This window comes from Salvelinus alpinus, chromosome 2 (genome assembly GCF_045679555.1).
Source record: "Salvelinus alpinus chromosome 2, SLU_Salpinus.1, whole genome shotgun sequence".
Classification (NCBI taxonomy): domain Eukaryota; kingdom Metazoa; phylum Chordata; class Actinopteri; order Salmoniformes; family Salmonidae; genus Salvelinus; species Salvelinus alpinus.
This window is the reverse complement of record NC_092087.1, coordinates 93,562,291-93,706,469: the sequence shown is the minus strand read 5'-3', so window position 1 is coordinate 93,706,469 and position 144,179 is coordinate 93,562,291. Positions and strand designations below refer to the sequence as shown.

General features: G+C 41.9%; 4 protein-coding genes and 2 pseudogenes across 7 annotated transcripts; all 6 read left to right on the top strand.

The window, feature by feature from the left end:
• The first annotated feature begins 4,182 nt into the window (after positions 1-4,182).
• Positions 4,183-7,382, top strand: LOC139568295 (GTPase IMAP family member 7-like). 2 transcript variants are annotated; one of them, XM_071390042.1, is made up of 4 exons: positions 4,183-4,783; positions 5,752-5,787; positions 6,034-6,120; positions 6,264-7,382. In XM_071390042.1, exons 1-4 carry the CDS (start codon positions 4,768-4,770, stop codon positions 7,199-7,201), a joined length of 1,077 nt encoding a protein of 358 aa, XP_071246143.1. In that variant the 5' UTR covers positions 4,183-4,767; the 3' UTR covers positions 7,202-7,382. The 2 variants fall into 2 exon arrangements, with proteins under 2 accessions (XP_071246143.1, XP_071246144.1); XM_071390043.1 differs by having other exon boundaries at positions 4,186-4,783; positions 6,279-7,382.
• Positions 7,383-24,613: 17,231 nt separating this feature from the next.
• On the top strand, positions 24,614-26,477 carry LOC139568294 (GTPase IMAP family member 7-like). Its single transcript, XM_071390040.1, has one exon. It carries the CDS (start codon positions 24,727-24,729, stop codon positions 25,537-25,539), a length of 813 nt encoding a protein of 270 aa, XP_071246141.1. The 5' UTR covers positions 24,614-24,726; the 3' UTR covers positions 25,540-26,477.
• Positions 26,478-39,429: 12,952 nt separating this feature from the next.
• On the top strand, positions 39,430-46,883 carry LOC139541756 (GTPase IMAP family member 4-like; annotated as a pseudogene).
• A 24,599-nt stretch (positions 46,884-71,482) lies between these two features.
• On the top strand, positions 71,483-79,613 carry LOC139568290 (GTPase IMAP family member 7-like). 3 transcript variants are annotated; one of them, XM_071390037.1, is made up of 4 exons: positions 71,483-71,775; positions 73,540-73,626; positions 77,549-78,309; positions 78,343-79,613. In XM_071390037.1, exons 2-4 carry the CDS (start codon positions 73,545-73,547, stop codon positions 78,529-78,531), a joined length of 1,032 nt encoding a protein of 343 aa, XP_071246138.1. In that variant the 5' UTR covers positions 71,483-71,775; positions 73,540-73,544; the 3' UTR covers positions 78,532-79,613. The 3 variants fall into 3 exon arrangements, with proteins under 3 accessions (XP_071246138.1, XP_071246137.1, XP_071246136.1); XM_071390036.1 differs by having other exon boundaries at positions 71,488-71,775; positions 73,543-73,626; positions 77,549-79,613; XM_071390035.1 differs by having other exon boundaries at positions 71,488-71,775; positions 77,549-79,613.
• Positions 79,614-87,405: 7,792 nt separating this feature from the next.
• Positions 87,406-90,381, top strand: LOC139568291 (GTPase IMAP family member 7-like; annotated as a pseudogene).
• Positions 90,382-99,296: 8,915 nt separating this feature from the next.
• LOC139541745 (GTPase IMAP family member 8-like) lies at positions 99,297-138,742 on the top strand. The gene is made up of 5 exons (XM_071346714.1): positions 99,297-99,382; positions 102,240-102,329; positions 102,413-103,189; positions 120,010-120,641; positions 137,638-138,742. The coding sequence occupies exons 1-5, from the start codon at positions 99,298-99,300 to the stop codon at positions 138,505-138,507; spliced, it is 2,454 nt and encodes an 817-aa protein (XP_071202815.1). The 5' UTR covers position 99,297; the 3' UTR covers positions 138,508-138,742.
• Positions 138,743-144,179: the final 5,437 nt, after the last annotated feature.

Below are 144,179 nucleotides of genomic sequence, written 5' to 3'. Positions count from 1 at the left end.
TGCCAACACATTTTCAATAGGATTGAGGTCAGGGCTTTGTGATGGCCTCTCCAATACCTTGACTTTGTTGTCCTTAAGCCATTTTGCCACAACTTTGGAAGTATGCTTGGGGTCATTGTCCATTTGGAAGACCCATTTGCGACCATGCTTTAACTTTCTGACTGATGTCTTGAGATGTTGCTTCAATATATCCATATATATCCATTCCTACCTCATGATGCCATCTATTTTGTGAAGGGCACCAGTCCCTCCTGCAGCAAAGCACCCCCACAACATGATGCTGCCACCCCCGTGCTTCACGGTTGGGATGGTGTTCTTCGGCTTGCAAGCCTCCCCCTTTTTCCTCCAAACATAACGAAGGTCATTATGGCCAAACAGTTCTATTCTTGTTTCATCAGACCAGAAGACAGAAAGTAAGATATTTATCCCCATGTGCAGTTGCAAACCGTAGTCTGACTTTTCTATGGCGGTTTTGGAGCAGTGGCTTCTTCCTTGCTGAGCGGCCTTTCAGGTTATGTCGATATAGGACTCGTTTTATTGTGGATATAGATAATTTTGTACCTGTTTCCTCCAGCATCTTCACAAGGTCCTTTGCTGTTGTTCTGGGATTGATTTGCACTTTTCGCACCAAAGTAAGTTCATGTCTAGGAGACAGAATGCGTCTCCTTCCTGAGTGGAATGACGATGTTTATACTTGTGTACTATTGTTTGTACAGATGAACATGGTACCTACAGGTGTTTGGAAATTGCTCTCAAGGATGATCCAGAGGTCTACAAAAAAAAATTCTGAGGTTTTGGCTGATTTCTTTTGATTTCCCCATGATGTCAAGCAAAGAGGCACTGAGTTTGAAGGTAGGCCTTGAAATACATCCACAGGTACACCTCCAATTGACTCAAATGATGTCAATTAGCCTATCAGAAGCTTCTAAAGCCATGACATCTTTTTCTGGAATATTTCAATCTGTTTAAAGGCACAGTCAACTTAGTGTATGTAAACTTCTGGCCCACTGGAATTGTGATACAGTGAATTATAAGTGAAATAATCTGTCTGTAAACAATTGTTGGAAAAATGACTTGTGTCATGCACAAAGTAGATGTCCAAACCGACTTTCCAAAACTATAGTTTGTAAACAAGAAATTTGTGTATGTAAAGTGTATGTAAACTTCCGACTTCAACTGTATGTACAGTATATACTGTATTTCATACCATCTATTGCATCTTGCCTATGCCGCACGGCCATTGCTCATCCATATATTTATATGTACATATTCTTGTTCAATCACTTTATATTTGTGTGTATAAGGTAGTTGTTGTGAAATTGTTAGATTAGTTGTTGGATATTACTGCTCTGTCGGAACTAGAAGCACAAGCATTTCGCTACACTCACATTAACATCTGCTCACCATGTGTATGTGACAAATACAATTTGATTTGACACATTGTAGAGCATCTCACTAGACAGCTGACAATGCATCTTTTAAAGGTAATTTATGCTTGAGCCGATCTATGCATTCATCATTAATGCGATCTTTCGTGAACGGGGAAATTTCTTCACAGACCCATTATCTTCTGTCTAGTGCACTGCTCCTTAACACACATTGGATTGAATCCTGGCCGTAGTTATGTACTGCTACCTGAGGTCAGAGCTTTGGTACAGTAACCGATAGGTTGCTGGATCGAATCCCGGAGCTGACAAGGTGAAGCATCTTTCATTGTGCTTGTGAGCAAGGCTTTGACCCCAGTCTCCGCAGACTTCTCAGGGGAGTTGGGATATGCAACAAGCACATTTCCAATTCCCACAAGTACACACAACAATCTTTTGTTCTTTTGGATCCCTGCTTTTTAAATCTGCCAGCTGATTTCATAGCTGAACCACTTACATATCTGTTCAATCTAACCCTGAAATGTAATGAAATTCCAAAGATCTGGAAATCAGCATTTGTCCTACCACTTTTAAAAGGGGGAGATCCAACTATTTTAAATAACAATCTCAAAGCTGTCACCCCTGGTGAAAATACTTGAAACCCTTGTGAGTGAACAGCTAAAATAGTTTTTATTTACTAACTCTATTTTATCAATGTACCAATCGGGCTTCAGGAAGAAGCATAGCACAATTACAGCAGCCATGAAGGTTTTAAATTATATCACTGAAGCCCTTGACAAAAAACAGCACTGTGTCTCACTTTTTATTGATCTCTCTAAGGCTTTTGATACAGTTGATCATGCTACACTAAGGCAGAGATTGTCGAGTGTAGGTGTTTCGGAGCATGCAGTTGCATGGTTTGCTAACTATCTGTCTGATAGAACTCAATTTGATGGGCTTATGTCTGTGAAATTGTCTATCTTTAATGGTGTGCCCCAAGGCTCTGTACTTGGTCCTCTCTTATTCACTATTTATATAAATGATTTAGACAAAAATGTCCAAAATGCACAACTTCATTTTTATGCTGATGATACTGTTATTTACTGTTGAGCCTCATCTCTTACAAAAGCTTTCTCCTCAATACTGACAAAACTAAACGAATGGTGTTTTCTAAAGCAAGAAATAGACCTCTGAACCTTTCACCTATTACTACCTGTCAGGGCAAGGAGATTGAGTTTGTAACCTCATATAAATATCTTGGAATTTTAATTGATTGATTAATTGATTTTAAATTGCATATTCAACAACTTACAAAAAAATTGAAGCTGAAATTGGGATTTTATTTTAGGAATAAGGCCTGTTTTTCTTTTGAAGCCAGAAGGAGGCTAGTATCAGCTACATTTATGCCTTTACTAGACTATGGGGATATTTTATATATGAATGCTTCCGCTCAGTGTTTGAGATCAATTGACACCCTTTACCATGGCACTTTGAGATTTATTTTAAACTGCAAAACCCTTACGCACCACTGCACTTTGTATACCAGGGTTGGCTGGCCTTCTCTAGTCACTCATAGGCTCAGTCACTGGTATACTTTTATTTACAAAGCCATTTTGGGTTTTCTACCTTTTTATTTGGGAATTTTTATTGTTCAGAAATGTGGTGGGTACTCTCTTCATTCGCTGGACTTTATCCTGCTAACTGTTCCAAATGTCTGAACTGAATTTGGTAAAAGGGCTTTTATGTACTCTGCGCCATCGTCTTGGAACGCCTTACAAAATACTTTTAAACTGGAAGAACTTGTCCCGATTGGTATTTTTAAATCACTGATGAATGATCTTGAGACTGATTCCCTGACCTGTCAACGTTTTTATTTTGCTGTTTTTGATTTTGTTATACTCTTGTAAATTCTATGGTTTTTACTAGATTACGTGTAGTTTTTCATGTTGTTTGTCTGTAATTTTTGTAATGACTTGGTGCTGCCTATCTTGGCCAGGACGTTCTTGAAAAAGAGATTTTAAATCTCAATGAGCCCTTCCTGGTTAATTAAAGGTTAAATAAAAATAAATAAAATAACGAGTTAAATTGGACAAATATGCAGTGCATTCGGAAAGTATTCTAAAATGGATAAAATTGTTTTATTCCCCTTCATCAATATACACAGTATAACCCATAATGATAAAGCAAAAACAAGATTTTAGAATTTTTGGGGGGCCACTGTGTTCTTTGGGACAGTCAATGCTGCACACATTTTTTTGTACCCTCCCCCAGATCTGTGCCTCGACACAATCCTGTCTCGAAGATCTACGGACACTTCCTTTGACCTCATGGTGTAATGGGTGCGTGTCGGTGGCAGGGAAGTCAGGCGCAGGAAAACAAACTTGGTATAAACGGAGTCGTTTAATAAGTGCTCATAAAACTCCAAAAGCCAAAATATACAAAAAATAACATAAGTGGGTACAAAACCCGTCGCACACCGACACATGACTTGCACATAACATACAATAAAACAATCTCCGACAAAACATGAGGGGAAACAGAGGGTTAAATACACAACGTGTAATTGATGGGATTGGAACCAGGTGTGAAGGAAGACAAGACAAAAACAATCGAAAAGGAAAAATGGATCAATGATGGCTAGAAGGTCGGTGATGTCAACCGCCGAACACCGCTCGAACAAGGAGAGAGACCGACTTCGGCAGAAGTTGTGACACATGGCTTGGTTTTTGCTCTGACATGCACTGTCGACGCTTATATAGACAGGTGTGTGCCTATCCAAATCATGTCCAATCAATTGAATTTACCAACTTGACTACCATCAAGTTGTAGAAACATCTCAAGGCCGCTCTACCATAAAGGTCTGATTGTTAGAGTGCTGTAAGGCTGTAACGTAACAAAATGTGGAAAAAGTCAAGGGGTCTGAATACTTTACGAATGCACTGTAATACTATAGTCACCATACTAGTGAGTCTGACCTGAATAATCTCATGTTGTTTTAATCTTATCATCATGTCAGGTATCTACAGGTTCTCTTTCCCTGTTAGTAAACATGCTTAGACAGGTTGTCTTCAAAACAACAGCAAAATACATTCCATACAGCTGTGGTAAAAGACCAGATAGGTATCTAAAGAGATAGAAGGAAAGACATCGACTCATGTGGGATGTGTCACAAATGGCATCATATTCCCTTTATTGTGCACTACTTTGACCAGGGCCCTATAAAGTAAACAGGGTGCCATTTGGGATGAAACCCACATGTACCTCCCACAACACAAACATCCTTCTTAAAGGCAAGAGAGAGAAGCACTCAACTTCACCTGGACTTCTGTGAGGCGGAGAAGAGAGCTGAAGGACCTTTCCTGGGATCAACTTCAGTCCTCAAACGTGAGATAGATAAACCAGCATGGCAGATGAACGTGGTGAGTACTTATTAACAGGTTCATAAGGTTATATAGTACTTAATACGAGGTTCATATGGTTATTTAGTACTTAATAACAGGTTCATATAGTTATATAGTACTTAATAACAGGTTCATAATGTTATATAGTACTTAATAAGAGGTTCATATGGTTATATAGTACTTAATAACAGCTTCATATGGTTATATAGTACTTAATAACAGGTTAATATGGTTATATAGTACTTAATAACAGGTTCATATGGTTATATAGTACTTAATAACAGGTTAATATGGTTATATAGTACTTAATAACAGGTTCATATGGTTATATAGTCCTTAATAACAGGTTCATATAGTTATATAGTACTTAATAACAGGTTCATAAGGTTATATAGTACTTAATAACAGGTTCATAAGGTTATATAGTACTTAATAACAGGTTCATAAGGTTATATAGTACTTAATAAGATGTCCATAAGGTTATATAGTATTTAATAAGATGTCCATAAGGTTATATAGTACGTAATAACAGGTTCATAAGGTTATATAGTACTTAATAACAGGTTCATATAGTTATATAGTACTTAATAACAGCTTCATAAGGTTATATAGTACTTAATAAGATGTCCATAAGGTTATATAGTACTTAATAAGATGTCCATAAGGTTATATAGTACTTAATAACAGGTTAATATGGTTATATAGTACTTAATAAGATGTCCATAAGGTTATATAGTACTTAATAACAGGTTAATATGGTTATATAGTACTTAATAAGATGTCCATAAGGTTATATAGTACTTAATAACAGGTTCATATGGTTATATAGTACTTAATAACAGGTTAATATGGTTATATAGTACTTAATAACAGCTTTACAACATAGGTATTATATGAAGTGATTTGCGAAAACTTTTTGAAAAGTTACAATAAATAAGAAAAACCTGTTATACAATTAGACATGTATTGTTTTATGTCATCTACAGTTCCTTTACTAAAGGAGGCAGAGACATCAGACTTCGGTGAGTATGGCTCTATTCCTTCATGGTCAGAGAATTAATAAACCCCAATTCCCTCTGTTGTCAAACAGTGAATGGTTAACCTTTTTTAAACTAGAGAATACAGTATGTGTACAGCATCACCAAGCCAACCTATGTACAGAAATCCAGATCACATTATTCTCTCATGAATAATACATATTTCAGAGTGTATTATTTAATACTTGAATCAATGTTGCAAAGCTATTAGGACAAAACATTTCATTTCAGGTTCTGTAGATGGATTCTACCTACGTGAAAGATCCAGACCCATAGGTGTTGCATCACCCTATCCCGAGGAGAATGACAGCCATGCAGGTAAGATAACAGTATTGGACAAATACAACTAGTGATGCAATAGCTAGTCTTCACTGTTGCTGTTAGCTGAATATGGTTCCTGTGATTCCTGTGAATCTAATTTAATTAATTTAGTAACTAACAATGATGAAACTGAGTTACAGGTTGTATTTCTACAGATTCAGGACAGCCAGCTGATCTGAGGATAGTTCTGGTGGGGAAAACTGGAGCAGGGAAGAGTGCAACAGGAAATACCATACTGGGGACAGAGGTGTTTAAAGCGGAGGATTCTCCAGTGTCTGTAACTGCACAGTGTGAGAAACAGAGAGGAGTGGTGGGTGGGAAGAAGATTGATGTCATCGACACCCCGGGACTATTTGACACAACAATGTCTCAAGAAGAGATGAAAAGTGAAATAGTCAGGTGTATAGAACGGTCAGTTCCAGGACCCCACGCCTTCCTGCTGGTGATCAGACTGGGGGTGAGGTTCACAGAGGAGGAGAGGAACACTGTGAAGTGGATCCAGGAGAACTTTGGAAAAGAAGCCTCAAATTACACCATCATTCTGTTCACTGGTAAAGATCAGTTGAAGGGGAAAACAGTTGAGGAGTTTCTGAATCCTTGTGTTGCACTTCAGGAACTGATCAAAAGTTGTTTGGAAAGGTACCATTGTCTCAATAATGATCAGAGGGATGACCGTCTTCAGGTCAAAGAGCTGCTGAAGAAGATAGAAGAGATGGTGGAGATGAATGGAGGAGAGCACTACACCAATGAGATGTACCAGGAGGTTCAGAAGAAGTTGAGAGAGGAGGAGGAGAGAAAGAAACAGGAGATGGAGGAGGAGAGGAGGAGAAGGGAGGAGGAGATACAGGAGCAAGAAAGGAGGAGACAGGAGGAAGAAAAGAGGAGACGGGACAGAGAAAATATGAAGAAAGGTTTCATTTCAGCAGCAGTTGTTGGGGCAATAGTAGTTGGGACGACAGTACTTGTTGCTGCTGAAGTAGCAGTTGCCGTGGTAGCAGGACCAATTCTGTTGGTTGGGGGAGTTATAGGTGGTATAGTATCTTTAGGATTTTGGATGATAAATTCAACTGATGAATAATGTAAACTGTTGTTGATTAAAAAAAATCTGATCAAACTTTTTGGGGGTCATTTAGTTCATATATTTGTGATTCAAAAGGGTTAAAGAGGTCAACTTCTAATGTACATGGAAATATGATAACATGTCAGTAGACAATTGTGTTTATATCCTCTAGGATTCTATATGTATGTATTGTACTCGGCAACTTAATATGTATTTTACATTTGTCAAATAAAATCAATTAATTCAATCAATCTGCATGACTTGATACTGTAACTGTGTAGTTCTACCAATTTGATGCCTTTTGAGAAGTGTAACTTGGTAAAAAAAAACGACTTTAGATTTCACCTAATTTTAACATTCAAAGTGCCTATTAATTGCCCGTAACCAGGTTGACCGTAACAGGTTGACCATAACAGGGCTGACCATGCAGGGTTGACAATATCATCTTAAATCAGCCATAAATCCTTTTGAGACAGGGGGAATGGATGCATAGTGTGTGCAATTGAATTAAAGCTTCACACATTTATTTTGTATGATCTAATTAGAATGAGAATACAAAACCTGTTTAAGCTATAGATATCTGTTTCTCAACACACGTCATCCACAGAGGAAGATGGCAGAGCTACAGCATCAAGCTACCGACTCTGGTCATTTGAGTTCCAGAGGTATGTTAGTGATCATAGCATAGGTGGTTTATAAGATTTTTCACATTTTTCATGAGTTTGTCAATCAACTTGTTCTTATCAAATCTAAATCATTGTTTAGTGATTCTGTATCAATATGAACTTAACAAAATGAATCCCAAAACACCTAATTCTGCCCATAGTATAATGGTAAATAGGACTTTTATTTCTATCTAGGTTTCTCTGGAGACATAATGACAAGTGATCCACCAGAGGGTGGAGGGGGACCTGTATCAGTGATTTAGACAGATCATCTGCAGAGATATACTTCCCCATGTACTCACCTCAGATTGTACTTTTCTATACCATGTATCATATGACTGTGTACAAAACAACTCTAAGAAGTATTTAGTACCTGAACTCTAAGAAGTATTTAGTGAATCCAGGTTTCTTGGTTATAACTAGGGATGACCATGTATAACATCTAAAGGACCTTATATATATGCTTAGTTGCAGTCAAAACAGCTCATAACAGTCTGTTAGTGGTATGAATACTTGGTAGAACTGTAGTACAGAGACCAGCTACCCACTGAATGTACACATAGTGCGGTATTAGGGTGTATTCTCCCCCCAAAAATGTATTCTTTGGGAAATGTTATATAAATACCAGAATTCCGATAATATCCTCTCCCTCTATCCTCCCTCCCTGGTCTGTGTTCTGGTCTTTATTTGATTTATTTCACATTTGAGAGAGAAAGAGAGCGAGCAAGAGAAATTTGCTTTGTCATCGTGCCGACATCAAAATAACCTTTCAAGTCTGAAGTCAGGAGAACGTTGAGTTAGTATCAGCCAGACTTGTTGCTGGGTTACAGGGTAAAATAGTCATTCAACCAGTTTAGATAAGAGAAAGCAGAATGTTCTGCTTCATTGTTTTCTACAGTTTCTCTTTCCCTGTTTGGAAACATGTAGAACTAGTTCATCATCGTTCCATTGGATAATAATGGTCATGTGGTAAAAGATCAGATATGTATCTAAAGAGACATCGGCACATGTAGGATGAGTCACAAATGGAAACCTATTCCCTTTATAGTGCACTACTTTCTACCAGGACCCTACTGCACTATAAAGGGAATAGGGTGCTATTTGGGAAGAAACCCACATGTACCTCCACAACACAAACAATCCTTCTTAAAGGCAAGAGAGTAAAGCATTTAGCATACAGTGCCTTGCAAAGTATTCACCCTGTCACGCCCTGGCCTTAGTTATCTTTGTTTTCTTCTTTATTATTTTGGTTAGGTCAGGGTGTGACATGGGGGATGTATGTGTTTTGTATTGTCTAGGCGTTTTGTATGTTTATGGGGCAGTCCCTAGTCTAGGTGTATGTATGTCTATGGTTGCCTAGATTGGTTCTCAATTAGAGACAGGTGTCTATCGTTGTCTCTGATTGGGGACCATATTTAGGCAGCCATATTCATTAGGTAGTTTGTGGGTGATTGTCTATATGTAAGTTGCCTGTGTCTGCACTTATTGTAATTATAGCTTCACGTTCGTTTGTTGTTTTTGTATAGTTTGTTTAAGTGTTCTTCATCTTCGTTATAATAAATAGAAGATGTATTGTTATCACGCTGCGCCTTGGTCCTCTCTTCATCCAACATAACACGATCGTGACAGAATCACCCACCAAACAAGGACCAAGCACCGCAAAAGGGAGGAACGGAGACGATATAAAGGTAATGGGCAGCAGCGGCAGCAGCAGGAGCAGCAAAGTCAGGATTTATGGACATGGGAACAGAATCTGGACTACACTACTTGGGAGGAGATAGACAGGTGGGCGATCGACCCAGGGAGAGTGCCGGAGCCCGCCTGGGATTCTCTGGAGCAGTGTGAGGAGGGATACCGGTGTATGGAGGCAGCACGGCGGCGCGGTAGGAAGCCCGAGAGGCAGCCCCAAAAATCTATTGGGGGGGGGCTCTCGGGGAGTGTGGTGAAGTCAGGTAGGAGACCTGCGCCAACTCCCCGTGCTTACCGTGGAGAGCGAGAGTACGGGCAGACACCGCGTTATGCGGAAGAGCGCACGGTGTCTCCAGTACGTGTGCATAGCCCGGTGCGGTACATCCCAGCTACTCGTATCGGCCGGGCTAGAGTGGGCATCGAGCCAGGTGTCATGAAGCCGGCTCAACGCAGCTGGTCTCCAGTGCGTCTCCTCGGGCCGGTGTACATGGCACCAGCCTGACGCATGGTGTTCCCAGTTCGCCAGCACAGCCCAGTGCGGGCTATTCCACCTCGCCGCACTTGCCTGGCTACGGGGAGCATTCAGCCAGGTAAGGTTGGCAGACTCGGTGCTCAAGAGCTCCAGTACGCCTTCACGGTCCGGTCTATCCGGTGCCACCTCCTCGCCCCAGCCCAGTACCTCCAGTGCCAACACCACGCACCAGGCTTCCTGTGCATCTCCAGAGCTCTGTTCCTCCTCCACGCACTAGCCTTGAAGTGCGTGTCTCCAGGCCGGTAACACCAGTTCCGGCTACACGCACCAGGCCCACTGTGCGCCTCCAGGGTCCAGTATACCCTGTTCCTGCTCCCCGCACTATCCTTGAGGTGCGTGTCCTTAGCCCGGTACCACCAGTTCCGGCACCACGCACCAGGCCTACTGTGCGCCTCAATAGCCAAGAGCTGCCAGAGCCGCCCGCCAGTCAGGAGCTGCCAAAGCCGCCCGCCAGTCAGGAGCCGCCCGCCAGTCAGGAGCTGCCAGAGCCACCCACCAGTCAGGAGCTGCCAGAGCCGCCCGCCAGTCAGGAGCTGCCAGAGCCGCCCGCCAGTCAGGAGCTGCCAGAGCCGCCCGCCAGTCAGGAGCTGCCAGAGTCGCCCCTCAGTCCGGAGTCGCCCCTCAGTCCGGAGTCGCCCCTCAGTCCGGAGTCGCCCCTCCGTCCGGAGCCGCCCCTCAGTCCGGAGCCGCCCCTCAGTCCGGAGCCGCCCCTCAGTCCGGAGCCGCCCCTTAGTGCTGCGCCTTGGTCCTCTCTTCATCCAACATACAACGATCGTGACAGAATCACCCTCTTGGCATGTTTCCTATTTTGTTGCATTACAACCTTTAATTTAAATAGATTTTTATTTGATTTCATGTAATGGACATACACAAAAAAGTCCAAATTGGTGAAGTGAAATGAAAAAAATTACTTGTTTCAAAAAATTAAAAAAATTAAAATTGGTGTGTGCATATGTATTCACCCCCTTTGCTATGAAGCCCCTAAATAAGATCTGGTGCAACTAATTACCTTCAGAAGTCACAGAATTAGTTAAATAAAGTCTACTTGTGTGCAATCTAAGTGTCACATGATCTGTCACATGATTTCAGTATATATACACCTGTTCTGAAAGGCATTAGATTCTGCAACACCACCAAGCAAGCGGCACCATGAAGACCAAAGAGCTCTCCAAACAGGTCAAGGCCAAAGTTGTGGAGAGGTACAGATGAGGGTTGGGTTATAAAAAAATATCTGAAACTTTAAACATCCCACGGAGCACCATTAAATCCATTATTAAAAAATAGTACGAATATGGCACCACAAAAAACCTGCCAAGAGAGGGCCGCCCACCAAAACTCATGGACCAGGCAAGGAGGGTATTAATCAGAGAGACAACAAAGAGACCAAAGATAATCCTGAAAGAGCTGCAAAGGTCCACAGCGAAGATTGGAGTATCTGTCCTTAGGACCACTTTAAGCTGTACACTCCACAGCGCTGGGCTTTACGGAAGAGTGGCCAGAAAAAAGCCATTGCTTAAAACCTGTTGAGCCTATGGGGGCACCATTTCGACTTTGTAAAAATGAGTTCCCAAATTAAACTGCCTCGTACTCAATTCTTGCTCGTACAATATGCATATTATTATTACTATTGGATAGAAAACACTCTCTAGTTTCTAAAACCGTTTGAATTATTTCTCTGAGTGAAACAGAACTCATTCTGCAGCACATTTCCTATCAGGGAGTGAGATTTCAGAAATCGAGGTCCCTGTTCTAAGGTCAGTTTATAAGTCCCCATGTAAGCTATGGGGCTACATGCACTGCATACGCCTTCCTCTAGATGTCAGAAAGCGGTGAGAATTTGTATGGAGTCGATTGCGCAATCTGGGGCCTTATATAAGACCGTGGAACGGAAGTACCGTCCTTTTCAACGGTGCGCCTGGCGCAAGAAGACATCACAATGGCGTCCTGCAAAGGCTTTCGTTTTAGTAGTTCTATATCTCCGGTCATGTTTTTATTCGTTATAGGTGTTAAAGACATCATAAGGTAGCTAATTTAAACCGACTTATAGAAGTTTATAGCAGTTTATTGCGATTTTCCTGGATTTCTTTGTGACGCGCTTTCACTAGTTGGGCACCTCTCCAGTGGGTGGCTAACGTTAGCAGCTAATTCGACAGGACAAGAGGACAACTTTCAGCCAAAAGACAATTGTTCTGAAGAAAGGACACCTTGCCCAAGATTCTGATGGAAGCTCAGCTAATAGTAAGCAGTTTTTATGCTGATAATTAATTGTTCTGTTGAAAAAAGTCAAATGCATAAGACGCCATTACTTGCAGTGTAGCCTTGCTTTATCGCACGCATTTATTGCGCAATAATGTTAATTTAAAAAATTTAACCCAGCGATTGCATTAAGAACTAATTTGTCTTTCAATTGCTGTCCAACCTGTATTTTTTTAGTCAAGTTTATGAATAGTTTTCGATAAGAATAGGTGCCTTTCCAAGATGGCGCCACACAGATTGCTTGACGTTATGGACACTATTCTCATTGTATAAGCACGATTTGTGCCGCTAAATATGCACATTTTCGAACAAATTCTATATGCATTGTGTAATATGATGTTATAGGACTGTCATCTGAAGAATTCTGAGAAGGTTAGTGAAAAAATGTATATATTTTGGTGGTTTATACGTTATTGCTATGTTTGGCTTGAATCAATGCTGTTGTGATGTTTGCTATTGTGCTAAGCTAATATAACGCTATATTGTGTTTTCACTGTAAAACACTTAGGAAATCTGAAATATTGTCTGGATTCACAAGATCTGTGTATTTCATTTGCTGTACGCTGTGTATTTTTCAGAAATGTTTTATGATGAGTATTTAGTTATTCCACATTGGTCTCTATATTTGCTCTGGCTGCTTCGGTGCTATTTTTGACGGTAGCTGTGATGGTAGCTGCAATGTAAAACTGATTTATACCTCAAATATGCAAATTTTTCGAACAAAACATAGATTTATTTTGTAACATGTTATAAGACTGTCATCTGATGAAGTTGTTTGTTGGTTAGTTTGGTTGGTTCTTGCTTAGTTAGGTTGGCTTTGTGCATGCTACCTGTGCTGTGAAACACTGTAAAACATTTTAAAAATCGGACATGTTGACTGGATTCACAAGATGTGTATCTTTCATTTGCTGTATTGGACTTGTTAATGTGTGAAAGTTAAATATTTCAAAAAAATATTTTTTGAATTTCGCTCTCTGCCTTTTCAGTGGAATGTGGGAGGAGTTCCGCTAGCGGAACGCCTGGGCTAGACAGGTTAAAGAAATAAGTATAACAAGTTTGGTGTAAGAAAGAAAACAAGTTTGGTGTTCGCCAAAAGGCGAACACCAAACCACCATTTTGGGCATCAAGGAAAATGCTATGTCTGGCGCAAATCTAACACCTCTCATCACCCCAAGAATACCATCCCCACAGTGAAACATGGTGGTGGCAGCATCATGCTGTCAAAATTAGGATGCCATTAAGCAGCATAAAAAAATATATTTTTTAAATTATTTGTAAAAAAATATTGAATTTTGCCTTTACTACTAAAGCCAATAGAAACGCATTGAAAAACACATTTATACATGGCCAAAAATACAGTCCAAAAACAAAATAATAAGAAACAAGGTTTTGAAGTGTCTAAATCAGTATCAGTATATACAGTATATTAAAGCCCAGGAAATATATAGATAGATATGGATATTTTGTACACATATTTATCCCCATCTTTTTGGGTCCAAACCACTTGTATTATTATTTTTTTTTAAATTTGTCATTGTGCCCTCGAGCAAGGCCTCAATTGCTCCAGGGATGCCGTTAATAATGTCTGACCCTGTCTAAAGACCCCAGCTCTCTACAAGTGTTGGGATATGCAAGAAACACATGTCCAACTCACACATGTACAAGTGGGAAATAGGACGAATAAAACAGCTACTGTAGTCACCATGCTAGTGAGCCTGAGCTGAAATAACCCCGGCACATCTCATGACTGTTTTTAATCATGGCAGTTATCTACGGTTTCTCTTTCCCTATTTGGAAACATGCAGAACTAGTTCATCATCGTTCCATTGGATAATAATGGACATGTGGTAAAAGATAAGACAGGTATCTAAAGAGACATTGGCACATGTAGGATGAGTCACAAATGGCACCCTATTCCCTTAATAGTGCACTACTTTCTACCAGAAGCCTAGTGCACTATAAAGGGAATAGGGTGCTATTTGGGAAGAAGAAGAAACCCACATGTACCCCCTACAACACAAACATCCTTCTGGAAGTCAAGAGAGTGAAGCCTTTAGCACAAGTCAACTTCACCTGGGTATCTGTGAGGCAGACGAGAGAGCTGAAGGAGGCCGGCTTATAATCCGTGTCATTGCCAAACATACTGACCTTTCATTAACCTTCACATATGAACATTCTATCATTAATGAGCTGGAAGAGATCAGAGGATTTGATTCTGATTCAATAACCCTCATCGTGTCAAGATCGTCTTTCGGTGAAAGAGTGGACCAAGGCGCAGCGTGATACGAATACATCTTCTTTTATTTTAACGAAGACGAAACGAAGAACACTGACAAACTATACAAAACAACAAACGACCGTGAAGCTACACAACGAAAGTGCAGACACAAGCTACTAACATTTAGACATAGACAATTACCCACGAAATACCCAATGAATATGGCTGCCTCAATATAGCTCTCAATCAGAGACAAATGAACAACAGCTGCCTCTAATTGAGAACCAATATAGGCAGCCATAGACATACAAACACCTATACAAGACACTGCCCCATTAAACATACAAAACCCCTAGACAATCCAAAAACACATACATTCCCCATGTCACACCCTGACCTAACTAAAATAAGAAAGAAAACAAAGATAACTAAGGCCAGGGCGTGACACATCGATACCTTTTAAATCACAAGGGTTATGCAAATATTACAACTATCACATTTATTAGTTCAACAGATCACGTTGGTGTCCGGTTGCTAAGTAAATGTTTTGTAAGCTAAACTGACTGGTACACAGATAAATAGAATCCAGGTACACAGCCTAAATTCACCCACTCTACTGGAAATGCATCTCCTGAGGAGAAGGACTGTGAGTCTAGAGGAAGTCATTACATCATAACCAGCTACAGCATTTAGTCTACTCCAGGTCACATCTGTAGTCAAATCCGGGAAGAGGCAATGCTGTGTCTCTACCCTGTTCAACTTGTATATGGTCTAGTTGTTATCTACAATGCTGTGTCTCTGCTCTGTTCAACTTTACATGGTCTAGATGTTATCTACAATGCTGTGTCTCTGCTCTGTTCAAGTTTACATGGTCTAGATGTTATCTACAATGCTGTGTCTCTACCCTGTTCAACTTGTATATGGTCTAGATGTTATCTACAATGCTGTGTCTCTGCTCTGTTCAACTTTACATGGTCTAGATGTTATCTACAATGCTGTGTCTCTACCCTGTTCAACTTTACATGGTCTAGATGTTATCTACAATGCTGTGTCTCTGCTCTGTTCAACTTTACATGGTCTAGTTGTTATCTACAATGCTGTGTCTCTGCCCTGTTCAACTTGTATATGGTCTAGTTGTTATCTACAATGCTGTGTCTCTACCCTGTTCAACTTTACATGGTCTAGTTGTTATCTACAATGCTGTGTCTCTACCCTGTTCAACTTTACATGGTCTAGATGTTATCTACAAAGCCGTGTCTCTACCCTGTTCAACTTGTATATGGTCTAGTTGTTAAACTTCTTCAGGCTGCAAGCCCGACATCGGGATCAATATGACAACAGCCACTGCAAGTGCAGGGCGCGAAATTCAAAATCTATTTTTGTAAAATATTTAACTTTCACACATTAACAAGTCCAATACAGCATTTGAAAGATAAACATCTTGTCAATCCAGCCAACATGTCCGATTTTTTAAATGTTTTACAGAGAAAACACCACATATATTTATGTTAGCTCACCACCAAATAAAAAAGAGGACAGACATTTTTCACAGCACAAGTAGGATGAAGTAGCATGCACAAGCCAACCTAACTAACCTAAAACCAACCTAAATAACCTAGAAAAAACTACCTCAGATGACAGTCCTATAACATGTTACACAATAAATCTATGTTTTGTTCAAAAAAAATGCATATTTTAGCTATAAATCAGTTTTACATTACTGCTACCATCATAGCTACAGTAAGAAATCGCACGGGAGTAGCCAGAGAAAATACAGACACCAACTTCAACTACCTTATTACACATCAGAAAACATTTCAGAGAAATATATGGTGGATAGCTAATGAAAGACAAAGATCTTGTGAATACAGACAATATTTCAGATTCTTTAAATGTTTTACAGCGAAAACACCACATATATTCATGTTAGCTCACCACCAAATACAAAAAGAGAGACAGATATTTTTCACAGCACCGGTAGCATGCAGCTAGCATGCAGCTAGCATGCAAAGCCAACCTAACTAACCTAGAACTAACCTAAATAACCTAGAAAAAACTCCCTCAGATGACAGTCCTATAACATGTTACACAATAAATCTATGTTTTGTTCGAAAAAGTTGAATATTTTAGCTATAAATCAGTTTTACATTACTGCTAGCATCTTAGCCACCATCATAGCTACAGTCAGATATCGCACGGCAGTAGCCAGAGAAAACAGACACCAACGTCAACTTCTAATTTCACATCAGAAAAGATTTCAGAAAAATATATGGTGGATAGCTAATGAAAGAGAAAGATCTTGTGAATACAGACAATATTTCCGATTTCTGAAGTGTTTTACAGCGAAAACACAATATATCGTTATATTAGCTTACTACAATAGCTAACACACAGCAGTATTGATTCTAGTCAAACGCTAGCGATAGCACAGTTCGACAGATATATGAAAAAGCATCCCAAATTGGGTCCTTATCTTTGTTGATTTTCCATCAGAATGTTCTCCAAAGGGTCCTTTGTTCAGAACCGTGTTCATTTGGACCTAGAACGAACGATGTCCCTGTTGAATTAGCATGACACACTGGCCATGCCGTGCTAACCTCTCCGTCTTGACAAAATTCTTGCGTCGCATCACGTCTAAAGTCCAGAATAAATTTCAATAATATAATTAAAGTATATTGAAAAAACATACTTTAGGATGATTTTGTGACATGTATCAAAGAAAATCGAAGCTGGAGGTCATATTCACCTATAACGAGTGTTTTCCAGGAGCGCGGTCCAGTTCCTACTTCGCGCCCAGAAAAAAAAATTAAGTGCGCACTTATCACTCAAAGAGGTTCCTTTCAGTCCCTGACAGAGATAATCAAGTCCTTTTTTCTCTCACTTCCGCATGACAACCAGGGGAAGATGTGTGACGTGTTTGTACAGTCCCAAGTGCCAAGGCCTTTTATAGAGAGTATCTTGAAGAGAGACATAGCTTCTTGGAAAAGTCACTTTTTCCAGAAAATGGGCTGTAAAAAGAGTTATGTTTCACTTAGAGAAATAATTAAACCTGTTTTAGAAACTAGAAGGTGTTTTATATCCAAAGGTAATAAATAATATGCATATTGTACGAGCAAGAATTGAGTACGAGGCCGTTTGAAATGGGCACCTTTTTTCTGGCTACTCAATAATTTCCCTTGCAGCCATAACAGGTTATCTACAATGCTGTGTCTCTGCTCTGTTCAACTTTACATGGTCTAGATGTTATCTACAAAGCCGTGTCTCTACCCTGTTCAACTTGTATATGGTCTAGTTGTTATCTACAATGCTGTGCCTTATCAGTTGGTTGATCAAATTAAACCTTTCTGCTAGTTTCTTCTTATCTCTACTTTCATGGTCTCTCTAAGCTGACATATGGAATTGTTTTAAGACGTCATACTATGGATCAATAAGCTATTTGATTTAGAATTTTAGGATGCCTTTATGTCACCTAAAAACATATAAAACAATTTATTTGAGAAAATATTGAATTTGGTCTCTACTACTAAAGCCTAAAGAAAAGCATTGAATAACACATTCATAAATGGCCCAAAATACAGTCCAAAAATGTATCATAAGAAACATTGTTTTGAAGTGTCTGTACTATATCTTACAGTAGGATATACAGTATAATAAAGCTCAGGAAAAATATAAATAGATATTTTGTACACATATTTATCCCCTTCTTTTTGGGTCGGCACCAAACTACCTTCATACTTGCATTCATTTATTTTTTATTTTTTTTTATTTTTTTTTACATGTGTTTACATTTCATTGAAATTATATTCGAAACATTGATTAAACCAGTGTGTGCCCAGGGTGATGTTTGGATTAAGTCTTGTGTCAGGTGAACTGTTGAGTCTTCACCTTAAGTCTAATATTTTTTTCAGAATCTCAAAACTCTTCCCTTTTATTGCTACCATGGTTATGCTTCCCATATTTATTCTGTAAGAAACATTTCAATGCATCCCTATCCATAAAAGCCAATTCCCACAAGTGTAAAGGGTTAAGAAACACTTTCAAACGAAAGGAAACTTCTTGGCAGGGTCATAACCAGTCATTAAATAACGCAATATACGTCACAAGAGGTGTAAATATATGGGTCATAACAGTGTTAAGACCATATTACGACAGGTTATGACAATTTATGTCAGCTGTTATGACATATTATGACATGGTTATATGCATGTTTTTTCATCATAATCTTATGTAGGTGTCATAACCAGCCATAAAATAACTACAGTGGTAGGTTCCGTGGGTTTTGATTCTTATGTAGGTGTCATAACCAGCCATAAAATAACTACAGTGGTAGGTTCTGTGGGTTTTGTCTCTTATGTAGGTGTCATAACCAGCCATAAAATAACTACAGTGGTAGGTTCTGTGGGTTTTGACTCTTATGTAGGTGTCATAACCAGCCATAAAATAACTATAGTGGTGGGTTCTGTGGGGTTTGACTCTTATGTAGGTGTCATAACCAACCATAAAATAATGTAAGATATGTCACAACAGGTCTACATATATGTATCATGACAGTGTTGTGACCATATTATGACACGTTATGTCAGCTGTTATGACATATGATATAGTTATGACTGTGCATAACATGTTATGATGCTGGGTGTCAAGTAAAGTGTAACCATTTCATCTAACCCAAAGATGTGGCCTATCTTGTGATTCTGGCAACTAGCCAAGGTTAAAGTTAAAAAGCAACTTCCAATCAGAATTCAGACCCTACCTGTCCTGAGTAGAATAATATTTGCCTCGCAGCATTCTCTCATTGGCTAGAAGTGATTTGTTGCTGGGAAAATGAAACTTAACAGAATGTAAGGTGCAGCACATTGGGCGCTTTAGTTTTGCATGAGTTTTAGACCATTCCATTGGTCGAGGTAAATATTCACCCACCTGGGGCACCTGGCTATGCAAAACCAGCAGGCCCACTGCTGCAGGTCTCTCAGTGACAACAGGAGACAACAATATACAGATCCGTGCAACCACAGTAAAAGTGAGTATTCAACTTAACTACCTTACTAATTAAATGCTGTACAACAATCTACTTTAAGTATTTGAATAACTGTTGCACATTATTAGGTAGACATTTTATTGATACCAGGTCTGTTAATATTTCTGTGTAAATAATCATGTGATTACAGTATGTTTGTATTTATACACGTTTTAATATTGTAGAACAGTAAAAGGGTAAACATGGTTAGACCTTTACCTGAAACATTTACCTTGTTTAGTACAGAGATAGTGCAGTATACTGTATCTTGTTCAGTGCAGAGATAGTGCAGTATACTGTACCTTGTTTAGTGCAGAGATAGTGCAGTATACTGTACCTTGTTTAGTGCAGAGATAGTGCAGTATACTGTACCTTGTTTAGTGCAGAGATAGTGCAGTATACTGTACCTTGTTTAGTGCAGAGATAGTGCAGTATACTGTATCTTGTTTAGTGCAGAGATAGTGCAGTATACTGTACCTTGTTTAGTGCAGAGATAGTGCAGTATACCGTACCTTGTTTAGTGCAGAGATAGTGCAGTATACTGTATCTTGTTTAGTGCAGAGATAGTGCAGTATACTGTATCTTGTTTCGAGCAGAGATAGTGCAGTATACTGTACCTTGTTTAGTGCAGAGATAGTGCAGTATACTGTATCTTGTTTAGTGCAGAGATAGTGCAGTATACTGTATCTTGTTTAGTGCAGAGATAGTGCAGTATACTGTATCTTGTTTAGTGCAGAGATAGTGCAGTATACTGTACCTTGTTTAGTGCAGAGATAGTGCAGTATACTGTATCTTGTTTAGTGCAGAGATAGTGCAGTATACTGTATCTTGTTTCGTGCAGAGATAGTGCAGTAAACTGTACCTTGTTTAGTGCAGAGATAGTGCAGTATACTGTACCTTGTTTAGTGCTATTTTGTAAATGACATTGCCGATGTCGAGGATCAGTAGGATAGTCAGGTGTACGAGGGAATGTTTGGCAGCGTGAGTGAAGGAGGCTTTGTTGCGAAATAGGAAGCCGATTCTAGATTTAATTTTTGATTTGGAGATGTTTAATATGAGTCTGGAAAGAGAGTTTACAGTCTAGCCAGACACCCAGGCATGTCTAGTGATGTCATCGTTTGATTATGTCTGTTTTAATGTCAACAGATGGCAACAGGTGAAAAATGTGTCAATGTGCCCTTGAGCAAGGCACTAAACCCTAATCGTTCCTGTAAGTCACTCTGGATCAGACCGTCTGCTAAATGACATAAAATGTAAAAACATTTAAAACATATTTGAGGTTCTAGACAGCACTTTGTTTCTCTATAAACTGAGCAGGACAGTTATGACTAAAACAATTACAATAGAAGACCTAGGCAACTATGAGCCTTAGTGCCAGTCTGTTTGTGGTATCATTAAATCTCCTTGTTACTCATTGTCATGGCTTGATAGTGATCAATGGAGTTGGAAAGAGAACAAACTGATCTGGGACCAGGCTAGACAAATACATAGTTACATTTGAAAATGTTTTATTTGCTATTTTAATTGTAACCTTTTTCCCAGAAGAAGACGTCTGTGTCCAACACATTTCATTTTACCCAGAGTTGTGGCTAATCCAAGGTTGAGTTGTCAGAGTAGGTTGATACTAGTTGTGGCGAAATCCTGCACTTAAGTGCACTGCCACTTTAAGAGCGCATGAGCAGTAGGAAGGAGGAGATAAAAGAGCTCGTTAAGCTCTATTGGAGGAGCTATTGATTGGCGCGACAGTTTTTGTTGTGTGCTATGCTGCAGAGGTTTTTTGTTTGTCTTCAGCGTATGTGGTTGTACAGTGTTTGGATCAATCCTCGGTGTGATCGCTCGACGACGTGGTTGTTCTCATTTGGGACCACGATGGTTATGGATCAAATGGATAAGTAGCAACATTTGTTGTGAAGCGTTCAACTACAACCCAACATACCATCGGACAGTCAGACCGGATACCTGCAACCTCAAGACCACAGCTAAGCCCTCTCTTGTTCCCTTTCTCTCTTTCTCTTCACGCTATGTTCCAATGCTTTACACTGCAACCGACTCTATTTCCTAAGTACATTGACGTTTCATTGGAGCTGGACTAGTGTGTATATGAACACCACACATTCATACCCTCTGCACTCCTTCCCAGGAAGAAAATACAAACTATTGCAAATCCTCTGTGTGATGACTGGGTTAATTTGTTATTGTATGAAGTTGCTGTTTATTTGCTCTGCCATTATTGTTATATGAGGTATGTTTGGTGGGGTTACCAAGAATTGTGGAAGGACTGTGATGTGATGTGTGATCTATAGGGTGTGTATTCTTTTTCTCTCCGCTGGCTATCTGGTCAACAGGCTACACTCTAGGCAGTCTCTTCTGTTGATGTGTGTGGGTCTGGTAGTGGTACTCTCGCTGTTCTACTATTCTTTTCTTTCGGCAGGGTTAATACCTGCCTGGCGCCCGAACAAAATCTTCTATACCTTTCTCTAATACCGCTACATAGTGACACCCAATCAGAATTCAGCCTCTGCCTGTCCTGAGGTGAATTCTTTCTCTCATTGGCTAGAAATGACTAGTTACAGGTGAAACGAAACTTAACTCGGACTATAAGGTGCAGTACATAGCTTCAGATCTCACTGTCACAACGGGGGACAACAAATAACAGATACGCGCAACTACACTAAAAGTGAGTATTCAACTACCTTACTAATTAAATGTACAACAATGTATTGGAATAACTGTAGCACAATATTGAGTAAACATTTTATTTATACCAGGTTTATTGACATTGATGCATACATAATCAAACGATGACATCACTAGACATGTCAAGACAATTTAATCACATGAACAAGGTTCTTGGAAAGTCAACAATCACATTCTTCTGTTTGTATTTATACATGTGGTTTAATATTGTAAAACAATGAAAGGAGAAGGATGTTTTTCACTTTTATCTGAAACATTTATCTTGTTTCATTAAATAGAAACCAGAGAGTCTAGGACAAGGTAGTGTAGCACAGGTCAAAGTATATGATATTTACCCTAAAGAGTTCAAGGGCTGATTTCCTCGTGTTGTTACAGTCTTAATGTTTTGCTCAGAAAAATTGGTGGGACAAATTAAACCACCTGCGGGCCAAATTCAGCAAGTGGGCCGCGAGTTGGATAACCCTGCTATATATCTTATTGAAGTGGGCAAACCTTGAGTCAACACACCTTATAGCAGGTTGTTGTTGTGAGGGACTGACCTGCAGGTTTCTTGATATTGAGGGACAGGTCATTATGCCACAGTGTACAGCAGGGATGGGCATCTCCATTCATCTGGGGTCTGTTTGGAGACTTTGAGTGCATTCCTGACTGACTACATTGATGATGTATGACAGATATTACAACGCCTGGATAGGTATTTTACATACCAGCCAGAGGAGGCTGGTGGGAGGAGCCATAGGAGGGATGGCTTATTGTAATGGCTGGAATGGAATACATTTAATGGTACCTACACATCAAACACATGGAAACAACGTGTTTGACACCGTTCCAGCCATTACAATGAGACCCTCCTACTATATATTCTCCCACCAGCCTCCACTGATATCAGATATCCACATCATATGCTATAGCAATCTGGTGCCCGACAGCACAGTTGATGATGTGGCATGCAACCATTGGTTGATGCAATGACACTCCTGTGCAGGGAACCACGATCATACTTTAGCCCCAGCTAACACACCTGGCTCCAGTAATCAACTAATGATGGTCTTCAGGTTAGAATGTAATTAGTTGAATCAGGTGTTTTAGCTGTAGGGCTGGGGGTACCGTGCGACACCAATCAGGCCCCAGAGAATTGGAGTTGCCTTCCCTGGTGTACAGGAACTGGTTTATCTGGTCCCAACACACTGCAGAATGTCAACTGTAGAATGATAAGCATGTTTAGAATGTCATTTGACACCCCCTATATGAGTACATTATGTTCACCTGATGCTGGTTACGTTGTTAGGGGATGTACTTTGTTTTACAACAGTTACACCACATAGCATCACTCTTCTTATAGTTCACATTGTTTTAAAGTGAAATAGCTGAGAAGAAATTCCAATAAATTTTATGTGGACTTAGTTTTTCTAATGAGGTCATTGTCTGTTTCTGATTGTTTTCGATTGGCCGACTGTAGAAGCGATGGAACGAGGAAGAGGAGGGACTCTGAAGATTCTGTTCCTGTTGACACTCTGTCTGCTAACCTTCACTTGTCACTGTGAAGGTACAGAACACACACCCACGTACACATGTGCATGCACGTACACACACCAGGGCCATGCACAGACCTTTCAGGGGCAGGTGCTCAAAATAAAAAATAAAACCAAATGCCTCTGTAGTGTACATTTTAATCATAGGCCTATTTATTTCTGCAACAACACACTCAGTTCAGTGCCTCCTAAAGACATGATTGACACAGGGAAAAGAGGGTGGGCTATCAGCTGATCATTGATGTTGATGATTGATGTTCATCTGCTGGTTAGCTTTATTTATTTTACTGATTGTAATTTACCTCTGTCTTTTCTTCCTCTCTCTCTCTGCTCCTATCAGCCAATCAGACTGAATAAGGATGATGATGTAGGCTAAATCAAGTGTTAAATATATGTTATGCTGCTGTAGCAGTACTGTTGATATTTAAACTAGGTAGCTAGCTACACACACTCCATCGGTGACTGCATCTCTCAAGCCATTCATGTTTGGATACTGGCCGTGTGCTAACTCCTTACAGGGCAGACTGGGAAACAAGCGTAACCAACGAACTTGGTGGGGAGTGGTGAACTTGACGACAACTTGCGAGCAGTGGGTTCTGAACAAGTACAAAAATATATATTTTTGGGTAAATTATACCACCACCCAAAAGGGTGATTTAGAGACTGGAAGGACAAAGGGGCATGTGCTCTGCACGGTTAGAATCTGACACACACACACATTTCATTAGGTTTTCATCAAGACAATCACTATCAACTCAAGCACTTCTTGTCTGTTTTCACAGATGCAGGCCATCCCTCTGATCTGAGGATAGTTTTAGTAGGGAAGACTGGAGCAGGGAAGAGTGCAACAGGAAACACCATCCTGGGGAAAAAGTCGTTTAGAGATGCCTTATCCCCTGAGTCTGTCACTGATCGCTGTGAGAAACAGAGTGGGGAGATGGATGGGAGGAAGATTGATGTCATCGACACCCCGGGGCTCTATGACACAACAACGTCTGAAGAAGAGATGAAAAGTAAGATAGAAAAGGCCATCTACATGTCAGTCCCAGGACCCCATGCCTTCCTGCTGGTGATCAGACTGGGGAGGTTCACAGAGGAGGAGAGGAACACTGTGAAGTGGATCAAGGAGAACTTTGGAGAAGAAGCATCAAAGTACATCATCATTCTGTTCACCGGTGGAGACCAGCTGGAGGACATATCATTGGTGGACTTTCTAAGTGAGAGTGAGGAGCTTATGAAACTCGTCAAGGTCTTTAAGGGAAGAAATCATGTCTTCAATAATAAAAAGAAGAATGACAACAATCAGGTCACAGAGCTGCTGAAGAAGATAGATGAGATGGTGATGAAGAATGGAGGAAAACACTACACCAATGAGATGTACCAGGAGGTTCAGAGGAAGATCAAAGAGGAGGAGGAGAGGAAGAAACAGGAAGAGAAGGAGAGAGAGGAGGAGAGGAAGAAACAGGAGAAGGAGAAGAGAGGACAGGGGGATAGGGAGAAACAGGAGAAGAAGGAGAGAGAACAGGAGGAGAGGGAGAAACAGGAAGAGAAGGGGAGAGAGGAGGAGAGGAAGAAACGGGAGGAGATGAGGAAGAATAAATCAAAGGACCTACCGGGAAAAGTTGTGGGATTGGTAGCAACTGTTGTCACAGCGATGGTAGCAGGACCAGCAGCAATTCCAGTCGGAATTGCTGTACTTGCAAAAGAGGTGGTTGAAGATGTAGTTGAACATTATCAAGATTCTCAGTAAGTAAAGATGAGGAAGAGGAGGCAGTGTGAAGTACCACTCTCTTCCTCATCTTAATGTCAAGTAGTAACAGTTGATTAATACTGTACAATGACAACCATCAGGGATTGTTCATCACTTTCTAATATGATCAGTTATATAACATGTTTATCATTCAGAGGCTCAGGGATAATATGTGTACTCCCTCTCTCCTCCCTCCCTGGTCTGTGTTCTCCCTCACTGGTCTGTGTTCTCCCTCCCTGGTCTGTGTACTCCCTCCCTGGTCTGTGTACTCCCTCCCTGGTCTGTGTTCTCCCTCCCTGGTCTGTGTTCTCCCTCCCTGGTCTGTGTACTCCCTCCCTGGTCTGTGTTCTCCCTCCCTGGTCTGTGTTCTCCCTCCCTGGTCTGTGTTCTCCCTCCCTGGTCTGTGTTCTCCCTCCCTGGTCTGTGTTCTCCCTCCCTGGTCTGTGTTCTCCCTCCCTGGTCTGTGTTCTCCCTCCCTGGTCTGTGTTCTCCCTCCCTGGTCTGTGTGCTCCCTCCCTGGTCTGTGTGCTCCCTCCCTGGTCTGTGTTCTCCCTCCCTGGTCTGTGTTCTCCCTCCCTGGTCTGTGTGCTCCCTCCCTGGTCTGTGTTCTCCCTCCCTGCATTTATTAAAATGCATTTTTTGGCCGAAATGCCTTCTGGAACATGTGAACTTTCATGTGCCTTAATAACAAACTTGTATGCCATCTGTAAATACGAATACAATTGTTAAATTACGAGCCTAGTGGGTTTAGCCAAAGAAAAAGTTGGCAACCTTCCCGCTAGCCATGATTGGCTGAGATAATGAGTGGGCTGGACATACCGAGAGATAAGTTTGGATTGGTCTGCCATTTAGCATGCTTCTGTCTATTTGAGCTGGTCAGTATGTGTCACGTTCTGACCTTAGTTCCTTTTTTATGTCTTTATTTTAGTTTGGTCAGGGCGTGAGTTGGGGTGGGCATTCTATGTTGTTTTTCTATGTTTTGTTCTGTATGTTATATTTCTATGTGTTTGGCCTAGTATGGTTCTCAATCAGAGGCAGGTGTCAGTCGTTGTCTCTGATTGGAAGCCATATTTAGGTAGCCTGTTTTCTATTGTGTTTTGTGGGTGAATGTTTCCTGTTTTTCGTTTCAGTGTTTTCACCATTCAGGACTGTTTCGGTTTTCATTTTGATTCTCTTATTCTTTTGTATTTTGTATTCATTCTTTTAAAAATATATTATGGATACGTACCACGCTGAATTTTGGTCCTCCTCTCCTTCCACCAAAGAAAGCCAACGTTAGACAGGTAATCCTGTCTAACGTGTTTAAAAAACAAATGTATTGTGTATTAAAACTTCTTGACGCACGGATCCCTTTAGAGGGATCATTTTCGTAAACAACCACTGAATTGCAGAGCTCCATATTTCAAAAAAATTGCTACAAATATTTATATTCATGAAATCACAAGTGCAATATAGCAAAACACAGCTTAGCTTGTTGTTAATCCACCTGTCGTGTCAGATTTTGAAAATAAGCGTTTACAGTGAAAGCAATCCAAGCGTTTGTGTGAGTTTATCAATCACTAGACAAAACATTAAGAACACCTAGCAGCAATGTCAATAATCGGTAATATTTCAACCGGACTGTAAACTATTCAATACTGGAGAGAAAGAAAATGTCGAGCAACCAGTGTCGAGAACATGAACTAATGTAAGGACATCCATCTATCCACTGACGCGTTTTGATAAATCTCGCAAATTTTTCAGAATAAAAGCTTGAAACTATGTCTAAAGACTGTTCACACCCATTGGAAAAGGAATCTGGTTGATATCCCTTTAAGTGGACGAAAGGCAGGCAATGGAACAGTGATTTTTCAAAATAAAAGTCACTTCCGGGTTGGACTGCCTCAGGTTTTCGCCTGCAAAATCAGTTCTGTTATACTCACAGACAATATTTTGACAGTTTTGGAAACTTTAGAGTTTTCTATCCTACTCTGTCAATTATATGCATATTCTAGTATCTGGACCTGAGAAATAGGCAGCTTACATTGGGAACGTTATTTTTCCAAACATAAAAATTCTGCACCCTAGCTTCAAGAGGTTTTAAAACTGCATTAGTGTTGCTCTCCACTTTCTGGAGGACTTAGTTTTGAAATCAGTGGAATTAAAGTATGATAGCTAAGGAGATGGGGAAAACACCTGTCACCGGATTAAATTTTCAAACTAAGGGCAACCATGGCATCCGACAGGAGACGCGTCCAACCATGAATGATGTATACTTGTAAAATTGTCTAGCTAGCTACATTTTCAGATAATACACATTTCTAATTTTGACAGAAAGAGCCATTTACTTGGCTAGCTATAGCCTAATGTTAGCTAGCTAACATTGAACCTGGTTGGTTAGCTACCTGCAGATTCATGCAGGGTAGTAACGTCATGATTTGCGATTATGGTTCATTGTTTACCTATCTACATGTCTTAACAAAAGACTCCACTATGGAAGTAAACATTTCGGGTGCATTCGTAAATTCAGTCTGGCAATCTACTCCGATTTCAGAGCACTCTAGTCTCAGTGTGCCAGAGAGAGCAAAATAACTTATGCATTTACGAACGCTCAACACCCATTGAATATGGCCGTTGTCGGCAAATATGCGAAATTAAATTGTTGCCAGCAGCACAGTTACAGTCACCAACGCTCTCGATAATATAAAAAACAGCCTAACCAGCTCTGCTGGGGTGGGTAAAATGGTCAGAGTGGGGTGTTCTCTCATTATGTGTCTGGAAGTAGCTAGCCAATGTTAGCCAGTTAGCTTGGGTGCTTGACTGCAGTTGTGAGGTCAGAATGTTCGGATCAACCCTACTCATCGCCTAGATCGTCCAGTGTGCACTCTGAACTAGAAATGCTCTGATTTTATGAATGTACAGTCTAACAGCTCAGTTGCAGTCACCACAGCTCAGAGATTTAACAATGCTCCTGTGAAAGGTTCTAACAATGAACATAGCTTTTTAGGAAACCGGGCCCTGGTCTCTTTGACACAAGGCAATGAAGAGTGAGATGGATGTATAGACAAGCCAGGACACGTTGCTGCTGGTGATCAGACTGACAAAGTTCACAGACGAAGAGAGGAACACTGTGAAGTGGATCCAGGAGAACTTTGGAGAAGAAGCCTCAAAATATACTATTCTAGAATTTCTCTTAATTTTAAAACCAATGGCTTGCATTGTAATTTTTACTTTTCATGTTTGGTTTACAGATTCAGGGCAGCCTTCAAAATATACTATTCTATTATTCACTGGTGAAGATCAGTTAAATGGTAATCAGTCAAAGATTGTGGGAGAAAATTATGAGCTTCAGGATCTTATAAACATCTGTGGCTTTAGAAATCACTCTCTCAACAACCACACAAAATATCGCTCTCAGGACACAGAGCTGCTGAGATGATAGAGGAGATGGTGGAGGGGAATGGAGGACAGTATTACACCAGTGAGATAATAGAGGAGATGGTGGAGGGGAATGGAGGACAGTACTACACCAGTGAGATGATAGAGGAGATGGTGGAGGAGAATGGAGGACAGTACTACACCAGTGAGATGATAGAGGACATGGTGGAGGGGAATGGAGGACAGTACTACACCAGTGATATGATAGAGGAGATGGTGGAGGAGAATGGAGGACAGTACTACACCAGCGAGATGATAGAGGAGATGGTGGAGGAGAATGGAGGACAGTACTACACCAATAAGATGATAGAGGAGATGGTGGAGGGGAATGGAGGACAGTACTACACCAGTGAGATGATAGAGGATATGGTGGAGGAGAATGGAGGACAGTACTACACCAGTGATATGATAGAGGAGATGGTGGAGGGGAATGGAGGACAGTACTACACCATTGGGATGATAGAGGTGATGGTGGAGGGGAATGGAGGACAGTACTACACCAGTGAGATGATAGAGGAGATGGTGGAGGGGAAGTTAGGACAGTACTACACCAGTGAGATGATAGAGGAGATGGTGGAGGGGAATGGAGGACAGTACTACACCAGTGAGATGATAGAGGAGATGGTGGAGGGGAATGGAGGACAGTACTACACCAGTGAGATGATAGAGGAGATGGTGGAGGGGAATGGAGGACAGTACTACACCAGTGAGATGATAGAGGAGATGGTGGAGGGGAAGTTAGGACAGTACTACACCAGTGGGATGATAGAGGAGATGGTGGAGGGGAATGGAGGACAGTACTACACCAGTGAGATGATAGAGGAGATGGTGGAGGAGAATGGAGGACAGTACTACACCAGTGATATGACAGAGGTGATGGTGGAGGGGAATGGAGGACAGTACTACACCAGTGGGATGTATCAGGAAGCTCTGAGAGCCCAAGAACAGACAGACAGTTTGAGAAAGATTGAAACGTTAGGGAAAGCCGTAGCAAAGGCAGGAACTTGTTTTTTAATCGCTGGAACAGCAGAGCTTGTGTCACCAATTGAGTTGCTGACAACATCAGTAGCGATTATAATTAGGTTTGGCAGCAGGATGCATTTCACTGATTGTAACCACAGCCAATGACTTGTTATAGGGAGGGGAAAGCAACTAAAGATTCATATTCGGATGAAGAATCTATTTTTTCTGAAAATATCTACAAACAAACAGTAGTATAAACTTCTCTGTCACTTGTTTAGGTCAGACTGTCTTTTGTTTTTACACAAAATGATTTCTGAAGGAAAAACATTTTTGAAAATATAGGCAAGCTATTGTGAGGAGTTTATAATAAATAATATATAACAACTGAACTCATCATTGTTCTTTGGCTCTTTTTCCGATTTGGTCTGATGGGTCCCTCTAGTGGTGACCTTGAACACAACACTCTCTGGTCTGATGGGTCCCTCTAGTGGTGACCTTGAACACAACACTCTCTGGTCTGATGGGTCCCTCTAGTGGTGACCTTGAACACAACACTCTGGTCTGATGGGTCCCTCTAGTGGTGACCTTGAACACAACACACTCTGGTCTGATGTGTCCCTCTAGTGGTGACCTTGAACACAACACTCTCTGGTCTGATGGGTCCCTCTAGTGGTGACCTTGAACACAACACTCTGGTCTGATGGTCCCTCTAGTGGTGACCTTGAACACAACACTCTGGTCTGATGGGTCCCTCTAGTGGTGACCTTGAACACAACACTCTGGTCTGATGGGTCCCTCTAGTGGTGACCTTGAACACAACACTCTCTGGTCTGATGGGTCCCTCTAGTGGAGACCTTGAACACAACACTCTGGTCTGATGGTCCCTCTAGTGGTGACCTTGAACACAACACTCTCTGGTCTGATGGGTCCCTCTAGTGGAAACCTTGAACACAACACTCTCTGGTCTGATGGGTCCCTCTAGTGGAAACCTTGAACACAACACTCTCTGGTCTGATGGGTCCCTCTAGTGGAGACCTTGAACACAACACTCTGGTCTGATGGTCCCTCTAGTGGTGACCTTGAACACAACACTCTGGTCTGATGGTCCCTCTAGTGGTGACCTTGAACACAACACTCTGGTCTGATGGTCCCTCTAGTGGAGACCTTGAACACAACACTCTGGTCTGATGTGTCCCTCGAGTGGTGACCTTGAACACAACACTCTCTGGTCTGATGGGTCCCTCTAGTGGTGACCTTGAACACAACACTCTGGTCTGATGTGTCCCTCTAGTGGTGACCTTGAACACAACACTCTGGTCTGATGTGTCCCTCTCGTGGTGACCTTGAACACAACACTCTCTGGTCTGATGGGTCCCTTTAGTGGTGACCTTGAACACAACACTCTCTGGTCTGATGGGTCCCTCTAGTGGAAACCTTGAACACAACACTCTCTGGTCTGATGGTTCCCTCTAGTGGTGACCTTGAACACAACACTCTCTGGTCTGATGGGTCCCTCTAGTGGTGACCTTGAACACAACACACTCTGGTCTGATGGGTCCCTCTAGTGGTGACCTTGAACACAACACTCTGGTCTGATGTGTCCCTCTAGTGGTGACTTTAAACACAACACTCTGGTCTGATGGGTCCCTCTAGTGGTGACTTTAAACACAACACTCTGGTCTGATGGGTCCCTCTAGTGGTGACCTTGAACACAACACTCTCTGGTCTGATGGGTCCCTTTAGTGGTGACCTTGAACACAACACTCTCTGGTCTGATGGGTCCCTCTAGTGGAAACCTTGAACACAACACTCTCTGGTCTGATGGTTCCCTCTAGTGGTGACCTTGAACACAACACTCTCTGGTCTGATGGGTCCCTCTAGTGGTGACCTTGAACACAACACTCTCTGGTCTGATGGGTCCCTCTAGTGGTGACCTTAAACACAACACTCTGGTCTGATGGGTCCCTCTAGTGGTGACCTTGAACACAACACTCTGGTCTGATGGTCCCTCTAGTGGTGACCTTGAACACAACACTCTGGTCTGATGTGTCCCTCTAGTGGTGACCTTGAACACAACACTCTCTGGTCTGATGGGTCCCTCTAGTGGTGACCTTGAACACAACACTCTCTGGTCTGATGTGTCCCTCTAGTGGTGACTTTGAACACAACACTCTGGTCTGATGGGTCCCTCTAGTGGTGACCTTGAACACAACACTCTGGTCTGATAAGTCCCTCTAGTGGTGACCTTGAACACAACACTCTGGTCTGATGGGTCCCTCTAGTGGTGACCTTGAACACAACACTCTCTGGTCTGATGGGTCCCTCTAGTGGTGACCTTGAACACAACACTAAATAAGAAAGCCAGTGTTTCTCAACCTTTGTCGGTTACTGTACCACCAAGTACATGTTGGTCTGCCCGGGTTAATGCTGAAGAACCCGGTCATGTGATTTTACCAGTAAGCCTCATGAGTCTTCTCAAGTACTCTCTTTGGAAAGGCCAAGTACCCCCAGGGGTCCTACCAGCCCCGGTTGATATCTACTGGTGGAGGTCTACTGTAGAGACAGAGTCCTGGTTGATATCCACTGGTGGAGGTCTACTGTAGGGACAGAGGTAGAGCCTCAGGTAGAGACTGAGTTAACCTAACACAGCTGGAGTAAAATGGATGCCCGAGGTGCATCCCAAAAAGTTTATTTCAGACACTGCTGAGGGTGCCACTGAGCAGTAGTTGGAAAAGAGTACAAACAGATCTTTGACCAGGCTAGGCAACTTTATACTTACATTTCCTAAAGCATTTTTATTTCATTCAACCTTTCCCCCTGAAGATGTTGTCTGTGTGTGACACATGTCATTTTACTCAGAGCTGTGGGCTCTGAGTTTCTGGGCAGACAGCCAATGTTGAGTTGTCAGGAGGAGCTTGATAATAGCAACACCCAATCAGATTTCAGACTCTGCCTGTCCTGATTTGAATTATTTTTGCCTAGCAACACTCATTGGCTTTAAATGACTAGTTACAAGGGGAAATGAAACTTAACTCGGAATGTTCAGGTATCTACCAAAATAAAGGAAACACGTGTGTAAATGAGGGATCTGGCAGCTCTGTTATGGTGTGGGGTGCTTTTCCCTGGTATCGTTTATGTCCACTCAACCACTTAGAGACCAAGGTAAACACCAGTAAATACACAGCCATTCTGAGTGATCACCTTCAACCTGTGGTGAATAATGTCTATCCTGACGGGAGTGGTCTCTTCCAGGATGATAATGCCCCCATCCACAGGGCATGAGTGGTCTCTTCCAGGATGATAATGCCCCCATCCACAGGGCATGAGTGGTCTCTTCCAGGATGATAATGCCCCCATCCACAGGGCATGAGAGGTCTCTTCCAGGATGATAATGCCCCCATCCACAGGGCATGAGAGGTCTCTTCCAGGATGATAATGCCCCCATCCACAGGGCATGAGTGGTCTCTTCCAGGATGATAATGCCCCCATCCACAGGGCATGAGTGGTTACTGAATGACTTGATGAGCATTAAACTATGTAAACCATATGCCATGGCCGTCCCGCGATCTAAACCCAATTGAACACTAGTGGGAGATTCTGGAGCGTCGCCTGAGACGGCGCTTTCCATCACCTTCAACAAAACACCAACATGATAAGAGGGATGTGACAGTTGTCAAATCTATGCCAAGGAGCATTGAAGCAGTTCTGGAGTCTCGTGGTGCCCAACGCCCTATTAAGACTCATTATGTTGGTGTTGTAAGGTCCAGATAATAGCTTCACCTCTCAGCTGGCGACAACAATTAACATATTTGTGCAACTCCACTAACAGTGACTATTCAACTTAACTACCTTACTAACTAAATGATGTACAACAATTACATTAGAGGACCTAGGCAACTAATACCCTGAGTACCAGTCTGTGTGTGCCATCATTACAACTCATTGTCATGGCTTGATAGTGAACAATGGATTTGGAAAGACCACAACCAGATCTGGAACCAGGCTAGACAACTACATAGTTACATTTTAAAATGCTGTAAAAAAACAAAACATTCATATACCTTTTCCCCTAAAGGTGTCTGGCACATTTCATTTTATTCAGAGATGTGGGCTACCTTCTGATTCTGGGCAGACAGACAGGGTTAAGTTGACAGGAAGAGGTTGGTTACAGCGACACCCAATCAGAATTAATTTCATCAGAGATGTGGGCTACCTTCTGATTCTGGGCAGACAGACAGGGTTAAGTTGACAGGAAGAGGTTGGTTACAGCGACACCCAATCAGAATTCATTTCATCAGAGATGTGGTTTACCTTCTGATTCTGGGCAGACAGACAGGGTTAAGTTGTCAGGAGGAGGTTGATTACAGCGACACCCAATCATATTTCAGCCTCTGCGTGCCCTGCGAGCCCAAATTGCTGAGTAGAAAATTCTAATTAAGTGACAAACAAGTGTTATTGGCACGGGTGTTAAGTGTTGGGGGTGATAGGTGTTAGGGGTGATAGGTGTTAGGGGTGATAGGTGTTAGGGGTGTTAGGTGTTAGGGGTGATAGGTGTTAGGGGTGTTAGGTGTTAGGGGTGATAGGTGTTGCAAACGGTGCCACTGGTGTTGCAAACCGTGCCTATATATCCAAGCACCGGCTTCGAGGGAATTATCACTTTTATAAAACGTCTTACCAACATGTTCAAATAATGATTGACATATTTTCATTAAATTAGTTATTTTGATAAATGTATTCATACTTTTTCATCCTTTCACAAGATATACAGTAAGTAAGGTTAAGGACAGGCCCATTTACAGCAGACTGCATCATAAAACTGTTGCAACTGATCAAGCCCCATTACTACTTATAACAAGCTCTGTTTAGTTTAATTCTAAATCTACAGCTTGGTCTATACATATACAGTGTGAGTATTTTTACATTATGTCAATATATACATTTAGGATACAATATTAATAATATCAACATTTACAGATAGACTTTCAGTGTTTCAGAAAATACCAAAACCTTGTTACAGAGAATGTATAAACATTATATAGTAGATTTCTAAATAAAGTCCACATTTTATTGTCAATTACTGGAAGGATGGATACTTTGCAGTGGAATCTGAAAAGTTTACTTTAGCAATTCCCCCTGTCTAACGCCAACTTCACGTCATGTTGGGAACTCAGACATTTCCCACTTGCTAACCTAGGTGGAAGAGTTGGAGTTTCCCACTTGCTAACCTAGGTGGAAGAGTTGGAGTTTCCCACTTGCTAACCTAGGTGGAAGAGTTGGAGTTTCCCACTTGCTAACCTAGGTGGAAGAGTTGGAGTTTCCCACTTGCTAACCTAGGTGGAAGAGTTGGAGTTTCCCACTTGCTAACCTAGGTGGAAGAGTTGGAGTTTCCCACTTGCTAACCTAGGTGGAAGAGTTGGAGTTTCCCACTTGCTAACCTAGGTGGAAGAGTTGGAGTTTCCCACTTGCTAACCTAGGTGGATGAGTTGGAGTTTCCCACTTGCTAACCTAGGTGGAAGAGTTGGAGTTTCCCACTTGCTAACCTAGGTGGATGAGTTGGAGTTTCCCACTTGCTAACCTAGGTGGATGAGTTGGAGTTTCCCACTTGCTAACCTAGGTGGAAGAGTTGGAGTTTCCCACTTGCTAACCTAGGTGGATGAGTTGGAGTTTCCCACTTGCTAACCTAGGTGGATGAGTTGGAGTTTCCCACTTGCTAACTTAGGTGGAAGAGTTGGAGTTTCCCACTTGCTAACCTAGGTGGAAGAGTTGGAGTTTCCCACTTGCTAACCTAGGTGGAAGAGTTGGAGTTTCCCACTTGCTAACCAAGGTGGAAGAGTTGGAGTTTCCCACTTGCTGACCTAGGTGGAAGAGTTGGAGTTTCCCACTTGGGAGGTATCAGAATCAACCAATACAAAGCTCTATTCAAATAACTTAATTTTAAGGTTCATTTTATAAGGTTCATTTTAACTCAGCGGTCCCGAACCTCCAACATGATGAGAATACATCATGAGGTCATGTGTTTTGGTTGATTATGTCACATGACCTGGATATTAACCTTTACTTAAATATTTTTCATCAAACTGTCCGCTTTTTCTTTTATGTCAGATGGTCCAGCACCACCTTCAGACAATTCCTTACATTTTGGGTCTAATTCTTATTTCCGGAAAAGGCTTTAAATAAAAGTTCAAATCTAGGTCATGTGACATGATCAACCAAAACACAGGGCCCTACCATGTCACCAGAGGGCAGTGTTGTAGTCGAGACAGTCGGGCGTATCCTTCCACAGGAATATAACAGACACTCTGATGAGCAAATTACATTTTAGGCAGGATTTCCCAGCATCCTATGGCGATAGATATGTAACCGGACACAGTAACGTGAGACGTACCCAGCTAATCTCATGCTATTTTCAACATTTTGATATGAAGCTGATATACAGTACCAGTCAAAAGTTTGGACACACCTACTCATTCAAGGGTTTTTCTGTAGTTTTACTATTTTTTAAATATTTTTTAAATATTTTTTTTTGCCTACTTCTCTCTATAGCGTCCTAACAGTTTGGCCTGCACAAAAAAATATATATCTGAAAAGCCTTAATGCTTTCTGCAAGAATCTGATCTGTCTCTATGTGATAGTGAACAGATTAAGCTGGAACAAGGGAGTGATGATGTTAAACTCACTTTTACTTCCCGGTTTAGAGGAATGTCAATCTGGATAAGGGAAAGGTGTCCCATTTCAATTGAACAGTGTTGTAAGGAGTTTTCTCTTCTGTCTTTCTTGTTGGACTACATTCATTCCAGTGTTGGTTCGCTGGAGAAGTTAAAGTATTTCTTCCTGTCTGACTATAGTATGAATCTATTCAGTGCCAAGAGATGTACTGTCTTTTACGGGCCCCACCCATGTAACTAGTACATTATGGGCCCCACCTATGTAACTAGTACATTATGGGCCCCACCTATGTAACTAGTGCATTATGGGCCCCACCTATGTAACTAGTACATTATGGGCCCCACCTATGTAACTAGTACATTATGGGCCCCACCTATGTAACTAGTACATTATGGGCCCCACCTATGTAACTAGTGCATTATGGGCCCCACCTATATAACTAGGTCATTATGGGCCCACCTATGTAACTAGGTCATTATGGGCCCACCTATGTAACTAGTACATTACGGGCGCCAGAATGCAGAATGCAATTATGTCATACAGAAAACATCCCTGGTGGACGGAGCCGACATGACGGCTGGTAACACAAAGGAAAGGGGGTTGGTCCAATGGTCCACAACCAGGACAACCCACGGTCATTTTTATGTTGGTTTGCAACTTGCAGGTTAATCGCAAGATTGAACCCAACATGAGGGGACTCTCATGACGTTACCCACAGGCTAAGGTTTATGACCCCTCCATAAATACCTTTCTCCCTTTCCTCTCTTGACTCTACTGAAGGACTCTTGAAAAGCCTTTGTTAAACATAGAGAGTCGGGGAACATCAAAAGGTGGGGGGGAAAGGAACCATATTTCGGTAATCCAACCAGTTGAAAATATACGTTGGTACTTAATGAATATGATGTCAGTTTGGTTGTCATTTGAGACATTCTTATTAATGATAGGATGACAAACTGTATCGTGGAAAGTCTACACATTATAGTTATCAAATTCACATGGAATTGTTGTGCAATTTAAATGTTTAAATATGAAACTATTTGTGAAAAGATGAATTGTAATTTTAGCTTCCAAATTATAGAATTGGGTTTTCATAAGGTTAGAGCTCTTCTCAATCAGTGGTCCGCCCCTCTGAAGAGACATTGGTTATAAACTATGAAACACACCCTTTTCTCGCTTCACTATATTTAAGTCATTTAGCAGACGCTCTTATCCAGAGCGACTTACAAATTGGAAAGTTCATACATATTCATCCTGGTCCCCCCGTGGGGAATGAACCCACAACCCTGGCGTTGCAAGCGCCATGCTCTACCAACTGAGCCACACGGGACCGAAAAGCCCTTGACGAAAATGTAACCTCCTGTTCCGAGAACGCGAGTCCTGCAGCCTCTGCGTTAAAAGGGCGAATAACTTGCTGTTCCGGGTACATTAAGGCGATGGTCCGATGTCAGAAGGATTCAGATAATAAGCTGTTCCAAGTACGCGAGGCCTTCAGCCTTTCCGAGGACGTGAGGACGACGGTTCCACGTTAACCTGTCTGGGAACCCCTCGCCAACAGTCAGTGAAATTGCAGGGCACGAAATTCAGAACAACAGAAATCTCATAATTCAAATTTCTCAAACATACACGTATTATTATTCATCAGATGACACTCCCGGGACAACATGTTACACAATACATGTATGTTTTGTTCGATCAAGTTCATATTTATATCCAAAAACCTTAGTTTACATTTGGCGCGTTATGTTCAGTAAGGCTTTGCCTCCAAAACATCCGGTTCATTTGCACAGAGCCACATCAATTTACAGAAATACTCATCATATACTTTGATGAAAGATACAATTGTTTTACATGGAATTAAAGATACACTTCTTTCTAATGCAAACGCTTTGTCAGATTTCAAAAAAGCTTTCCGGCGAAAGCACATTATTCAATATTCTGAGTACAGCGATCAGCCATCAAAGCAAGCTATACAGTTACCAGCCAAGTTGTGGAGTCAACAAAAGTCATAAATTGCATTATAAATCTTCTCTTACCTTTGCTGATCTTCGTCGGAATTCACTCGCAAGACTCCCAGTTCCACAAGAAATGTTTGTTTTGTTTGATAATGTCCATCGATAAAGTCCAAATAACTCTGTTTTGTTCGCGCGTTTAGTACACAAATCCAAAAGCACAAAGCGCGTTACCATTATCTAGACGAAAAGTCAAAAAGCTCCATTACAGTTAGTAAAAACATGTCAAAAGATGTTTTCAATCAATCCTTAGGGTCTTTTTATCATAAATATGTAATAATATTTCAACCGGACAATAGCGTTTCCATTACAGAGGAAAAGGAATGACCGGCGCGCCCACTTGCCCGAGAGGTAAACATCCCATTGTCCTCAGGCGAACCACCTAATGAAACTGGTCTTATTCGACTCCCTTTCTCAATAGAAGTCTGGAAACAACTTCTAAAGACTGTTGACATCTGCTGGAAGCCTTGGGAAGTGCAATTTGACCCCACAGACACTGGATATTCGATAGAGGTTGAAATGAAAACTACAAAACTACAATTTCCCCACTTCCTGGTTGGATTTTTCTCAGGTTTTCGCCTGCTATATGAGTTCTGTTATACTCACAGACATTATTCTAACAGTTTTGGAAACTTTGGAGTGTTTTCTATCCAAATCTACACATTATATGCATATCATAGCTTCTGGGCCTGAGTAACAGGCAGTTTACTATGGGCACGCTTTTCATCCAAACTTCCCAATGCTGCCCCCTATCCCAAAGAAGTTAACTTTGTTGTCGTAGCTCTGCAGGTATATCCCTCTCAACTGAACACAACCAAGGAAGACAAAGCCGAAAATGACAGTCAACGGCAAGCAAGGTAAAAGCCAGAACTAAAATACTTGTTTTATAATGCTGTTTATTCTGTAATATGACATGTGATAGGAGAACGAAATATAAAATGTGTTATTCTATTTTGGACAGTATTTCAACACCAATCAATTGAATTTGATCAAATTTAAATAACTTTTGAGTTGTCATTATGCATCACCCCAAAGAACGATTATAGCCAACATCTTTTGAATTTATTTAATCTTGGTAATTGTGAATTATCTGGTCCTCAAATGCATTGAAACTTAAGATTTTTTGTCATGGCAAATAATTAAGTTTTGTCATTGCAATATAATGACCCTGATTTGTAATTTTGTTTAAGTCTGATTGTACAGCAAATGAAAAAATAGCCCAAGGTGTCACGTTCGTCATTGGAATGAGACCAAAGCGCAGCGTGGAAAGTGTTCATGATTTAATTCTCTTTAAAACACTCAAACAAAATGACAAAAAGAGAAAACGAAAACGCACAGTTCCGTCAGGGAAACAACCTAAACAGAAAACAACACCCCACAAAACCCAAACGTAAAATGACAACTTATATATGATCCCCAATCAGAGACAACGATAGACAGCTGCCTCTGATTGGGAACCACACTCGGCAAAACAACAAAGAAATAGAAACATAGATTTTCCCACCCGAGTCACACCCTGACCTAACCAAACATAGAGAATAAATAAGGATCTCTAAGGTCAGGGCGTGACACAAGTAAATATTTTAAATCCTTTGTTAACTTACCAAAGACAAAAAACAATGAGAGAGGTATATCTGGTTTGTGCAGGCATAACCACAGTCACAAGGCTTCGGAACATTACCAGTTAGCATAGACCATAGTCACAAGGTTTTGGAGCATTACCAGTAAGCATACATCACAGTCACAAGGCTTTGGGGCATTACTAGTTAGCATAGATCACAGTCACAAGGCTTTGGAGCATTACCAGTTAGCATAAATCACAGTCACAAGGCTTTGGAGCATTACCAGTTAGCATACATCACATTCACAAGGCTTTGGAGCATTACCAGTTAGCATAAATCACAGTCACAAGGCTTTGGAGCATTACCAGTCAGCATACATCACAGTCACAAGGCTTTGGAGCATTACCAGTTAGCATAGATCACAGACATTTACACTGTTGTTGGCTATTGTCCCATCAGTGATTCAGCTGTAATATGCATCAGGGAAAACAGCGCCACTGTTCGGCCCAGGACATTTGGTATTGTTTTTGTTGTTGTTGATGTAACGTGTCGTGGAAATACTAATCAATAATAAGGAGATAAGGTCAATCACCAATCAGGATATTACTTCATTCAAAACGTATTAATAACATCGATTAATTATTGCAATAATGAAGCTGGTCGATGAACCACCCCTAGATGATTCGTTGAGAGATTTGAGCCACAGGATTTTACATCAAATTACATCCTCCTGAATGTTCACGACTAACAACAGATGTATGTAATGTGTCACAAGGTTAGGATTTGTATGAAAGATACTAATAATTCACAGCAGACAGTATCTGCTGTAAAGACTGTTCTCATCGTGTAGAAACCAGGGTCTGGCCCCCAAAACAAGCTTCTCCTCATCATTATCCATACCGGAGCCATCTCCACCCTGGTACCTCCCGGCAAACAAACATCAACTCATGCCATGGAATGCGGTCTTTATGTTTTTATCACCAAAGGCATCGTAAATCCACTGTCAGCATTACGCCCCAGAGGCCCAATTCAGAAGACCACACACAGATGAGTGTTCTAAGAACCCTGTTCTACTCCATAAAACAACCATTTGATGCATTAACTGTATTATAAAGGCAACCAGAATAAAGGAGCATCCAGCATCGTGTAACTAAAACATTGCAGTACACACTCTGCTGTTCTATAATGGGGAATTCTTTGGGTCCGTGGTTTGAAGTAACTTCTTTGTTTTTGTAATAGCGCAAACGGACGTGGCAGTATTACCATTACGGATTCCAGCATTATAGCGAAAGACAATAGATCAATCATATGACTTTGGTGATAATGGGTTGAATCCTAATTTCCACTTGGATCAAATTTTCTCATCGTGTTGTATTGATGTCGAATGGACACTTTAATTTACTTAGAAGTGGAAGTTAAGATTCACTCCTCAAATGTGACGATATCTGTGGAATTATCTGTCCAAACTAAATGCACTAATATCATTCATGTAATAATGTCTTTAAAATTTCTAGTTGACTAATTTGTCTTCATAACAACGCTACGTCTGATAGCAGTATGGTTATTATTATCATGATTTAACACATCATTCTTTTTATGTGTAATTGCTCTGTTCCTAATGTACATACTGTATGTAGATGTAAAGGTGTAAATGATTTTGTCTATATAACCCCAGCAGAAATCAGCTCTTTATTTAATAACTGACTTTCATTTATCTGCATGTATTAAAAGAAGAAGAAGGCGTATTAATCAATAGGGGGGCGCTATTTTCACTTTGGGAAAAATCGTGCCCAATTTAAACGGCCTCGTACTCTATTCTAGATCATACAATATGCATATTATTATTCCTATTGGATAGAAAACACTCTCAAGTTTCTAAAACTGTTTGAATTATATCTGTGAGTAAAACAGAACTCATTTGGCAGCAAACTTCCAGACAGGAAGTGAAAATTCTGAGAATGGGGCTCTGTTTCAGGGCCTGCCTATTCAACTGGCTTATATTTATCGATATACATGCACTTCATACGCCTTCCACTAGATGTCAACAGGCAGTGGAAGGTGGAATGGGGTGTCTAGCTTGATCTGAGGTCGAACAAGAGCTTTTGGAGTGGCAGGTCAGGAATTTCCTTTCTCTACCAAGACGCGCGAAGCACCTCCATATTGTCTTCTGATAAGCGTTCGGTATACACGGCTAATATCTCCGGCTCTGATTTTATTTGATACATGTGATAATAACATCGTAAAGTATGTTTTTTCAACCGAGTTTTATCAGATTATTCAACGTTTATTGGGACTTTTGGAGTTTTCCGTTCTTTGCGTCGAGAGAAAATGGGAACGTCATCAACATTGGCTAGCATTGTGGCGCGAATTCGACAGGAGAAAAGGACATTCTAAAACCAAACAACGATTTATTCTGGACCAAGGACTCCTTGTACAAGATTCTGATGGAAGCTCCGCAAAAGTAAGAACAATTTATGATGTTATTTCGTATTTCTGTGGAAAATGCTATTTCTATTCTCCGCCGTTTTGGCGGGCGCTGTCTCGCAATAACGCAAGCTGTTTGTTATGGTAAAGTTATTTTAAAAAATCTAACACGGCGGTTGCATTAAGAACCAGTTTATCTTTCATTTGCTGTACAACATGTATTTTTTAGTAAAGTTTATGATGAGTTCTTTGGTCAGATTAGGTGAGTGTCCAAAATAGCTCCTGACATTCTGGGGAAATGTTGCTACATTTTCACAATGTATAACTACGGTTTGCAGCTCTAAATATGCACATTTTCGAACAAAACATAAGTGTTTTGTATAACCTGATGTTATAAGACTGTCATCTGATGAAGTTGTTCAAGGTTAGTGATTAATTTGATATCTTTTGCTGGTTTTTGCGAATGCTATCTATGCGGTGAATAAATGTGTTTGTGTGGTTGGCTATTGTGGTAAGCTAATATAATGCTATATTGTGTTTTCGCTGTAAAACACTTAAAAAATCTGAAATATTGGCTGGATTCACAAGATGTTTATCTTTCATTTGCTGTACACCATGTATTTTTCATGAATGTTTTATGATGAGTATTTATGTATTTCACGTTGCTCTCTGTAATTATTCTGGCTGGTTTGGTGCTATTTGTGATGGTGGCTGCAATGTAAAACCAGGATTTGTAGCTATAAATATGCACATTTTCGAACAAAACATAAATGTATTGTATAACATGATGTTATAAGACTATCATCTGATGAAGTTGTTCAAGGTTAGTGATTAATTGTATCTCTATTTGTGGGTTTTGTGAAAGCTACCTATGCGGTGGAAACATGGTGAAAACATGCCGTTGTGTGTTTGGCTATTGTGGTTAGCTAATATAAATACATATTGTGTTTTCGCTGTAAAACATTTTAAAAATCGGAAATGATGGCTGGATTCACAAGATGTTTATCTTTCATTTGCTGTATTGGACTTGTGATTTCATGAAATTATATTATATGATATCCCTGTCCCGTTTGGCAAGGCTATGCTTGTCAGCTTTTTTGATGAGGATGCTCCCGGATCCGGGATGGGTATCACTGAAAGGTTAAGATTTGTATGAAAGACACCTATAATTCATAGCAGTCAGTATCTGCTGTGTCAACAGTTTTCATTGTGTAAAGACCAGTATCTGGCACCCCAACTCCATACTGGAGCCATGTCTCCCTGGTACGGTATAGAACAGAAACATTAACTCATGTTCTCTGGAATGCTCTTTAGGTTTCATCACCCAAAAGACATCGTAAATCTCCTCTGTCAGTGTGATCTCCCAGAGGCCATCCTCAGTAGAACACACAATAGCTATAAGAATCTTCTTTTCTGTTGCATAAAACAACCATTTGATGCAATAAAAGTATTATAACATAATCTTGCAATTTTTCACCATATTCGTCAGCAACGTCTGAGCAGAGGAACACACCCTTTGTGTTCCGACACCTCCCGATTTACACGTTGTTTAAGTGTTCACCTCTAACTGGTTTATCTCGTCTTAACAGTAGCAGCCAGGCAACGGTAGAATAGTAGCCATGTTTAGAATGTCATTTGATACGCCCTATGTGAGTACGTTATGTTGATCTGATGTTGGCTATGTTGTTAGGAAATGTACTTTGTTTATCCACAGTTATACCACATATCATTACTCTTTTATAGTTTATAGTTTAATAGTTTTTATTGTTTGAAAGTCAAGTAGCTGAGAAAAACGTAGGAACTTTGCCGAACACTCTGCATAAGTCAAGAAATGTGGACTTTGTATTTTGTAATGAGGTCATCGTCTGTTTCCATGTTTTTGATTGGCTGCAGTTGTAGTAATGGCACGAGGAAGAGGAAGGACTCTGAGGACTCTGTTCCTGTTGACACAGTCTGCAAGACTTCACTGGTCAATGCCAAGGTACACACACACACACACACACACACAAACAATACACACATACACACTTGTTTGTTTATTTGGATCCCATTGTCTTTTCCAGAGGCAGCACATAATTCTTCCTGGGGTCCACAAAAAAATACAAAACATGACAAGTAACAAAACACTGATAGACAAGGACAGTCACACAAATAAATAAATACATATATATTATTATAATAATTATAATATTATTATAACATTTTTATAAAAAAAGTTTGTTTGTGTGTGCGTCCCTTCACATGTCCTGCCATTCCATGAGAAGTTGATTCATCTTATTTATTTGTTTAATGTTGAACGACTATTTGACTAGAAGAGAAGCAGTTAATGTCTCGTCAACCCTTAACCAGGAAAGACAAAGACACACACACACACACACACACACACACACACACACACACACACACACACACACACACACACACACACACACACACACACACACACACACACACACACACACACACACACACACACACACACACACACACACACACACACACACACACACACACACACACAAACATATATATTTATATGCATGGACTTACACAGGGTTTTAGCCTTTTATCAAGACACCCACTATCAGTGTTAGCAGTTGATGTTACTCTTCAATAACACAGACCCCAAAGCAAATCAGCGGGAGAAAAATAGGTTTAGACAAGGAGGACAAATCATAGATGTTATGCTGAGAGGTAGATGTTCATTCTCCCCTGTCCTCAGTTATTCTCTCCTTTCAGTGATTCTCTCCGCAGAACAAAGGAACGGGATGTAGTTTTGTAACCCAACCCTAGCCTGTGGTTGACCAATTATAATTCCTTGCAATAAATCTGGGCCAATGGCCTATTTCAGTCTCAATGTCAAGACAAATTCCTCCCATGTCTCTGACCCATTGATCAATTATTCGCTATTACAGAAAAAACACTATTTCCATTGATCGTTAGTTCTCTATCGACTTTTAGTCCTCTTGACTTTCAGTCCTCTTGGCCTTTAGTCCTCTTGACCTTTAGTCCTCTTGACCTTTAGTCCTCTGCGTTGTACATTTATCTTAAAATATTATTACAAAATCAATAATTTCTTGTCTGTTTCCACAGTTTCAGGGCAGCCCTCTAACCTGAGGATAGTTCTGCTGGGGAAGACTGGAGCAGGGAAGAGTGCAACAGGAAACACCATCCTGGGGAGAGGTGCCTTTGAAGAAGAAGCCTCCTTTGTGTCTGTAACTGAAAAATGTGAGAAACAGAGTGGAGTGGTGGATGGGAGGATGATTGATGTCATCGACACCCCGGGGCTCTATGACACAACAATGTCTGAAGAAGAGATGAAAAGTGAGATAGAATAGGCCATCTACATGTCAGTCCCAGGAACCCACACCTTCCAGCTGGTGATCAGACTGGGGAGGTTCACAGAGGAGAGGAACACTGTGAAGTGGATCCAGGAGAACTTTGGAGAAGAAGCCTCAAAGTACACTATGGTGCTGTTCACTGGTAAAGATCAGTTGAAGGGGAGAACAGTTGAAGAGTGTCTGAATCCTTGTGTTGCACTTCAGGAACTGATCAAAAGTTGTTTGGGAAGGTACTATTGTCTCAATAATGATCAGAGGGATGACCGTCTTCAGGTCAAAGAGCTGCTGAAGAAGATAGACGAGATGGTGAAGAAGAATGGAGGAAAGTACTACACCAACAAGATGTACCAGGAGGTTCAGAGGAAATTGAGAGAGGAGGAGAAGAGGAGGAGAGAGGAGATGGAGGAAGAGAGTAGGAGAAAGAAGGAGGAGAAATTGGAAGAAGAAAGGAAGAGACAGAAGGAAGAAAGGTGGAGACGGACTGAAGAAACGATAAGGAAAATATTAGTTGCATCTTCAGTAACAGGGTAGCTGGGACTGCAGCACTTATTGCTGCTGAAGCAGCAGTGGTTGTGGTAGCAGGACACATTATGTTGGCTGGGGCAGCTGTATATAGTATAGTATCCTTGGTAACGAAGAAAAAACAGTAAAAAACAGAAGTATGTTTTCTGCCCAGTGACCACAGATGGAAATTAGCTACTGTATACAGAAGCTGGTACAATACTTAAAACTTCTACTGCCTCAGAAACCCGGATCCGGGAGCACCCCCCCCCCCACTGACTAGCATAGCTAGCATAGCGTCACAAGTAAATTGTAGCATCTAAATATCATTAAATCACAAGTCCAAGACACCAGATGAAAGATACACTTCTTGTGAATCTAGCCACCATTTCTGATTTTTAAAATGTTTTACAGGGAAGACACAATATGTAAATCTATTAGCTAACCACGTTAGCAAAAGACACAATTTTTTTAAATCCACTATTTTTCCACTCCATCACTAGCTTTTCTCAACACCACTAGCTATCACCAATTCGACCAAATAAAGAAATAAATAGCCACTAACCAAGAAAAAACCTCATCAGATGACAGTCTGATAACATATTTATTGTATAGCATAGGTTTTGTTAGAAAAATGTGCATATTTCAGGTATAAATCATAGTTTGCCATTGCATTCACCATCACAAATCTCCCCAAAGCGACTAGAATTACTACAGAGAGCAACGTGTATTACCAATTTACTCATCATAAAACATTTCATAAAAATAGACAAAGCATAGCAATGGAAAGACACAGATCTTGTGAATTCAGACAATATTTCAGATTTTCTAAGCGTTTTACAGCGAAAACACAATAAATCGTTATATTAGCATACCACATGTGCAAAAGTTACCCCAGCATGAATTCAAGGCAAAGGGAGCGATCTCGTTATCATCACCAAAATATATTAATTTTTTCACTAACCTTCTCAGAATTCTTCCGATGACACTCCTGTAACATCATATTACAACATACATATAGAGTTTGTTCGAAAATGTGCATATTTAGCCACAAAAAAACGTGGTTATACAATGAGAATAGTAGCAAAACTGGCCTGAAAATGTCGGGCGCCATCTTTGAGAGTGATCTAGTCTAATCGATAACTAATCATAAACTTGACAAAAAAATACAGGGTTGACAGGAATCGAAAGACAAATTAGTTCTTAATGCAATCGCTGAATTACATTTCTAAAATTATCCTTACTGTGCAATACCGGGTCCGCCAAAGCGAAGCTACACAAAACAAAATGGCGATATATGCGTTTAACAATTTTCAACAGAACAGCGATTTATCATCATAAATAGTGCTTACTTTGAGCTGTTCTTCCATCAGAATCTTGGGCAATGTATCCTTTCTCCGGTCTAATCGTCTTTTGGTCGAAAGATGTCCTCTTGTCCCGTCGAACTGGCCACTAACGTTTGGTATGTACAGGAAATGTCCCCAGCTCATGGAAGGACGTCACAAATAAATGCCTCAAAATCGCACTAAACGGATATAAATTGCTATAAAACGGTTTAAATTAACTACCTTATGATGTTTTTAACACCTTTAACGAGTAAAAACATGACCAGCGATATATTACTGGCTAAACCAAGGCTTGAAAAGAGGCCAGTCCCGATGTCCATTGTGCGTCGAGCGCAGGGTCCGAAAGAAAGCTCCTTCCGGTCTTTGGTGTTTTATACAGGCCCTGATTGCGCAATCGACTCCATTAGAATTGTCACCACTTACTGACATCTAGAGGAAGGCGTAGGCAGTGTTTGTATCCTCATAGCATTCACAGGGACATTAAAACTGACCTGGGACCAGAGGCCAAGATTTCTGAAATCTCACTCCCTGTCAGGAAAAGTGCTGTAGAATGAGTTCTGTTCCACTCAGAGACATAATTCCAACACTTATAGAAACTAGAGAGTGTTTTCTATCCAATAATAACAATAATATGCATATTGTACGAGCAAGAATTGAGTACTAGGCAGTTTAATTTGGCAATGTCAAAAAAAAAAAAAGTGCTAACAGCTCCCCCTATTGACAAAAGGTTTTAAGCTATTAACGTTAAGCATGGTCCTTGATGAATTAATAAACAAATTAAGTTATAAATAATTACATGTATACTGTAGGTGATTAAAAATAATACAATCAGATTAAACTTTTTGGGGTAATTTAATGAATCTATTTGTGATTCAAAAAGGGTTAAAGAGGTGAACTTCTAAAGTAAAATGATATATGATTCTATTTCAGTAGACTGTTGTGGTTTAAAACCTCTATAATGTTATATACTATATGTATGTATTGTACTCAGCTAAGACAACTTTAAATGTATTTAAAAAAAACTAAAAATGTCACCTAATTTTAACATTCAAAGTGCCTATTAAGTGCCAAATAAAGTAACAGGTTTGACTAAAACAGGGTGGACGATTTCATCTTAATTCAGCCATAAATCCCTTCGTGACAGGGGGAATGGATGCATAGTATGTGCAATTGAATTCAAGCTTCACACATTTATTTTGTATTATCTCATTTGTATATGAATACAACATCCCCCATACAAATCTGTCTGTTTCTCATCATTCGTCATCCACAGAGAAAGGTGGCAGAGCTATCGACTGGGGTCATTTTAATTCCAGGGGTATATTAGTGATCATAGCCCAAAGGTGCTTTATTCAATTTTTGACATTTTTCATGAGTTTGGCAATCAACTTGTTCTTAACAAATCTAAATAATTGTTTAGTGATTCTGTAACAATATGGACCTAACAAAATTCAGCCGAAAACACCTAATTCTTCTCATAGTAATTTGATAAATAGGACATTTATTTGAATCTAGGTTTCTCTGGAGACATAATGACAAGTGATCCTTACCACCAGAGATAGACATATCACCTGCAGAGATGAAGCACCGTATGTACTCACCTATGGTTATAAGTGGTTATAACTAAGGATGACCATGTATAATATCTAAATGACCTTATATATATGCTTAGTTGCAGTCAAAACAGCTTATAACAGTCTTTCAGTGGTATGAATACTTGGTATAACTGTAATACAGAGACCACCTATCCTCTGAATGTACACATAGAGCAGTATTGGGGTGTATTCTCCCCCCAAAAATGTATTCTCTGGGAAATGTTATATAAATACCAGAATTCCTATAATATCCTCTCCCTCTACCCTCCCCCCCTGGTCTGTGTTCTCCCACTAGCCTCCCTCCCTCGTCTGTGTTCTCCCACTAGCCTCCCTCCCTCGTCTGTGTTCTCCCACTAGCCTCCCTCCCTCGTCTGTGTTCTCCCTCTAGCCTCCCTCTCTGGTCTGTGTTCTCCCTCTATCCTCCCTCCCTGGTCTGTGTTCTCCCTCTACTCTCCCTCCATGGTCTGTGTTCTCCCTCCGTCTACCCTCCCTCCCTGGTCTGTGTTCTCCCTCTACCCTCCCTCTACCCTTCCTCCCTGGTCTGTGTTCTCCCTCTATCCTCCCTCTACTCTCCCTCCATGGTCTGTGTTCTCCCTCTAGTCTCCCTATACCCTCCCTTCCCAGACTTGTTGCTGGGTTACAGGGTAAAAATAGCCATTCAACCAGTTTGGAAAAGAGAGAACAGAATGTTCTGCTCCATTGTTTTCTACAGTTTCTCTTTCCCTGTTTGGAAACATGCAGAACTAGTTCATCATCGTTCCATTGGATAATAATTGTCATGTGGTGAAAGATATGACAGGTATCTAAAGAGACATCGGTACATGTAGGATGAGTCACAAATGGAAACCTATTCCCTTTATAGTGCACTACTTTCTACCAGGACCCTAGTGCACTTTAAAGGGAATAGGGTGCTATTTGGGAAGAAACCCACATGTACCTCCCACAACACAAACATCCTTCTTAAAGGCAAGAGAGTGAAGCATTTAGCATACAGTGCCTTGCAAAGTAATTACCCCCTTGGCGTGTTTCCTATTTTGTTGCATTACAACCTGTAATTTAAATAGATTTGTATTTGGATTTCATGTAATGGACATACAGAAAGTAGTCCAAATTGGTGAAGTAAAATGAAAAAAATGAAAAAAATTGCATATGTATTCACCCACTTTGCTATGAAGCCCTTAAATAAGATCTGGTGCAACCAATTACCTTCAGAAGTCACAGAATTAGTTAAATAAAGTCTACTTGTGTGCAATCTAAGTGTCACATGATCTGTCACATGATTTCAGTATATATACACCTGTTCTGAAAGGCCCTAGATTTTGCAACACCACTAAGCGAGGGGCACCACCAAGCAAGCGGCACCATGAAGACCAAAGAGCTCTCCAAACAGGTCAGGGACAAAGTTGTGGAGAGGTACAGATGAGGGTTGGGTTATAAAAAAATATCCGAAACTTTGAACATCCCACGGAGCACCATTACATCCATTATTAAAAAATGGTAAGAATATGGCACCACAACAAACCTGCCAAGAGAGGGCCGCCCACCAAAACTCATGGACCAGGCAAGGAGGGCATTAATCAGAGAGACAACAAAGAGACCAAAGATAACCCTGAAAGAGCTGCAAAGGTCCACAGCGAAGATTGGAGTATCTGTCCTTAGGACCTTTTTAAACTGTACACTCCACAGAGCTGGGCTTTACAGAAGAGTGGCCAGAAAAGAGCCATTGCTTAAAGAAAAAAATAAGAAAACAAGTTTGGTGTTCGCCAAAAGGCATGTGGGAGACTCCCCAAACATATGGAAGAAGGTACCCTGGTCAGATGAGACAAAATTTTAGCTTTTTGGCCATCAAGGAAAACACTATGTCTGGCGCAAACCCATCACCTCTCATCACCCCGAGAACACCATCCCCACAGTGAAACATGGTGGTGGCAGCATCATGCTGTGAATTATAGGATGCCATTAAGTAGAATAAAAAAATAGTTTTTGAAATTATTTGTAAATTGAATAACACATTCATAAATGGCCAAAAATACAGTCCAAAAATACAATATAAGAAACAAGGATTTGAAGTGTCCTAAATCTTACAGTAGAATATACAGTATATTACAGCCCAGGAAATATATAGATACATATAGATATTTTGTACACATATTTAACCCCATCTTTTTCGGTAGGCTCCAAACCACCTTCATACTTGTATTTTAAAAATTAAAAAAAACATTTGTCATTGAGCCCTCGAGCAAGGCAATTCACCTCAATTGCTCCAGGGATGCCATTAATAATGTCTGACCCTGTCTAAAGACCTCAGCTCTCTGTGGGTGTTGGGATATGCAAGAAACACATGTCCAACTCACACATGTACAAGTGTGAAATAGGACATATAAAATAAGCTACTATAGTCACCATGCTAGTGAGCCTGAGCTGAAATAACCCCTGCACATCTCATGACTGTTTTTAATCATTGCAGTTATCTACGGTTTCTCTTTCCCTGTTTGAAAACATGCAAAACGAGTGCTTCATCATTCCATTGGATAATAATGGACATGTGGCAACATGCATGTAACGTCCTGACCAGAGTTCTTATGTGTTTTGCTTGTTTAGTGTTGGTCAGGACGTGAGCTGGGTGGGAATTCTATGTTGTGTGTCTAGTTCGTCTGTTTCTGTGTCCAGCCTAATATGGTTCTCAATCAGAGGCAGCTGTCAATCGTTGTCCCTGATTGAGAATCATATATAGGTGGCTTGTTTTGTGTTGGGGATTGTGGGTGGTTGTTTCCTGTCTTTGTGTTTTGTCTGCACCAGCTAGGACTGTGACGGTTAGTTTGTTTTGTCATTTTGTATAGTGTCTTGTTTTGTGTTAATTAAATCATGGAAAATTACCACGCTGCACATTGGTCCTCAGATCCTTCTCACCTCTCCTCGTCTGAGGAGGAGGACGACTTAGACTGCCGTTACAATGCAGAACTAGTTCATCATCATTCCATTGGATAATAATGGACATGTGGCAACATGCAGAACTAGTTCATCATCGTTACATTGGATAATAATGGACATGTGGTAACATGCAGAACTAGTTCATCATCGTTCCATTGGATAATAATGGACATGTGGCAACATGTAGAACTAGTTCATCATCGTTCCATTGGATAATAATGGACATGTGGAAACATGCAGAACTAGTTCATCATCGTTCCATTGGATAATAATGGTCATGTGGTAACATACAGAACTAGTTCCTCATTGTTCCATTGGATAATAATGGACATGTGGCAACATGTAGAACTAGTTCATCATCGTTCCATTGGATAATAATGGACATGTGGAAACATGCAGAACTAGTTCATCATCGTTCCATTGGATAATAATGGACATGTGGTAACATGCAGAACTAGTTCATCATCGTTCCATTGGATAATAATGGACATGTGGAAACATGCAGAACTAGTTCATCATCGTTCCATTGGATAATAATGGACATGTGGAAACATGCAGAACTAGTTCATCATCGTTCCATTGGATAATAATGGACATGTGGTAACATGCAGAACTAGTTCATCATCGTTCCATTGGATAATAATGGTCATGTGGTAACATGCAGAACTAGGTCATCATCGTTCCATTGGATAATAATGGTCATGTGGTAACATACAGAACTAGTTCCTCATTGTTCCATTGGATAATAATGGATATGTGGTAACATGCAGAACTAGTTCATTATCGTTCCATTGGATAATAATGGTAATGTGGTAACATGCAGAACTAGGTCATCATCGTTCCATTGGATAATAATGGTCATGTGGTAACATACAGAACTAGTTCCTCATTGTTCCATTGGATAATAATGGACATGTGGTAACATACAGAACTAGGTCATCATCGTTCCATTGGATAATAATGGACATGTGGTAACATGCAGAACTAGTTCCTCATCGTTCCATTGGATGATAATGGTCATGTGGTAACATACAGAACTAGTTCATCATTGTTCCATTGGATAATAATGGTCATGTGGTAACATGCAGAACTAGTTCATCATCGTTCCATTGGATAATAATGGACATGTGGTAACATACAGAACTAGTTCATCATCGTTCCATTGGATAATAATGGACATGTGGTAACATGCAGAACTAGTTCATCATCGTTCCATTGGATAATAATGGACATGTGGTAACATGCAGAACTAGTTCATCATCGTTCCATTGGATAATAATGGACATGTGGTAACATGCAGAACTAGTTCATTATCGTTCCATTGGATAATAATGGACATGTGGTAACATGCAGAACTAGTTCATCATCGTTCCATTGGATAATAATGGTCATGTGGTAACATGCAGAACTAGTTCATCATCGTTCCATTGGATAATAATGGACATGTGGTAACATGCAGAACTAGTTCATCATCGTTCCATTGGATAATAATGGACATGTGGTAACATGCAGAACTAGTTCATCATCGTTCCATTGGATAATAATGGACATGTGGTAACATGCAGAACTAGTTCATCATCGTTCCATTGGATAATAATGGACATGTGGTAACATGCAGAACTAGTTCATCATTGTTCCATTGGATAATAATGGACATGTGGTAACATGCAGAACTAGTTCATCATCGTTCCATTGGATAATAATGGACATGTGGTAACATGCAGAACTAGTTCATCATCGTTCCATTGGATAATAATGGACATGTGGTAACATGCAGAACTAGTTCATCATCGTTCCATTGGATAATAATGGACATGTGGTAACATGCAGAACTAGTTCATCATCGTTCCATTGGATAATAATGGTCATGTGGTAACATGCAGAACTAGTTCATCATCGTTCCATTGGATAATAATGGACATGTGGTAACATGCAGAACTAGTTCATTATCGTTCCATTGGATAATAATGGACATGTGGTAACATGCAGAACTAGTTCATCATCGTTCCATTGGATAATAATGGTCATGTGGTAACATGCAGAACTAGTTCATCATCGTTCCATTGGATAATAATGGACATGTGGTAACATGCAGAACTAGTTCATCATCGTTCCATTGGATAATAATGGACATGTGGTAACATGCAGAACTAGTTCATCATCGTTCCATTGGATAATAATGGACATGTGGTAACATGCAGAACTAGTTCATCATCGTTCCATTGGATAATAATGGACATGTGGTAACATGCAGAACTAGTTCATCATCGTTCCATTGGATAATAATGGACATGTGGTAACATGCAGAACTAGTTCATCATCGTTCCATTGGATAATAATGGACATGTGGTAACATGCAGAACTAGTTCATCATCGTTCCATTGGATAATAATGGACATGTGGTAACATGCAGAACTAGTTCATCATCGTTCCATTGGATAATAATGGACATGTGGTAACATGCAGAACTAGTTCATCATCGTTCCATTGGATAATAATGGTCATGTGGTAACATGCAGAACTAGTTCATCATCGTTCCATTGGATAATAATGGTCATGTGGTAACATACAGAACTAGTTCATCATCGTTCCATTGGATAATAATGGTCATGTGGTAACATACAGAACTAGTTCATCATCGTTCCATTGGATAATAATGGTCATGTGGTAACATGCAGAACTAGTTCATCATCGTTCCATTGGATAATAATGGTCATGTGGTAACATGCAGAACTAGTTCATCATCGTTCCATTGGATAATAATGGTCATGTGGTAACATGCAGAACTAGTTCATCATCGTTCCATTGGATAATAATGGTCATGTGGTAACATGCAGAACTAGTTCATCATCGTTCCATTGGATAATAATGGTCATGTGGTAACATGCAGAACTAGTTCATCATCGTTACATTGGATAATAATGGTCATGTGGTAACATACAGAACTAGTTCATCATCGTTCCATTGGATAATAATGGTCATGTGGTAACATGCAGAACTAGTTCATCATCGTTCCATTGGATAATAATGGTCATGTGGTAACATGCAGAACTAGTTCATCATCGTTCCATTGGATAATAATGGTCATGTGGTAACATGCAGAACTAGTTCATCATCGTTCCATTGGATAATAATGGTCATGTGGTAACATGCAGAACTAGTTCCTCATCGTTCCATTGGATAATAATGGACATGTGGTAACATGCAGAACTAGTTCCTCATCGTTCCATTGGATAATAATGGTCATGTGGTAAAAGATCAGATAAGTATCTAAAGAGACATCGGCATGTAGGAGGCGTCACAAATGGCACCATGTTCCCTTAATAGTGCACTACTTTAACCAGGACCCTAGTACACTACTTTAACCAGGACCATAGTGCACTACTTTGACCAGGACCCTAGTACACTATTTTAACCAGGACCCTAGTGCACTACTTTGACCAGGACCCTAGTGCACTGCTTTGACCAGGACCCTAGTGCACTACTTTAACCAGGACCCTAGTGCACTACTTTAACCAGGACCCTAGTGCACTACTTTAACCAGGACCCTAGTGCACTACCATTTAGAGTTTCTGTAATACACATGATATACAGTGTGCTATATATGACACTCAAGGTGCAGGTTTATAGTCACCAGACTTGTTCTGGTTTGTTGTCATATCTGTTGACATAGTGAATGACCATGACATCCAAGACTATACAAAAATGAATTGTTCCTGTTCTACACTTCCTGTATATACTCGTTGTTTGTTGGTAAAGTCTGTTTGTTCAGGGAAGTGGAAAGAACAGGAGGCAGAATGAGTGGAAATATAAAGTGAAGAAGGAGATTTAAGATGGCTTGTTGACAGCAACAGCAGTTGTTCTGTAGGACGTAGCAGCACCAGTAGTAGTTCAGAAGGTGGTACTGTAGCAGCACCAGTAGTAGTTCAGAAGGTGGTACTGTAGCAGCACCAGTAGTAGATCAGACGGTGGTACTGTAGCAGCACCAGTAGTTGTTCAGACGGTGGTACTGTAGCAGCACCAGTAGTAGTTCAGAAGGTGGTACTGTAGCAGCACCAGTAGTAGATCAGAAGGTGGTACTGTAGCAGCACCAGTAGTAGTTCAGAAGGTGGTACTGTAGCAGCACCAGTAGTAGATCAGAAGGTGGTACTGTAGCAGCACCAGTAGTAGATCAGAAGGTGGTACTGTAGCAGCACCAGTATTAGTTCAGACGGTGGTACTGTAGCAGCACCAGTAGTAGATCAGAAGGTGGTACTGTAGCAGCACCAGTAGTAGTTCAGAAGGTGTTACTGTAGCAGCACCAGTAGAAGTTCAGACGGTGGTACTGTAGCAGCACCAGTAGTAGTTCAGACGGTGGTACTGTAGCAGCACCAGTAGCAGTTCAGAAGGTGGTACTGTAGCAGCACCAGTAGTAGTTCAGACGGTGGTACTGTAGCAGCACCAGTAGTAGTTCAGACGGTGGTACTGTAGCAGCACCAGTAGTAGTTCAGACGGTGGTACTGTAGCAGCACCAGTAGTAGTTCAGAAGGTGGTACTGTAGCAGCACCAGTAGTAGTTCAGAAGGTGGTACTGTAGCAGCACCAGTAGTAGATCAGAAGGTGGTACTGTAACAGCACCAGTAGTAGTTCAGAAGGCGGTACTGTAGCAGCACCAGTAGTAGTTCAGAAGGCGGTACTGTAGCAGCACCAGTAGTAGTTCAGAAGGGGGTACTGTAGCAGCACCAGTAGTAGTTCAGAAGGTGCTTCTGTAGCAGCACCAGTAGTAGTTCAGATGGTGGTACTGTAGCAGCACCAGTAGTAGTTCAGAAGGGGGTACTGTAGCAGCACCAGTAGTAGTTCAGAAGGTGGTACTGTAGCAGCACCAGTAGTAGTTCAGAAGGTGGTACTGTAGCAGCACCAGTAGTAGATCAGAAGGTGGTACTGTAGCAGCACCAGTAGTAGATCAGAAGGTGGTACTGTAGCAGCACCAGTAGTAGATCAGAAGGTGGTACTGTAGCAGCACCAGTAGTAGTTCAGACTGTGGTACTGTAGCAGCACCAGTAGTAGTTAGGAAGGTGGTACTGTAGCAGCACCAGTAGTAGTTCAGACTGTGGTACTGTAGCAGCACCAGTAGTAGTTCAGAAGGTGGTACTGTAGCAGCACCAGTAGTAGTTCAGACTGTGGTACTGTAGCAGCACCAGTAGTAGTTCAGAAGGTGGTACTGTAGCAGCACCAGTAGTAGCTCAGAAGGTGGTACTGTAGTAGCACCAGTAGTAGTTCAGAAGGTGGTACTGTAGCAGCACCAGTAGTAGTTCAGAAGGTGGTACTGTAGCAGCACCAGTAGTAGTTCAGAAGGTGGTACTGTAGCAGCACTAGTAGTAGATCAGAAGGTGGTACTGTAGCAGCACCAGTAGTAGCTCAGAAGGTGGTACTGTAGCAGCACCAGTAGTAGTTCAGACGATGGTACTGTAGCAGCACCAGTAGTAGTTCAGACGGTGGTACTGCAGCAGCACCAGTAGTAGTTCTGACGGTGGTACTGTAGCAGCACCAGTAGTAGTTCAGACGGTGGTACTGTAGCAGCACCAGTAGTAGTTCAGACGGTGGCACTGTAGCAGCACCAGTAGTAGTTCAGAAGGTGGTACTGTAGCAGCACCAGTAGTAGTTCTGACGGTGGTACTGTAGCAGCACCAGTAGTAGTTCAGAAGGTGGTACTGCAGCAGCACCAGTAGTAGATCAGAAGGTGGTACTGTAGCAGCACCAGTAGTAGTTCAGACGGTGGTACTGCAGCAGCACCAGTAGTAGTTCTGACGGTGGTACTGTAGCAGCACCAGTAGTAGTTCAGACGGTGGTACTGTAGCAGCACCAGTAGTAGTTCAGACGGTGGTACTGTAGCAGCACCAGTAGTAGTTCAGACGGTGGCACTGTAGCAGCACCAGTAGTAGTTCAGAAGGTGTTACTGTAGCAGCACCAGTAGTAGTTCAGAAGGTGGTACTGTAGCAGCACCAGTAGTAGATCAGAAGGTGGTACTGTAGCAGCACCAGTAGTAGTTCAGACGGTGGCACTGTAGCAGCACCAGTAGTAGTTCAGAAGGTGGTACTGTAGCAGCACCAGTAGTAGATCAGAAGGTGGTACTGTAGCAGCACCAGTAGTAGTTCAGATGGTGGTACTGTAGCAGCACCAGTAGTAGTTCTGACGGTTGTACTGCAGCAGCACCAGTAGTAGTTCAGAAGGTGGTACTGCAGCAGCACCAGTAGTAGTTCAGAAGGTGGTACTGTAGCAGCACCAGTAGTAGTTCAGAAGGTGGTACTGTAGCAGCACCAGTAGTAGTTCAGAAGGTGGTACTGTAGCAGCACTAGTAGTAGATCAGAAGGTGGTACTGTAGCAGCACCAGTAGTAGCTCAGAAGGTGGTACTGTAGCAGCACCAGTAGTAGTTCAGACGATGGTACTGTAGCAGCACCAGTAGTAGTTCAGACGGTGGTACTGCAGCAGCACCAGTAGTAGTTCTGACGGTGGTACTGTAGCAGCACCAGTAGTAGTTCAGACGGTGGTACTGTAGCAGCACCAGTAGTAGTTCAGACGGTGGCACTGTAGCAGCACCAGTAGTAGTTCAGAAGGTGGTACTGTAGCAGCACCAGTAGTAGTTCTGACGGTGGTACTGTAGCAGCACCAGTAGTAGTTCAGAAGGTGGTACTGCAGCAGCACCAGTAGTAGATCAGAAGGTGGTACTGTAGCAGCACCAGTAGTAGTTCAGACGGTGGTACTGCAGCAGCACCAGTAGTAGTTCTGACGGTGGTACTGTAGCAGCACCAGTAGTAGTTCAGACGGTGGTACTGTAGCAGCACCAGTAGTAGTTCAGACGGTGGTACTGTAGCAGCACCAGTAGTAGTTCAGACGGTGGCACTGTAGCAGCACCAGTAGTAGTTCAGAAGGTGGTACTGTAGCAGCACCAGTAGTAGTTCAGAAGGTGTTACTGTAGCAGCACCAGTAGTAGTTCAGAAGGTGGTACTGTAGCAGCACCAGTAGTAGATCAGAAGGTGGTACTGTAGCAGCACCAGTAGTAGTTCAGACGGTGGCACTGTAGCAGCACCAGTAGTAGTTCAGAAGGTGGTACTGTAGCAGCACCAGTAGTAGATCAGAAGGTGGTACTGTAGCAGCACCAGTAGTAGTTCAGATGGTGGTACTGTAGTAGCACCAGTAGTAGTTCAGACGGTGGCACTGTAGCAGCACCAGTAGTAGTTCTGACGGTGGTACTGTAGCAGCACCAGTAGTAGTTCAGAAGGTGGTACTGCAGCAGCACCAGTAGTAGTTCAGAAGGTGGTACTGTAGCAGCACCAGTAGTAGATCAGAAGGTGGTACTGTAGCAGCACCAGTAGTAGTTCTGACGGTTGTACTGCAGCAGCACCAGTAGTAGTTCAGAAGGTGGTACTGCAGCAGCACCAGTAGTAGTTCAGAAGGTGGTACTGTAGCAGCACCAGTAGTAGTTCAGAAGGTGGTACTGTAGCAGCACCAGTAGTAGTTCAGAAGGTGGTACTGTAGCAGCACTAGTAGTAGATCAGAAGGTGGTACTGTAGCAGCACCAGTAGTAGTTCAGAAGGTGGTACTGTAGCAGCACCAGTAGTAGTTCAGAAGGTGGTACTGTAGCAGCACCAGTAGTAGTTCAGAAGGTGGTACTGTAGCAGCACTAGTAGTAGATCAGAAGGTGGTACTGTAGCAGCACCAGTAGTAGTTCAGAAGGTGGTACTGTAGCAGCACCAGTAGTAGTTCAGAAGGTGGTACTGTTGCAGCACCAGTAGTAGTTCAGACGGTGGTACTGTAGCAGCACCAGTAGTAGATCAGAAGGTGGTACTGTAGCAGCACCAGTAGTAGTTCAGAAGGTGGTACTGTAGCAGCACTAGTAGTAGTTCAGACGGTGGTACTGTAGCAGCACCAGTAGTAGTTCAGAACGTGGTACTGTAGCAGCACCAGTAGTAGATCAGAAGGTGGTACTGTAGCAGCACCAGTAGTAGTTCAGAAGGTGGTACTGTAGCAGCACCAGTAGTAGTTCAGAAGGTGGTACTGTAGCAGTACCAGTAGTAGTTCAGAAGGTGGTACTGTAGCAGCACCAGTAGTAGTTCAGAAGGTGGTAGCAGCACCAGTAGTAGTTCAGAAGGTGGTACTGTAGCAGCACCAGTAGTATTTCAGACGGTGGTACTGTAGTAGCACCAGTAGTAGTTCAGAAGGTGGTACTGTAGCAGCACCAGTAGTAGTTCAGAAGGTGGTACTGTAGCAGCACCAGTAGTAGTTCAGAAGGTGGTACTGTAGCAGCACTAGTAGTAGATCAGAAGGTGGTACTGTAGCAGCACCAGTAGTAGTTCAGAAGGTGGTACTGTAGCAGCACCAGTAGTAGTTCAGAAGGTGGTACTGTAGCAGCACCAGTAGTAGTTCAGACGGTCGTACTGTAGCAGCACCAGTAGTAGTTCAGAAGGTGGTACTGTAGCAGCACCAGTAGTAGTTCAGACGGTGGTACTGTAGCAGCACCAGTAGTAGTTCAGAAGGTGGTACTGTAGCAGCACCAGTAGTAGTTCAGACGGTGGTACTGTAGCAGCACCAGTAGTAGTTCAGAAGGTGGTACTGTAGCAGCACCAGTAGTAGATCAGAAGGTGGTACTGTAGCAGCACCAGTAGTAGTTCTGACGGTTGTACTGCAGCAGCACCAGTAGTAGTTCAGAAGGTGGTACTGCAGCAGCACCAGTAGTAGTTCAGAAGGTGGTACTGTAGCAGCACCAGTAGTAGTTCAGAAGGTGGTACTGTAGCAGCACCAGTAGTATTTCAGACGGTGGTACTGTAGCAGCACCAGTAGTAGATCAGAAGGTGGTACTGTAGCAGTACCAGTAGTAGTTCAGAAGGTGGTAGCAGCACCAGTAGTAGTTCAGAAGGTGGTACTGTAGCAGCACCAGTAGTAGTTCAGAAGGTGGTACTGTAGCAGCACCAGTAGTAGTTCAGAAGGTGGTACTGTAGCAGCACCAGTAGTAGTTCAGACGGTGGTACTGTAGCAGCACCAGTAGTAGTTCAGACGGTGGCACTGTAGCAGCACCAGTAGTAGTTCAGAAGGTGGTACTGTAGCAGCACCAGTAGTAGTTCTGACGGTGGTACTGTAGCAGCACCAGTAGTAGTTCAGAAGGTGGTACTGCAGCAGCACCAGTAGTAGATCAGAAGGTGGTACTGTAGCAGCACCAGTAGTAGTTCAGACGGTGGTACTGCAGCAGCACCAGTAGTAGTTCTGACGGTGGTACTGTAGCAGCACCAGTAGTAGTTCAGACGGTGGTACTGTAGCAGCACCAGTAGTAGTTCAGACGGTGGTACTGTAGCAGCACCAGTAGTAGTTCAGACGGTGGCACTGTAGCAGCACCAGTAGTAGTTCAGAAGGTGGTACTGTAGCAGCACCAGTAGTAGTTCAGAAGGTGTTACTGTAGCAGCACCAGTAGTAGTTCAGAAGGTGGTACTGTAGCAGCACCAGTAGTAGATCAGAAGGTGGTACTGTAGCAGCACCAGTAGTAGTTCAGACGGTGGCACTGTAGCAGCACCAGTAGTAGTTCAGAAGGTGGTACTGTAGCAGCACCAGTAGTAGATCAGAAGGTGGTACTGTAGCAGCACCAGTAGTAGTTCAGATGGTGGTACTGTAGTAGCACCAGTAGTAGTTCAGACGGTGGCACTGTAGCAGCACCAGTAGTAGTTCTGACGGTGGTACTGTAGCAGCACCAGTAGTAGTTCAGACGGTGGTACTGTAGCAGCACCAGTAGTAGTTCAGACGGTGGTACTGTAGCAGCACCAGTAGTAGTTCAGACGGTGGCACTGTAGCAGCACCAGTAGTAGTTCAGAAGGTGGTACTGTAGCAGCACCAGTAGTAGTTCAGAAGGTGTTACTGTAGCAGCACCAGTAGTAGTTCAGAAGGTGGTACTGTAGCAGCACCAGTAGTAGATCAGAAGGTGGTACTGTAGCAGCACCAGTAGTAGTTCAGACGGTGGCACTGTAGCAGCACCAGTAGTAGTTCAGAAGGTGGTACTGTAGCAGCACCAGTAGTAGATCAGAAGGTGGTACTGTAGCAGCACCAGTAGTAGTTCAGATGGTGGTACTGTAGTAGCACCAGTAGTAGTTCAGACGGTGGCACTGTAGCAGCACCAGTAGTAGTTCTGACGGTGGTACTGTAGCAGCACCAGTAGTAGTTCAGAAGGTGGTACTGCAGCAGCACCAGTAGTAGTTCAGAAGGTGGTACTGTAGCAGCACCAGTAGTAGATCAGAAGGTGGTACTGTAGCAGCACCAGTAGTAGTTCTGACGGTTGTACTGCAGCAGCACCAGTAGTAGTTCAGAAGGTGGTACTGCAGCAGCACCAGTAGTAGTTCAGAAGGTGGTACTGTAGCAGCACCAGTAGTAGTTCAGAAGGTGGTACTGTAGCAGCACCAGTAGTATTTCAGACGGTGGTACTGTAGCAGCACCAGTAGTAGATCAGAAGGTGGTACTGTAGCAGTACCAGTAGTAGTTCAGAAGGTGGTAGCAGCACCAGTAGTAGTTCAGAAGGTGGTACTGTAGCAGCACCAGTAGTAGTTCAGAAGGTGGTACTGTAGCAGCACCAGTAGTAGTTCAGAAGGTGGTACTGTAGCAGCACCAGTAGTAGTTCAGAAGGTGGTACTGTAGCAGCACTAGTAGTAGATCAGAAGGTGGTACTGTAGCAGCACCAGTAGTAGTTCAGAAGGTGGTACTGTAGCAGCACCAGTAGTAGTTCAGAAGGTGGTACTGTAGCAGCACCAGTAGTAGTTCAGAAGGTGGTACTGTAGCAGCACTAGTAGTAGATCAGAAGGTGGTACTGTAGCAGCACCAGTAGTAGTTCAGAAGGTGGTACTGTAGCAGCACCAGTAGTAGTTCAGAAGGTGGTACTGTTGCAGCACCAGTAGTAGTTCAGACGGTGGTACTGTAGCAGCACCAGTAGTAGATCAGAAGGTGGTACTGTAGCAGCACCAGTAGTAGTTCAGAAGGTGGTACTGTAGCAGCACTAGTAGTAGTTCAGACGGTGGTACTGTAGCAGCACCAGTAGTAGTTCAGAACGTGGTACTGTAGCAGCACCAGTAGTAGATCAGAAGGTGGTACTGTAGCAGCACCAGTAGTAGTTCAGAAGGTGGTACTGTAGCAGCACCAGTAGTAGTTCAGAAGGTGGTACTGTAGCAGTACCAGTAGTAGTTCAGAAGGTGGTACTGTAGCAGCACCAGTAGTAGTTCAGAAGGTGGTAGCAGCACCAGTAGTAGTTCAGAAGGTGGTACTGTAGCAGCACCAGTAGTATTTCAGACGGTGGTACTGTAGTAGCACCAGTAGTAGTTCAGAAGGTGGTACTGTAGCAGCACCAGTAGTAGTTCAGAAGGTGGTACTGTAGCAGCACCAGTAGTAGTTCAGAAGGTGGTACTGTAGCAGCACTAGTAGTAGATCAGAAGGTGGTACTGTAGCAGCACCAGTAGTAGTTCAGAAGGTGGTACTGTAGCAGCACCAGTAGTAGTTCAGAAGGTGGTACTGTAGCAGCACCAGTAGTAGTTCAGACGGTCGTACTGTAGCAGCACCAGTAGTAGTTCAGAAGGTGGTACTGTAGCAGCACCAGTAGTAGTTCAGACGGTGGTACTGTAGCAGCACCAGTAGTAGTTCAGAAGGTGGTACTGTAGCAGCACCAGTAGTAGTTCAGACGGTGGTACTGTAGCAGCACCAGTAGTAGTTCAGAAGGTGGTACTGTAGCAGCACCAGTAGTAGTTCAGAAGGTGGTACTGTAGCAGCACCAGTAGTAGTTCAGAAGGTGGTACTGTAGCAGCACCAGTAGTAGTTCAGAAGGTGGTACTGTAGCAGCACCAGTAGAAGTTCAGACGGTGGTACTGTAGCAGCACCAGTAGTAGTTCAGAAGGTGGTACTGTAGCAGCACCAGTAGTAGTTCAGAAGGTGGTACTGTAGCAGCACCAGTAGTAGATCAGAAGGTGGTACTGTAGCAGCACCAGTAGTAGTTCAGAAGGTGGTACTGTAGCAGCACCAGTAGTAGTTCAGACGGTGGTACTGTAGCAGCACCAGTAGTAGTTCAGAAGGTGGTACTGTAGCAGCACCAGTAGTAGTTCAGAAGGTGGTACTGTAGCAGCACCAGTAGTAGTTCAGAAGGTGGTACTGTAGCAGCACCAGTAGTAGTTCAGAAGGTGGTACTGTAGCAGCACCAGTAGTAGTTCAGAAGGTGGTACTGTAGCAGCACCAGTAGAAGTTCAGACGGTGGTACTGTAGCAGCACCAATAGTAGTTCAGAAGGTGGTACTGTAGCAGCACCAGTAGTAGATCAGAAGGTGGTACTGTAGCAGCACCAGTAGTAGTTCAGAAGGTGGTACTGTAGCAGCACCAGTAGTAGTTCAGAAGGTGGTACTGTAGCAGCACCAGTAGTAGTTCAGAAGGTGGTACTGTAGCAGCACCAGTAGTAGATCAGAAGGTGGTACTGTAGCAGCAACAGTAGTAGATCAGAAGGTGGTACTGTAGCAGCACCAGTAGTAGATCAGACGGTGGTACTGTAGCAGCACCAGTAGTAGATCAGACGGTGGTACTGTAGCAGCACCAATAGTAGTTCAGAAGGTGGTACTGTAGCAGCACCAGTAGTAGATCAGAAGGTGGTACTGTAGCAGCACCAGTAGTAGCTCAGAAGGTGGTACTGTAGCAGCACCAGTAGTAGTTCAGAAGGTGGTACTGTAGCAGCACCAGTAGTAGTTCAGAAGGTGGTACTGTAGCAGCACCAGTAGTAGTTCAGAAGGTGGTACTGTAGCAGCACCAGTAGTAGATCAGAAGGTGGTACTGTAGCAGTACCAGTAGTAGATCAGAAGGTGGTACTGTAGCAGCACCAGTAGTAGTTCAGAAGGTGGTACTGTAGCAGCACCAGTAGTAGATCAGAAGGTGGTACTGTAGCAGCACCAGTAGTAGTTCAGAAGGTGGTACTGTAGCAGCACCAGTAGTAGTTCAGACGGTGGTACTGTAGCAGCACCAGTAGTAGTTCAGAAGGTGGTACTGTAGCAGCAACAGCAGTAGTTCAGAAGGTGGTACTGTAACAGCACCAGTAGTAGATCAGAAGGTGGTACTGTAGCAGCACCAGTAGTAGATCAGAAGGTGGTACTGTAGCAGCACCAGTAGTAGTTCAGAAGGTGGTACTGTAGCAGCACCAGTAGTAGATCAGAAGGTGGTACTGTAGCAGCACCAGTAGTAGTTCAGAAGGTGGTACTGTAGCAGCACCAGTAGTAGTTCAGACGGTGGTACTGTAGCAGCACCAGTAGTAGTTCAGAAGGCGGTACTGTAGCAGCACCAGTAGTAGTTCAGAAGGTGCTACTGTAGCAGCACCAGTAGTAGTTCAGAAGGTGGTACTGTAGCAGCACCAGTAGTAGTTCAGAAGGTGCTACTGTAGCAGCACCAGTAGTAGTTCAGAAGGTGGTACTGTAGCAGCACCAGTAGTAGTTCAGAAGGTGCTACTGTAGCAGCACCAGTAGTAGTTCAGACGGTGGTACTGTAGCAGCACCAGTAGTAGTTCAGAAGGTGGTACTGTAGCAGCACCAGTAGTAGTTCAGAAGGTGCTACTGTAGCAGCACCAGTAGTAGTTCAGACGGTGGTACTGTAGCAGCACCAGTAGTAGTTCAGAAGGTGCTACTGTAGCAGCACCAGTAGTAGTTCAGAAGGTGGTACTGTAGCAGCACCAGTAGTAGTTCAGACGGTGGTACTGTAGCAGCACCAGTAGTAGTTCAGACGGTGGTACTGTAGCAGCACCAGTAGTAGTTCAGAAGGTGGTACTGTAGCAGCACCAGTAGTAGTTCAGACGGTGGTACTGTAGCAGCACCAGTAGTAGTTCAGAAGGCGGTACTGTAGCAGCACCAGTAGTAGTTCAGAAGGTGCTACTGTAGCAGCACCAGTAGTAGTTCAGAAGGTGGTACTGTAGCAGCACCAGTAGTAGTTCAGAAGGTGCTACTGTAGCAGCACCAGTAGTAGTTCAGAAGGTGGTACTGTAGCAGCACCAGTAGTAGTTCAGAAGGTGCTACTGTAGCAGCACCAGTAGTAGTTCAGACGGTGGTACTGTAGCAGCACCAGTAGTAGTTCAGAAGGTGGTACTGTAGCAGCACCAGTAGTAGTTCAGAAGGTGCTACTGTAGCAGCACCAGTAGTAGTTCAGACGGTGGTACTGTAGCAGCACCAGTAGTAGTTCAGAAGGTGCTACTGTAGCAGCACCAGTAGTAGTTCAGAAGGTGGTACTGTAGCAGCACCAGTAGTAGTTCAGAAGGTGCTACTGTAGCAGCACCAGTAGTAGTTCAGACGGTGGTACTGTAGCAGCACCAGTAGTAGTTCAGAAGGTGCTACTGTAGCAGCACCAGTAGTAGTTCAGAAGGTGGTACTGTAGCAGCACCAGTAGTAGATCAGAAGGTGGTACTGTAGCAGCACCAGTAGTAGATCAGAAGGTGGTACTGTAGCAGCACCAGTAGTAGATCAGAAGGTGGTACTGTAGCAGCACCAGTAGTAGTTCAGAAGGTGGTACTGTAGCAGCACCAGTAGTAGATCAGAAGGTGGTACTGTAGCAGCACCAGTAGTAGATCAGAAGGTGGTACTGTAGCAGCACCAGTAGTAGATCAGAAGGTGGTACTGTAACAGCACCAGTAGTAGATCAGAAGGTGGTACTGTAGCAGCACCAGTAGTAGTTCAGACTGTGGTACTGTAGCAGCACCAGTAGTAGTTCAGACGGTGGTACTGTAGCAGCACCAGTAGTAGTTCAGATGGTGGTACTGTAGCAGCACCAGTAGTAGATCAGAAGGTGGTACTGTAGCAGCACCAGTAGTAGATCAGAAGGTGGTACTGTAGCAGCACCAGTAGTAGATCAGAAGGTGGTACTGTAGCAGCACCAGTAGTAGTTCAGACGGTGGTACTGTAGCAGCACCAGTAGTAGTTCAGAAGGTGGTACTGTAGCAGCACCAGTAGTAGATCAGAAGGTGGTACTGTAGCAGCACCAGTAGTAGATCAGAAGGTGGTACTGTAGCAGCACCAGTAGTAGATCAGAAGGTGGTACTGTAGCAGCACCAGTAGTAGATCAGAAGGTGGTACTGTAGCAGCACCAGTAGTAGATCAGAAGGTGGTACTGTAGCAGCACCAGTAGTAGATCAGAAGGTGGTACTGTAGCAGCACCAGTAGTAGTTCAGACTGTGGTACTGTAGCAGCACCAGTAGTAGTTCAGACGGTGGTACTGTAGCAGCACCAGTAGTAGATCAGACGGTGGTACTGTAGCAGCACCAGTAGTAGTTCAGAAGGTGGTACTGTAGCAGCACCAGTAGTAGATCAGAAGGTGGTACTGTAGCAGCACCAGTAGTAGATCAGAAGGTGGTACTGTAGCAGCACCAGTAGTAGATCAGAAGGTGGTACTGTAGCAGCACCAGTAGTAGATCAGAAGGTGGTACTGTAGCAGCACCAGTAGTAGATCAGAAGGTGGTACTGTAGCAGCACCAGTAGTAGATCAGAAGGTGGTACTGTAGCAGCACCAGTAGTAGTTCAGACGGTGGTACTGTAGCAGCACCAGTAGTAGTTCAGAAGGTGGTACTGTAGCAGCACCAGTAGTAGATCAGAAGGTGGTACTGTAGCAGCACCAGTAGTAGATCAGAAGGTGGTACTGTAACAGCACCAGTAGTAGATCAGAAGGTGGTACTGTAGCAGCACCAGTAGTAGTTCAGAAGGTGGTACTGTAACAGCACCAGTAGTAGATCAGAAGGTGGTACTGTAGCAGCACCAGTAGTAGTTCAGAAGGTGGTACTGTAGCAGCACCAGTAGTAGATCAGAAGGTGGTACTTTAGCAGCACCAGTAGTAGATCAGAAGGTGGTACTTCAGGAACAGGACAAGACTGATGACTGATGACTGCATTACTGTAAGGGTATGATAGGCCTATCTGGCATAAATGACCATAATGCCTTATCACAGTGACATAATGCCTTATCACAGTGACATAATGCCTTATCACAGTGACATAATGCCTTATCACAGTGACATAATGCCTTATCACAGTGACATAATGACTTATCGCAGTGACATAATGCCTTATCACAGTGACATAATGCTTTATCACAGTGACATAATGCCTTATCACAGTGACATAATGCCTTATCACAGTGACGTAATGCTTTATCATAGTGACATAATGCCTTATCACAGTGACATAATGCCTTATCACAGTGACATAATGCCTTATCACAGTGACATAATGCTTTATCACAGTGACATAATGCTTCATCACAGTGACATAATGCTTTATCACAGTGACATAATGCCTTATCACAGTGACATAATGCCTTATCACAGTGACATAATGCCTTATCACAGTGACATAAAGTGTATTTTCTTAGTCCAAGTAAAGGGACACAGGAGCGACATAATGCTTTATCACAGTGTCATAAAGTTTATTTTGAGTCACTGTTTAATTTAGCGGGCCGTGTCGGTGTCACTGCATTGTCCTCAAAGCGAGCAAAAAGTTGTTTAGTTTGTCTGGGAGCAAGACATCAGTGTCCGCGACGGGGCTGGTTTTCTTTTTGTAGTCCGTGATTGACTGTAGACCCTGCCACATACTTCTCGTGTCTGAGCCGTTGAATTGCGACTCTACTTGCAGATATTGTAATACTATTTTAAACATTTTGTCATGAGGCTGAGAGAAAATCGTCATGTTTTTTCATCATACTCTTATGTAGGTGTCATAACCAACCATAAAATAACTACAGTGGTAGGTTCTGTGGGTTTTGAATCTTATGTAGGTGTCATAACCAGCCATAAAATAACTACAGTGGTAGGTTCTGTGGGTTTTGACTCTTATGTAGGTGTCATAACCAACCATAAAATAACTACAGTGGTAGGTTCTGTGGGGTTTGTCTCTTATGTAGGTGTCATAACCAACCATAAAATAATGTAAGATATGTCACAACAGGTCTACATATATGTATCATGACAGTGTTGTGACCATATTATGACACGTTATGTCAGCTGTTATGACATATGATATAGTTATGACTGTGTCATAACATGTTATGATGCTGGGTGTCAAGTAAAGTGTAACCATTTTAAGTGTTTCTAAAATCTATGGGACAAATGAATGGTGGAAAAACGATTGGAACCATTTCCCTGTTTGACAGCTAGGCTTTATGGGTAATATGACTCATGTTGTGGTACTCTATGGAGTTTGAAAGACGAACAAACAGATCTGGGACCGGGCTAGGCAAGTATAACGTTACATTTGAAAATGCAGTTTTATGTTTTATTACATTTTTAACCTTTTTTTGTGTCCAATTGTTCAACACATTTCGTCTTACCCAAAGATGTGGCCTATCTTCTGATTCTGGCAACTAGCCAAGGTTATAATGAATAAGTACTTGTCCTGAGTAGAATAATATTTGCCTCGCAGCATTCTCTCATTGGCTAGAAATGATTAGTTGCTGGGAAAATGAAACTTAACAGAATGTAAGGTGCAGCACATTGGGCGCTTTAGTTTTGCATGAGTTTTAGACCATTCCATTGGTCGAGGTAAATATTCACCCACCTGGGGCACCTGGCTATGCAAAACCAGCAGGCCCACTGCTGCAGGTCTCTCAGTGACAACAGGAGACAACAATATACAGATCCGTGCAACCACAGTAAAAGTGAGTATTCAAATTAACTACCTTACTAATTAAATGTTGTACAACAATCTACTCTACAGTATTTGAATAACTGTTGCACAATATTAGGTAGACATTTTATTGATACCAGGTCTGTTAATATTTCTGTGTAAATAATCATGTGATTACAGTATGTTTGTATTTATACACGTTTTAATATTGTAGAACAGTAAAAGGGTAAACATGGTTAGACTTTTACCTGAAACATTTACCTTGTTTAGTGCAGAGATAGTGCAGTATACTGTATATTGTTTGGTGCAGAGATAGTGCAGTATACTGTACCTTGTTTGGTGCAGAGATAGTGCAGTATACTGTACCTTGTTTAGTGCAGAGATAGTGCAGTATACAGTACCTTGTTTAGTGCAGAGATAGTGCAGTATACTGTATCTTGTTTAGTGCAGAGATAGTGCAGTATACTGTATCTTGTTTAGTGCAGAGATAGTGCAGTATACTGTATCTTGTTTAGTGCAGAAATAGTGCAGTATACTGTACCTTGTTTAGTGCAGAGATAGTGCAGTATACTGTATCTTGTTTAGTGCAGAGATAGTGCAGTATACTGTATCTTGTTTCGAGCAGAGATAGTGCAGTATACTGTACCTTGTTTCGAGCAGAGATAGTGCAGTATACTGTACCTTGTTTAGTGCAGAGATAGTGCAGTATACTGTACCTTGTTTAGTGCAGAGATAGTGCAGTATACTGTACCTTGTTTAGTGCAGAGATAGTGCAGTATACTGTACCTTGTTTAGTGCAGAGATAGTGCAGTATACTGTACCTTGTTTAGTGCAGAGATAGTGCAGTATACTGTACCTTGTTTAGTGCTATTTTGTAAATGACATCGCCGAAGTCGAGGATCGGTAGGATAGTCAGGTGTACGAGGGAATGTTTGGCAGCGTGAGTGAAGGAGGCTTTGTTGCGAAATAGGAAGCCGATTCTAGATTTAATTTTTAATTTGGAGATGTTTAATATGAGTCTGGAAAGAGAGTTTACAGTCTAGCCAGACACCCAGGCATGTCTAGTGATGTCATCATTTGATTATGTCTGTATAAATGTCAACAGATGGCAACAGGTTAAAAATGTGTCAATGTGCCCTTGAGCAAGGCACTAAACCCTAATTGTTCCTGTAAGTCACTCTGGATCAGACCGTCTGCTAAATGACATAAAATGTAAAAACATTTTTTAAATATTTGAGGTTCTAGACGGCACTTTGTTTCTCTATAAACTGAGCAGGACAGTTATGACTAAAACATTTACATTAGAAGACCTAGGCAACTATGAGCCTTAGTGCCAGTCTGTTTGTGGTATTTACATTTTACATTTAAGTCATTTAGCAGACGCTCTTATCCAGAGCGACTTACAAATTGGTGCATTCACCTTATGACATCCAGTGGTATCATTAAATCTCCTTGTCACTCATTGTCATGGCTTGATAGTGATCGATGGAGTTGGAAAGAGAACAAACTGATCTGGGACCAGGCTAGACAAATACATAGTTACATTTGAAAATGTATTTTTTGCTATTTTAATTGTAACCTTTTTCCCAGAAGAAGACGTCTGTGTCCAACACATTTCATTTTACCCAGAGTTGTGGCTAATCCAAGGTTGAGTTGTCAGAGTAGGTTGATAATAGTGACACCCAATCAGAATTCAGCCTCTGCCTGTCCTGAGGTGAATTCTTTCTCTCATTGGCTAGAAATGACTAGTTACAGGTGAAACGAAACTTAACTCGGACTATAAGGTGCAGCACATAGCTTCAGCTCTCACAGTCACAACAGGGGACAACAAATAACAGATACGTGCAACTACACTAAAAGTGAGTATTCAACTACCTTACTAATGAAATGTACAACAATGTATTGTAATCACTGTAGCACAATATTGAGTAAACATTTTATTTATCCCAGGTTTGTTGACATTGATGCATACATAATCAAACGATGACATCACTAGACATGTCAAGACAATTCAATCAAAATAAACAAGTTTCTTGGAAAGTCAACAATCACATTCTTCTGTTTGTATTTATACATGTGGTTTAATATTGTTTAACAATGAAAGGAGAATTATGTTTTTCACTTTTACCTGAAACATTTATCTTGTTTTATTGAATAGAAACCAGAGGGTCTAGGACAAGGTAGTGCAGCACAGGTCCAGGTCGTTGATATTTACGTAAGAGAGTTCAAGGGTTAAGTAGCCTGCAGGGATCATCAGCTAGATTCAGCCACGGTCCGATAGTTTTTTTCTGGAGGGGACGGTCGGGGGGCCGGAACATAATTACAAATCATTTGTAGACTGCAAATTGACCGCAAGAAGCCCAAACAGATATGTTGACTAAAACTTAATAATTTCATAACTTGTTTACATTTGTGTACGATCACGTCTCTCTATTATGCGTGGGAATATTTAGGGACAGATTTCTTAAATAAAAATGTATTGGAGCCGATTTCCTCGTGTTGTTTCAGTCTTAATGTTTTGCTCATAAAAATTGATGGTACAAATTAAACCACCTGCGGGCCAAATTCAGCCTGTGGGCCGCGAGTTGGGTAACCCTGCTATATATCTTATTGAAGTGGGCAAACTTTGAGTCAACACACCTTATAGCAGGTTGTTGCTGTGAGGGACTGACCTGCAGGTTTCTTGGTACTGAGGGACTGACCTGCAGGTTTCTTGATATTGAGTGACAGGTCATTATGCCACAGTGTACAGCAGGGATGGGCATCTCCATTCATTTGGGGCCTGTTTGGTGACTTTGAGTGCATTCCTGACTGACTACATTGATGATGCATGACAGATATTACAACGCCTGGATAGGTATTTTACATACCAGCCAGAGGAGGCTGGTGGGAGGAGCCATAGGAGGGATGGCTTATTGTAATGGCTGGAATGGAATACATTTAATGGTACCGACACATCAAACACATGGAAACAACGTGTTTGACACCGTTACAGCCATTACAATGAGACCCTCCTCTTAAATATTCTCCCACCAGCCTCCACTGATATCAGATATCCACATCATATGCTATGGCAATCTGGTGCCCGACAGCACAGTTGATGATGTGGCATGCAACCATTGGTTGATGCAATGAAACTCCTGTGCAGGGAACCACGATCATACTTTAGCCCCAGCTAACACACCTGGCTCCAGTAATCAACTAATGATGGTCTTCAGGTTAGAATGTAATTAGTTGAATCAGGTGTTTTAGCTGTAGGGCTGGGGGAAAAGTGTGACACCAATCAGTCCCCAGAAAACTGGAGTTGCCCATCCCTGGTGTACAGGAACTGGTCCATCTGGTCCCAACACACTGCAGAATGTCAACTGTAGAATGATACGCATGTTTAGAATGTCATTTGACACCCCCTATATGAGTACATTATGTTCACCTGATGCTGGTTACGTTGTTAGGGAATGTACTTTGTTTTACAACAGTTACACCACATAGCATCAATCTTCTTATAGTTCACATTGTTTTAAAGCGAAATAGCTGAGAAGAAATCCCAATTTAGTTTATGTGGACTTAGTTTTTGTCATGAGGTTATCGTCTGTTTCTGATTGTTTTTGATTGGCCGACTGTAGCAGCGATGGAACGAGGAAGAGGAGGGACTCTGAAGATTCTGTTCCTGTTGACACTCTGTCTTCAAGCCTTCACTGGTCAATGCCAAGGTACAGGACACAAACCCGCGTACACACACACATGCGTGCACGTACACACACCCACATACACACATGCGTGCACGTACACACACCAGGGCCATGCACAGACCTTTCAGGGGAAAGGTGCTCAAAATTAAAAATAAAATAAAAATTGCCTCTGTAGTGTACATTTTAAAGGTTATTTATTTCTGCAACAACACACTCAGTTCAGTGCCTCCTAAAGACATGATTGACACGGGGAAAAGAGGACGGGCTATCAGCTGATCATTGATGTTGATGATTGATGTTAATCTGCTGGTTAGCTTTATTTATTTTACTGATTGTAATTTACCTTTGTTTTTTCTTACCCTCTCTGCTGCTCATATTAGCCAATCAGACTGAATACAGATGATGATGTAGGCTAAATCAAGTGTTAAACAAATGTTAAGGTCTCTCAAGCTGGGCGTCTCCTTCCAGGGCAGACTGGGAAACAAGCACAACCAGTAGACGGGGTGGGGGGCATTGAACTTGACAACTTGCGAGCGGTGGGTTCTGAACAACAATGGCAGACACATTTGTAAAATGGCACCGGAAGGAATGGCAGCAGTTTTACGGGCGCCCAACCAATTGTGTTATTATGTGTTTTTTCCCGCAATATTCGTAAATTATTTTGTACATAATGTTTCTGCAACCATATCTTATGGCAGAAAAGAGCTTCTGGATATCAGGACAGCGATCACTCACCTCGGATTAGACAAAGATTTTTTCAACAACAAGCAGGACTCACACGATATTCTCCAAACACCCGGCAGGTCCGACATCCCATTTATTCGCAAGAGGAAGCGACGCAGGTACAGAGGACGAAGAGCCGGATGCCTCTTCCGGACCCGCAGAAGGCAACTAGGAAAGCTGCCGTTACCGTCAATATTACTCGCCAACTTGCAATCATTGGACAATAAATTAGACGAGGTACGATCGCGAATATCCTACCAACGGGTCATCAAAAACTGTAATATCCTATGTTTCACGGAATCGTTGCTGAATGACGACATGGATATTCAGCTAGCGGGATACACGCTGCACCGGCAGGATAGAACAGCACACAGTAAGCACACAGTAAGATGGGGGGGGGGGGGGAGGTCTGTGCATATATGTAAAAAACAGCTGGTGCACGAAATCTAAGGAAGTCTCTAGATTTTGCTCGCCTGAAGTAGAGTATATTGTGATAAATTGCAGGCCACACTTCTTGCCTAGAAAGTTCTCAGCTATACTTTTCGCGGCTGTTTATTTACCACCACAAACAGATGCTGGCACTAAGACCGCACTCAGTCAGCTGTATAAGGAAATAAGCAAACAAGACACCACTCACCCAGAGGTGGCGCTCCTTGTGGCCGGAGACTTTAATGCAGGGAAACTTAAATCAGTTCTACCAAATCTCTATCAACATGTTAAATGTGCAACCAGAGGGAAAAAATTCTAGATCACCTGTACTCCACACATTGTACAAAGCTTTCACTCGCCCTCCATTTGGTAAATCCGACCACAACTCTATCCTCCTGATTCCTGCTTACGAGCAAAAATTAAAGCAGGAAGCACCAGTGACTCGGTCTAAAAACGTGGTCAGATGAAGCAGATGCTAAACTACAGGACTGTTTTGCTATCATAGACTGGAAAATGTTCCGGGATCCTTCCGATGACATTGAGGAATACACCACATCAGTCACTGGCTTTATCAATAAGTGTATTGAGGACGTCGTCCCCACAGTGACTGTACGTACATACCCCAACCAGAAGCCATGGATTACAGGCAACATTCGCACTGAGCTAAAGGGTAGAGCTCCCGCTTTCAAGGTGCAGGACTCTAACCCGGAAGCTTACAAGATATCCCGCTATGCCCTGCGACGAACCATCAAACAGGCAAAGCGCCAATACAGGGCTAAGATTGAATCATAATCCACCGGCTCCGACGCTCGTCGGATGTGGCAGGGCTTGCAAACTATTACAGACTACAAAGGGAAGCACAGCCGCGACCTGCCCAGTGACACGAACCTACCAGATGAGCTAAATCACTTCTATGCTCACTTCGAGGCAAGCAACACTGAGGCATGCATGAGAGCATCAGCTGTTCCGGACAACTGTGTGATCACGCTCTCCATAGCCGACGTGAGTAAGACCTTTAAACAGGTCAACATACACAAGGCTGCGGGGCCAGACGGAATCCTAGGACGTGTGCTCCGGGCAGGTGTCTTCACTGACATTTTCAACATGTCCCTGATTGAGTCTGTAATACCAACATGTTTCAAGCAGACCACCATAGTTCCTGTGCCCAAGAACACAAAGGCAACCTGCCTAAATGACTACAGACCCGTAGCACTCACGTCCGTAGCCATGAAGTGCTTTGAAAGATTGGTAATGGCTCACATCAACACCATTATCCCAGAGACCCTAGACCCACTCCAATTTGCATACCGCCCAAACAGATCCACAGATGACACAATCTCTATTGCACTCCACACTGCCCTTTCCCACCTGGACAAATGGAACACCTATGTGAGAATGCTATTCATTGACTACAGCTCAGCGTTCAACACCATTGTACCCTCAAAGCTCATCACTAAGCTAAGGAACCTGGGACTAAACACCTCCCTCTGCAACTGGATCCTGGACTTCCTGACGGGCCGCCCCCAGGTGGTGAGGGTGGGTAGCAACACATCTGGCTGATCCTCAACACTGGAGCTCCCCAGGGGTGCATACTCAGTCCCCTCCTGTACTCCCTGTTCACCCACGACTTCATGGCCAGGGACGACTCATACACCATCATTAAGTTTGCAGACGACACAACAGTGGTAGGCCTGATCACCGACAACAACGAGACAGCCTATAGGGAGGAAGTCAGAGACCTGGCCGGGTGGTGCCAGAATAAAAACCTATCCCTCAACGTAACCAAGACTAAGGAGATGATTGTGGACTACAGGAAAAGGAGCACCGAGCACGCCCCCTTCTCATCGACAGGGCTGTAGTGGAGCAGTTTGAGAGCTTCAAGTTCCTTGGTGTCCACATATCACCAACAAACTAGAATGGTCCAAACACACCGAGACAGATGTGAAGATCCTCAAAAGGTTCTACAGCTGCAACATCGAGAGCATCCTGACCGGTTGCATCACTGCCTGGTACGGCAATTGCTCGGCCTCCGACCGCAAGGCAATTCAGAGGGTAGTGCGTACGGCCCAGTACATCACTGGGGCAAAGCTGCCTGCCATCCAAGACCTCTACACCAGGCAGTGTCAGAGGAAGGCCCTAAAAATTGTCAAAGACTCCAGCCACCCCATTCATAGACTGTTCCCTCTACTACTGCATGGCAAGCGGTACCGGAGTGCCAAGTCTAGGACAAAAAGGCTTCTCAACAGTTTTTACCCCCAAGCCATAAGTCTCCTGAACAGGTAACCAAATGGTTACCCGGACTATTTGCATTGTGTGCCCCCTCCCAACCCCTCTTTTACACTGCTGCTACTCTCTGTTTATCTTATATGCATAGTCACTTTAACTATACATTCATGTACATACTACCTCAATTGGCCCGACCAACCAGTGCTCGGACTATTTGCTTGGCTATCTGCATTGTGTCCCACCACCCGCCAACCAACTCTTTTTACGCTACTGCTACTCTCTGTTCATCATATATGCATAGTCACTTTAACCATACCTACATGTACATACTACCTCAATAAGCCTGACTAACCAGTGTCTGTATATAGCCTTGCTACTCTTATTTTCAAATGTCTTTTAACTGTTTTATTTCTTTACTTACCTACACACACACACACACATACCTTTTTTTCACACTAATGGTTAGAGCTTGTAAGTAAGCATTTCACTGTAATGTCTACACCTGTTTTTTTCGTCCCACGCAACAAATAAACTTTGATTTGATTTATCTTGTCTGTTTTCACAGATTCAGGGCATTCCTCTGAACTGAGGATTGTTCTGGTAGGGAAGACTGGATCAGGGAAGAGTGCAACAGGAAACACCATCCTGGGGAGAGGTGCCTTTAAAGAAGAGGCCTCCTTTGTGTCTGTAACTGAAAAATGTGAGAAACAGAGTGGAGTGGTGGATGGGAGGAAGATTGATGTCATCGACACCCCGGGGCTCTATGACACAAAACTGTCTAAAGAAGAGATGAAAAGTCAAATAGAGAAGGCCATCTACATGTCAGTTCCAGGACCCCACGCCTTCCTGCTGGTGATCGGACTGGGGAGGTTCACAGAGGAGGAGAGGAACACTGTGAAGTGGATCCAGGAGTTCTTTGGAGAAGAAGCATCAAACTACACAATCATTCTGTTCACCGGTGGAGACCAGCTGAAGGACGTATCAGTGGAGGACTTGGTGAATGAGAGTGAGGAGCTTATGAAACTCGTCAAGGTCTTTAAGGGCAGACATCATTTCTTCAATAATAAAAAGAAGAATGACACCACTCAGGTCAAAGAGCTGCTGAAGAAGATAGATAAGATGGTGAAGAAAAATGGAGGAAAACACTACATTAACGAGATGTACAAGGAGGTCCAGAGGAAAATCAAAGAGGAGGAGGAGAGGAAGAAACAGGAAGAGGAGAAGAGAGAACAGCAAGAGAATGAGAAACTGGAGGGGGAGATCAGGAAACGTGAAGAGAAGGTGAGAGAGGAGGAGAGGAAGAAACAGGAGGAGATCAGGAAACAGGTAGACGAAGCGAGAGAGGAGATCAGGAAACAGGCAGACAAGGCGAGAGAGATAGAGAAGGCGAGAGAGAAGTCAATGGACCTATTGGGAAAAGTTGTGGGATTGGTAGCAACTGTTGTCACAGCGGTGGTAGCAGGACCAGCAGCAATTCCAGTTGGAATTGCTGTACTTACAAAAGAGGTAGTTGAAGTTGTAGTTGAACATTTTCAAGATTCTCAGTAAGTAAAGATGAGGAAGAGGAGGCAGTGTGAAGTACCACTCTCTTCCTCATCTTAATGTCAAGTAGTAGCAGTTGATTAATACTGTACAACGACAACCATCAGGGATTGTTCATCACTTTCTAATATGATCAGTTATATAACATGTTTATCATTCAGAGGCTCAGGGATAATAACATAGGAGGCTGTTCAGAAAAAATGTGTTCTCCCTCTACCCTCCCTCCCTGGTCTGTGTTCTCCCTCCCTGGTCTGTGTACTCCCTCTATCCTCCCTCCCTGGTCTGTGTTCTCCCTCTACCTTCCCTCCCTGGTCTGTGTTCTCCCTCCCTGGTCTGTGTTCTCCCTCTACCCTTCCTCTATCCTCCCTCCCTGGTCTGTGTTCTCCCTCTACCCTTCCTCTATCCTCCCTCCCTGGTCTGTGTTCTCCCTCTACCCTTCCTCTATCCTCCCTCCCTGGTCTGTGTTCTCCCTCTACCCTCCCTCCCTGGTCTGTGTTCTCCCTCTACCCTTCCTCTATCCTCCCTCCCTGGTCTGTGTTCTCCCTCTACCCTCCCTCCCTGGTCTGTGTTCTCCCTCTCTGGTCTGTGTTCTCCCTCTACCCTCCCTCCCTGGTCTGTGTTCTCACTCCCTGGTCTGTGTTCTCCCTCTACCCTCCCTCCCTGGTCTGTGTTCTCCCTCCCTGGTCTGTGTACTCCCTCCCTGGTCTGTGTTCTCCCTCCCTGATCTGTGTTCTCCCTCCCTGGTCTGTGTACTCCCTCCCTGGTCTGTGTTCTCCCTCCCTGGTCTGTGTTCTCCCTCCCTGGTCTGTGTACTCCCTCCCTGGTCTGTGTTCTCCCTCCCTGGTCTGTGTTCTCCCTCCCTGGTCTGTGTACTCCCTCTATCCTCCCTCCCTGGTCTGTGTTCTCCCTCCCTGGTATGTGTTCTCCCTCCCTGGTCTGTGTTCTCCCTCCCTGATCTGTGTTCTCCCTCCCTGCATTTATTAAAATGCATTTTGGGGTAGAAATGCCTTCTCAAACATGTGAACTTCATGTGCCTTAATAAAAAACGTGTATGCCATCTGTAAATACGAATACAATTGTTAAATTACGAGCCTAGTTTATTTAGCCAAAGAAAAAGTTGGCAACCTTCCCGCTAGCCATGAATGGCTGAGATAATGAGTGGGCTGGACATGCCGAGAGATAAGTTTGGATTGGTCTGCCATTTAGTATGCTTCTGTCTTTTTGAGCTGGTCAGTATGTCTAGGTAATCCTGTCTAACGTGTTTAAAAAACAAATGTATTGTGTATTAAAACTTCTTGACGCACGGATCCCTTTAGCGGGATCATTTTCGTAAACAACCTGCTGAATTGCAGAGCGCCAAATTTAAAAAAAATGGCAAAAAAAAATTATATTCATGAAATCACAAGTGCAATATAGCAAAACACAGCTTAGCTTGTTCTTAATCCACCTGTCGTGTCAGATTTTGAAAATATGCTTTACAGCGAAAGCAATCCAAGTGTTTGTGTGAGTTTATCAATCAATAGACAAAACATTAAGAACACCTAGCAGCAATTGGTCACAAAAGCCAGAAAAGCAATCAAATGAATCGCTTACCTTTGATGATCTTCGGATGTTCGCACTCACGAGACTCCCAGTTACGCAATAAATGTTCCTTTTGTTCGATAAAGAATATTTTTATATAAAAAAACCTCCATTTGTTTGGCGCGTTATGTTCAGTATTCCACAGCCTTAGGCAGGTCATCAAGGCTTGACGAAAATTCCAAATAGTATCCGTAAAGTTCGTAGAAACATGTCAAAAGTTGACTAAAACTATTCAATACTGGAGAGAAAGAAAATGTCGAGCAACCAGTGTCGAGCCCATGAACTAATGTAAGGACATCCGTGTATCCACTGACGTGTTTTGATAAATCTCTCTCATTTTTCAGAATAAAAGCTTGAAACTATGTCTAAAGACTGTTCACACCCTGAGGAAGACATTGGAAAAGGAATCTGGTTGATATCCCTTTAAGTGGACGAAAGGAAGAGAGTCACTTCCGGGTTGGATTTCCTCAGGTTTTCACCTGCAAAATCAGTTCTGTTATACTCACAGACAATATTTTGACAGTTTTAGAAACGTTAGAGTGTTTTCTATCCTACTCTGTCAATTATATGCATATTCTAGTATCTGGACCTGAAAAATAGGCAGCTTACATTGGGAACGTTATTTTTCCAAACATAAAAATTCTGCCCCCTAGCTTCAAGAGGTTAAAACTGCATTAGTGTTGCTCTCCACTTTCTGGAGGACTGAGTTTTGAAATCAGTGGAATTCAAGTATGATAGCTAAGGAGATGGGGAAAACACCTGTCGCCGGATTAAATCTTCAAACTAAGGGCAACCATGGCATCCGACAGGAGACGCGTCCAACCATGAATCATGTATACTTGTAAAATTGTCTAGCTAGCTACATTTTCAGATATTACACGTTTCTAATTTTGACAGAAAGAGACATTTACTTGGCTAGCTATAGCCTAATGTTAGCTAGCTAACATTGAACCTGGTTGGTTAGCTACCTGCAGATTCATGTAGGGTAGTAACGTCATGAGTTGGGATTATGGTTCATTGTTTACTTATCTACATGTCTTAACAAAAGACTCCACTATGGAAGTAAACATTTCGGGTGCATTCATAAATTCAGTCTGGCAATCTACTCCGATTTCAGAGCACTCTAGTCTCAGTGTGCCAAAGAGAGCAAAATAACTTATGAATTTACGAACGCTCAAAACCCATTGAATATGGCCGTTGTCGGCAAATATGCGGAATTAAATTGTTGCCAGCAGCACAGTTACAGTCACCAACGCTCTCGATAATATAAAAACAGCCTAACCAGCTCTGCTAGGGTGGGTAAAATGGTCAGAGTGGGGTGTTCTCTCATTATGTGTCTGGAAGTAGCTAGCCAATGTTAGCCAGTTAGCTTGGGTGCTTGACTGCAGTTGTGAGGTCAGAATGTTCGGATCAACCCTACTCATCGCCTAGAGCGTCCGCTGTGCACTCTGAACTAGAAATACTCAGATTTTATGAATGTACAGTCTGACAGCACAGTTGCAGTCACCACAGCTCAGAGATTTAACAATGCTCCTGTGAAAGGTTCTAACAATGAACATAGCTTTTTAGGAAACCGGGCCCTGGTCTCTTTGACACAAGGCAATGAAGAGTGAGATGGATGTATAGACAAGCCAGGACACGTTGCTGCTGGTGATCAGACTGACAAAGTTCACAGACGAAGAGAGGAACACTGTGAAGTGGATCCAGGAGAACTTTAGAGAAGAAGCCTCAAAATATACTATTCTAGAATTACTCTTAATTTTAAAACCAATGGCTTGCATTGTAATTTTTACTTTTCATGTTTGGTTTACAGATTCAGGACAGCCTTCAAAATATACTATTATATTATTCACTGGTGAAGATCAGTTACATGGTAATCAGTCGAAGTTTGTGGGAGAAAGTGATGAGCTTCAGGATCTTATAAACATCTGTGGCTTTAGAAATCACTCTCTCAACAACCAGACAAAAGATCGCTCTCAGGACACAGAGCTGCTGAGGAAGATAGAGGAGATGGTGGAGGAGAATGGAGGACAATACTACACCGGTGAGATGATAGAAGAGATGGTGGAGGAGAATGGAGGACAATACTACACCAGTGAGATGATAGAGGAGATGGTGGAGGGGAATGGAGGACAGTACTACACCCGTGAGATGATAGAGGAGATGGTGGAGGGGAATGGAGGACAGTACTACACCCGTGAGAAGATAGAGGAGATGGTGGAGGAGAAGTTAGGACAGTACTACACCAGTGAGATGATAGAGGTGATGGTGGAGGGGAATGGAGGACAGTACTACACCAGTGAGATGATAGAGGAGATGGTGGAGGAGAATGGAGGACAGTACTACACCAGTGAGATGATAGAGGAGATGGTGGAGGGGAATGGAGGACAGTACTACACCAGTGAGATGATAGAGGTGACGGTGGAGGGGAATGGAGGACAGTACTACACCAGTGAGATGATAGAGGTGATGGTGGAGGGGAATGGAGGACAGTACTACACCAGTGATATGATAGAGGAGATGGTGGAGGGGAAGTTAGGACAGTACTACACCAGTGATATGATCAAGGTGATGGTGGAAGGGGAAGTTAGGACAGTACTACACCAGTGAGATGATAGAGGTGATGGTGGAGGGGAATGGAGGACAGTACTACACCAGTGATATGATAGAGGTGATGGTGGAGGAGAATGGAGGACAGTACTACACCAGTGATATGATTAAGGAGATGGTGGAGGAGAATGGAGGACAGTACTACACCAGTGAGATGATAGAGGAGATGGTGGAGGAGAATGGAGGACAGTACTACACCAGTGAGATGATAGAGGAGATGGTGGAGGGGAATGGAGGACAGTACTACACCGGTGAGATGATAGAGGAGATGGTGGAGGGGAATGGAGGACAGTACTACACCAGTGAGATGATAGAGGTGACGGTGGAGGGGAATGGAGGACAGTACTACACCAGTGAGATGATAGAGGTGATGGTGGAGGGGAATGGAGGACAGTACTACACCAGTGGGATGTATCAGGAAGCTCTGAGAGCCCAAGAACAGACAGACAGTTGGAGAAAGATTGAAAAGTTATGGAAAGCCCTAGCAAAGCCAGGAACTTGTTTTTTAATCGCTGGAACAGCAGAGCTTGTGTCACCAATTGAGTTGCTGACAACATCAGTAGCGATTATAATTAGGTTTGGCAGCAGGATGCATTTTACTGATTGTAACCACAGCCAATGATTTCTTATAGGGAGGGGAAAGCAACTAAAGATTCATATTCGGGTGAAGAATCCATTGTTTCTGAAAATATCTACAAACAAACAGTAGTGTAAAGTTCTCTGGCACTTGTTTAGGTCAGACTGTCTTTTGTTTTTACACAAAATTATTTCTGAAGGAAAAACATTTATGAAAATATATTCAAGCTATTGTGAGGAGTTTATAATAAATAATATAAAACAACTGAACTCATTATTGTTCTTTGGCTCTTTTTCCGATTTGGTCTGATGGGTCCCTCTAGTGGTGACCTTGAACACAACACTCTGGTCTGATGGGTCCCTCTAGTGGTGACCTTGAACACAACACTCTGGTCTGATGGGTCCCTCTAGTGGTGACCTTGAACACAACACTCTCTGGTCTGATGGGTCCCTCTAGTGGTGACCTTGAACACAACACTCTGGTCTGATGGTCCCTCTAGTGGTGACCTTGATCACAACACTCTGGTCTGATGTGTCCCTCTAGTGGTGACCTTGAACACAACACTCTCTGGTCTGATGGGTCCCTCTAGTGGTGACCTTGAACACAACACTCTGGTCTGATGGGTCCCTCTAGTGGTGACCTTGAACACAACACTCTCTGGTCTGATGGGTCCCTCTAGTGGTGACCTTGAACACAACACTCTGGTCTGATGTGTCCCTCTAGTGGTGACCTTGAACACAACACTCTCTGGTCTGATGGGTCCCTCTAGTGGTGACATTGAACACAACACTCTCTGGTCTGATGGGTCCCTCTAGTGGTGACATTGAACACAACACTCTCTGGTCTGATGGGTCCTTCTAGTGGTGACCTTGAACACAACACTCTCTGGTCTGATGGGTCCCTCTAGTGGTGACCTTGAACACAACACTAAATAAGAAAGCCAGTGTTTCTCAACCTTTTTCGGTTACTGTACCACCAAGTACATTTTGGTCAGCCCGGATTAATGCTAAAGAACCCGGTCATGTGATTTTACCAGTAAGCCTCATGAGTCTTCTCAAGTACTCTCTTTGGAAAGGCCAAGTACCCCCAGGGGTCCTACCAGCCCCGGTTGATATCTACTGGTGTAGGTCTACTGTAGGGACAGAGTCCTGGTTGATATCCACTGGTGGAGCTCTACTGTAGGGACAGAGTCCTGGTTGATATCCACTGGTGTAGGTCTACTGTAGGGACAGAGTCCTGGTTGATATCCACTGGTGTAGGTCTACTGTAGTGACAGAGTCCTGGTTGATATCCACTGGTGTAGGTCTACTGTAGAGACAGAGTCCTGGTTGATATCCACTGGTGTAGGTCTACTGTAGGGACAGAGTCCTGGTTGAGAACCACTGGTGGAGGTCTACTGTAGGGACAGAGTCCTGGTTGAGAACCACTGGTGTAGGTCTACTGTAGGGACAGAGTCCTGGTTGATATCCACTGGTGTAGGTCTACTGTAGGGAGAGAGTCCTGGTTGAGAACCACTGGTGTAGGTCTACTGTAGGGACAGAGTCCTGGTTGATAACCACTGGTGTAGGTCTACTGTAGGGACAGAGTCCTGGTTGATATCCACTGGTGTAGGTCTACTGTAGGGACAGAGTCCTGGTTGATAACCACTGGTGTAGGTCTACTGTAGGGACATAGTCCTGGTTGATATCCACTGGTGTAGGTCTACTGTAGGGACAGAGTCCTTGTTGAGAACCACTGGTGTAGGTCTACTGTAGGGACAGAGTCCTGGTTGATATCCACTGGTGTAGGTCTACTGTAGGGACAGAGTCCTGGTTGATATCCACTGGTGTAGGTCTACTGTAGAGACAGAGTCCTGGTTGATATCCACTGGTTTAGGTCTACTGTAGAGACAGTGTCCTGGTTGAGAACCACTGGTGTAGGTCTACTGTAGAGACAGTGTCCTGGTTGAGAACCACTGGTGTAGGTCTACTGTAGGGACAGAGTCCTGGTTGATATCCACTGATGTAAGTCTACTGTAGGGACAGAGTCCTGGTTGAGAACCACTGGTGTAGGTATACTGTAGGGAGAGAGTCCTGGTTGAGAACCACTGGTGTAGGTCTACTGTAGGGACAGAGTCCTGGTTAATATCCACTGGTGTAGGTCTACTGTAGGGACAGAGTCCTGGTTGATATCCACTGGTGTAGGTCTACTGTAGAGACAGAGTCCTGGTTGATATCCACTGGTTTAGGTCTACTGTAGAGACAGTGTCCTGGTTGAGAACCACTGGTGTAGGTCTACTGTAGAGACAGTGTCCTGGTTGAGAACCACTGGTGTAGGTCTACAGTAGGGACAGAGTCCTGGTTGATATCCACTGATGTAAGTCTACTGTAGGGACAGAGTCCTGGTTGAGAACCACTGGTGTAGGTCTACTGTAGGAACAGAGTCCTGGTTGATATCCACTGGTGTAGGTCTACTGTAGGAATAGAGTCCTGGTTGATATCCACTGGTGTAGGTCTACTGTAGGAATAGAGTCCTGGTTGATATCCACTGGTGTAGGTCTACTGTAGGAATAGAGTCCTGGTTGATATCCACTGGTGTAGGTCTACTGTAGGGACAGAGTCCTGGTTGATATCCACTGGTGTAGGTCTACTGTAGGGACAGAGTCCTGGTTGAGAACCACTGGTGGAGGTCTACTGTAGGGACAGAGTCCTGGTTGATATCCACTGGTGTAGGTCTACTGTAGAGACAGTGTCCTGGTTGAGAACCACTGGTGTAGGTCTACTGTAGAGACAGTGTCCTGGTTGAGAACCACTGGTGTAGGTCTACTGTAGGGACAGAGTCCTGGTTGATATCCACTGGTGTAGGTCTACTGTAGGGACAGAGTCCTGGTTGATATCCACTGGTGTAGGTCTACTGTAGGGACAGAGTCCTGGTTGATATCCACTGGTGTAGGTCTACTGTAGGGACACAGTCCTGGTTGAGAACCACTGGTGGAGGTCTACTGTAGGGACAGAGTCCTGGTTGATATCCACTGGTGTAGGTCTACTGTAGGGACAGAGTCCTGGTTGATATCCACTGGTGTAGGTCTACTGTAGGGACAGAGTCCTGGTTGATATCCACTGGTGTAGGTCTACTGTAGGGACAGAGTCCTGGTTGATATCTACTGGTGTAGGTCTACTGTAGAGACAGAGTCCTGGTTGATATCCACTGGTGTAGGTCTACTGTAGGGACACAGTCCTGGTTGATATCCACTGATGGAGGTCTACTGTAGGGACAGAGTCCTGGTTGATATCCACTGGTGGAGGTCTACTGCAAGGGGCAAGGGTAGAGACAGGTAGAGTCTGATTTAACCTAACACAGCTGGAGTAAAATAGATGCTGGGTCCCAAAAGGTTTCTTTCAGACCCTGCTGAGGGTGTCTTCTTGTGGAAGAATGGTGTCACATCTCTCTAATAGACAGACACTTGTAGAACCTATGCCAAGGCACATTGAAGCAGTTTTGTCGTCTCGTGGTGCCCAACGTCCTATTAAGACACATTATGTTGGTGTTTCCTTTATTCTGTCAGTTACCTGTAAGGTCCAGGTAATAGCTTCACCTCTCAGCAGGCGACAACAATTAACAGATTTGTGCAACTCCACTAACAGTGACTATTCAACTTAACTACCTTACTAACTAAATGATGTACAACGATTACATTAGAAGACCTAGGCCACTAATACCCTGAGTGCCAGTCTGTTTGTGCTATCTTTACAGCTACTTGTCACTCATTGTCATGGCTTGATAGTGATCAATGGAGTTGGAAAGGGCACAAACAGATCTGGGACCAGGCTAGACAACTACATCGTTACATTTTAAAATGCTGTAAAAAAAAAAAACACACAAAAAAATCTATCATAAACCTTTTCCCCTAAAGGTGTCAGACACATTTTATTTTACTCAGAGATTTGGTATACCTTCTTACTCTGGGCAGACAGCCAAAGTTAATTTGTAAGGAGGAGGTTGATATGCAGCGACACCCAATCAGAATTCATCCTCTGCCTGTCCTGAATTGAATTATTTTTGCCTAGCAACACTCGCCCATTGGCTAGAAATGACTAGTTACGAGGAAAACGAAACCTAACAGAATATAGGCTCTCACAGTCACAACAGGGGACAACAAACAACAGATCAGTACAACCACACTAAAAGTGAGTATTCAACTTAACTACCTCACTAATTAAATGTACAACAATCTACAGTTTTTTAACAACTATAGCACAACATCAAGTAAATATTTAATTGATACCAGGTCTGTTGACCTTCATGCATAAATAACCATGTTTAGAATGTAATTTGATCTTGATACATGTTATGGGAACATTATGTTGACCTGGGAAGGGAATGTACTGTGTTTAACGACAGTTATACCACATAGCATTAATATTTTTTATAGTTTAGATTTTTAGAAAGACAAATTGATGAGACAAATTATAATTAAGTGATAATGACCGACAAGGCAGTGTTAATGGCACGGGTGTTGTTAGGTGTTGCAAATCATGTCACAATGCCAATATTTCCTCCAAACATCAGCTTTCAGGGAATTATCACTTTTATACAACGTGTTACCAACATATTAAAATAATGATTGACATATTTTCATTAAAAAGGTTATTTTGATTAATTGATTCATACTATTTCATCCTTCCACGAGATATAGTCCCCACACATCTAGGACAGATATACCACATATCATTACTCTCTTTATAGTCCCCACACATCTAGGACAGTTACCTCTACAGTTATACCACATATCATTACTCTCTTTATAGTCCCCACACATCTAGGACAGTTATACCACATATCATTACTCTCTTTATAGTCCCCACACATCTAGGACAGTTACCTCTACAGTTATACCACATATCATTACTCTCTTTATAGTCCCCACACATCTAGGACATTTATACCACATATCATTCCTCTCTTTATAGTCCCCACACATCTAGGATTGTTACCTCTACAGTTACACCACATATCATTACTCTCTTTATAGTCCCCACACATCTAGGATTGTTACCTCTACAGTTATACCACATATCATTACTCGCTTTATAGTCCCCACACATCTAGGACCGATATACCACATATCATTATTCTCTTTATAGTCCCCACACATCTAGGATTGTTACCTCTACAGTTACACCACATATCATTACTCTCTTTATAATCCCCACACATCTAGGATTGTTACCTCTACAGTTATACCACATATCATTACTCTCTTTATACTTTAGATTGTTTGAAAGTTAAATAGCCGAGAAGAAATTCTAATTTAGTTTATCCTCATTTGCAAAAAATGGAACTCGGACAAAAAAGATGAGGTCATTGTAATGAGGTCTTCGTCTTTTACCATGTTTTTGATTGGCCATTGTAACAGAGATGGAACGAGGAAAAGGAGGAACTCAGAGGACTCTGTTCCTGTTGACACTCTGTCTACAAGCCTTCACTGGTCAATGCCAAGGTATACACACACACACACACACACACACACACACACACACACACACACACACACACACACACACACACACACACACACACACACACACACACACACACACACACACACACACACACACACACACACACACACACACACACACACACACACACACACACACACACACACACACACACACACAGTTTTCAGTAGCCTTTAATCAAGACACTATCAACTCAAGCACTTCTTGTCTGTTTCCAGTTTCAGGGCAGCTCTCTGACCTCAGGATAGTTCTGGTGGGGAAGACTGGATCAGGGAAGAGTGCAACAGGAAACACCATCCTGGGAAAAAATGTGTTTAAAGTGGAGGCTTCTCCAGTGTCTGTGACTGCACAGAGTGAGAAACAGAGTGGAGTGGTGGATGGGAGGAAGATTGATGTCATCGACACCCCGGGGCTCTATGACACAACACTGTCTAAAGAAGAGATGAAAAGTGAAATAGAAAAGGCCATCTACAAGTCAGTCCCAGGACCCCACGCCTTCCTGCTGGTGATCAGACTGGGGAGGTTCACAGAGGAGGAGAGGAACACTGTGAAGTGGATCCAGGACAACTTTGGAGAAGAAGCCTCAATGTACATCATCATTCTGTTCACACATGGAGATCAACTGGAGGGCAAAACAGTGGAGGACTTGGTGAATGAGAGTGAGGAGCTTATGAAACTCGTCAAGGTCTTTAAGGGAATATATATATCTGTGGGGGCAGATATCACTCCCTAAATAATAACAAGAGAAAACACAACACTCAGGTCCCAGAGCTGCTGAAGAAAATAGAGGAGATGGTGGAGAAGAATGACGGACAACCCTACACCAGTGAGATGTACCAGGCGGCCCAGAGGAAGATTGAAGAGGAGGAGGAGAGGAAGAGACAGGAAAATGAGAAGAGAGAGAGAGAGAGGAGACAGGAAGAGGAAGAAAGAAGAAGAAGAGAAGAGAAATTGAATGACTGCAAGTGGTCAGCGCTTGCCAGTACGGCTGCATTGGGGTTGGGAGCCATGTTCAGCTCTCCATGGTCGTTAGCAGCAGCGGCTGCATTAGCCGCTGTTAAAGGTTATCAGTGCATGGACACCTATTTCACCTCAGAAGACCAGAAGAAATAAGATTTCCACATCCACCATCTCAGATTGTTTTGAAATGAAGACTAATTATTGTGTTATATAACATAAATAAAATTTGATCTCTGAGAAATTAAGCACATTTATTGTGCCCAAATTTGACATTTTATTTTAATTAACAGGATTCATATACTATTCAATAAATATAGTACCCAACATCTGATCTGGATCCAATTGTTCCCCAACAATGATTAACAACAAAGAATGGTCAAAAGCCTCAGATCAGATGTTGGGTATTATTTCACACTAGGGCCTTGTTATCTGGAGGGCTGCCATTTGCATCTCCCCAATGGTCCTAATGTGGAATCCGTAACCATGCCGATATCATGGACAGTAATGGTTTGAGAACATTCCAAGATTTGGAAGATACATACACATTACCAGATACATACACATTACCAGATACATACACATTACCAGATACATATACATTACCAGATACATACACATTACCAGATACACATTACCAGGTACATATACATTACCAGATACATACACATTACCAGATACATACACATTACCAGATACATACACATGACCAGATACATACACATTACCAGATACATACACATTACCAGATACATATACATTACCAGATACATACACATTACCAGATACATATACATTACCAGATACATATACATTACCAGATACATACACATTACCAGATACATATACATTACCAGATACATATACATTACCAGATACATACACATTACCAGGTACATACACATTACCAGGTACATATACATTACCAGATACATACACATTACCAGATACATACACATTACCAGATACATACACATTACCAGGTACATACACATTACCAGATACATACACATGACCAGATACATACACATTACCAGATACATACACATTACCAGGTACATACACATTACCAGATACATACACATTACCAGATACATACACATTACCAGATACATACACATTACCAGATACATACACATTACCAGATACATACACATTACCAGATACATACACATTACCAGATACATACACATTACCAGATACATATACATTACCAGATACATACACATTACCAGATACATACACATTACCAGATACATACACATTACCAGATACAAACACATTACCAGATACATACACATTACCAGATACATACACATTACCAGATACATATACATTACCAGATACATACACATTACCAGATACATAAACATTACCAGATACATACACATTACCAGGTACATACACATTACCAGATACATACACATTACCAGATACATACACATTACCAGATACATATACATTACCAGATACATACACATTACCAGGTACATACACATTACCAGATACATACACATTACCAGATACATATACATTACCAGATACATACACATTACCAGATACATACACATTACCAGATACATACACATTACCAGATACATACACATTACCAGATACATACACATTACCAGATACATACACATTACCAGATACATACACATTACCAGATACATACACATTACCAGATACATACACATTACCAGATACATACACATTACCAGATACATACACATTACCAGATACATACACATGACCAGATACATACACATTACCAGATACATACACATTACCAGATACATACACATTACCAGATACATACACATGACCAGATACATACACATTACCAGATACATACACATTACCAGATACATACACATTACCAGATACATACACATTACCAGATACATACACATTACCAGATACATACACATTACCAGATACATACACATGACCAGATACATACACATTACCAGATACATACACATTACCAGATACATACACATTACCAGATACATACACATTACCAGATACATACACATGACCAGATACATACACATTACCAGATACATACACATGACCAGATACATACACATTACCAGATACATATACATTACCAGATACATATACATTACCAGATACATACACATTACCAGATACATACACATTACCAGATACATATACATTACCAGATACATATACATTACCAGATACATACACATTACCAGATACATACACATGACCAGATACATACACATTACCAGATACATACACATTACCAGATACATACACATTACCAGATACATACACATTACCAGATACATACACATTACCAGATACATACACATTACCAGATACATACACATGACCAGATACATACACATTACCAGATACATACACATTACCAGATACATACACATTACCAGATACATACACATTACCAGATACATACACATGACCAGATACATACACATTACCAGATACATACACATGACCAGATACATACACATTACCAGATACATATACATTACCAGATACATATACATTACCAGATACATACACATTACCAGATACATACACATTACCAGATACATATACATTACCAGATACATATACATTACCAGATACATACACATTACCAGATACATACACATTACCAGGTACATACACATTACCAGATACATACACATTACCAGATACATACACATTACCAGATACATATACATTACCAGATACATACACATTACCAGGTACATACACATTACCAGGCAACTCTTTTTGTTTATATTTACAACTCAGGTCAGGTATGTTAGCCTATGGAGTCCCTTGGGAAACCCAACTACCAAACCATTCAATGATGGGATTTATAAATAAATGATCTGGGCTCCTGAAAGGACTGATCTCTATAACATACGTGCTATATATGCTAACTTCTGTAAAGTGGTAAAAGATCTTAAACAACTCCTCCCCCTTGGGGTTGGCAGAGCGCCAAGACATTAGAGCATTGGGCCAGTTACTGGAAGGTTACTGGATCAAATCCCTGAGCTGACAAGGTATAAATCTGTTGTTCTGCTCCTGAACAAGGCAGGTATCCCACTGTTCCCCAGGTGCTGAAGATGTGGCTGTTGATTAAGGCAGCCTTCTGCACTTCTCTGATTCTGAAGGGTTAAATGTGGAAGACACATTTCATTTGTACAACTGACTAGTATCCCCCTTTCCCTTGTTGTCCCAGCAGGGTTTCACCGCCTCTGGTTCCATACTAGAATACATTTACATGTGTGGTACTTTAATAACCATTTAGCTTCAGCTGGACAATTATTAGAAAGGATAAACTCTGAAAATGCATATCATTCTACTATAGTCCTCTAGTCACATGACCTTGTAGAGAACGATGCACTAACAGACTCACAGACTGTATCTTCATTTCCCCATTTGATGTCTATGATGTACTAAGTGCTATGATAAAGAGTGTAAATATATATATATATCCATAGCTGATTCATATAATCCCTTCTTACTCTCTGCACCACTGATCACAGAACCATTGACCTATATATTATAACTTGACAGTTGTTTCTGGTGTTGTCCCTAAGTTCTGTAAAGCAGGACATGTCATCCCCCTACATAAAGGAGGAGATCCTTCTGACTTAGATAACTACCGTACAATTTGCCAATTATCTTGCCTTTCCAAAGTTCTAGAATCCCTGGGGAAATTCTTAATGTGAACCAATCAGGTGTTAGAATCCCATCTATTCTTAATGTGAACCAATCAGGTGTTAGACCTGGACAGAGCAGGTTCAGCTGCTACACTTGTTTTAGATGTGTTCAATTACTTAGATCAGAAACATGATAAAGACTTGGACAATGTTGACCATCACACTCATTTAAAGGTTGACTGAAATAGGCCTGGATCAGGCTTGTTGAAAGTTGTTTGAAAATGATCTGTCAGACAGGACTCAATGTGTGATTTCTGATGGTGTCATGTCCAGTTTCCTGCTACTGGAACCTGTTCTCTTTACTACTAATATAAATAATATTGGTTAATCTGTTATAACTTGTAATAGTCATCTGTATGCAAAGTGGACTTCTGTTTTAGGACTAGATCTTGCCTCTACCTGAATAGCAGGAAGCTATTTTTCCTGACAGTTCTTGACTATGGTGACACCATTTATCAGATTGCAGCAGCCACTACTCTTAAACCTTTGGCTGCAGTCTACCATAGTGCCCTTCACAGGTGACAGGTTTAATACTCACCACTGCATCCTGTATTAAAAGGTTGGCTGGTCCACATTAAAGTCCCGTAGATCTCTTCATTCCTCCCTTTTTGTTTACAAAGCTCTACTACAGCAGCTTCCAACGTACCTACTGTGTTAATAATGTATGAAGGAATGAGCTACCAAAGCCACTCGTCAGATTACTTAACTCTTGAGGTTCCTCTGGTCTCCACCATTTAGGTAAATCCTCCTTTAGTTTTATTGCCCCCATTGTTGGAATAACCTACAACATTCCTTTCATCTTGTTTCTCTGGAAACTCAAAGCCCCAACAGCTAAAGCCCCAACATCCAAACCCCCTGACCCGGATGACGCTGGGCCAATTGTGCACCGCCCTATGGGACTCCTGATCACGGCCAGTTGTGATACAGCCTGGTATCAAACCCGGGTCTGTAGTGATGCCTCTACCACTGCAGTAAAATACTTTAGACCGCTGCGCAACTTGGGAGGCGGATTTCAGTTGTTTCGATTGATTGCGGTGGTTTATTTGTTGAAATTGTGGCATTGAGGTTGTGGTGTTGAGGTTGTGGTGTTGAGGGAATGGTGTTGAGGTTGTGGTGTTGAGGTTGTGGTGTTGAGGGAATGGTGTTGAGGGAATGGTGTTGAGGTTGTGGTGTTGAGGGAATGGTGTTGAGGGAATGGTGTTGAGGGAATGGTGTTGAGGGAATGGTGTTGAGGGAATGGTGTTGAGGGAATGGTGTTGAGGTTGTGGTGTTGAGTTTGTGGTTGTGGTGTTGAGGGAATGGCGTTGAGGTTGTGGCGTTGAGGTTGTGGTGTTGAGGTTGTGGTGTTGAGGTTGTGGTGTTGAGGTTGTGGCGTTGAGGTTGTGGTGTTGAGGTTTTGGTGTTGAGGTTGTGGTGTTGAGGTTGTGGTGTTGAGGTTGTGGCGTTGAGGTTGTGGCGTTGAGGTTGTGGTGTTGAGGTTGTGGTGTTGAGGTTGTGGTGTTGAGGTTGTGGTGTTGAGGTTGTGGTGTTGAGGTTGTGGCGTTGAGGTTGTGGCGTTGAGGTTGTGGTGTTGAGGTTGTGGCGTTGAGGTTGTGGCGTTGAGGTTGTGCCTTGTGCTTATTTATATTGTTGCTGTTCTATTAGCAATGTTAGTTTTTCTTCCTGTTTGGGAGAAAATGTTTGTATTCAGAGCACCATTGGGAATGAGACCCTGGTCTCAATTGGGCTACACTCAATAAATATGGGTGCTGGTGGTATGCCTGAAGGCATGGCTGGTGGTCCCCGGTGCTGGTGGTATGCCCGAAGGCATGACTGGTGGATTCCCCCGTGCTGGTGGTATGCCTGAAGGCATGGCTGGTAGATTCCCCGGTGCTGGTGGTATGCCTGTGGGTTCTGACTCTTATGTAGGTGTCATAACCAGCCATAAAATAACTACAGTGGTAGGTTCTGTGGGTTTTGACTCTTATGTAGGTGTCATAACCAGCCATAAAATAACTACAGTGGTCGGTTCTGTGGGTTGGACTCTTATGTAGGTGTCATAACAAGCCATAAAATAACTACAGTGGTAGGTTCTGTGGGGTTGGACTCTTATGTAGGTGTCATAACCAGCCATAAAAATTATGTAAGATATGTCACAACAGGTCTACATATATGTATCATGACAGTGTTGTGACCATCTTATGACAAGTTATGACACATTATGTCAGCTGTTATGACATATGACATGGTTATGACTGTCATAACATGTTATGATGCTGGGTGTCAAGTAAAGTGTTACCATTTTAAGTGTTTCTAAAATCCTCTCTGGGAAAAATGAATGGTGGAAAAATGATTGGAACCATTTCCCTGTTTGACAGCTAGGTTGTATGGGTAATATGACTCATGCTGTGGTACTCTATGGAGTTGGAAAGAGCAGAAACAGATCTAGGACCAGGTTAGGCAACTATAAAGTTACAACTACAGTATAAAGTTACATTTCAAAATGCAGTTTTATGTGTTATTACATTTGTAACCTTTTTTTGTGTCCAATGTGTCCAACACATTTCATCTTACCCAAAGATGTGGCCTATCTTCTGATTCTGGCAACTAGCCAAGGTTAAAATGAATAAGAACCTGTCCTGAGTAGAATAATATTTGCCTAGCAGCACTCTCTCATTGGCTAGAAGTGATTTGTTGCTGGGAAAATGAAACTTAACAGAATGTAAGGTGCAGCACATTGGGCGCTTTAGTTTTAGACCATTTGTCACGTTCCTGACCTGTTTTATGTTATTTTTGTATGTGTTTAGTTGGTCAGGGTGTGAGTTGGGGTGGGCATTCTATGTTTTGTGTTTCTATGTTTAGGTCACTTGTAATTAGCCTTATATGGTTCTCAATCAGAGACAGGTGTTTGACGTTTTCCTCTGATTGAGAACCATATATAGGTTGGCTGTTTCACACTGTTTGTTTGTGGGTGATTGTCTCCAGTGTCTGTATGTTACGCCACACGGGACTGTTCCGTTTTTTGTTAGTTCGTTCGTTTTATGTAGTCTGTTTTCCTGGTTCATGCGTTCTTCACGTTGTATGTAAGTTCGTGTCCAGGTCTGTCTACATTCGTTTATTTGTTTTGTAATTATTCAAGTGTTTGTCGTGTTTTTCCGTTTTGTCTATTAAATCAATATGTATTCACAACCCGCTGCATTTTGGTCAAATCACTACTCCTCCTCTTCGTATGAAGGGGAGGAGGAACACCGTTACAGAATCACCCACCAAACAGTGACCAAGCGGCGTGGGAGAGCGCAACAAGGAAACCAGGACTCGTGGACATGGGAGGAAATATTGGACGGTAAAGGACCCTGGGCTCAACCAGGAGAATATCGCAGCCCCAAAGCTGAGCTGGAGGCAGCGAAAGCAGAGAGGCGGCGATATGAGGAGCTAGCGCGGAAGCAGGAAAAAGATCTGGGCTACACTACGTGGGAGGAGATCGACAGGTGGTCGATCGACCCAGGGCGAGTGCCGGAGCCCGCCTGGGATTCTCTGGCGCAGTGCGAGGAGGGATACCGGCGAATGGAGGCAGCACGACGACGCGGTAGGAAGCCTGTGAGTAAACCCCAAACATTTCTTGGGGGGGGGGCTTAAAGGGAGAGTGGCGAAGTCAGGTAGGAGACCTGCGCCCACTCCCTGTACTTACCGTGGAGAGCGAGAGTACGGGCAGACACCGTGTTACGCAGTAGAGCGCACGGTGTCTCCTGTACGTGTGCATAGCCCGGTGCGGGTTATTCCACCTCCCCGCACTGGTAGGGCTAGATTGGGCATTGAGCCAGGTGTCATGAGGCCGGCTCAACGCGTCTGGTCTCCAGTGCGTCTCCTCGGGCCGGCATACATGGCACCTGCCTTACGCATGGTTTCCCCGGTTCGCCTACATAGCCCGGTACGCACTGTTCCTTCTTCCCGCACTTGCCCTGAGGTGCTTGCCCTCAGCCCGGTACCTCCAGTCCCGGTACCACGCACCAGGCCTAGAGTGCGCCACGAGAGTCCAGTGTGCCCTGTTGTTGTTCCCCGCACTAGCCTGAAGGTGCGTGTCCTTAGCCCGGTACCTCCTGTTCCGGTACCACGCACCAGGCCTATAGTGCGTCTCAGCCGGCCAGAGTCTGCCGTCTGCCCAGCGGCGCCTGAACTGCCCGTCTGCCCAGCGGCGCCTGAACTGCCCGTCTGCCCAGCGGCGCCTGAACTGCCCGTCTGCCCAGCGGCGCCTGAACTGCCCGTCTGCCCAGCGGCGCCTGAACTGCCCGTCTGCCCAGCGGCGCCTGAACTGCCCGTCTGCCCAGCGGCGCCTGAACTGCCCGTCTGCCCAGCGGCGCCTGAACTGCCCGTCTGCCCAGCGGCGCCTGAACTGCCCGTCTGCCATACGCCGTCTGAACTGTCCGTCTGCCATGAGCCTGCAAAGCCGCCCGTCTGCCATGAGCCTGCAAAGCCGCCCGTCTGCCATGAGCCTACAGAGCCGTCCGCCAGACAGGAGCCGCTAGAGCCGTCCGCCAGACAGGAGCCGCTAGAGCCTTCCGCCAGACCGGATCAGCCAGAGCCTTCCGCCAGACCGGATCAGCCAGAGCCTTCCGCCAGACCGGATCAGCCAGAGCCTTCCGCCAGACCGGATCAGCCAGAGCCTTCCGCCAGACTGGATCAGCCAGAGCCTTCCGCCAGACCGGATCAGCCAGAGCCTTCCGCCAGACCGGATCAGCCAGAGCCTTCCGCCAGACCGGATCAGCCAGAGCCTTCCGCCAGACCGGATCAGCCAGAGCCAGCGAGCCATGACCGTCCAGAGCCGTCAGCGAGCCATGACCGTCCAGAGCCGTCAGCGAGCCATGACCGTCCAGAGCCGTCAGCGAGCCATGACCGTCCAGAGCCGTCAGCGAGCCATGACCGTCCAGAGCCTTCCGTCAGCCAAGAGCGTCCAGAGCCAGCCAGCCAGGATCCGCCAGTCATTCTGGTGTTGCCCCTCATTCTGGTGTTGCCCCTCATTCTGGTGTTGCCCCTCATTCTGGTGTTGCCCCTCATTCTGGTGTTGCCCCTCATTCCGGTGTTGCCCCTCATTCCGGTGCTGCTCCTTATCCTGATGATGCCCCTTAATTTAGGTGGGGTTATTTGGAGGGTGGGCATTGTGAGGGGGATAAAAAAGTGGGGATGTATTATGGTGGGATGGGAACCACGCCCAGAGCCTGAGCCACCACCGTGGACAGATGCCCACCCAGACCCTCCCCTAGACTTTTGGTGGTGCGTCCGGAGTTTGCACCTTGAGGGGGGGGTTCTGTCACGTTCCTGACCTGTTTTATGTTATTTTTGTATGTGTTTAGTTGGTCAGGGCGTGAGTTGGGGTGGGCATTCTATGTTTTGTGTTTCTATGTTTAGGTCACTTGTAATTAGCCTTATATGGTTCTCAATCAGAGACAGGTGTTTGACGTTTTCCTCTGATTGAGAACCATATATAGGTTGGCTGTTTCACACTGTTTGTTTGTGGGTGATTGTCTCCTGTGTCAGTGTCTGTATGTTACGCCACACGGGACTGTTCCGGTTTTTGTTAGTTCGTTCATTTTATGTAGTCTGTTTTCCTGGTTCATGCGTTCTTCACGTTGTATGTAAGTTCGTGTCCAGGTCTGTCTACATTCGTTTATTTGTTTTGTAATTATTCAAGTGTTTGTCGTGTTTTTCCGTTTTGTCTATTAAATCAATATGTATTCACAACCCGCTGCATTTTGGTCAAATCACTACTCCTCCTCTTCGTATGAAGGGGAGGAGGAACACCGTTACACCATTCCATTGGTCCTTAAGGTAAATCTCCACCCACCTGGGGCACCTGGCTATGCAAAACCAGCAGGCCCACTGCTTCAGATCTCTCAGTGACAACAGCAGACAACAATATACAGATCTGTGCAACCACACTAAAAGTGAGTATTCAACTTAACTACCTTACTAATTAAATGTTGTACAACAATCTACTCTACAGTATTTGAATAACTGTAGCACAATATTAAGTAGACATTTTATTGATACCAGGTCTGTTAACATTTATGCATAAATAATGATATGATTACATTACTTATCATCAAAATGTCAAAACAGTAAAATCATGTAGCTGTTAACAATCACATTCTGCTATATGTGTGTATTCATACACGTTTTAAAATTATAGAACAGTGAAAGGGGAAACATGGTTAGACTTTTACCTGAAACATTTACCTTGTTTAGTGGAGAGAAATTGCAGTATACTGTACCTTGATTAGTGCAGAGATAGTGCAGTATACTGTATCTTGTTTAGTGCAGAGATAGTGCAGTATACTGTACCTTGTTTAGTGCAGAGATAGTGCAGTATACTGGACCTTGTTTAGTGCAGAGATAGTGCAGTATACTGTACCTTGTTTAGTGCAGAGATAGTGCAGTATACTGTACCTTGTTTAGTGCAGAGATAGTGCAGTATACTGTACCTTGGTTAGTGCAGAGATAGTGCAGTATACTGTACCTTGTTTAGTGCAGAGATAGTGCAGTATACTGTACCTTGTTTAGTGCAGAGATAGTGCAGTATACTGTATCTTGTTTAGTGCAGAGATAGTGCAGTATACTGTATCTTGTTTAGTGCAGAGATAGTGCAGTATACTGTACCTTGTTTAGTGCAGAGATAGTGCAGTATACTGTATCTTGTTTAGTGCAGAGATAGTGCAGTATACTGTACCTTGTTTAGTGCAGAAATAGTGCAGTATACTGTACCTTGTTTAGTGCAGAAATAGTGCAGTATACTGTATCTTGGTTAGTGCAGAGATAGTGCAGTATACTGTACCTTGTTTAGTGCAGAGATAGTGCAGTATACTGTACCTTGTTTAGTGCAGAGATAGTGCAGTATACTGTATCTTGTTTAGTGCAGAGATAGTGCAGTATACTGGACCTTGTTTAGTGCAGAGATAGTGCAGTATACTGTATCTTGTTTAGTGCAGAGATAGTGCAGTATACTGTACCTTGTTTAGTGCAGAGATAGTGCAGTATACTGTATCTTGTTTAGTGCAGAGATAGTGCAGTATACTTTATCTTGTTTAGTGCAGAGATAGTGCAGTATACTGTACCTTGTTTAGTGCAGAAATAGTGCAGTATACTGTACCTTGGTTAGTGCAGAGATAGTGCAGTATACTGTACCTTGTTTAGTGCAGAGATAGTGCAGTATACTGTATCTTGTTTAGTGCAGAGATAGTGCAGTATACTGCATCTTGTTTAGTGCAGAGATAGTGCAGTATACTGTACCTTGTTTAGTGCAGAGATAGTGCAGTATACTGTACCTTGTTTAGTGCAGAGATAGTGCAGTATACTGTATCTTGTTTAGTGCAGAGATAGTGCAGTATACTGTATCTTGTTTAGTGCAGAGATAGTGCAGTATACTGTACCTTGTTTAGTGCAGAGATAGTGCAGTATACTGCATCTTGTTTAGTGCTGAGATAGTGCAGTATACTGTATCTTGTTTAGTGCAGAGATAGTGCTGTATACTGTACCTTGTTTAGTGCAGAGATAGTGCAGTATACTGTACCTTGTTTAGTGCAGAGATAGTGCAGTATACTGCATCTTGTTTAGTGCTGAGATAGTGCAGTATACTGTACATTGTTTAGTTCAGAGATATTGCAGTATACTGTATCTGGTTTAGTCCAGAGATAGTGCAGTATACTGTACCTTGTTTAGTGCAGAGATAGTGCAGTAAAATGTATCATGTTTAGTGTAGATTGTGCAGTATACTGTACCTTGTTTAGTGCAGAGATAGTGCAGTAAACTGTATCATGTTTAGTGTATATTGTGCAGTATACTGTATCTTGTTTAGTGCAGAGATAGTGCAGTATACTGTACCTTGTTTAGTGGAGAGATAGTGCAGTATACTGTACCTTGTTTAGGTCAGAGATTGTGCAGTATAATGCACCTTGTTTAGTGCAGAGATAGTGCAGTATACTGTACCTTGTTTAGTGCAGAGATAGTGCAGTATACTGTACCTTGTTTAGTGCAGAGATAGTGCAGTATACTGTACCTTATTTAGTGCAGAGATAGTGCAGTATACTGTACCTTGGGTCAACACCCATCATATAGCAGGTTGTTGATGTGAGGGACACATCTGCAGGTTTTTGTCAGTACTGACTAATGTCACACTGCTTAGAGGTTGCATGCATCAACCAATGGTTGACTGACAGATTGCTGAAACACATGATGTGGTTAGCTGATATGTAAAATACCTATCCAGGCGTTGTAGGATCTGATGTCAGCAATGTCTGAGCAGAAGAACAGAGGAACACATGCTTTGTGTTCAGACATCTCCTGATTTACACATTAAGTACTGGTTTCAGTTATACTGATTACACTTAAAAATTGTTTGAACTCTTCCTGTCTGTCTACATAGTAGATGTGCTGTTTGATGGTAATGGGACACGACCTCTAACTGGTTTATCTGGTCTTGACAGCAGCAGCCAGGCAACGGTAGAATAATAACCATGTTTAGAATGTAATTTGATATGCATGTGGGTAAATTATGTACGCCCTATCTTAGGGAATGTACTGTGTTTTACAACAGAAGTACCGCATATCATTACTCTTTTTATAGTTTATAGTTTAATCGTTTTTATTGTTTAGAAGTCAAATAGCTGAAAAATAAATAATTTATTCTTTCCTCATCTGTGAACGTTGGAACTTGGCCAAACGCTTTGGATGAGTCACTGAAGAAATGTGGACTTTGTATTTTGTAAGGAGGTCATTGTCTGTTTCCATGTGTTTGATTGGCTGCAGTAGTAGAGATGGAACGAGGAAGAGGAGGAACTCTGAAGATTCTGTTCCTGTTGACACTCTGTCTGCAAGACTTCACTGGTCAATGCCAAGGTACACACACATACTGTGCATGAACACACATAGTGTCTTGATAAATGGCTACTGAAAACGATCAACTTTTTGTCTGTTTCCAGTTTCAGGGCATCCCTCTAACCTGAGGATAGTTCTGGTGGGGAAGACTGGATCAGGGAAGAGTACAACAGGAAACACAATCCTGGGTAAAAATGTGTTTAAAGTGGAGGCTTCTCCAGTGTCTGTGACTGCACAGAGTGAGAAACAGAGTGGAGTGGTGGATGGGAGGAAGATTGATGTCATCGACACCCCGGGGCTCTATGACACAACAATGTCTAAAGAAGAGATGAAAAGTGAGATAGAAAAGGCCATCTACATGTCAGTCCCAGGACCCCAAGTGTTCCTGCTGGTGATCAGACTGGGGAGGTTCACAGAGGAGGAGAGGAACACTGTGAAGTGGATCCAGGAGAACTTTGGAGAAGATGCCTCAATGTACACCATCATTCTGTTTACACATGGTGATCAACTGAAGGGCAAAACAGTCAAAGGGTTTCTGGCTCAGAGCAAAGAGCTACGGAGACTCATCAATATGTGTGGGGGCAGATATCACTCCCTAATCAATGACAAGAGAAGAGACAACACTCAGGTTAGAGAGCTGCTGGAGAAGATCGAGGAGATGGTGGTGGAGGACAATGGAGGAGAACACTACACCAATGCTGACTATGAAGCGGCTCAGAGAAAGATCATAGAGGAGAATATGTATAACTGTAAACTGGCAGCGTATGGCGGTCTAGCCGCAGCAGGACTAGGGATGGTGTTTGCTCCACCAGTATTGGTGGCAGCAGGTGTAGCTGTAGGTGTCAGCCAAGGGTTTGAATGCACTAAGGAGATGCTAGGCTTTTAAAACACCAGGGGTACGTTCAGTTGGTCTTAACGTTTTGCTACGTATGGCAACGGTACTTACTGAATCATATAACAGGTCTTTCAAAACTATTTGCAATGTTATAGATATGCTAGCCGTGTGGCAGGATGGCCCTAGCAGGGTGTGAACGTGGAAAATGTTAACAAAACTCTCCTGCTGCACTGTACACAATCAACCTCTCATCACCTATAGTTATAACGTTTCTCAACTCAAATCATGACCGTTTATTTTAGTGGAGGTGTATGTATTTAGTGGGGATATATAGTATATATTAAATAGTAGTGTATGTATTTAGTGGGGATATATAGTATATATTAAATAGTAGTGAATGTATTTAGTGGGGATATATTTAGTATATATTAAATGGTAGTGCATATATTTAGTGGGGATATATTTAGTGTATATTAAATGGTAGTGTATGTATTTAGTGGGGATATATAGTATATATTAAATAGTAGTGAATGTATTTAGTGGGGATATATTTAGTATATACTAAATGGTAGTGTATGTATTTAGTGGGGATACATAGTATATATTAAATAGTAGTGTATGTATTTAGTGGGGATACATAGTATATATTAAATGGTAGTGTATGTATTTAGTGGGGATACATAGCATGTATTAAATGGTAGTGTATGTATTTAGTGGGGGTGTATGTATTAAATAGTAGTGTATGTATTTAGTGGGGATACATAGTATATATTAAATGGTAGTGTATGTATTTAGTGGGGATACATAGTGTATATTAAATGGTAGTGTATGTATTTAGTGGGGATACATAGTATATATTAAATGGTAGTGTATGTATTTAGTGGGGATACATAGTGTATATTAAATGGTAGTGTATGTATTTAGTGGGGATACATAGTATATATTAAATGGTAGTGTATGTATTTAGTGGGGATACATAGTGTATATTAAATAGTAGTGTATGTATTTAGTGGGGATACATAGCATGTATTAAATAGTAGTGTATGTATTTAGTGGGGTGTATGTATTAAATAGTAGTGTATGTATTTAGTGGGGATACATAGCATATATTAAATGGTAGTGTATGTATTTAGTGGGGATACATAGTGTATATTAAATGGTAGTGTATGTATTTAGTGGGGATATAGTTAGTATATATTAAATGGTAGTGTATGTATTTAGTGGGGATACATAGTATATATTAAATGGTAGTGTATGTATTTAGTGGGGATACATAGTGTATATTAAATGGTAGTGTATGTATTTAGTGGGGATACATAGTGTATATTAAATGGTAGTGTATGTATTTAGTGGGGATACATAGTGTATATTAAATGGTAGTGTATGTATTTAGTGGGGATACATAGTGTATATTAAATGGTAGTGTATGTATTTAGTGGGGATACATAGTGTATATTAAATGGTAGTGTATGTATTTAGTGGGGTGTATGTATTAAATAGTAGTGTATGTATTTAGTGGGGATATATAGTATGTATTAAATGGTAGTGTATGTATTTAGTGGGGATACATAGCATGTATTAAATAGTAGTGTATGTTTTAGTGGGGTGTATGTATTATAGGTAGTGGGTACTGGCTGTGGAGGGATATATAACACACCTGTTAATATGAATACTCCTGTTTCCAGTTGTTTTTATTCGTCCTGATACAGTGCTTGAAATATATTTTCCAGATTGCATAGTTGCTTAAAAAAGTTGTTTACAGCAGGATTTATTTTTGTGTTAACTCGCAACTTAAATCCCAACAATTGCACCACCTGTCTTTCTGTCTACAAAATGATTCAGTGGAATGTGTGTGTTCAGTCTATGTGCTTAAGGGCTGTATTCAATCTGGACTGCAGAAGATCCGTGCTATAGTGTGATTGAAATTTAAAGGCAATGTTTTTTCTCCTGGTCACATACAGCTAATGTGTTGTGCATTGAAGTCCACAGGCAAAGGGAAAAGGGGAAATCCCACTTTCCAATGACACTGTCTTGTATAGGATCCAGGATATGGCAGATGATACTGAATCTTAGGTTTTAGACAGAGCCTGTGCTTCAAATTAGTTTGCAATTCAATTAGATGAGACATTTCAAATGTAGCCCAACTTCTTTTGTATACAATATTTGCAGATTTGATGAAAAACGGGGTGTCTGGAGATACCAAGTGGATGGAGACATTTTCAATATTTTCCCCCTATTCTCAACTCTGACTGACAAAGGTGTTGTGGATATGGATCACGTGACCAGGGTGATGTGGATATGGATCATTTGCATAAATAGATGGGATCACATCTGGTCAAATTCAATAATTAATTTCCTTCACAATCTGATCCACGCCAGGGAAAGCAGTGAATGTGTAATCCGTTCACCAGCACTAAATAGACTCAAGCATTGTTCACATTACCCATAAGCACTCCGTTACCTTGCGCCGGATGTCATGCATTTGAATGGGGACGTCCACAAAGGAGTGGAATGGAAAGCCTCCTTGTGGTTGAAGGCTGTGTTGCGAGTCGGACTTCGCATACTTTGACCCTGCAAGATAGCTTGACTTGCTCTAAAGTTAAAGAAACAAGGTAAATCAAAAGTAACTATACAAAACATGTTTTATTGTCACCTGAAACAATATATTTATCCTTTCTTGAATGAAAAAGTCATATTTTGCAATCTCCCAAAATAAATGCGATCGCTGTCTTGCGTTAAAAACACTATGCTTGCCGGTTCAGTAGCGGGGCAAGACTTATGGCGCAATAAAATACATCAATGTTTACGGGGAATCACAGCTTGTCACCGGTTCTAGAGTATTAACTACTGGAGCTGTCCTGGGACCAATGCATGCACATTAGTTTTAATGAGATGCGTCTTTCCACATTCTGTCTGTGCAGCAGTGGAGAATACCCACAACTCAGCTAGTTGGAAGTAAAGATGTTATTCCCCTTTCTTTCTACTTCTGGGAAACCAGCTTCTCCTCTCTTGCTGCAACAAAATCAAAATATCGCAGCAGACCGGCTGTTGAAAACACCTTGAGAGTGTCCCTCTCCTTCTTCCCTCCGATGTTTGACATGCTGGTGTTTAAGAGACACGCACACCCATTGTCAGAGTCCTTGAAGAACAGTTGGGTTGGAGTCAGGCGCAGAGAGCAGAAGGTTCGAATAAATTTATATTTTATTCCCGGAAAAACGGTCAAGCCACAAACACAAGGCGCATAAACTGACTGGCCCATAACCAGGACCCAAAATATCCGGGAAAACAGAATACAAACGAACATCCACAACCTAACAGAAAAACAATACCGCACAAACCTAGGCGGCCCTAACAGGCTTAAATAGACAAAAATCAAGAAACACAATAAGGAACAGGTGCAACTAATAAGACCAAACAAACAGAAAAGGAAAAAGGGATCGGTGGCGGCTAGTAGACCGGCGAGGACGACCACCGAGCACCGCCCGAACAGACAGGGGAGCCACCATCGGTGGGAGTCGTGACACCCACCTCATTGATTAGGTGAGTCAAACATATTTTACTGTTCTTTATAATGTAGATATTGAAAGAATGAAATATTGTTATTTGTTTATAAATATTCAGTTGTTGTTACATAGTTTTTATTGACAGAAGAGGTAAGGTGATTGTGTATAATGATAACATAATTTTAATAACGACCGACTGACTGACCATGACATGAGAACAACACAGACAGACAGACAGACAGACAGACAGACAGACAGACAGACAGACAGACAGACAGACAGACAGACAGACAGACAGACAGACAGACAGACAGACAGACAGACAGACACAGACAAACCGTGAAGGCAGTCAAGTAAATACATAATTCATTAATTTAGTGTAAAGTAAAAAATACAATAACAGTTTTTTTAATGAAGAATAAGCGATTTTCAATCATGTGTAACCAAAGCGGTCCCCAGAGGAGGAAGGCCATGCCTTACTGGTCCCTGGCTCAAACTCATTTAAGAAAGTCTGAAGTAGTGAAACCTTTAGTAGGACAATCATGGTGAGTGATGACACATTATCTTGTTAATTGCCTTTTTGTGTTTAAATCACATTGAACCTAGAGAAAATATCACAAAATATGAACATGTTCCATTTTCTATCTATTAGCTTTTCACAAAGATGATTTTAAAATGTTTATTTATGCATTTACAAAAAACACACAGAGAAAAGGGAGGAAAGGTGGCGAGAGGTAGAAGACCCAGGCGGTGTATCAGACAAGTAAAGTATCTGTATATCTGTTCCATCCTGTGTGAATGAAAGACGGAGACCCAGCTCTGTAATAACAGCATGCAGACCTGTATGATTCAGATTTCAGAGAGAGCAGGATACCACAGGAAGTTACCACGTTTTTATATAGAGATTCTAAAGCAGAACACTCATAATTCTGAATATCTTTTTGGGCTGATCCTCCCGTCAGGATCAGCCCTTAGTCGTGGACGGCGGTTGTGTTGAGCCTGCCTGCGGCTGCCCGCCATTTTGCAGGAAGCCTAGTTGAGCAAGACATTTCATCTTGGTGTCTTGATAAATTCTATAATAATGATAATAATGTATTTTAAAAATCATAATTTAGCAGTTAGCCATCCTTAACCCTCCTGTTGTGTTCGTTTCATGTTAATTAATTCTTTGTTCCCAGGTCCAAAATGACCGCCGCATTGTAGCTGACTATAAATCCATAATAATAAATGTATTATCACCTAATGTTGTGTTAGATCTTTTTATCAACTTAAGTTCTTGTGAACATTACAAGTTTTGAACTTCTATTTGCTATGTATGGCCTGTAGGCCTCACTGACCTGAGCTCATACAACCAGTTTTTGAGTAAAAAAAGCATAGTAGTTTCATGATCAAAGATGTGATCAAGAGCCTCACATACAGTATATTATTTGCCACAGAATGAATTGGGAGCAAGGCCTCAAAAAATCTTTATATACCAGAGCGGCGAGAAAAGTTCTATATATTATTGAAACAATGTTGCGATTGTTTGTGAGAATGCCAACAGGTGTGGTTCCCGTTGGGGAAAGATTATATTGGGGAAAGGTTCCCGTGGGGGTTGCCATGGAAGCCAAGAAGGGGAGTGAGGTGTGTGTGTGTGTGTGTGTGTGTGTGTGTGTGTGTGTGTGTGTGTGTGTGTGTGTGTGTGTGTGTGTGTGTGTGTGTGTGTGTGTGTGTGTGTGTGTGTGTGTGTGTGTGTGTGTGTGTGTGTGTGTGTGTGTGTGTGTGTGTGTGTGTGTTTGAACACACTGCATGTGGGGGTCTGGGAGAGGAAGTGAGTCCATCTGATTATGTGCCTGAACTCAATGTTATACACTAGTTGTCGTGTCACCCATTCATTTCTAATGACCGGTCATTTTTGACCACAGGTATACAAAAGTGAAATAAAACGCCCAAAATGTACTGAAAAACATTTATTTTGTGTGTTCAGATGCCCTATGTGGACAAAGTCATGGAACCTTATGACAAAATGATTAAATTAACTACATTTTTCAGAGAGAAAACTTGTAAATCGGTCCAATTTGACTGGAACACAGCAGGAGGGTCAAGTAGTCTTTATAAAAGTGTTTTAGATACATTTTTAAATTAAGCTGTTTTTTTGATGATTTGAGGTGACAGTTGTAGCCAATGTTGTATGGTGTTTCCAAATTGTCAACAAGAATATAATAAAATGAATTGATCTTGTTCTACACTTCATGTATATACTCTTTGTTTCTTGGTATAATCTGTTTGTTCAGTGGAGGAAAGAACCGCAGACAGAATGAGTAGAAATGTAAAGTCAAGAAGAAGGAGATTTAAGATGGCTTGTTGACAGTAACAGCAGTTTTTCTGACGGTGGTTGCAGCTGTTTTAACTGGGTATTTTCAGGGTTCAATGTCTTCGAAAAGACTGAAAGACCCTGACATATAAAGATGTGGAAGATAAGAGGTTGGAGTTGGAAAACACTCAGAGTGATTTAAGTGTAGCAGTAGAGTAGATTAATACTGTACAATGAGAATCAACAGACGTCAGATACACTGAGTGCAGACACAAGTATTTTCTTTTTACATACAATGATTGGTAACACTTTACTTGACATCCAGCATCATAACAGGTTATCATAACCATGTCTTAATATGTCATGACAGGTTATAACACGGTCATAATCATGTATTAATATGTCATAACACCTGACATAACGTGTCATAATAGGGTCATAACGCTGTCATGACACTGTCATGAAACATATTTAGATCTCTTGTAACATATATTGCAATATTTTATGGCTGGTTATGACACCTACATAAGAGTGTCAAAACCCACAAAATCTACCACACAAGACAAACATTCCATTACACCATAGCCTACTTTTCAACAGTAGGTTTATGTCAGATAACATTTTCTGAAATGTACCATATTAAATTATCATTGTAATTGCTCACACGTTGATGTCAGACATGTACCTACCCCAATGATCTGTTGCTGATGACTGGGATGAATGCAGGAGCAGATTTCAGGAACAGGACAAGACACACTCTTTTTGACTGATGACTGACATACTGTAAGGGTATGATAGGCCTATCTGGCATAAATTATTATGATGACCATAATGCCTTATCACAGTGTCACAATGCTTTATCACAGTGACATAATGCCTTATCACAGTGTCACAATGCTTTATCACAATGACATAATGCCTTATCACAGTGTCATAATGCCTTATCACAGTGTCATAATGCCTTATCACAGTGTCATAATGCCTTATCACAGTGACATAATGCTTTATCACAGTGACATAATGCCTTATCACAGTGACATAATGCCTTATCACAGTGACATAATGCCTTATCACAGTGACATAAATCTTTATCACAGTGACATAAAGTGTATTTTCTTAGTCCAAGTAAAGGGACACAGGAGTGACATAATGCTTTATTTTGAGACAATGTTTAATTTAAAATATGATTAAAAAAAAAATTCATTACAACAACAAGGACTTAAGAAACACTTTCAAACGAAAGGAAACTTCTTGGCAGGGTCATAACCAGTCATTAAATAACGCAACATATGTCACAACAGGTGTAAATATATGGGTCATAACAGTGTTAAGACCATATTATGACAGGTTATGACAATTAATGGTTATAAACATGTTTTTTCATCATAATCTATTGTAGGTGTCATAACCAACCATAAAATAACTACAGTGGTGGGTTCTGTGGGTTTGGACTCTTATGTAGGTGTCATAACCAGCCATAAAATAACTACAGTGGTAGGTTCTGTGGGTTTTGACTCTTATGTAGGTGTCATAACCAGTCATAAAATAACTACAGTGGTGGGTTCTGTGGGTTTGGACTCTTATGTAGGTGTCATAACCAGCCATAAAATAACTACAGTGGTAGGTTCTGTGGGGTTTGTCTCTTATGTAGGTGTCATAACCAACCATAAAATAACAACAGTGGTAGGTTCTGTGGGGTTTGTCTCTTATGTAGGTGTAACGGTGCTCTAGCTCTTCCTCCTCCTCGGACGAGGAGAGGAGAGAGGGATCGGAAGACCAATGTGCAGCTAGGTATGATGACATAATGATTTATTGTACAAGCCGAAGACGAAACGAAATACACTTGGAAAATTACAAAACAAATAAACGACGTAGACTGACCTGAACGTAAGAACTTACATGAAACACGAAGAACGCACGAACAGGGAAAAAACAGACTACACAAAAACCGAACGAACAAACAAACCGAAAACAGTCCCGTGTGGCGTAACATACAGACACTGACACAGGAGACAACCACCCACAAACTAACAGTGTGAAAACACCTACCTTAATATGACTCTCAATCAGAGGAAATGAAAAACACCTGCCTCTAATTGAGAGCCATATTAGGTCACCCTTAAACAAACATAGAAACAGAAAACATAGACTGCCCACCCAAACTCACGTCCTGACCAACTAACACATACAAAAACTAACAGAAACAGGTCAGGAACGTGACAGTAGGTGTCATAACCAGCCATAAAATAACTACAGTGGTAGGTTCTGTGGGTTTTGACTCTTATGTAGGTGTCATAACCAACCATAAAATAACTACAGTGGTAGGATCTGTGGGGTTTGTCTCTTATGTAGGTGTCATAACCAGCCATAAAATAACTACAGTGGTGGGTTCTGTGGGTTCTGACTCTTATGTAGGTGTCATAACCAGCCATAAAATAACTACAGTGGTAGGTTCTGTGGGGTTTGACTCTTATGTAGGTGTCATAACCAACCATAAAAAAATGTAAGATATGTCACAACAGGTCTAAATATATGTATCATGACAGTGTTGTGACCATATTATGACAAGTTATGACATATGATATAGTTATGACACGTTATGTCAGCTGTTATGACATATGATATAGTTATGACTGTGTCATAACATGTTATGATGCTGGGTGTCAAGTAAAGTGTAACCATTTTAAGTGTTTCTAAAATCTATGGGACAAATGAATGGTGGAAAAACGAATGGAACCATTTCCCTGTTTGACAGCTAGGCTTTATGGGTAATATGACTCATGCTGTGGTACTCTATGGAGTTTGAAAGATGAACAAACAGATCTGGGACCTGGCTAGGCAAGTATAAAGTTACATTTCAAAATGCAGTTTTATGTGTTATTACATTGTTAACCTTTTTTTGTGTCCAATGTGTCCAACACATTTCATCTTACCCAAAGATGTGGCCTATCTTCTGATTCTGGCAAGTAGCCAAGGTTAAAATGAATAAGAACCTGTCCTGAGTAGAATAATATTTGCCTAGCAGCACTCTCTCATTGGCTAGAAATGATTCGTTGCTGGGAAAATGAAACTTAACAGAATGTAAGGTGCACCATATTGGGCGGTTTAGTTTTGCATGAGTTTTAGACCATTCCATTGGTCCTTAAGGTACATCTCCACCCACTTGGGGCATCTGGCTATGCAAAACCAACAGGTAAACTGCTTCAGCTCTCTGTGACAACAGCAGACAACAATATACAGAACTGTGCAACCACACTAAAAGTGAGTATTCAACTAACTACCTTACTAATTAAATGTTGTACAACAATCTACTCTACAGTATTTGAATAACTGTTGCACAATATTAGGTAGACATTTTATTGATACCAGGTCTGTTAATATTTCTGCGTAAATAATCATGTGATTACAGTATGTTTGTATTTATACACGTTTTAATATTGTAGAACAGTAAAAGGAGAAGCATGGTTAGACCTTTACCTGAAACATTTACCTTGTTTAGTGCAGAGATAGTGCAGTATACTGTATCTTGTTTAGTACAGAGATAGTGCAGTATACTGTATCTTGTTTAGTGCAGAGATAGTGCAGTATACTGTACCTTGTTTAGTACAGAGATAGTGCAGTATACTGTACCTTGTTTAGTGCAGAGATAGTGCAGTATACTGTACCTTGTTTAGTGCAGAGATAGTGCAGTATACTGTACCTTGTTTAGTACAGAGATAGTGCAGTATACTGTATCTTGTTTAGTGCAGAGATAGTGCAGTATACTGTACCTTGTTTAGTGCAGAGATAGTGCAGTATACTGTACCTTGTTTAGTACAGAGATAGTGCAGTATACTGTACCTTGTTTAGTGCAGAGATAGTGCAGTATACTGTATCTTGTTTAGTGCAGAGATAGTGCAGTATACTGTACCTTGTTTAGTACAGAGATAGTGCAGTATACTGTACCTTGTTTAGTGCAGAGATAGTCCAGTATACTGTACCTTGTTTAGTGCAGAGAGAGTGCAGTATACTGTACCTTGTTTAGTGCAGAGATAGTGCAGTATACTGTACCTTGTTTAGTGCAGAGATAGTCCAGTATACTGTACCTTTTTTAGTGCAGAGATAGTGCAGTATACTGTACCTTGTTTAGTACAGAGATAGTGCAGTATACTGTACCTTGTTTAGTGTAGAGATAGTGCAGTATACTGTACCTTGTTTAGTGCAGAGATAGTCCAGTATACTGTACCTTGTTTAGTGCAGAGAGAGTGCAGTATACTGTACCTTGTTTAGTGCAGAGATAGTGCAGTATACTGTACCTTGTTTAGTGCAGAGATAGTCCAGTATACTGTACCTTGTTTAGTGCAGAGATAGTGCAGCATACTGTACCTTTTTTAGTGCAGAGATAGTGCAGTATACTGTACCTTGTTTAGTACAGAGATAGTGCAGTATACTGTACCTTGTTTAGTGCAGAGATAGTGCAGTATACTGTACCTTGTTTAGTGCAGAGATAGTGCAGTATACTGTACCTTGTTTAGTGCAGATAGTGCAGTATACTGTATCTTGTTTAGTGCAGAGAGATGCAGTATACTGTACCTTGTTTAGTGCAGAGATAGTGCAGTATACTGTACCTTGTTTAGTGCAGAGATAGTGCAGTATACTGTACCTTGTTTAGTGCAGAGATGGTGCAGTATACTGGACCTTGTTTAGTGCAGAGATAGTGCAGCATACTGTACCTTGTTTAGTGCAGAGATAGTGCAGTATACTGTACCTTGTTTAGTGTAGAGATAGTGCAGTATACTGTACCTTGTTTAGTGCAGAGATAGTGCAGTATACTGTACCTTGTTTAGTGCAGAGATGGTGCAGTATACTGGACCTTGTTTAGTGCAGAGATAGTGCAGCATACTGTACCTTGTTTAGTGCAGAGATGGTGCAGTATACTGTACCTTGTTTAGTGTAGAGATAGTGCAGTATACTGTACCTTGTTTAGTGCAGAGATAGCGCAGTATACTGTATCTTGTTTAGTATAGAGATAGTGCAGTATACTATACCTTGTTTAGTGCAGAGATAGTGCAGTATACTGTACCTTGTTTAGTGTAGAGATAGTGCAGTATACTGTACCTTGTTTAGCGCAGAGATAGTGCAGTATACTGTACCTTGTTTAGTGCAGAGATAGTGCAGTATACTGTACCTTGTTTAGTGCAGAGATAGTGCAGTATACTGGACCTTGTTTAGTGCAGAGATAGTGCAGCATACTGTACCTTGTTTAGTGCAGAGATAGTGCAGTATACTGTACCTTGTTTAGTGTAGAGATAGTGCAGTATACTGTATCTTGTTTAGTGCAGAGATAGTGCAGTATACTGTACCTTGTTTAGTGCAGAGATAGTGCAGTATACTGTACCTTGTTTAGTGCAGAGATAGTCCAGTATACTGTACCTTTTTTAGTGCAGAGATAGTGCAGTATACTGTACCTTGTTTAGTGCAGAGAGAGTGCAGTATACTGTACCTTGTTTAGTGCAGAGATAGTGCAGTATACTGTATCTTGTTTAGTGCAGAGATAGTGCAGTATACTGTACCTTGTTTAGTACAGAGATAGTGCAGTATACTGTACCTTGTTTAGTGCAGAGATAGTCCAGTATACTGTACCTTGTTTAGTGCAGAGAGAGTGCAGTATACTGTACCTTGTTTAGTGCAGAGATAGTGCAGTATACTGTACCTTGTTTAGTGCAGAGATAGTCCAGTATACTGTACCTTTTTTAGTGCAGAGATAGTGCAGTATACTGTACCTTGTTTAGTACAGAGATAGTGCAGTATACTGTACCTTGTTTAGTGTAGAGATAGTGCAGTATACTGTACCTTGTTTAGTGCAGAGATAGTCCAGTATACTGTACCTTGTTTAGTGCAGAGAGAGTGCAGTATACTGTACCTTGTTTAGTGCAGAGATAGTGCAGTATACTGTACCTTGTTTAGTGCAGAGATAGTCCAGTATACTGTACCTTGTTTAGTGCAGAGATAGTGCAGCATACTGTACCTTTTTTAGTGCAGAGATAGTGCTGTATACTGTACCTTGTTTAGTACAGAGATAGTGCAGTATACTGTACCTTGTTTAGTGCAGAGATAGTGCAGTATACTGTACCTTGTTTAGTGCAGAGATAGTGCAGTATACTGTACCTTGTTTAGTGCAGATAGTGCAGTATACTGTATCTTGTTTAGTGCAGAGAGATGCAGTATACTGTACCTTGTTTAGTGCAGAGATAGTGCAGTATACTGTACCTTGTTTAGTGCAGAGATAGTGCAGTATACTGTACCTTGTTTAGTGCAGAGATGGTGCAGTATACTGGACCTTGTTTAGTGCAGAGATAGTGCAGCATACTGTACCTTGTTTAGTGCAGAGATAGTGCAGTATACTGTACCTTGTTTAGTGTAGAGATAGTGCAGTATACTGTACCTTGTTTAGTGCAGAGATAGCGCAGTATACTGTATCTTGTTTAGTATAGAGATAGTGCAGTATACTATACCTTGTTTAGTGCAGAGATAATGCAGTATACTGTACCTTGTTTAGTGTAGAGATAGTGCAGTATACTGTACCTTGTTTAGCGCAGAGATAGTGCAGTATACTGTACCTTGTTTAGTGCAGAGATAGTGCAGTATACTGTACCTTGTTTAGTGCAGAGATAGTGCAGTATACTGGACCTTGTTTAGTGCAGAGATAGTGCAGCATACTGTACCTTGTTTAGTGCAGAGATAGTGCAGTATACTGTACCTTGTTTAGTGTAGAGATAGTGCAGTATACTGTATCTTGTTTAGTGCAGAGATAGTGCAGTATACTGTACCTTGTTTAGTGCAGAGATAGTGCAGTATACTGTACCTTGTTTAGTGCAGAGATAGTCCAGTATACTGTACCTTTTTTAGTGCAGAGATAGTGCAGTATACTGTACCTTGTTTAGTACAGAGATAGTGCAGTATACTGTACCTTGTTTAGTGCAGAGATAGTGCAGTATACTGTACCTTGTTTAGTGCAGAGATAGTGCAGTATACTGTATCTTGTTTATTGCAGAGATAGTGCAGTATACTGTACCTTGTTTAGTGCAGAGATAGTGCTGTATACTGTACCTTGTTTAGTGCAGAGATAGTCCAGTATACTGTACCTTGTTTAGTGCAGAGATAGTGCAGTATACTGTACCTTGTTTAGTGTAGAGATAGTGCAGTATACTGTACCTTGTTTAGTGTAGAGATAGTGCAGTATACTGTATCTTGTTTAGTGCAGAGATAGTGCAGTATACTGTACCTTGTTTAGTGCAGAGATAGTGCAGTATACTGTACCTTGTTTAGTGTAGAGATAGTGCAGTATACTGTACCTTGTTTAGTGCAGAGATAGTGCAGTATACTGTATCTTGTTTAGTATAGAGATAGTGCAGTATACTGTACCTTGTTTAGTGTAGAGATAGTGCAGTATACTGTACCTTGTTTAGTGCAGAGATAGTGCAGTATACTGTACCTTGTTTAGTGCAGAGATAGTGCAGTATACTGGACCTTGTTTAGTGCAGAGATAGTGCAGTATACTGGACCTTGTTTAGTGCAGAGATAGTGCAGCATACTGTACCTTGTTTAGTGCAGAGATAGTGCAGTATACTGTACCTTGTTTAGTGTAGAGATAGTGCAGTATACTGTATCTTGTTTAGTGCAGAGATAGTGCAGTATACTGTACCTTGTTTAGTGCAGAGATAGTGCAGTATACTGTACCTTGTTTAGTGTAGAGATAGTGCAGTATACTGTACCTTGTTTAGTGCAGAGATAGTGCAGTATACTGTATCTTGTTTAGTGCAGAGATAGTGCAGTATACTGTATCTTGTTTAGTGTAGAGATAGTGCAGTATACTGTACCTTGTTTAGTGCAGAGATAGTGCAGTATACTGTATCTTGTTTAGTGTAGAGATAGTGCAGTATACTGTACCTTGTTTAGTGCAGACATAGTGCAGTATACTGTACCTTTTTTAGTGTAGAGATAGTGCAGTATACTGTACCTTGTTTAGTGCAGAGATAGTGCAGTATACTTTACCTTGTTTAGTGTAGAGATAGTGCAGTATACTGTACCTTGTTTAGTGCAGAGATAGTGCAGTATACTGTACCTTGTTTAGTGCAGAGATAGTGCACTGTACTGTACCTTGTTTAGTACAGAGGTAGTGCAGTATACTGTACCTTGTTTAGTGTAGAGATAGTGCAGTATACTGTACCTTGTTTAGTGTAGAGATAGTGCAGTATACTGTACCTTGTTTAGTACAGAGGTAGTGCAGTATACTGTACCTTGTTTAGTGCAGAGATAGTGCAGTATACTGTACCTTGTTTAGTGCAGAGATAGTGCAGTATACTGTACCTTGGATCAACACCCATCATATTGCAGGTTGTTGCTGTGAAGGACACACCTGCAGGTTTTTGTCACTACTGACTAAGGTCACGTTCCACTGCTTAGACGTTGCATTCATCAACCAATGGTTGACTGACAGATTGCAAAAACACATGATGTGGTTAGCTGATATGTAAGATACCTATTCAGGCGTTGTAAGATCTGGCGTGTGGTTGTTCATTTCTTTACTATCAAATGTGGAGATACAAACTTATCACACAAGTCAGAGTTATACTTAAACTAAATCTTGAATCACTTATTAATAAGGGAGCAGGTCAATACAACGCACACATATAAAGTGAATCGATTTAGTGCTCTACGATAATGATGGCTGGTCGACGATTCACGCTCAGATGATCTATAGAATGGGTCACAAGGTTAAGATTTGTATGAAGGACACCTAGAATTCATAGCAGACAGTATCTGCTGTGTCAACAGTTTTCATTGTGTAAAGACCAGTGTCTGGCTCTCCAACTCCATACTGGAGCCATGTCTCCCTGGTACCGTATAGAACAGAAACTCATGTTCTCTGGAATGCTCATTAGGTTTTATCACCCAAAAGACATTGTAAATCTCCTGTCAGTGTGATCTCCCAGAGACCATCCTCAGTAGAACACACAATAGCTATAAGAATCTTCTTTTCTGTTGCATAAAACAACCATTTGATGCAATAAAAGTATTATAACATAATCTTGCAATTTTTCACCATATTCGTCAGCAACGTCTGAGCAGAGGAACACACCCTTTGTGTTCCGACACCTCCCGATTTACACGTCGTTTAAGTGTTCACCTCTAACTGGTTTATCTCGTCTTAACAGTAGCAGCCAGGCAACGGTAGAATAGTAGCCATGTTTAGAATGTCATTTGATACGCCCTATGTGAGTACGTTATGTTGATCTGATGTTGGCTATGTTGTTAGGAAATGTACTTTGTTTATCCACAGTTATACCACATATCATTACTCTTTTATAGTTTATAGTTTAATAGTTTTTATTGTTTGAAAGTCAAGTAGCTGAGAAAAACGTAGGAACTTTGCCGAACACTCTGCATAAGTCAAGAAATGTGGACTTTGTATTTTGTAATGAGGTCATCGTCTGTTTCCATGTTTTTGATTGGCTGCATTTGTAATAATGGCACGAGGAAGAGGAAGGACTCTGAGGATTCTGTTCCTGTTGACACTCTGTGTTGTACCTGGTCAATGCCAAGGTACACACGTACACACACACACACACACACACACACACACACACACACACACACACACACACACACACACACACACACACACACACACACACACACACACACACACACACACACACACACACACACACACACAGTCTTGTACAGCTAACCTTGTGGGGACATACAATTCAGTCCCATTCAAAATCCTATTTTCCCTAACCCCTAACCCTAAACCTAACCCTAATCCTAACCCGTACTCTTACCCTAACCCTAACCTTAACCCTAACCCTAACCCTAACCCTAACCCTAACCCAAAAACCTAAACTTTATCCTAACCCTAAACCTAACCCTAGCTCCTAACCCTAACCCTACAACTAACCCTATCTCCTAACCTTAATATTTAACTTAATTCTAACCCTAACACTAATTCTAATCTTAACCCTAAACCCCCTAGAAATAGCATTTGACCTTGTGGGGACTAACAAAATGTCCCCAGTTGGTCAATTTTTACTTTGTTTACTATTCTTGTAGGGACTTCTGGTCCCCACAAGAATAGTTAAACACGTCCACACACACACACACACACACACACACACACACACACACACACACACACACACACACACACACACACACACACACACACACACACACACACACACACACACACACACACACACACACACACACACACACACACACACACACACACACACATACACACACATACACAAACACACATACACACACACAAACACACATACACACACACACACACACATACACACACACATACACACACACACACACACACACACACACACACACACACACATACACACACACACACTTGATGTTTGTTTGTTTGGATCACATTGTCTTTCCCAGAGGCAGCAGATATTCTTCCTGGGGACAGAAATCACAAAACATGACAAGTAACAAAACACTGATAGACAAGGACAGTCACACAAAGAAATGTATAAATATATATAATAATAATAATACAATACAATACATTAAAATAATGAGTGTGTTTGTGTGTCCCTTCACAGTTCCTGCCATTCCATGAGAAGTTGCTTAATATTTGTATTAATGATTCATTTTGAACTTGGGGACTGTGAAGAGACCTCTGGTGGCATGTCCTGTGGGGTATATATGGGTGTATAAGCTGAATATTATTTGACTATAAGAGAAGCATTTAATGTCTCGTCAACTCTCAACCAGGAAAGACACACACACACACACACACACACACACACACACACACACACACACACACACACACACACACACACACACACACACACACACACACACACACACACACACACACACACACACACACACACACACACACACACACACACACACACACACACACACACACACACACACACACACACACACACACATACATACACACACACACATATATGCATGGAAATAGAGTAGCCTTATATCAAGACACCTACTATCAAATCAATCAATTCTTGTTTATTTCCACAGTTTCAGGGCATCCCTCTAACCTGAGGATAGTTCTGGTGGGGAAGACTGGATCAGGGAAGAGTGCAACAGGAAACACCATCCTGGGGAGGGAGGGGTTTAAAGTGGAGGCTTCTCCGGTGTCTGTGACTGCAACGTGTGGGAAACAGAGTGGGGAGGTGGATGGGAGGAAGATTGATGTCATCGACACCCCGGGGCTCTATGACACAACAATGTCACAAGAAGAGATGAAAAGTGAATTAGTCAGGTGTATAGAACAGTCAGTCCCAGGACCCCACGCCTTCCTGCTGGTGATCAGACTGGGGAGGTTCACAGAGGAGGAGAGGAACACTGTGAAGTGGATCCAGGAGAACTTTGGAGAAGAAGCCTCAAAGTACACCATCTTGCTGTTCACACATGGAGATCAACTGGAGGGTAAATCAGTGGAGGAGTTTCTGGCTGAGAGCAAAGAGTTACGGAAACTCATCAATATCTGTGGGGGCAGATATCACTCCCTAAACAATGACAAGAGAAAACACAACACTCAGGTCCCAGAGCTGCTGAAGAAGATAGAGGAGATGGTGAAGAAGAATGGAGGAAAACACTACACCAATGAGATGTACCAGGAGGCCCAGAGGAAGATCGAAGAGGAGGAGGAGAGGAAGAGACAGGAAGAGGAGAAGAGAGAGAGAGAGAGGAGACAGGAAGAGGAAGAAAGAAGAAGAAGAGAAGAGAAATTGAATGACTGCAAGTGGTCAGCACTTGCCAGTACGGCTGCATTGGGGTTGGGAGCCATGTACAGCTCTCCATTGTCTTTAGCAGCAGGGGCTGCATTAGCCGCTGTTAAAGGTTATCAGTGCATGGGCACCTATTTCACCTCAGGTAGTTCCAACTCAGAAGACCAGAAGGAATAAGATTTCCACATCCACCATCTCAGATTAAGATTAATTATTATGTTATATAATATAAAATTAAGATGAATTATTGTGTTATATAATATAATTGTCATTTGATCTCTGAGAAATTAAGCTAATTTATTGTGGCCAAATTTGACATTTTAATTAACAGGATTCATATACTATTCAATAAATATAGTACCCAACATCTGATCTGGATCCAATTTTTCCCCAACAATGATTAAGAACAAAGAATGGTCAAAAGCCTCAGATCAGATGTTGGCTATTATTTCACACTAATGCCTTGTTATCTGGAGGGCGGCCATTTGCATCTCCCCAATGGTCCAAATGTGGAATCCGTAACCATGCCGATATCGTGGACAGTAATGGTTTGAGAACATTCCAAGATTTGTAAGATACATACACATGACCAGATACATACACATGACCAGATACATACACATTACCAGATACATACACATTACCAGATACATACACATTACCAGATACATACACATTACCAGATACATACACATTACCAGATACATATACATTACCAGATACATACACATTACCAGATACATACACATTACCAGATACATACACATTACCAGATACATACACATTACCAGATACATACACATTACCATATACATATACATTACCAGATACATACACATTACCAGATACATACACATTACCAGATACATACACATTACCAGATACATACACATGACCAGATACATACACATTACCAGATACATACACATTACCAGATACATATACATTACCAGATACATACACATTACCAGATACATACACATTACCAGGTACATACACATTACCAGATACATACACATTACCAGATACATACACATTACCAGATACATACACATTACCAGATACATATACATTACCAGATACATACACATTACCAGATACATACACATTACCAGGTACATACACATGACCAGATACATACACATTACCAGATACATACACATTACCAGATACATACACATTACCAGATACATACACATTACCAGATACATACACATTACCAGATACATACACATTACCAGATACATACACATATACATTACCAGATACATACACATTACCAGATACATATACATTACCAGATACATACACATTACCAGATACATACACATTACCAGGTACATACACATTACCAGATACATATACATTACCAGATACATACACATTACCAGATACATATACATTACCAGATACATACACATTACCAGATACATATACATTACCAGATACATACACATTACCAGATACATACACATTACCAGATACATACACATTACCAGGTACATACACATTACCAGATACATATACATTACCAGATACATACACATTACCAGATACATATACATTACCAGATACATATACATTACCAGATACATACACATTACCAGATACATACACATTACCAGATACATACACATTACCAGATACATACACATTACCAGATACATACACATTACCTGATACATACACATGACCAGATACATACACATGACCAGATACATATACATTACCTGATACATACACATGACCAGATACATACACATTACCAGGTACATACACATTACCAGATACATACACATTACCAGATACATACACATTACCAGATACATACACATTACCAGATACATACACATTACCAGATACATACACATTACCAGATACATACACATTACCAGATACATACACATGACCAGATACATACACATGACCAGATACATACACATTACCAGATACATACACATTACCAGATACATACACATTACCAGATACATACACATTACCAGATACATACACATGACCAGATACATACACATTACCAGATTCATATACATTACCAGATACATACACATTACCAGATACATACACATTACCAGATACATACACATGACCAGATACATACACATTACCAGATACATACACATGACCAGATACATACACATGACCAGATACATACACATTACCAGATTCATATACATTACCAGATACATACACATTACCAGATACATACACATTACCAGATACATACACATTACCAGATACATACACATTACCAGATACATATACATTACCAGATACATACACATTACCAGATACATACACATGACCAGATACATACACATGACCAGATACATACACATTACCAGATACATATACATTACCAGATACATACACATTATCAGATACATACACATTACCAGATACATACACATTACCAGGTAACTCTTGTTGTTTATATTTACAACTCAGGTCAGGTATGTTGGCCTATAGTGTCCCTTGGGAAACCCAACTACCGAACCATCCAATGATGGGATTGATAAATAAATGATCTGGGCTCCTGAAAGGACTGATCTCTATAACATACATGCTATACATTTACATTTAAGTCATTTAGCAGACGCTCTTATCCAGAGCGACTTACAAATTGGAAAGTTCATACATATTCATCCTGGTCCTGGTCCACCCGTGGGCAATGAACCCACAACCCTGGCGTTGCAAGCGCCATGCTCTACCAACTGAGCCACACGGGACCTATATATGCTAACTTCTGTAAAGTGGTAAAACATTTTAAACAACTCCACCCCCTTGTTGTCCCAGCAGGTTTTGACAGCCTCTGGTCCCATACCAGAATACATTTACATGTGTGGTACTTTAATAACCATTTATCTTCAGCTGGACAATTATTAGAAAGGATAAGCTCTGAAAATGCATATCATTCCACTAGAGTCCTCTAGTCACATGACCTTATAGAGAACGATGCACTAACAGACTCACAGACTGTATCTTCATTTCCCCATTTGATGTCTATGATGTACTATGTGCTATGATAAAGAGTGTAAATATATATATATATATCCAGAGCTGATTCACATAATCCTTCTTACTCTCTGCACCAGTTATCACAGAACCATTGACCTATATATTATAACTTGACAGTTGTTTCTGGTGTTGTCCCTAATATCTGTAAAGCAGGACATGTCCTCCCACTACATAAAGGAGGAGATCCTTCTGACTTAGATAACTACCGTACAATTTGCCAATTATCTTGCCTTTCCAAAGTTCTAGAATCCCATCTATTCTTAATGTGAACCAATCAGGTGTTAGAATCCCATCTATTCTTAATGTGAACCAATCAGGTTTTAGAATCCCACTCTATTCTTAATGTGAACCAATCAGGTGTTAGAATCCCATCTATTCTTAATGTGAACCAATCAGGTGTCAGACCTGGACAGAGCAGGTTCAGCTGCTACACTTGTTTTAGATGTTCAACTACTTTGATCAGAAACATGATAAAGACTTGGACACTGTTGACCATCACACTCATTTAAAGGTTGACTGAAATAGGCCTGAATCAGGCTTGTTGAAAGTTGTTTGAAAATGATCTGTCAGACAGGACTCAATGTGTGATTTCTGATGGTGTCATGTCCAGTTTCCTGCTACTGGAACCTGTTCTCTTTACTACTAATATAAATAATATTGGTTAATCTGTTATAACTTGTAATATTCATCTGTATGCAAAGTGGGCTTCTGTTTTAGGACTAGATCTTGCCTCTCCCTAAATAGCAGGAAGCAGATTGTACAGTCAACTTTCCTGACAGTTCTTGTCTACTGTGACACCATTTACCAGATTGCATCAGCTTCTACTCTTAAACCTTTGGATGCAGTCTACCATAGTGCCCTTTGCTTTATCACAGGTGACAGTTTTAATACTCACCACTACATCCTGTATTAAAAGGTTGGCTGGTCCTCATTAAAGTATTGTTGATCTCTTCATTCCTCCCTTTTTGTTTACAAAGCTCTACTACAGAAGCTTCCAACGTACCGAACTTTGTTACTATTGCATGAAAGAATGAGCTACCAAAGCCGCTCGTAAGATTACTTAACTCTTGAGGTCCCTCTAGTCTCTACCAATTTAGGTAAATACTCATTTAGTTTTATTGCCCCATTGTTGGAATAACCTACACAATTCCTTGCATCTTGTTTCCCTGGAGCCTCTAGTGCAGGTTAGGACTCTGGTGTTGAATTATTTCAATGAAGATTGTATTTTACCCCTTTTTTCTCCACAACTTCGATCTTGTCTCATCGCTGCACCTCCCCAATGGGTTCGGGAGGCGAAGGTCGAGTTATGCGCCATCTGAAACATGACGCACCAAACCGCACTTCTTAACACCCGCCGCTTAACCCGGAAGCCAGCCGCACCAACGTGTCGAAGGAAACATTATTTAACTGACAACCGGGGTTAGCCTGTAGGCGCCCGACCCGCCACAAGGAGTCGGCCAAACCCTCCCCTCACCCGGACGATGCCGGCCTATTGTGTGCTGCCCTATGGGGACTCCCAATCACAGCCAGTTGTGATACAGCCTGGGATCGAACCCGGGTCTGTAGCGACACCCCTAGCACTGCAATAAGGGCTTTAGACCGCTGTGCCACTCTGGAGGCGACTTGCAGTTCTTTCGATTGATTGTGGTGGTTTATATTTTGAAATTGTGGTGTTGAGTTGGTTATTTGTGCTTATTTTTATTCTCCTTGTTCAATTTGTCATGTTAGTTTTCCTTCCTGTTTGGGAGAAAATGTTTGTATTCAGTGCACCATTGGGAATGAGACCCTGGTCTCAATTGGGCTACCCTCAATAAGTCAAAGTTAATAAATAAAAAATGTATAAAGAACTATTGGAAAGCTCATATTCTGAGCTAAACATTCAAAGAGTATGGTCCATAGATCTAATTGAATCTGAACAACCCTTTAACTGGAACAGAATATGGAAAAGTCTGAACCATCAATTGATACATTGTGTACAACCCAATCATCACCAAGTTGTACCAGGGTGCTGGTGGTATGCCCGAAGGCATGACTGGTGGATTCCCCGTGCTGGTGGTATGCCTGAAGGCATGACTGGTGGATTCCCCGGTGCTGGTGGTATGAACGAAGGCATGGCTGGTGGTCCCCGGTGCTGGTGGTATGCCTGAAGGCATGGCTGGTGGTCCCCGGTGCTGGTGGTATGCCTGAAGGCATGGCTGGTGGTCCCCGGTGCTGGTGGTATGCCTGAAGGCATGACTGGTGGATTCCCCGGTGCTGGTGGTATGCCCGAAGGCATGACTGGTGGATTCCCCGGTGCTGGTGGTATGCCTGAAGGCATGACTGGTGGATTCTAGTGCTGGTGGTATGCCTGAAGGCATGGCTAGTGGATTCCCCCGTGCTGGTGGTATGCCTGAAGGCATGGCTGGTGGATTCAACCCGTGCTGGTGGTATGCCTGAAGGCATGACTGGTGGATCCCCCAGTGCTGGTGGTGTGCCTGAAGGCATGACTGGTGGATTCCCCGGTGCTGGTGGTATGCCTGAAGGCATGACTGGTGGATTCCCCCGTGCTGGTGGTATGAACGAAGGCATGGCTGGTGGTCCCCGGTGCTGGTGGTATGCCTGAAGGCATGGCTGGTGGATTCCCCGGTGCTGGTGGTATGCCTGAAGGCATGACTGGTGGATTCCCCCGTGCTGGTGGTATGCCTGAAGGCATGGCTAGTGGATTCCCCCGTGCTGGTGGTATGCCTGAAGGCATGGCTGGTGGATTCAACCCGTGCTGGTGGTATGCCTGAAGGCATGACTGGTGGATCCCCCAGTGCTGGTGGTGTGCCTGAAGGCATGACTGGTGGATTCCCCGGTGCGGGTGGTATGTCTGAAGGCATGACTGGTGGATTCCCCGGTGCTGGTGGTGTGCCTGAAGGCATGACTGGTGGATTCACTAGTGCTGGTGGTATGTCTGAAGGCATGACTGGTGGATTCCCCGGTGCTGGTGGTATGTCTGAAGGCATGACTGGTGGATTCACTAGTGCTGGTGGTATGTCTGAAGGCATGACTGGTGGATTCCCCGGTGCTGGTGGTATGTCTGAAGGCATGACTGGTGGATTCCCTGGTGCTGGTGGTATGTCTGAAGGCATGACTGGTGGATTCCCCGGTGCTGGTGGTATGTCTGAAGGCATGACTGGTGGATTCCCCAGTGCTGGTGTTCGCCGCTCCTGCAGGCGATGGATCATCTGGACCAATTATTGAGGAAGCCGACTAAACCATTCCAACGTTCCTACAACTACCTTCCCTAACAAGCAACGTTTGAAATGCTGCTTTGAGTCAAGGACTATTATCATTGTGACTCTTATCACAACCTGTGTCAAGTCACTCCAGTTCACACTAAGCGTAGTAGTAGTCCATCACAACTTGTCCCCACTGATCTTTGTCTATAGCGTCTGCTGAATTCAAGGCAGAAATGTTGTTGAGAGCAGTCCATTGCTAACGTTATATCTTTTTAAAAAGCTGCTCAGTATCTTCACATACTGAGCAGCTCATGTTATAGACAGAAGCGTGCTACATGGCAGACCAATCCGAACTCATCTCTCGGCATATCCAGCACATCCATTATCTCAGCCAATCATGGCTAGCGGGAAGGTTCCTGACTTTTTACGTGGCTAAACCGACTGGGCCTGTATTTGCAGACAGCATACAAGTTAGTTTTAAAGGCATTTCTGTCAATCAAGCTGTGAAGTAGTGCCTAGCTTCTTGAATTGGGTCACATTTGAACATTCTATCATTAATGAGCTCGAACAGATAAGAGGATTTATCCTGATTTAAAAACCCTCACATATATCCTTATCACAAGGGTTGTGTAAATACAGTAAGTCTTTCACAGATCACGTTTTGTCCAACAGATCACATTGGTGTCTGGTTACTAAGCAAATGTTTCATAAGCTAAACTGACTGTTACACACAAAGAAATAGGATCCGGGTACACACGCTACGATAACACACCTTTTACTGGAAATGACATTAGAAACACACCTCGTGATGATAAGGACGTCATTCCATCAAAACACACCTTGTGATGAGAAGGACATCATTCCATCAAAACACACCTCGTGATGACAAGGACCGTGAGGGAAGTCAGTGCATCATGTTGATGACTGCAGAACAAAGCAGACATTTCATACACCTGTGCAAAGAGACAGGTATCTAAATAGGAAGGACAGTCTGAAACACATCAGCACATGTGGTAAGAGACAGGTATCTCAATAGGAAGGACAGTCTGAAACACATCAGCACCTGTGGTAAGAGACAGGTATCTAAATAGGAAGGACAGTCTGAAACACATCAGCACATGTGGTAAGAGACAGGTATCTAAATAGGAAGGACAGTCTGAAACACATCAGCACCTGTGGTAAGAGACAGGTATCTAAATAGGAAGGACTGTCTGAAACACATCAGCACATGTGGTAAGAGACAGGTATCTAAATAGGAAGGACAGTCTGAAACACATCAGCACATGTGGTAAGAGACAGGTATCTAAATAGGAAGGACAGTCTGAAACACATCAGCACCTGTGGTAAGAGACAGGTATCTAAATAGGAAGGACAGTCTGAAACACATCAGCACCTGTGGTAAGAGACAGGTATCTAAATAGGAAGGACAGTCTGAAACACATCAGCACATGTGGTAAGAGACAGGTATCTAAATAGGAAGGACAGTCTGAAACACATCAGCACATGTGGTAAGAGACAGGTATCTCAATAGGAAGGACAGTCTGAAACACATCAGCACCTGTGGTAAGAGACAGGTATCTAAATAGGAAGGACAGTCTGAAACACATCAGCACATGTGGTAAGAGACAGGTATCTAAATAGGAAGGACAGTCTGAAACACATCAGCACCTGTGGTAAGAGACAGGTATCTAAATAGGAAGGACAGTCTGAAACACATCAGCACCTGTGGTAAGAGACAGGTATCTAAATAGGAAGGACAGTCTGAAACACATCAGCACCTGTGGTAAGAGACAGGTATCTAAATAGGAAGGACAGTCTGAAACACATCAGCAAATGTGGTAAGAGACAGGTATCTAAATAGGAAGGACAGTCTGAAACACATCAGCACCTGTGGTAAGAGACAGGTATCTAAATAGGAAGGACAGTCTGAAACACATCAGCACATGGGGTAAGAGACAGGTATCTAAATAGGAAGGACAGTCTGAAACACATCAGCACATGTGGTAAGAGACAGGTATCTAAATAGGAAGGACAGTCTGAAACACATCAGCACATGTGGTAAGAGACAGGTATCTAAATAGGAAGGACAGTCTGAAACACATCAGCACATGTGGTAAGAGACAGGTATCTAAATAGGAAGGACAGTCTGAAACACATCAGCACATGTGGTAAGAGACAGGTATCTAAATAGGAAGGACAGTCTGAAACACATCAGCACATGTGGTAAGAGACAGGTATCTAAATAGGAAGGACAGTCTGAAACACATCAGCACCTGTGGTAAGAGACAGGTATCTAAATAGGAGGGACAGTCTGAAACACATCAGCACATGTTGTATGAGACAGGTATCTGAATAGGAAGGACAGTCTGAAATACATCAGCACATGTGGTAAGAGACAGGTATCTAAATAGGAAGGACAGGCTGAAACACATCAGCACATGTGGTAAGAGACAGGTATCTAAATAGGAAGGACAGTCTGAAACACATCAGCACATGTGGTAAGAGACAGGTATCTAAATAGGAAGGACAGGCTGAAACACATCAGCACATGTGGCATGTGTCACAAATGGCACCCTATTCCCTTTACAATACTTTTCACCAGGGCCCTAGAGCACTACTTTGACCAGGTCCCTAGTGCACTACTTTGACCAGGGCCCTAGAGGACTACTTTGACCAGGACCGTAGTGCACTACTTTGACCAGGGCTCTAGTGCACTATAAAGTGAACTGGGTGCCATTTGGGACAAGCCTCACAGGTACCTCCCACAACACAAACCCAATGGGGAAATGTAAGTTCCCTAAATCTCGTATTCAACATCAACACATTATTTAGCATATTTAGAGTTTCTGTAATACACATGATATACAGTGTTCTATTTGTGACACTCAAGGTGCAGGTTTATGGTCACTAGACTTGTTATGGTTTGTTCTCATATCTGTTGATATAGTGAATGACACCAGAGCAATAGAACTCAGAGAAGACCAGATAGAACTCAGAGAAGACCAGATAGAACTCAGAGAAGACCAGATAGAACTCAGAGAAGACCAGATAGAACTCAGGGAAGACCAGATAGAACTCAGAGAAGACCAGATAGAACTCAGAGAAGACCAGATAGAACTCAGAGAAGACCAGATAGAACTCAGAGAAGACCAGATAGAACTCAGAGAAGAGAGGATAGAACTCAGAGAAGACCAGATAGAACTCAGAGAAGACCAGATAGAACTCAGAGAAGACCAGATAGAACTCAGAGAAGACCAGATAGAACTCAGAGAAGACCAGATAGAACTCAGAAAAGACCAGATAGAACTCAGAGAAGACGAAATAGAACTCAGAGAAGACCAGATAGAACTCAGAGAAGACCAGATAGAACTCAGAGAAGACCAGATAGAACTCAGAGAAGACCAGATAGAACTCAGAGAAGACCAGATAGAACTCAGAGAAGACCAGATAGAACTCAGAGAAGACCAGATAGAACTCAGAGAAGACCAAATAGAACTCAGAGAAGACCAGATAGAATTTAGAGAAGTCCCGATAGAACTCAGAGAAAACCAGATAGAACTCAGAGAAAACCAGATAGAACTCAGAGAAGACCAGATAGAACTCAGAGAAGGCCAGATAGAACTCAGAGAAAACCAGATAGAACTCAGAGAAAACCAGATAGAACTCAGAGAAAACCAGATAGAACTCAGAGAAGGCCAGATAGAACTCAGAGAAGACCAGATAGAACTCAGAGAAGGCCAGATAGAACTCAGAGAAGGCCAGATAGAACTCAGAGAAGACCAGATAGAAGACCAGCTTCTGTGCTGGATGGTGTCTACCTGTTGTAACTTGTATTAAACCAGATAGACATTTGAGCTAACATCTGCAGTGTTTATAGTAAATGACACCAGAGTAAGGTACTGAAAGTCCAAGTTCAGGAACCGAGGACACTGATTATTCACTGTTGTATTATAGTGATGACATTCTGTGAACACTGTCTGATGATCTGATTAGTTTACAACTACTGTTTGATGTAATTGATTACTAATGATATTTTGACTCTAGTGATTGCTTTAATACTGTTTAATATCTATGTAACAGCTGATGTTTTGTAACTCTGGATCAGCTGATGTTTATAACTCTGTAACAGCTGATGTTTTGTAACTCTGGATCAGCTGATGTTTATAACTCTATAACAACTGATGTTTATAACTCTGTAACAGCTGATGTTAATAACTCTAACAGCTGATGTTTATAACTCTGTAACAGCTGATGTTTATAACTCTGTAACAGCTGATGTTTATAACTCTGTAACAGCTGATGTTTATAACTCTGTAACAGCTGATGTTTATAACTCTATAACAGCTGATGTTTATAACTCTGTAACAGCTGATGTTTATAACTCTAACAGCTGATGTTTATAACTCTGTAACAGCTGATGTTTATAACTCTGTAACAACTGATGTTTATAACTCTGTAACAGCTGATGTTTATAACTCTGTAACAACTGATGTTTATAACTATGTAACAGCTGATGTTTATAACGATGTAACAACTTTTGTTTATAACTCTGTAACAGATGATGTCTATACCTCTGTAACAACAGATGTTTATAACTATGTAACAACTGATGTTTATAACTCTATAACAGCTGATGTTTATAATTCTGTAACAGCTGATGTTTATAACTCTGTAACAGCTGATGTTATAATGCTGTAACAGCTGATGTTTATAACTCTGTAACAGCTGATGTTTATAACTCTATAACAGCTGATGTTTATAACTCTATAACAGCTGATGTTTATTACTCTACAACAGCTGATGTTTATAACTCTATAACAGCTGATGTTTATAACTCTATAACAGCTGATGTTTATAACTCTGTAACAGCTGATGTTTATAACTCTGTAACAGCTGATGTTTATAACTCTGTAACAGCTGATGTTTATAACTCTGTAAGAGCTGATGTTTATAACTCTGTAACAGCTGATGTTTATAACTCTGTAACAGCTGATGTTTATAACTCTGTAAAAGCTGATGTTTATTACTCTGTAACAGCTGATGTTTATAACTCTGTAACAGCTGATGTTTATAACTCTGTAACAGCTGATGTTTATAACTCTGTAACAACTGATGTTTATAACTCTATAACAGCTGATGTTTATAACTCTATAACAGCTGATGTTTATGATGTTTACTGAAGTAAAAGCCACCCATTAAAAAGTTACCCATGTGTGTTTGACTCTTATGTAGGAGTCATAACCAACCATAAAATAATGCAAGATATGTCAGGTATGTCAGGTCTAAATATATGTGTCATGACAGTGTTATAACCATGTTATGATAGGTTATGACAAGTTATGTCAGTTGTTAATAAGACATATTATGACATAGCATTTTAAGTTAAGTTTTTCTAAAATCCTCTATGTGAAAAATGAATGGTGGAAAAATGATTGGAACCATTTCCCTGTTTGACAGCTGGGTTTTATGGGTATTATGACTCATACTGTTGTACTCTATGGAGTTGGAAAGAGCAGAAACAGATCTGGGACCAGGTTAGGCAACTATAAAGTTACAGTATACAGTTACATTTCAAAATGCAGTTTTATTTGTTATTCAATTTTTAACCAATTTTTTCCCAGTAGGCTTCTATGTATCCAACACATTCCATTTTATCCAAAGACGTGGCCTATCTTATGATTCTGGCAAGCAGCCATGGTTGAACAGCGAAACCCAATCAAAATTCAGATTTAGCCTATCCTGGGTAGAACAATGTTTGCCTAGCAACATTCTCTCATTGGCTAGAATTGAGTAAGTGCTGGGAAAATGAAACTTAACAGAATGTAAGCTGCAGCACATTGGGCGTTTTAGTATTGCATGAGTTTTAGACCATTCCATTGGTCCTTAAGGTAAATCTCCACCCACTTGGGGCATCTGGCTATGCAAAACCAGCAGGTCCACTGCTTCAGCTCTCAGTGACAACAGCAGACAACAATATACAGATCCGTGCAACCACACTAAAAGTGAGTATTCAACTTAACTAATTTACTAATTAAATGTTGTACAACAATCTAAAGTATTTTAATAACTGAAGCACAATATTATGTAGACATTTTATTGATAACAGGTATGTTAATATTAATATCATATGATTACAATTTGTTTGTATTTATACACATTTTAATATTGTAGAACAGTGAAAGGAGAACCATGGTTAGACTTTTACCTGAAACATTGACCTTGTTTAGTGCAGAGATAGTGCAGTATACTGTACCTTGGTTAGTGCAGAGATAGTGCAGTATACTGTATCTTGTTTAGTGTAGAGATAGTGCAGTATACTGTACCTTGTTTAGTGCAGAGATAGTGCAGTATACTGTACCTTGTTTAGTGCAGAGATAGTGCAGTATACTGTACCTTGTTTAGTGCAGAGATAGTGCAGTATACTGTACCTTGTTTAGTGCAGAGATAGTGCAGTATACTGTACCTTGTTTAGTGCAGAGATAGTGCAGTATACTGGACCTTGTTTAGTGCAGAGATAGTGCAGTATACTGGACCTTGTTTAGTGCAGAGATAGTGCAGTATACTGCACCTTGTTTAGTGCAGAGATAGTGCAGTATACTGTATCTTGTTCAAGGGGGTCGATGTTGGGTCAACACCCATCTTATAGCAGGTTGTTGCTGTGAGGGACACACCTGCAGGTACCTAAATAGGAAGGACAGTCTGAAACACATCAGCACATGTGGTAAGAGACAGGTATCTAAATAGGAAGGACAGTCAAACACATCAGCACATGTGGTAAGAGACAGGTATCTGAATAGGAAGGAGAGTCTGAAACACATCAGCACATGTGGTAAGAGACAGGTATCTAAATAGGAAGGACAGTCAAACACATCAGCACATGTGGTAAGAGACAGGTATCTGAATAGGAAGGACAGTCTGAAACACATCAGCACATGTGGTAAGAGACAGGTATCTAAATAGGAAGGACAGTCTGAAACACATCAGAACATGTGGGATGTGTCACAAATGGCACCCTATTCCCTTTACAATACTTTTCACCAGGACCCTAGTGCACTATACAGTGTACTGGGTGCCTTTTGGGACAAACCTCACAGGTACCTCCCACAACACAAAGCCAATGGGGAAATGTAAGTTCCCTAAATCTCATATTTAGTATAGAGTGATCATCACAATATTTAGCATATATAGAGTTTCTTTAATACACATTTTATACAGTGTTCTATATGTGACACTCAAGGTGCGGGTTTATAGTCACTAGACTTGTTATGGTTTGTTCTCATATCTGTTGACATAGTACATGACACCAGAGCAATAGAACTCAGAGAAGACCAAATAGAACTCAGAGAAGACCAAATAGAACTCAGAGAAGACCAAATAGAACTCAGAGAAGACCAGATAGAACTCAGAGAAGACCAAATAGAACTCAGAGAAGACCAAATAGAACTCAGAGAAGACCAGATAGAACTCAGAGAAGACCAGATAGAACTCAGAGAAGACCAGATAGAACTCAGAGAAGACCAGATAGAACTCAGAGAAAACCAGATAGAACTCAGAGAAGACCAGATAGAACTCAGAGAAGACCAGATAGAACTCAGAGAAGACCAGATAGAACTCAGAGAAGACCAGATAGAACTCAGAGAAAACCAGATAGAACTCAGAGAAGACCAGATAGAACTCAGAGAAGACCAGATAGAACTCAGAGAAAACCAGATAGAACTCAGAGAAGACCAGATAGAACTCAGAGAAGACCAGATAGAACTCAGAGAAAACCAGATAGAACTCAGAGAAGACCAGATAGAACTCAGAGAAGACCAGATAGAACTCAGAGAAGACCAGATAGAACTCAGAGAAGACCAGATAGAACTCAGAGAAGATCAGATAGAACTCAGAGAAGACCAGATAGAACTCAGAGAAGACCAGATAGAACTCAGAGAAGACCAGATAGAACTCAGAGAAGACCAGATAGAACTCAGAGAAAACCAGATAGAACTCAGAGAAGACCAGATAGAACTCAGAGAAGACCAGATAGAACTCAGAGAAAACTTGTATTAAACCAGATAGACATTTGAGCTGACATCTGCAGTGTTTACAGTAAATGACACCAGAGTAAGTTACTGAAAGTCCAAGTTCAGGAACCGAGGACACTGATTATTCACTGTTGTATTATAGTGATGACATTCTGTGGACACTGTCTGATGATCTGATTAGTTTACAACTACTGTTTGATGTAATTGATTACTAATGATATTTTGACTGTAGTGATTGCTTTAATACTGTTTAATATCTAAGTAACAGCTGATGTTTATAACTCTGTAACAGCTGATGTTTATAACTCTGTAACAGCTGATGTTTATAACTCTGTAACAGCTGATGTTTATAACTCTGTAACAGCTGATGTTTATAACTCTATAACAGCTGATGTTTATAACTCTGTAACAGCTGATGTTTATAACTCTATAACAGCTGATGTATATAACTCTGTAACAGCTGATGTTTATAACTCTGTAACAGCTGATGTTTATAACTCTGTAACAGCTGATGTTTATAACTATGTCAGTAGTGACTAAGGTCGCGTTCCACTGCTTAGAGGTTGCATGCATCAACCAATGGTTGACTGACAGATTGCTGAAACACATGATGTGGTTAGCTGATATGTAAAATACCTATCCAGGCGTTGTAAGATCTGGTGTCAGCAACGTCTGAGCAGAGGAACAGAGGAACACATGCTTTGTGTTCAGACACCTCCTGATTTACTCATTAAGTACTGGTTTCAGTTCTACTGATTCCACTTAATTATTGTCTGAACTCTTCCTGTCTGTCTACACAGTAGATGTGATGTAATGTAATGTAATTATTGTCTGAACTCTTCCTGTCTGTCTACACAGTAGCTGTGATGTAATGTAATGTAATTATTGTCTGAACTCTTCCTGTCTGTCTACACAGTAGATGTAATGTAATGTAATGTAATTATTGTCTGAACTCTTCCTGTCTGTCTACACAGTAGATGTGATGTAATGTAATGTAATTATTGTCTGAACTCTTCCTGTCTGTCTACACAGTAGATGTGATGTAATGTAATTATTGTCTGAACTCTTCCTGTCTGTCTACACAGTAGCTGTGCTGTTTGATGGTAATGGGACACAACCTCTAACTGGTCTATCTGGTCTTAACAGCAGCAGCCAGGCAACGGTAGAATAATAGCCATGTTTGGAATGTCATTTGATACGCCCCATATGAGTACATTATGTTCACCTGATGTAGGCTACTTTGTTAAGGAATGTACTGTGTTTATCCACAGTTATACCACATATCATCACTCTTTTTTTAGTTTATAGTTTAATAGTTTTTATTGTTTGAAAGTCAAATAGCTGAGAAAAAATTATTATCTGTAAAAGTAGGAACTTTGCAGAACACTGCATGAGTCACCAAAGAAATGTGGACTTTATATTTTGTAATGAGGTCATCGTCTGTTTCCATGTTTTTGATTGGCTGCAGTTGTAGTAATGGAACGAGGAAGAGGAAGGACTCTGAGGATTATGTTCCTGTTGACACTCTGTCTGCAAGACTTCACTGGTCAATGCCAAGGTACACACACACACACAAACACAATACACACATACACACTTGTTTGTTTGTTTATTTGGATCCCATTGTCTTTTCTAGAGGCAGCACATATTTCTTCCTGGGGTCCACAAAAAAACACAAAACATGACAAGTAACAAAACATTGATAGACAAGGACAGTCACACAAATAAATAAATATATATTATAATAATAATAATAATAATATTTATACAATACAATACAAAACATTTGTTGTTTGTTTGTGTATGTGTCCCTACACATGTCCTGCCATTCCATGAGAAGTTGATTAATCTTATTTATTTGTTTAATGTTGAACTTGGGGACTGTGAAGAGATCTCTGTTGGCATGTCTTGTTGGGTATATATGGGTGTATAAGCTGAATGTTATTTGACTATTTGACTAGAAGAAAAGCAGTTAATGTCTCATCAACCCACAACCAGGAAAGACACACACACACACACACACACACACACACACACACACACACACACACACACACACACACACACACACACACACACACACACACACACACACACACATATATATATATATTTATATACATGGACTTACACAGGGTTTTCAGTAGCCTTTTATCAAGACACCCACTATCAGTGTTAGCAGTTGATGTTACTCTTCAATAACACAGACCCCAAAGCAAATCAGCGGGAGAACAATAGGTTTAGTCAAAGAGGACAAATCATAGATGTTATGCTGAGAGGTAGATGTTCATTCTCCCTGTCCTCAGATATTCTCTCCTTTCAGTGATTCTTTCCACAGAACAAAGGGACGGGATGTAGTTTTATAACGCAAGCCTAGCGTGTGGTTGACCAATCATAATTCCTTGCAATAAAACTGGGCCAATGGCCTGTTTCAGGATCAATGTCAAGACAAATTCCTCCAATGTCTCTGACCCATTGATCAATAATTTGCTTTTACAGAAAAAACACTATTTCCATTGATCGTTAGTTCTCTATCGACTTTTAGTCCTCTTGACCTTTAGTCCTCTGACTTGTGCATTTATCTTAAAATATTATTACAAAATCAATCATTTCTTGTCTGTTTCCACAGTTTCAGGGCAGCCCTCTAACCTGAGGATAGTTCTGCTGGGGAAGACTGGAGCAGGGAAGAGTACAACAGGAAACACCATCCTGGGGAGAGAGGTGTTTCAAGCAGAGGATTCTCCAGTGTCTGTGACTGCACAGAGTGAGAAACAGAGTGGAGTGGTGGATGGGAGGAAGATTGATGTCATCGACACCCCGGGGCTCTATGACACAACAATGTCTAAAGAAGAGATGAAAAGTGAAATAGAAAAGGCCATCTACATGTCAGTCCCAGGACCCCACGCCTTCCTGCTGGTGATCAGACTGGGGAGGTTCACAGAGGAGGAGCAGAACACTGTGAAGTGGATCCAGGAGAACTTTGGAGAAGATGCCTCAATGTACACCATCTTGCTGTTCACACATGGAGATCTACTGAAGGGTAAATCAGTAGAGGAGTTTCTTGCTAAGAGCAAAGAGTTACGTAAACTCATCAATATCTGTGGGGGCAGATATCACTCCCTAAACAATGACAAGAGAAAACACAACACTCAGGTCCCAGAGCTGCTGAAGAAAATAGAGGAGATGGTGGAGAAGAATGGAGGAAAACACTACACCAATGAGATGTACCAGGAGGCCCAGATGAAGATCGAAGAGGAGGAGGAGAGGAAGAAACAGGAAGAGGAGAAGAGAGAGAGAGAGAGGAGACAGGAGGAGGAAGAAATAAGAAGAAGAGAAGAAAAATTGAATGACTGCAAGTGGTCAGCACTTGCCAGTACGGCTGCATTGGGGTTGGGAGCCATGTACAGCTCTCCATTGTCTTTAGTAGCAGGGGCTGCATTAGCCGCTGTTAAAGGTTATCAATGCATGGACACCTATTTCACCTCAGGTAGTTCCAACTCAGAAGACCAGAAGAAATAAGATTTCCACATCCACCATCTCAGATTAAGATGAATTATTATGTTATATAATATAAAATTAAGATTAATTATTGTGTTATATAATATAATTGTCATTTGATCTCTGAGAAATTAAGCTAATTTATTGTGGCCAAATTTGATATTTTAATTAACAGGATTCATATACTATTCAATAAATATAGTACCCAACATCTGATCTGGATCCAAGTTTTCCCCAACAATGATTAAGAACAAAGAATGGTCAAAAGCCTCAGATCAGATGTTGGCTATTATTTCACACTAATGCCTTGTTATCTGGAAATTACCAGATACATATACATTACCAGATACATACACATTACCAGATACATACACATTACCAGGTACATACACATTACCAGATACATACACATTACCAGATACATACACATTACCAGATACATACACATTACCAGATACACACACATTACCAGATACATACACATTACCAGATACATACACATTACCAGGTACATACACATTACCAGATACATACACATTACCAGATACATACACATTACCAGATACATACACATTACCAGATACACACACATTACCAGATACATACACATTACCAGATACATACACATTACCAGGTACATACACATTACCAGATACATACACATTACCAGATACATACACATTACCAGATACATACACATTACCAGATACATATACATTACCACATACATACACATTACCAGATACATACACATTACCAGATACATATACATTACCAGATACATACACATTACCAGGTACATACACATTACCAGGTACATACACATTACCAGATACATACACATTACCAGGTACATACACATTACCAGATACATATACATTACCAGATACATACACATTACCAGATACATACACATTACCAGATACATACACATTACCAGGTACATACACATTACCAGATACATACACATTACCAGATACATACACATTACCAGATACATACACATTACCAGGTACATACACATTACCAGATACATACACATTATCAGGTACATACACATTACCAGATACATACACATTACCAGATACATACACATTACCAGGTACATACACATTACCAGATACATACACATTACCAGATACATACACATTACCAGATACATACACATTACCAGATACACACACATTACCAGATACATACACATTACCAGATACATACACATTACCAGGTACATACACATTACCAGATACATACACATTACCAGATACATACACATTACCAGATACATACACATTACCAGATACACACACATTACCAGATACATACACATTACCAGATACATACACATTACCAGGTACATACACATTACCAGATACATACACATTACCAGATACATACACATTACCAGATACATACACATTACCAGATACATATACATTACCACATACATACACATTACCAGATACATACACATTACCAGATACATATACATTACCAGATACATACACATTACCAGGTACATACACATTACCAGGTACATACACATTACCAGATACATACACATTACCAGGTACATACACATTACCAGATACATATACATTACCAGATACATACACATTACCAGATACATACACATTACCAGATACATACACATTACCAGGTACATACACATTACCAGATACATACACATTACCAGATACATACACATTACCAGATACATACACATTACCAGGTACATACACATTACCAGATACATACACATTATCAGGTACATACACATTACCAGATACATACACATTATCAGGTACATACACATTACCAGATACATACACATTACCAGATACATACACATTATCAGGTACATACACATGACCAGATACATACACATTACCAGATACATACACATTACCAGATACATACACATTACCAGATACATATACATTACCAGATACATACACATTACCAGATACATACACATTACCAGGTACATTCACATTACCAGATACATACACATTACCAGATACATACACATTACCAGATACATACACATTACCAGATACATACACATTACCAGATACATATACATTACCAGATACATACACATTACCAGATACATACACATTACCAGATACATACACATTACCAGATACATTCACATTACCAGATACATACACATTACCAGGTACATACACATTACCAGATACATACACATTACCAGATACATACACATTACCAGATACATACACATTACCAGATACATACACATTACCAGATACATACACATTACCAGATACATACACATTACCAGATACATACACAATACCAGGCAACTCTTGTTGTTTATATTTACAACTCAGGTCAGCTATGTTGGCCTATAGAGTCCCTTGGGAAACCCAACTACCAAACCATCCAATGATGGGATTCATAAATAAATGATCTGGGCTCCTGAAAGGACTGATCTCTATAACATACGTTCTATATATGCTAACTTCTGTAAAGTGGTAAAACATTTTAAACAACTCCACCCCCTTGTTGTCCCAGCAGGGTTTCACAGCCTCTGGTCCCATACTAGAATACATTTACATGTGTGGTACTTTAATAACCATTTAGCTTCAGCTGGACAATTATTAGAAAGGATCATCTCTGAAAATGCATATCATTCTCCTAGAGTCCCCTAGTCACATGACCTTGTAGAGAACGATGCACTAACAGACTCACAGACTGTATCTTCATTTCCCCATTTGATGTCTATGATGTACTAAGTGTTATGATAAAGAGTGTAAAAATATATATCCAGAGCTGATTCACATAACCCTTCTTTCTCTGCACCACTTATCACAGAACCATTGAACTATATATTATAACTTAAAAGTTGTTTCTGGTGATGTCCCTAAGATCTGTAAAGCAGGACATGTCCTCCCCCTACATAAAGGAGGAGATCCTTCTGACTTAGATAACTACCGTACAATTTGCTATTTACCTTTCCAAAGTTCTAGAATCCCTGGCCAACTGTCAACTAAGAACCTTTTAAACTTCCCACTCTATTCTTAATGTGAACCAATCAGGTGTTAGAATCCCACTCTATTCTTAATGTGAACCAATCAGGTGTTAGAATCCCACTCTATTCTTAATGTGAACCAATCAGGTGTTAGAATCCCACTCTATTCTTAATGTGAACCAATCAGGTGTTAGAATCCCACTCTATTCTTAATGTGAACTCAGAAGCAGATTGTACAGTCAACTTTCCTGACATTTCTTGACTATGGTGACACCATTTACCAGATTGCAGCAGCTACTACTCTTAAACCTTTGGATGCCGTCTACCATTGTGCCCTTTGCTTTATCACAGGTGACAGGTTTATTAATACTCACCACTACATCCTGTATTAAAGGCTGGCTGGTCCACATTAAAGTCGCGTAGATCACTTCATTCCTCCCTTTTTGTTTACAAAGCTCTACTACAGCAGCTTCCAACATACCTAACTTTGTTACTAATGTATGAAGGAATGACCTACCAAAGCCGCTCGTAAGATTAATGAACTCTTGAGGTCCCTCTAGTCTCCACCAATTTAGGTAAATACTCCTTTAGTATTATTGCCCCTATTGTTGGAATAACCTACAACATTCCTTGCATCTTGTTTCCCTGGTGCCTCTAGTGCAGGTTAGGACTCAGGTGTTGAATTATTTAATTGAAGATTGTATTTTACCCCTTTTTTCTCCACAATTTCGATCTTGTCTCATCGCTGCACCTCCCCAAAGGTCGAGTCATGCGTCCTCTGAAACATGACGCAGCAAACCGCGCTCTTAAACACCCGCCCGCTTAAGCCGGAAGCCAGCCGCACCAACGTGTCGGAGGAAACATTATTCAACTGACGACCGGTGTCAGCCTGTAGGCGCCCGACCCGCCACAAGGAGTCGCTAGAGCGTGATGAGCCAAGTAAAGCCCCCCGGCCAAACCCTCACCTCACCCAGACGATGCCGGCCGATTGTTTGCCGCCCTATGGGGACTCCCGATCACAGCCAGTTGTGATACAGCCTGGGATCGAACCCAGGTCTGTAGCAACACCCCTAGCACTGCGATAAGGGCTTTAGACCGATGTGCCACTCGGAAGGCGGATTGCAGTTCTTTCGATTGATTGTGGTGGTTTATATGTTGAAATTGTGGTGTTGAGTTGGTTATTTGTGCTTATTTTTATTCTCCTTGTTCTATTTGTCATGTTAGTTTTCCTTCCTGTTTGGGAGAAAATGTTTGTATTCAGTGCACCATTGGGAATGAGACCCTGGTCTCAATTGGGCTACCCTCAATAAGTACAAATTAATAAATAAAAAATGTATAAACAACTATTGGAAAGGTCTTATTCTGAGCTAACCATTCAAAAAGTATGGTCCACAGATCTAATTTAATCTGAACAACCCTTTAACTGGAACAGAATATGGAAAAGTATGGCATCCTGTAATCTGAATCATCAATTTATACATTGTGTGCAACCCAATCATCACCAAGTTGTACCAGGGTGCTGGTGGTATGAACAAAGGCATGACTGGTGGTCTCCGGTGCTGGTGGTATGCCTGAAGGCATGACTGGTGGATTCCCCGGTGCTGGTGGTATGAACGAAGGCATGACTGGTGGATTCCCCCGGTGCTGGTGGTATGAACGTAGGCATGACTGGTGGATTCCCCGGTGCTGGTGGTATGCCTGAAGGAATGGCTGGTGGTCCCCGGTGCTGGTGGTATGCCTGAAGGAATGGCTGGTGGTCCCCGGTGCTGGTGGTATGCCTGAAGGCATGACTGGTGGATTCCCCGGTGCTGGTGGTCTGCCTGAAGGCATGACTGGTGGATTCCCCGGTGCTGGTGGTATGTCTGGAGGCATGACTGGTGGATTCCCCGGTGCTGGTGGTATGTATGAAGGCATGACTGGTGGATTCCCCGGTGCTGGTGGTATGTCTGAAGGCATGGCTGGTGGATTCCCCGGTGCTGGTGGTATGCCTGAAGGCATGGCTGGTGGATTCCCCGGTGCTGGTGGTATGCCCGAAGGCATGGCTGGAGATTCCCCGGTGCTGGTGGTATGCCAGAAGGCATGACTGGTGGATTCCCCGGTGCTGGTGGTATGCCTGAAGGCATGACTGGTGGATTCCCCGGTGCTGGTGGTATGCCTGAAGGCATGACTGGTGGATTCCCCGGTGCTGGTGGTATGCCTGAAGGCATGACTGGTGGATTCCCCGGTGCTGGTGGTATGAACGAAGGCATGACTGGTGGATTCCCCGGTGCTGGTGGTATGCCTGAAGGCATGACTGGTGGATTCCCCCGTGCTGGTGGTATGCCCGAAGGCATGACTGGTGGATTCCCCGGTGCTGGTGGTATGAATGAAGGCTTGACTGGTGGATTCCCCGGTGCTGGTGGTATGCCCGAAGGCATGACTGGTGGATTCCCTGGTGCTGGTGGTATGCACGAAGGCATGACTGGTGGATTCCCTGGTGCTGGTGGTATGTCTGAAGGCATGACTGGTGGATTCCCCCGTGCTGGTGGTATGCCTGAAGGCATGGCTGGTGGATTCACCGGTGCTGGTGGTATGCCTGAAGGCATGACTGGTGGATTCCCCAGTGCTGGTGGTATGCCTGAAGGCACGACTGGTGGATTCCCCCGGTGCTGGTGGTATGTCTGAAGGCACGACTGGTGGATTCCCCGGTGCTGGT

Bases quoted from the DNA above. Each gene is read 5' to 3' on its own strand.
- LOC139568295 (XM_071390042.1), top strand. The intron at 5,788-6,033 runs GTGAGTATGGCT...ATTTCATTTCAG, and splicing joins GGCAGAGACATCAGACTTCG to GTTCTGTAGATGGATTCTAC. The intron at 6,121-6,263 runs GTAAGATAACAG...ACTGAGTTACAG, and splicing joins GGAGAATGACAGCCATGCAG to GTTGTATTTCTACAGATTCA.
- LOC139568290 (XM_071390036.1), top strand. From the start codon at position 73,545: ATGGAACGAGGAAGAGGAGGGACTCTGAAGATTCTGTTCCTGTTGACA. The intron at 73,627-77,548 runs GTACAGGACACA...CTGTTTTCACAG, and splicing joins CTTCACTGGTCAATGCCAAG to ATTCAGGGCATTCCTCTGAA.
- LOC139568294 (XM_071390040.1), top strand. From the start codon at position 24,727: ATGGATGGGAGGAAGATTGATGTCATCGACACCCCGGGGCTCTATGAC.
- LOC139541745 (XM_071346714.1), top strand. From the start codon at position 99,298: ATGCAAAACCAGCAGGCCCACTGCTTCAGATCTCTCAGTGACAACAGC. The intron at 99,383-102,239 runs GTGAGTATTCAA...GATTGGCTGCAG, and splicing joins TCTGTGCAACCACACTAAAA to TAGTAGAGATGGAACGAGGA. The intron at 120,642-137,637 runs GAGAGGAAGAGA...CAGCCCTCTAAC, and splicing joins GGAAGATCGAAGAGGAGGAG to CTGAGGATAGTTCTGCTGGG.